This window comes from Sarcophilus harrisii, chromosome 6, assembly GCF_902635505.1.
Source record: "Sarcophilus harrisii chromosome 6, mSarHar1.11, whole genome shotgun sequence".
NCBI lineage: Eukaryota > Metazoa > Chordata > Mammalia > Dasyuromorphia > Dasyuridae > Sarcophilus > Sarcophilus harrisii.
Window position 1 is genome coordinate 152,826,079 of NC_045431.1, and position 135,839 is coordinate 152,961,917.

General features: G+C 34.7%; 1 protein-coding gene across 3 annotated transcripts; it reads left to right on the plus strand.

Moving 5' to 3' along the window:
- The first annotated feature begins 609 nt into the window (after positions 1-609).
- PRKG2 (protein kinase cGMP-dependent 2) lies at positions 610-113,296 on the plus strand. Of its 3 annotated transcripts, XM_003772969.3 has the most exons (19): positions 610-1,157; positions 18,520-18,984; positions 39,656-39,822; positions 42,846-42,959; positions 51,499-51,604; positions 59,262-59,325; positions 62,523-62,600; positions 68,784-68,878; positions 71,046-71,114; positions 72,135-72,233; positions 74,453-74,606; positions 80,484-80,620; positions 82,382-82,471; positions 88,328-88,469; positions 98,437-98,600; positions 107,384-107,506; positions 108,435-108,497; positions 109,627-109,693; positions 111,086-113,296. In XM_003772969.3, exons 2-19 carry the CDS (start codon positions 18,533-18,535, stop codon positions 111,179-111,181), a joined length of 2,280 nt encoding a protein of 759 aa, XP_003773017.1. In that variant the 5' UTR covers positions 610-1,157; positions 18,520-18,532; the 3' UTR covers positions 111,182-113,296. The 3 variants fall into 3 exon arrangements, with proteins under 3 accessions (XP_003773017.1, XP_031797488.1, XP_031797489.1); XM_031941628.1 differs by lacking the exons at positions 610-1,157; positions 18,520-18,984; positions 39,656-39,822; positions 42,846-42,959 and adding an exon at positions 49,564-50,162; XM_031941629.1 differs by lacking the exons at positions 610-1,157; positions 18,520-18,984; positions 39,656-39,822; positions 42,846-42,959 and adding an exon at positions 49,564-50,020.
- The last annotated feature ends 22,543 nt before the right edge of the window (positions 113,297-135,839 follow it).

Sequence of the window (135,839 nt, forward strand, 5' to 3'; positions counted from 1 at the left end):
AAAAAAACAACAAATAATCAAAAAGCAGAGGTTAAGACTTTACCTGCTTGCTAAATCACCCATGCTCAAGGCCAGGGAAGTTTATGAGGGGGGGATTAAACTCTCCCTTCCTTTCAAACTCACAAACTCTTGCTCCATATCATGTGCACGGATAAACTGGATATGAGTTATAGCTCCAGAGTCCAGGGTGGGGTCATTTTAAAACTGACATGGGGTCACATGTTTTGCAGAAGGGCATTTGTATGACATCCCAGGGAAATATATCAGCGATCTGACAAGAGAGAGGAAGGAGCTGGAGAGCATTTACTGAAAAAACAATCTTAGGACATTGGGGTGAAGAAAACGATGAACACTTCATTGAACTGCCTCCTCTTTTCCATCCCACGCACTTAAAATAACAAAAATAGTGATAATGATAATAACAATAATCTCCCCCAATTGCCTCTAATCACGTTGCTACTTCCCCACTCCTGGAGGTGCTCCTCTCCCCGGAGTAGGGGTGCAAAGTGCAGCCTTCAGCTGAGGTGTCTGCCGAGCCTGCAGCTCTTGCCCTCGGTGCGCGCACATCTATCTGCCGTGTTTGACCCCACCCTTCGGCAACCCAGAGCCCCACTTTTCCAGTCAGTAGTCTCTCTATGACCCCCGCCCTCGCCCTCCTCCTTTTTCCTCCTCCTCTTTCTCTTCCTCCTCCTCCTCTCTTCCCTCCTTCCTCCAGGCAGTCACAAGAAAAGCTTCAGCTCCAGCCGGTAGAGCGCGCAGCGTAGGGCGCACGGAGCTCGCTGTCAGCTACCCACGGCCAGACTTCCCAAGCCTCAGCAGCAGGGGAGCCTGGCAGCCCGAACTGGCACGGCAGTTACCATCTCACCAGCCCCAGCCGGGCCCGGGGCTAGAGCGCCCAGGGCCGGCGAGCAGCGGCTAACAGTGACTGCTCAGACTCTGCTCACGCTTAGTCTCAAGGCGCCCGCCCGCCTCTGTTTGGGTACAGCAGCCAGCCCTGAGGGAGGGCGTCTGAGAGTGAAAGGCGGTGAAGGAGAAGCCGGCAAGTGAGGTGACAAAGCTACTCAACTGGAAAGTTCCCCCGAGTCTGAGAAGGTTCCACTGTCGCCGGCTAACTGAAGAGGCTAGAGGAGTCAAGGAGCTAGGGGCCACTGAGTCGGGTGAGTGGGCAATGTACGCCTATAATGGTCACCAACTGAACGAGCCTTCTGCATATTCTGTGTGCGTGTGGGTGCTTCTGGTGTAGACATTGTGTGGGAGTATGTGGCGATGTCCAGTGTCTAAAGGAAAGGACTTCTTGTGCCCAAGAAGAATCAAAGCGGGGGTGGGAGGATGCAGTTGGGGGGCGGGGGGCGAGTGGGAGAAAAGCTTTCTTATACTCAGTTTCTCTAAAGCAGCTGTCCCAGGTTTTTGCTGTGAATAGGGAACACTGAGATCCCCTTCTGCCTTCCTGCCTGCCGGCTCAGGGACGCTTACCCCAGCTTCATGGCAGCACTGGGGAGGCGGGCGAAGAGAAGGAGTTGTACAACTAACTCCTTGTAACTTGTGCAGGTTGACTTTGAGTGGCTGGGGTCTGTGCATCTTTGGTCAACATTTCTTGTGGTAAGAGGGCCAGTCTAATCTTTGGATATCAATCATGTTGGATTAGGAGAAAAATCCAATGATTTGGGTGCCGGCACTAGATGGCAAGAAAAGTCGATACGGAAGAATGAGCAGTTTCTATATAGAGCTGTAGGGGCAAGAGCTGCAGATAGATTGAATAAAGTGTAGAAACTAATAAAAGCATCAGACCCCCTGTTTTCAGTCAGTTTTTGATAAAAAATGTTCCCCACGGTGTCTCTTAATAGTAGTAATGATTACAACTTTTACTTTAAAAGGTTTAGCTTACATGGATTTTTTATGTTAGCAAAGTAGTTTGCAGAGTTAACTAGCATTTATTAAGTGCTTACTATATACGAAGCACTGTGTTAAGTTTTGAGAATACAAATACAACAATGCTGTAAGATAGAAAAAAGATGTGTTGTTATTCTCACTTTTCAGAAGAAGACATCCTTTAAAGTTGATAAGAATTCAGGTGTGTTTGAAAGCTTTGACTTGAATTTTTGGCTCTAAATCTAATACTTTTCTCATTACTTTGGATTACTTTAAGGCACTTCTTTTCTTTCCCTTTTTGGTTTTGTCTAAGAATGTATTCAAAAGAAAATTCACTTGACCAAGGATAAAAATATAGATGCTTCTAAGACCCTTTTGAGTATAATACATTCGAGAGGGACCTTGGAAACCATCTAATCTCTTTCTGCCACTTTAAGGATGAGGAAACTGAGGCCCAGAGACAATGCTCAAAGTTACATAGCTACATTATTTGGCTCCAGGTTTCTTCCTCCAGAACCAAAGCTCGTTCTCCTGTAGCAGTAACTCAACCATTTAAGCTATTATTGGTTGCAATGTCACTCTTTAGATCACTAAAGTAATTTCCCTCCTTTGTGGCACTGCTTATATTAGCATAAAATCATTGGATGTTAGGAATATTGATGAAGATCCATGTTTAATATAGAAAATTATTTTTAAAAAATCTAACTTCCTAAAATTTCTATGGATAAAGCTGCAGAAGAGAGTAGAGGTTTGGCTATATAATAGCAAACAAATTTTATTTTCAAAATCTAGTATATCTAATCTAGTGTATCTTTTTTCTAAATCTAGTATATTTATTTTCAAAATCTAGTATATTTTTTAGCTTAGTAATTACTTTTTTCCATTAAGGGTTCTGCTGGTCACTAATGGTTATCCCTTTTTATATATTAGTTTAGTTTTCTCTAACAAAAAAGTATGTGGTAGAATGTATAATGTATTCCTTTCAGATCAAAACATAGCTAAGAAAAATACAAACCAGAAATTAAGGACTGAATAGAATTTCAAAAAAAGGTAGATATACATATCTAGTCTATCTGATACTACTGAATGGGACACTGAAAGGACTATATGTATTTCTCAGCTGTACATGGCAAATTTGCAAAAAACCGATCTTGCCCTAAGGCATAAAAACCTTGTAAACAAGTATAGTCAGCAGGAATATTAAAGACATTCTTTACTGATTATAATACTAAAATAATAATCAATAAATCAATTTTGGTGAAAGGATTAAAACTTAAATGAAAATAAACAACCATAAAGAATTGATGGATCAGATAAGATCACAGAAACAATAAATGTCATTAAAGAAAATGATAATGAGATGACATACTAAAACATTTGAGATGTAGCCAAAACAATCTTTATGGGAAAATTTATATCTCTAAATGCTTGCATCTATAAAAGGGAGAAAAATAGATCAGTGAAATAAATATGCTAATAGTAAAAAGACTAGAAAAACAATTAAAAAACACAATTAAGTATAAAAATAGATATTCTGGAATTCAAAAATGAGATAAGCAAGACTGAAAAGCAAAGCTCCATTGAATTAATAAAACAAGGAGATATTTTTTCCCCTCAGAGGGAAAAAACCCTAAACCTAAATAGGCAATTTGTTAACTAATTTAGGAAAAATCTCCAAAATTAAAAAAAAATGAAAGGAGAATTAACAGCAGAGGAAAAGACAATAAAGATGCCAGTTCTTTGATTTTAAATATGTTGATCATATTAAGGCAAGTTCCATTTGTTACTATGCGTTCTGATGATTAAAAAAAAACACCTCTAAATGCATGGTATGACAAAAAAATTTTAATTTAGCTATTGCTATAATTGTCATTTTGTCACTAATATGGCCTATTATAATTAAGGTTTTTCTTAATAGTAAAGAAACTATATATTTTTGGCAAAAGTCCAACCTGTTTATAGCATATACTTTTTTAATGTGTTGCTGTACCAATTCTATTAATATTAAAAAATAGTTTTTCATCTATTAGAAATATTAGTCTGTAGTTGTCTTTTTCTAGCTTAGTAGTTCTCACATTATAGTTAGTAACTCTGGGGTCCCTAAGACTTTGTTTTTTGTAACTTTTGTAATCATACTAAGAGATTAAAAATTTTAATAAGAATATATAAATATATATTATTACTATACTATAAATAATATTGTAATATATAGTATATATTATATACTACATAGTATATAAAATATACTAATATATAGTAATACTATTTATTATATATAAATATTATATGTAATATATTGTATAAATATTATATCTATAATATAAATATAATATAGTATATAATTACTATAAATAATAATATATTATTATATATAATATATATACTAATATATAGTAATACTATAAGTAATAGTATACTATACTATTACTAATACTATAAATAAAAATATAAATATAAAAACATAAAAATAATTTATAATTTATATAAGAATATTTTTGAAGGGGTTCTCAATAACTTTAAAATGTATTCAGGGGTCCTGAGACTAAAAAAATTTGAGAGCTGCTGCTCCAGCTAATCTTTCCATAGTTTCAATAATTTGACTGTATTTAATTTATACAAAGAGATTAGTAAAATCTCTTACTATTTTTACAAACAATTCAAAACTGTAGTCAATTATCCTTCAATGATTTGATGGAATTAGTTGTAAATCCCTCTTTCCTTAGAATCCTTCCTCTATTTATTAGCTTATAAAATTTTTGCTACATATTTTACTTATAAATTGAGACCATTTGTTAAGAACTCTCCCTCTCATATTTTCATATCACTTAGACATCTTTCCCAACTATTTCTCCTTCACCTTTGTCTTGTCTTTATCAAAACAGACTGCTGGACATTCATCCTTGATCTTGTCTCCTCTATTCTTCTCCAGAATACTGTTATGAACTCTACTCAATTTTTAATCTGCAGTATTTTTTTTCTGGCTCCTTATTTGTCACCTACAAACACATCCTTTAAAAAACTCTCAGTTGAACCAAATATCCCCATCAAATATCATTCCATATTTTGTCACCTTCTTGGCAGATAATCCCCTAGTATATATAGCCAGCATTAATCTCTGAACTCTATCACAATCAAACATTACATTTCAGACATCTTGAATTGGTTATCCTGGAAGGATCCTAAATTCAGGATGTCTAAAATGATTCATTATCTTAGCCTTCAAGCTCTTCTTTCATTCTAATCTTCTTATTGCTATAGAGAGAAATACCATCTTCATAGTCATCCAGGTTTACAACCTTCAAGTCATCCTTGATTTTTCTCTCATACTCATCTTACATAGCAAATTTATTGTCAAATCAAATTGTTTCTACTGTCAATATGTCTTTTATACATCCCTGTTTCTCAACCCATGTAGCCAATGCACTATCATAGGTTCTCATTGAGAACCCACAGGTTCTCATCCCACAGGTAATCTATCATAGAAGTCATAACATGACTTCTTGATAGATTACCTGTGGGATCTTGGACCATCTTCCAAGGGAGAGTTGAGGGCATTAGAAAAGAGTATTGGGGCCAAAAACTATTTTCTCAAGTTTCTGAAAAGAGTATCAGGTTAGAATTATATCTATTATCCCTGCTAAATATTGCTAGTCTACAGATAAGAAAACAAAAACTGGCCCCTGGTCCTAAGATGACCCTTACTAGTAAACCAAAAAATTTTTTGTCGTTCTTTAGTTGTTTCAGTCTCTTCATGACCCCATTGGAACATACTGTTCATAGGATTTTCTTGGTGAAGATACTGGAGTGGTTTGCTCTTTCCTTCTCCAATAGATTAAAGCAATCTTTAAATGATTTGCACAGGATCAGACAGCTACTAAGTATCTAAGGTCAGATTTAAACTCAGGTCTTCCTAACTTGATTCAGCACTCTATTCAGTAAGACATTTGCTGCCCCAGGAAACCAAATATGGTCACACAAAAATTGTTTCCTGATTGTCAATCCTAAGATTACACTGTCCAATAAACCAAATTCTAGTTAGGGAAAAACTACCAAAAATATTGAATATGACCAAATCCATTTATTTAAGTGAAACAATAAACAGAAATTGTAGTTTTATGATTATATTTATCATTATTTTATATCATTATTCATTATCATTATTATATCATTATTCATTATCATTATTATATCATTATACATTACAATGTATACATTACAATTATACATTATACATTATACATTAGAATGTACCAGAAAATACGCAAGTCAATGAACTCTTTAAATTGGAACAGGATATTTCAATTTAATCAAGAGGGAGAGCCTAATCTCATTTATGGGTACATTTCCAAAAGTTTTGGGGGAATGGGCATTCTGGAAATCAGGGATATTTTGAGGAGATGGCTTTTACTATTACAGCTTTCAAAGTCTTTCAGTATATCTAGAGATGGTCTCACAGAGAATCTTGCACCTGAAGAAGGCATGTTATTCTCCAAAGCTCTCAGGGAGTACACTTTTGGTAAATTTTTAACAATAGGGTCTTCAAAAATATGTATGCAAGATACATTTTAAAATTTAATCTGCCTTATTAACATTTTTCCTTTATTTTCTTATGCTTAATCAACCAAACAATAAATCAAGCCCTGATTTGTATCATTTATTCTTTTCTGACTGGTAAATTATCACAGAAGAAATTTAACAATCAGCTCTTGAGAGTTGATTTGAGCTGCTACACATATCCCTGATGTCTAGCCCACTCAGTTCCCTCTGTGTCAGATTGTACTTAGCATTCTCTTCATTAGTCTGGAGTCAGACATATGCAGCAGTCTGCTAAATAACCCAGGTTTGCCTGGAAACTTAGCCTATACTAACTTTCCATTACAATATATTCTCCACATGCAATTTGATCCATGAAAGAAAGCATCCCTGGAATGCTTTCCTTCCTCATTCTGATTTAACTTCTGTCTTCCTTCAAGATTGAGCTACATTTATCTTCTTCCGGAATCTTTTCCCTTTCCTCTCCTTTGCCTCTACTTAGTCCCTTCATTTGAGGTTACTTACCATTTATATTCTAATTTATCTCATATATGCATATTTGAACATTGTGTCTCCTCTTAGAATGTAACTAATAATAATTGTAGAGATTTTTTTTTTTTTTTTTTTTTTTTTTTTACTGAGGCAACTTGGGTTAAGTGACTTGCCCAGAGTCACACAGTGAAGAAATGGTAAGTGTCTGAGTCTAGATTTGAACTCGAGTCCTCCTGACTAAAGAGCTGGTGTTCTATCCACTGTGCCACTACCTGCCCCATAATAATAGTTGTAGTAATAATCTTTATAATAGTAGGGACTATTAGCTTTTTTCTTTTTGTTCCTAGAGTTTAGCACAGTGACTGGCACATAGGAAACAATAGATGCTTATTGATTTACTAAATGACTATCAATTTATTTATTGAACTGTTAAACTTCTTTTTCTGAGATTTAGTTATTTGAATTCCCTATTTCATGTTCTCTTATTCTGTTTATTTTACATTTTTGGAAATATGTAGTTCATTATATTATCAATATTGTCTTAATGATCAAAGTTATAAGACAATTTGTTATGTAGTTGTTTTTTCTTTTTTCCCTACAGAGGAGCGCAAAGCTTTTAAGAGATATTCTTTTGTTCTGCTTCACATCTTCATCCTGATAAAGGATGAGGGAAGGCTTATTTAAGTTTAATAAGTGGGAATACTGAGTCAGAGTAGCTAAATGATTTGTCCATGGTAATTCACCAAGTTGACAATAAAGTCCTGAATCACTTTTCTTCACAATCTGTTCTGTCTTTCATGTAAAATGACAATAAAATGACAATGCTGGAGGAATTCTGTTTTTTTTTTTTTTTTTTGTGAAAGGAACTAGAGGAGCTCAATTGTCCCACAAATATTATAGTAATGTTTTAAAATTCTACCAGAAGGAGCAGCAAAGAACACCCTAGAGAACCAGGACAGTATAAAAATGCTACTGGAAGCTTGCAAAGATTCTGAGTGGAGATAAAATAGGAAAGGTGGAAGGGTCAGCTACCTGGAAGCTCATTTCAGTGTCACAGCTGGAGAGAGGACTAGTGGAACTCTGCCTATATAGCCCTGATGGGGTTCTTTCTCTTTACATTATTGTAGGGTTATGGGAGACACAAGCAAGCATTTATTGAGCATCTGCTAAGTACTTTACAAATATTATCTTATTTGAGCTTCACAATGACTCTGGGAGAAAGGTGCTATTACTATCCCCATTTTATAGTTGAGGAAACTCATTTTAGAGTCTGAAGTCAGGAAGACCTGAGTTCAAATTTGGTCTCAGACACTTCCTATCTGTGTGATCCTGGGCAAGTCACTTAACCCCAATTGCCTAGCAAAAAAGAAAAAAAAAAGAATTATTGAACTTATTTACAGCTTCCTTGACACAGTGTTAGTATACCAGTTTCCTCAAGATCTCTGAAATATTGTCTAGCCCATCCTTTGTTATCTTTGCAAATTTGTTGGCAATTTTGATTTGTATTGCTTTTTTTTCTTTAGCAGTTTGGTGTAATCTCTTACTAGGGCGTTAGTAGTTTGCTTTTTTTTTTTTTTAAACTGCTTACCAATATTCTTTCATCACTTATCAATTGGGAAATTGCTCTTGGCCTCTTTTGCTATATGCCAATGTTAATATGCTTTTACCTTGACTATAATACCAATATTATGGATTATGGACCACAACATTGAGTGATGGAAGTGACCTCCATTGCTATCTAATCCATTTCATATTTGAAGGAATTTCTACCATAATATATCTGATGAGCAACCTTAGTATCTGGAACAAGGAGGGAGAATTCTTTATTGCTTGAGGTATCCAATCCATTTTGTCCGTATTTATTAGTTTTCCCCAATATCAAGTCTTAGTTGTACTCTTTGGAACTTTTACTCATTACTGGTTTTGTTCTCCAAAGTAAAACAGAACAAATCTAATCCTTTCACCAAATGAAAGCTCTGCAAATACTTGGAAGACAGTTGTCTTGTCCCTCTGGGTCTGCCTTTCTCCAGTCTAATATACCTAATTCTTTCATCTTACCCTCCTTGGACATAAACTTAAGACCTTTCACCATTTTGGTTTCCCTTTTCTGGCCACTCACCAACTTATTAATGTCCTATGAAACTTCCTAGAAATGAACATAATCCTCATGATAAGACCTGACTAGGATAGAGTATGGAGGGCTATCATTTCCTTTTTTCCTGGAAGTTATATCTCACTTTTAAAATCTCATTAACTTTTCTGGTTGTCAGATTACACTGCTGAATCATATTAAGTCCACAATCCATTAAAGCCCTGAAATCCTTTTCAAGCTCCTATTTAACTATATTGTCCTCATCCTGTTCTTGTGAAGTTGCTTTTATGAATCCAATTGTAAGACCTTACATTCATTTATATAAAATTTGCTTTTACTAGATTTAGCTCAATGTTTTAACCTGTCAAGATCTTTTTGTGACCTGGCTCTTTTATTCAATATGTTAATTAATCTCTGTCATCTGCAAATTTGATGAGCCTTATGCCTTCATCATCTATGCCTTTATTCAAGTCATGAATAAAAATGTTATACAAGGCCAAACTTTTTCCTGATTTCTGGGGTAGTCCTCTAGTGACTTCTTGCCAAAATGACATTGAAGCAAAGAATACATCAGTACTCTTTGAATACCAGTTCTGAAATCATCTAAATGCATTATTCTAGTCTACAAAATTCTATATTTCTCACAAAATGGTATGAGATAATATAGCAAATGCTTTGTTAAAATCTAAGTTAACTATATAGCATTTCTTTAAGTTACCAATTTAGTATCAGTCAAAAAAGAAATAAAGTTAGGATTTTTCTTTTCTAGATGTTCAGTTAGCATCTCTTTAAAAATTAATTTTCTAATTTATTCAGGAATTAAATAAAATTCCCTTGTCTGTGATTTTCAGACCTCCTTTAGTTTCCATAGTCTTTAGGAAATTATGGATATTTGATTCAATGATTTTCCCCCAATTCTCAGAGACCATTCCTTTCTTTCCTATCTATATTGATTTAGTTAATGCAAAACCTTTTTCAACTTCATTTAATAAAAAAGCTATTTCTTTGTTTTTTTTTTTAAAATCTTCTCTGATCCTAGTTATGATTTTGAAATACATCCTATTTTATTCTTTTCTGATTTTTGGTGGGACAGGGCATGACTTTTTGTGATTAGTTCATTTTGATCTTATTGTGCCATGTGGTGTCAAATGTTGATCTAAATTTTTCCCCCTGAATTGTTTTACAGTTTTCTCAGCAGATCTTGCCAAATGAGGGAGCTTTTTCTCAAGTAGTTTATGTTCTTAGAATAATCTAAAACAGGGCTATTATATTTTATTGTGTCTGATTCTTGCTGATTTAGTTTGTTCTGTCTACCAAATTGTTGTGATTATTGCTTTATAATATAATTTAAGGTCTAGAAGCGCTATTCCATATCCATTTTACCTTTATGAACTTAATGATAACTATGTCTTCTGAACTCAGGGAACTAGACTCATCCTCTTTCTCAGTATCCCTCTCAGGTTTCACTGACTGCATGTCAATTGGATTCAGTGCCTAAAAAAGAGTTAAGGTTGTTTTTCTCACAGTCTTTGGTTCTTTATACCCACACATCTCCATACCCCTGGAGCCCTGGGGAAAATTACTTAAAATTTAAGTTTGTATTGTGTCTAGGATGTCCCCAACATAGGGAATAAATACGTGTTTATCAAGGTAGATAACACATAAATATATTTCCTCCATATAAAAAGATGCTTAAAACATACATGATCCATAGACATTGGTAGAAAAAAGAGCAGTAGAAATAAGGTAACTTCCATTATGCTCTCTGGGGGAAGTGATACTTAAAATATCAAGATGTGATACAAATTGACTTTATGCTTTCTAAACCATTCTCACTGACTTTATATTATGGCTATCCAGATCAGGGCTTGGGTCCATTCTCTTATTTTTTTCATCCTTTATTCTTGAAAAAAATGAGATCACTGTTAGAGTCAAGTTAGTGAGTCTGACTGTGGCTAATCAGACTAATACAAGCTCAGAATGCTTTTCAGAGGTTGGATACAAATATGAACTTTGCATGTTTTTTTTGAGCTAATCAAATTCTGTTTTGCTCATACAGCACAGCACCATCTCTGATGAGAGCATGCCATGCTGAGGGGCCCTGTGCCATTGTCTCCAGGGTCATACAATCATTTCTAAAGTTCTTGACAGCGTCCTTATATTACTTTTTTTGGACCATCATTTACCTGAGTGTTTGTTCTATATAAGTTCTCCATAAAATAGTCTTTTTGGCAAGCATGCATTTGGTATTTGAACAATGTGGTCAGTCCAACAGTGTTACACTTTCTGTGGTAGAGTTTGAATGCTTTCAGTTTAGTTCAAAAAGGAATCTCATTGTCTGATATCTTACCCTGCCAGGTGATCTTCAGAATTTTTCTGAGACAATTAAATTATAAGCAATTCAGTTTTTTGACATGGTGCTGATATACTGTCTAGGCTTCACAGGCATACAACAATGAAGTCAGCACAATGGCTCTGCAGGCCTTCAGTTTCTTGGTCAATCTAATGTCTTTACTCTTCCACACTTTTCTTTTGAGCCTCCCAAACATCAAACTAGCTCTGGCATAGTCCATTAGCAATTCATTAGCAATATGGACATTCTCAGAAAGTATACTACCAAAATAAGTGAACTTATCCACAGTGTTCAAAACTTCTTCATTTGCTATAATCGATGATTCCACATATAGATGCTAAGTTGCTGGCTGATGCAGTACAAGTGTTTTCATGAGGTTAATTATTTAGCCAAAATTAGTACAAGCAGTAGAGAATCAATCCATACTTTATTGTATCTAGCTTTGGACGCTGCATTGAGTGCATAATCATCTGCAAATAAAAAATCATGTATCAATACTTTCTCCACTTCAGTTTTGGCTTGTAACCTTTTCAAGTTGAAGAATTTACCATTAGTATAGTACCTGACTTTGATACCATATTTGTCCTCATTGAAGATATGTAACAGCAAGGCTGAAAATATACTAAAAAGCAAGGGAGCAAGCACACAGCCTTGTTTCACTCTATTGGTGACTGAGAAAACTTAAGAGCATCTTTTCCAAGTAGTTGTAGGAGATATACATGTATTGAAGTTAGAAGTGACTAAGAAACTTTGATTTCTTGGAGTGAGGTAGATTATAAGCCTGCCATGTCTTTTTTTCAAAAGTTTTTATAATGTTTAAAGCCTTATTAGTTTATATATACATGGACTTTGAGAACACCATTTACAATGAAATTTCTTATTTACATTATGAGTTACCTTTCTTTCTTTTTAAAAAAATTCAGTAGTACTTTAATTTCCCAGTTACATGTAACAACTATCTTTACATCAACATTCATTTTTGTAAAATTTTGAGTTCCAGTTTTTTTCTCCCTCCCTCTCTTCTCTCTTACCCAAGTCAGCAAACAATCTCATATAGGTTACACATGTATAGTCATTTTAAACATATTTCTATATTGGTTATGTTGTGAAAGAAAAATCAGAACAAAAGGGGGAAAAAGGCGTGAGAAAAGAAAAAGTAAACAAAAAAGGGGGGAAATCGAATGCTTTGAGCAGCATTTAGACTCCATATTCTCTCTGAATGGGGATGGCATTTTTATCTATTGGAATTGTCTTGGATCAGTAATAGAAGAACTAAGTCTATCATATTATCATATAATCTTATTCTTACTGTATACTGTATAGGATTACTGTTGTGAACTTTCTCCTTTCATTGAAAAATGAGAAAAAAAAAAACCTCTTTGCAATAAATAAGCATTGTCAAGTAAAATGAATCTGCACCATGATCGTGACAAAAAATGTATGTCTCTGGACATCTTTTTCCCATTATCTCTCTATTAATAGAGTGTGTGGTCTCAAAGATTCTCTAACAACCAATTGGGCACCTTCCTTTTCTTAGAAATGCCAAAAAAATTTCTATACACCTACCAAAGTCATGACTAAGTAAAAAGTTCCTGCCACTAAAATTTATGAATTTCACTTCATTTTCTATGCTGGTCCCCATCTGAATCCTCCAACCCCATCAACCTGATTCATGTATAACTCCTTAAAACTCAATATAATATATTATCCAAACCAGACCAGTTGACTCCTGGAAAATTTATCCTGGTCCTCTAGAAAGTAGACACAACCGAAATGACTGAATAAAAATGTGTCCAATTAATAAATGCTCAAAGGATATGAACAGACAATTTTCAGATGATGACATTAAAGTCATAGTCATATGAAAAAATGCTCTAGATCATTATTGATTAGAGAAATGCAAATTAAAACAACTCTGAAGTACCACCTCACACTTTGCAAGCCGGCTAAGATGACAAGAAAAGATAATGATAAATGTTAAAAGGGATGTGGGAAAACTGGGACATTATACATTGCTGGTGAAATGATCCTACTATTCCGGAGAGCAATCTGAATCTATGCCCAAAGGGCTATTAAACTGTGCATATCCTTTGACTCAGCAGTGCCACTACTAGTTCTGTATCCCATGGAAGTCATAAAGGAAGGAAAGGATCCACACTTGCAAAAATGTTTGTAGCTCTTTTTGTGGTGGCAAAGAATTGCAAGATATGTAGGTGCCCATCAATTAGGGAATGGATCAATAAGTTGTAATGTATGAAGGTAATGGAACATAATTGTTCTATAAAAATAATGAACAAGATTTTTTTTTTAGAAAGGCTTGGAAATAGTTACATGAACTGATACTGAGCAAAACAAGCAGAACCAGGAATACATTGTACATAGTAACAGCAAAAATGTACGATGATCAACTATGAAAGACTTGGTTCTTTTCAGTGCTTCAGTGATCCAAAGCAATCCCCATAAACTTTGAACAGAAATGTCATCTGCATCCAGAAAAAGAACTATGGAGATTGAATGTAAATCAATACATGTCACGTTCACTAATTTTTTATGCTTTTTTCTCTTCAATGGTTTTTCCTTTTTGTTCTGATTTTTCTCTTCCAACATGATTCATAAAGAAATGTATATTAAAAATAAAATTAAAAATAATAATAAAGAGAGAGATATCAGTCAAGTATTTTGCAACTCATAAGGCACTATATAAATTGAAAGAATAATAATATTATATACCAAGAACTGTATTAAGAAGTAGGGATACAAAGAATAGCACCAATTAGAAGAACAACATAAAACAGTCCTTGCCCTCCAGGAGTTTATAATCTAGTTAGGAAAAACAACATGTTAACATCTATATACAAACAAACCACATACTGAATAAAGAAGAAATAATAAAAGGGAAAGCAATGAATTTACAGGGATTAGAAAAGGAATTATTGGTAGAAAATGGAATTTTAACTGGGACTTAAAGGAAGCCAGGGAGGCCAGGAGGCAAAGATGAGAGAGCATTCCAAGAATGGGAGACAGTCTAAAAATGGTTAGAGCTGAGAGATCTTAGAGCTGCAAAGAGGCTGCTGGATTATAATGTTTGTGGGGGAGTATAAAATGTAAGAAAACTGGAAAGTAGTCAGGGGATCTAGGTTATGAAAGGCTTTGAACACTGAGGTTTTGATGTTGGAAACAATATAATTATTGAGTTTATTGATTAGATTTATTAAATAATTGAAGTAATATTAAGTAATTGAGCTAATTGAAATTTATTGAATAAGGAGGTCATCCTTGTGCCTTGGGAAAATGATTTGGGATCTAAATGGAGGATGGACTGAAGTAGGAAGGATCTTGAAGCAAGTAGACCTACTAGCATTTTCTAGTGCAATAGTCTAATATGAGATGAAGACGGTGTGCACCAGGGTGGGGGCATATTAGGAGAAAGAAGGAGGCAAACTTAAGAGATATTGCAAAGGTAAAATCAATAGGCCTTGGAGTAATATTGCTAGGGAGGGTGAAAGATACTGAGGAATTGAGGCTGGCTCCTATGTTGTGAGCCTGGAGGATTGGGAGAATGGTGGGTTTTTTTTTTTTTGCCAGTAATAGGAAAATTTGGAAGTTGGGGAGAATTGTAGAGGAAAGATAATGAGTTCTATGTTGGGCATGTTGGATGTAAGATGTTTTTAGAGCATCCCATTTGAGATATCCAAAAAGCAGCTGGAGATGTGAGACTAAAGGTCAGTAGAGATGTTAGACCTAAATTAAGTAGATTTGAGAATTCTGAGCCTATTGCTCACCATATCTACTTAATATTTTGCTCATACTGCTCTTCTATCTTCCCAACTGAACTATAGTCAGTAAAAGAACTGTAATCATTTAAAAAAAAAAAGAGCTGTTCTAGTCTGATGTCTCCCTAGCACTAGAATAAGTCCTAGGTGAAAGAGTGGGAAGCATTCTTTACCATGGTCCTCTGGAGACATGACTCATTATTGTTCTTAGGTCTTTCAAAGTGTTTTTTCTTTACAATGTTACTGTTCTTGTGTAAATTGCTTTCTTGGTTCTGTTCATTTTACTCTGAATCAGTTCATATTACCCAGGGTTCTCTGGATACATTTATTCCATCATTTCTTGAGTCTGTTCCAACATTATATTTATATATTACAATTGATTTGGTTGTTTCCAAATTTCTTCAAGGGAATATATGGCACTTCCTTAAATTTGTTTTCTTTTCTTTTCAATCCTTTAGTTCTCTCTTCAGTATTATCCTTTTTCTTAACTCATTTCTCTTTCCTATCTTTGCATGTTTCTTTCTTGAATTTGATATGTTTCTATACCAGCCTCTATGTATGTATGTATGTATATACATATTCAACCACCTTTATTTAGTTCTGATAAGAATGATGTTAATTTAATATTTTCTATCCTACCCTTCCTTCATATTTGTATACTCTTCTCATGCAACCAATTGTGAGAAATAACAAGTTCTTACTTCCTCCTCTTTTATTTTTACACTATTGCATTTTTTTATCCACTTTTTTTTAACTGTCAGTTCAAAATCAATCCACTACTAAGGACCTGAGGTTTTTTTTTTTTAAATTTAACTCTCTCAATAGCCTATGAAGACATTGAAATTCTAAAGGTTCCTTTGTTTCTTCCCTGCTATTAGAATAGTAAATAACAGTGGATCATCATATAACTCTTTCCAGTTGTTTGAATGTATTTGAACATTTGGTTAAATGCATTTATTATTGTAGTGTTCTTTGTACCCTTTGTGTTGTAAAGTTTCTACTCAGCTCTGGTTTTTCATCAGAATGTCTTGAAAGTCCTCTGCTCCATTAAAGAACCATTTTCTCCCTTTTGGGATTACTCTTAACTCTTCCAGGTAAGTTATTCTTGGCTGTTAGCTTACCTCCTTTACCTTTTGGAATATTGTATTCCAACATCACCATTTATTTATGATAGAAGCTGTCATATCTTAGTGAGATCTGGTTATAGTACTTGGTACCTGCCTTTCTTCTTTCTAGATGCATGTAATAATTTTTCTTTTGATATAAAAGTACTGAATTTTGACTTTGACATTCTAGAGCTTTCTTTTGTGGATTTCTTTTAGGAGATGGTTGGTGGATTCTTTTTAATCTTCAGCTTCTCCTCTGATTCTGCTAGATTTGATCAATTTTTAATGTGTCATTTTTAAAAAAAATATCGCATATCAGACTTTTAAAAATAATATTTTTCAGGAATTTCAGTGAGTCTCAACTGATCTCTTCTTGTCCTCTTTTTTCAGATCAAATTTTTAAAAAATAGCTTTTTCTCCCCTTCTATCCCAATCTTTTGGTCCTGATTGGGCAGCCATCTCTCTGTATTGTCCATCCTAATATTGCTGTTTGGCCATTGATACTCAGGAAAAGATTATCCAATGTTGTCTGTGCCATCCCAAAAAGCATTAAAAAGAAGAAATGCTTCAGTACTGAGCCAGAAGAACTATTCCTTCCCATCTCCCTCTCACTCCCTGGTCTTTTTGGTTAACCAAGATGCATGCAGTATGTGATGGCCTGCTGTCTGTTCTCATGCGTGCTTCATGAAATTCAAACCCTGCTTTTGAATGTCCACTTTTTTTTTTACATTGAAGGGTCTGCCAATGAACAAAATCCATTGCTTGTAAGAGAGCCTGCCAACCCCCCATCAGCCTTGAACATCACACAGGGCATGGCTCAGGTAATCTGAGGGTAGCTTTGTAAGGGTGAACAAGGTGGCATTGGGAGGAAGGGGGTCCCACCCAAAGGAGAGGGTTCCCAGGAGTTCCCAGGAGAGGTGTGCTGGACCTTAGAGGGGAGGACCTTGAATATCCTTATTAGAAAAGGAATGGACACATATCTATAGGTAGCTTCCTGTAGAGAATCATGTATCTACTGTATGATTACATATGAAGTAGTAACTAGAAACAAGCACCAGAATGATAAAAGGGCCTGCAGTCTTTGTAATAAATGGAATCTCACACCACCCTGGCTCTCATCCCTCATTACTTACGGTCTCTGCCATTTCAGGTGGACAGGCAGTGCTGGTCACATAAGGCCTGTTCCACTCGGGAGTTAGAGCCGTGACCCTTAACAATTGCTTATGAAAAATATTGTTTCCCTCTATTGGATATTAAAAAATAAACACATTTGTCATATTAGCTAGCTGTCATCATTAGTTTATAAAAATCAATCTGGGGATTCTGATTGCTTCAGTGTTTCAGTTGTGGTGAGTTATTAGCCACAGTATGTTTTCTCTGAATATCTTTGACCTCTAATGCTTAATAACACTTTTCTGATTTTGTACAATGAGACATAGTCAAGAATTAAATAGCTTATATTCCAATCATGTCTAATGGATACCCGCTAGTCAGAAGTTTAAATATTTGCTCATAAGTTTGGATTTCATACCATGAATACCATTTAGGACAGAAGCATGGATTTAATCTGAGGAAATTATCATTTATAATCACTCAAAATACAAATTGGCATTTACTCACTTATTTGAAGTTAGATGCTCCCTGTGTTTTAGAAGAGGTTGAAAAAAAAGAGACAGGAGAAATTGCTCCACTATTTATTTACAATGCTAGCAATGCCTGTGACTTTTTATTTTAAACAGTGCTTATCGTGAGAAAATATTGAATCTGATAGGTGCATATGGTTTGAGAAAATTGCTAATAAAGAAATACCAAATCTGTCTTCACAGCCATCATGAATACTTTCTAAATTCGAAGTAGATTTCTTTCCTCTAACAGCAAAGAGAACTGTGAGAGATATGACACTCCCATGCCTTGGTTCTTTAGCTGCTAGTTTTTGTTTATTTCTCTGCCATGCTGACATCCAAATTTGGTTGTGTCTCTTTTTACAGAGGCTGTTAGAATACCCTGAGAGAACAGGGGATGCTTTATGTGAAAAGCAGAGCTGTGAATGGATGCCAGTGAAGTTAAAATGGATGAAAAGTTTAATAAATGCCAATTGCACTTCACAATATGCCTTAGAGCCAGAAACATGGAAATTGATTACTTATACTGATTACTTATCAAACAACTGATGATTTCTCTGTCTTTACTTTGGAGTTGGGGGTGGGGAGGTTGGGGGAGAGAATGTAGGACAGAGAAATGAGAAAGTTGCTGGAGGATGTAAGCTGGCTGAACAATACACACTTGTGTGCTCTTGTGCAGGTGACTGGGCAAAATGGGAAATGGCTCTGTGAAACCCAAACAGTCCAAGATTCCAGATGGCCATGCGGGGAAGTTTTCCGGCACAACTGATTCCCTTAGGAGCAAAGTGATAGAACTGGAAAGGGAACTAAAGAAGAAGGATGAAGAGCTGCAGCAGAAGGAATATCATCTGAGAGACCTGCAAGAAAAGCTCTCAAAGCAGACTATTGCTCTTGCTGAGATCACTGAAGAACTCCAAAACAAGTGCATCCAGCTGAATAAGCTACAAGATGTGGTTAACATTCAGGGAGGAAACTCACTTCTATTTTCTCCATGCAAAGTGTCTCTGCAGATTAACCGGAGGAGCTCTGGCTTGGTCTCTCTCCACAGCAGGAGAGGTGCCAAGGAAGGGGTATCTGCTGAACCAACCACCAAGACCTTTGCAGAATTTTCATTTGAGAAAGCAAGAGTCAGGAAGGACTCAAGGTAAGCATTTTGTGCTTCACAGTGGTATTTATCAAACCTCTTGATTCTCAAGACTGTATTTTGAAATATAGCATATAAAATTTTTAAAAATGTTTTTCAGCAATTTCAATGAATCTTAATTGATCTCTTCTTGTCCTCTTTTTCAGGTCAGATTAAAAAAAATAACTTTTTCTTTATTTGCCCCAATCTTTTGATTCTGGTTGGGCAGTCATATTTCTTGTCCGTCCTAATATTGCTGTTTGGGAACTGAATACTCAGGGACTCAGAAACATAAAATGTGAAAGGCATACCAAGAACCTAAGAAAATGTTCATCTCTCCAACCAAGCTTATCTTCTAACTGACATGTGAGAATAGTGATTATGTTGTCAAGTTGGATAAGGCCATCTCTACTCCAGGATTTATAGGAAATCCCAGGGTAATATGATGCTGAAGAAAGAGAGAGGAGAGTTGTAGGTACTACTTTTAAAATCCACTGAATACTTTACCTCCTGTTGGTTTAGTGGTTAATCCTTTTCGACACAGCTTCTCATTGCCTTTAGCCATCATGACCTAACCTTAATCTTAAATGTTTTATTCCAATCTAATCATTTCTTTCACAGAACTAATTCAGGAATTATCCATTTAATTGACCAGCATTTTATTAAATTATGTTTATGTGTTAGGCATTATGAGACATTGCAAGATACAAAGAAGAAAAAGAAAGACTCCCTGTCCTCAAGGAGCTTACATTCTATAGATAAAAGATTTCTGTAAATATTGAATTGTATTTTCCCAGTTTGCCATTAGGATTTTGTGCTCCTTTGTGTCATATAGCTGAGATGCAATATAGTTATTTCATTTATTGAAAATCACTTCTAATTCACTTATGAACATCTAAAGTTTAATGACTTTTCATGGGAAACCTAAATCATGGGGATGATATGCCCATCAGATTTTAGGAAGTGTAAGCTTCCTTTTTTTCTCTTTTTAAACTCTTTATATTTTGAGATCTCCCTCACCCCCACCAAATCACCAAGTGTATCTTGAATATATAACACAAACACATAATAAAATATCTTTTTGAAAAGTCTTGAAAACAGAAGAGAGGCAATAAAGTTTAGGATCATAGATTTAGAGTTTAAAAGAATCTTAAAAGTTATATAGATCAATCTCCTAAGTTACAGATGAGGAAACTGAGGCCCAGAGAGGTGTAGATACATTTCCAAGGTAACATAATTCAAGATAGAATTCAAGCTAAAGGCATTTTTTAATGAAGCAGAATTAATTAATTACTTAATTATTATTTTTTAGCACATATTGCTTTATGGGAGAGCAAAATTAGAGCAAAACTATGGGAGAGATAAAAAATAGAAAAAAGAAATGAACATAAAATATATTGATCTACATTCTGTCTCCTTAGTTATTTTTCTGGATGCAGATGGTATTTTCTGTCCAAAGCCTATTGGGATTGCTTTGGATCACTGAACTACTGAGAACCAAGCCTTTAATAGTTGATCATCACACATTCTTGCTCTTATTGTATACAATATATTCATTGTTCTGCTTGTTTCATTCAGCATCAGTACATGTAAATCTTTCCAGACCTTTCTTAAATCAAGCTGAGGACTTTATGACTGTAAAACCAGTATTCCTTCTACATCATGCTGCCTTGCAGTCACTTGCATTAAATATAAGTTAAAATCCACCCAAAGATAAATATTTTAATGAAAATACAGACATTGGCAGCATAAATTAAATACTTTCATGTATACATATCTTATGACCAACAGTCGTAAGAAAGACAAAGAAATTGAAGAAGAAAGAAAAACAACTAAAAAGTTATGATTCTACTTAAGCATTGGAACAGATTTCCAATTTGGTCATTGAAGTTAGATTTAGTCCAAGCTTTGATTCATAGGTGTTTGGAAGGGGGCTTTTGGGCATATAGTACCATAGATTGTCTTGTGTGTGCGGGAGAAGATTAAGTATTAGAAGTACAGGGAGTACTTTTAAAGAGTAATATTGTTGTCCAGTGAATGGGAAGTATTGAAAAGCTTTTGTGAATGTTTGACTTACCCTGTGAATATATAAGATCTGCACAGATCCAGCTGTCAGACCTGCCCTTTTCATAAACAATTAATTTTCTGTTTTATCTAAATGTTAATTAGCAGACTTTAGCCCTGGTAGAATGACATTATTAACCTCACACTTTTTTTTTAAGTGTCTGGCACATAGTAAGTGCTTAATAAATGCTTGTTGCCTATTGCCATGTTGTCTAATGGTATACAGACCTATTAATCAGAGACATCTGGTACAAAACTACTGGGGCTGCCTTTCAATAGGAAGCCTAAATTTGAAACCATTGTTTTGTATTTTTTTTTCATGAGAAGAAAAGACAAAACAAAAGACTTGCCTCTTAACTTCTTGTATCTACTCCTTTTTTTAGGAAGGACAATTATTTTCATTTATCACTCCCACCCCGGGGGAGCCGAATAGGTAAAAGTAGAAAATGCCAGTGAGTAATATGTTGAAATGAGATGGGAAAAGAGAGTAAAGAATCCTGTGTCTCTGATGCCAGAAGCAACAATGCTGCATTATTGAGTGATTTAGAAATGACACATAAAAATATAGACAAAATTTTTCCTTTGTGAACAGGAATATTTCTATGGAAGAAGAAAATTATAATAGCTTACATTTTTAAAGTGAGTTAAGGTTATTCATTGTCTTATTTGATATTTCTAATGACCCTGTGAGATAGATAGCACAGGCGTTCTTGTAACCACTTTGTAGATGATAAAAATATGTAAGAGAGGAGCAGTAGGAAGGGGACAAGGTGTAAAAAGTTTTGAATGTTTAAGTGTTCAAGATGATACAGAGAGTCTTTTTATTGAATAGGAAATATCTGAAGTGATTTTTAGCACTTCAAGTACCAGCTAGTCACAGCCTATTCTTGCCAGCGATGTAAATTGTAATTCCTCCACATTTTTGTAGAAACTTCGTATGTAACAACCATCTAGTGATGAGCCTTTCCAAACTTAGTTAATTAGGCTGATCCATAAATAGTAGACAAACAGAAGTTGCTGGGCCTGTGCTCAATGTTTCTAACTTGGTAAAGTTATCTTGTATTGACTTTCTTATGGATCTTGTATGTGTCTCTTTCTGTGTTGTCTCTCTCCCATTAAAATAGGATTAGTTGAAAGCAGGAACTGTTTTTGATTTTTCTTTATATCCTCACTGCTTAGTTAGCACAATGTCTAGCACACAGCAAGAACTTCATAAATGTGTATTGATTAGCTCTTTATGGGGGCAAAGAAAATCAGCTTAACTATGCAACAAAGATGAACATCACCATAGATAATCATGGACATCAGAGAATCATAAACATCATCATCAAAAATGAACACCATCCATATCCAGAATAGGAAACAATAAATATTTAAACAAGCTTTGCATTTGGCCTTCAGTGGTAATACACTTTGCTCAGACCAGCTCAAACTTTGTGAGAATTACAGAGTAGTATATATGATTAGGAGTATTCCTCCAATGATATATATCATCAGTGTATGGGATGACATGGGAAGGCTGACTTTTTGATGAAAGGGACTCATAGCAAACCATTTTCTCTTACTTGGCAAGATTTCAATACAAAACACATAGTTCTGGAATTCACAGCTTTGAAAGTGGTTGGGTAGTATTTAGATTAGCATGGGTAAAACAATACAATCTTCATATCAGTGTAATTTCATTGAGCAAGGACCCATTCAGATCTGCCATCCCAGAAGTAGTCTGTAGGAGTTCTAGCTAAAATGGATGGGGAACAAATACTTTTGGGTTTCTGGAACTTGTCATATCTGTTTTATATAAGGAGAGTGAATTAATTGTTATTCTGCCACAATAGAATTTCCCCATAGCCCTCTTTCCTGGGCTCAGAGCTGTAACTAGCAATTGTTGTACATGGGGAAAATGCCACAGATGTTCCTAGGGCAAAGACAGATTCAGTTATATAAAAGATGGGGAATGATGAAACCACAGAGAGAGGCTTTGGATCTCAAGACACAAGGTCTCATTGAAGAGAACCCCTTAGATAATACTCTGTGGTGAGGAAGATGCAGAGGATACCAAGAGATTGCTAGTAAGGAGACCACACAAGAGGGAGTGGTCGGGGCATAAGAGGTATCGCTTGTGTCTTGTATGACTGCAGGGGATGATTATTCTTTTGGTTAAATTTTCTTTTTTTTTTTTATTATTGTGAATTTAATCTCCAAAAAATACAAACACAAGAATAAGAGGCTTGCAGAAGAAATATAATTGTTTTAAAATTAGTATATGTAGATGTATATATGCAGTACATGTGTATGCATAATTTCATAATTTAGTAAAAAATTTCTCTGGGTTTACAGCTGCCCTTTTTATTTATGTGTATTTTTCTTAAAAAAGTATTTGATTGATGCTCTTTTATTTGCATTATCTATCACTACCCACTAATTTACCAGCCTCATTCTTCCATCTGCAGTAAAAAATATGTATAATTCAGCAAAACAAAACAACACATTTGCCATGTTTGAGAATATATAAGTATATCTCCTTCTGCATTCTCCAGTCCATTATCTTTCTGGCCAGAGGTGTGGGGAGGTAGATTTCATCATTAGCCTTTTTTTTTTTTTTTTTTTTTTTACTAAGGCAATTGGGATTAAGTGACTTGCTCAGGGTCACCCAGCTAGGAAGTGTTAAGGTCAGATTTGAATTTAGGTCCTTCTGATTTCAGGGGTGGTTCTCTATACACTGTGACACCTAGCTGCCCCATTAGTCTTTTAAGTAATTATTTTTCTTTACTTTGATTAGAGTTCTGAGATTTTTTGAAGTTATTTTTTCCCGATAATCCCAAAGTAATGTAATTATGCCACCAATATTACTCTTTTGGCATATATCCCCAAAATCAAAGATATAGGAAAAGATATTAAAAATATTTATAGTGGTACTTTTTCTAGTATCAAATAACTGGAAACAAAATAGATGCCTATCAGTAGGAGAAAGGTTAAACAAATTGTAGCATATGGATGTAATGGAACAATACAACCTGCCATGCCAAAAATGATAAATGTGATAGATTCAGAGAAAAACAGTAAGATTTATACATATTGATGCAGAGTGAAATGAACAGAATGAGAAAAACAATTTTAGTAAGGTTTCTTTTTTTTTTTTTATTTAATAGCCTTTTATTTACAGGTTATATGCATGGGTAACTTTACAGCATTAACAATTGCCAAACCTCTTGTTCCAATTTTTCACCTCTTACCCCCCACCCCCTTCCCTAGATGGCAGGATGACCAGTAGATGTTAAATACATTAAAATATAAATTAGATGCACAATAAGTATACATGACCAAACCGTTATTTTTTTAGTAAGGTTTCTTATAGTTGTCTAGTCGTTTCTGGTTTGTAATGATCATGTCAGTTTCATTTTCTCTATGTTATTACTACTCCTGTCTTTCTTTCTGAAGAAAGCTTTCATAATTTATAGGATTAGGTTTTTGAATGGTCTATATGCCTTTGATCTCCAATATTTCTTATTTTTGAGAGAATTTTCTTACATATTTTTCCCTTTCTTCCATAATGCCAGTCTTTGCACTGGAGTCACTGAGTCTTAAAGTATATGATAATTTAATTTAGATGATTTAGAGAATTTTTCTAGTTTCTCATGTAGAATTTGGAAGAATTTTCCAACCCTCTCCTTTTAGAGATGAGAAAACTAACCCAGAGATGTGAAGTAACTGACCCAGTGTCACACATTTAGTGACTCTGTCAATTTGTTAATAAACATTTTTAAGTACCTGCTGTGTCCAGACACAGTGTTAAGTAATATCATAAAAGGTAATTATTTTCATTGTGGTCTTCTTGCAAATGTTAATAACTGCAGTGTAAAATGCAGTTTTACATTTTACTGTAAATGTAAAATTTACATTTTTTTAAATGTAAAATAAAAGTGTCCCATGGAATGACGTTCCTTTCAGTCTTTGGAAGCAAAATTAAACTAACTTTACCAATTCCTTTATTTGCTTCTTGAGGAAGAATCTGAGAGTTTCCTTTTACTTTAGATGAAATTTGCTTTTGTGTTCTGGTGTCATTTCTGGTGAGAATGTCAAGAGGGATGTGACTGTAAGTTCCTCGAGGGCAGAGGCTTTGGCTTTTCTTTATATCCTCCAATGCTTAACATAGTGCTTGGCACATGATAAGTACATAATAAATATCTGTTGGTTGATTTGACTTCCTGTACAAGTCTGCTCTTTGGTTGACTGATGTACAAGCTTTTTCAAATCTGCCAATCATAATCTCAAACTGAAAAGGTTTAATTTTCATCTTTTATTGAATTGAATTGTATTTCAGTTTTAGAATTTATATTATAAACTATATATAGTCCCATAATCAAATGTTGCTCATTTTCCATATAAAAGGATTCAAAATGAACGAACTTTTTTCAGGTATCTAAACTTTTCTTCTATAGACAATTATAACAGATGTTTTCTGACTCAAGGATTAGAAAGGCCATGTTCTCTTTTCTCTAAATATTTGGTGTTCTGATATTACTTGTTGTAAATGATGCTCTAATTCCCTCTTTTTCTATTCTAGTGGGCACCTGGGGCAGGGTCTGATTAATGGAGATGTAATCACTGAGGAAGTGTTTCTGCCACCTCCTTTTCTTTCCTCAGTACAGCACAGCTGGCTTGCTCTACTTCCTTCCTCCTTACTGCCCTTGTTCATGGAATGGGTGCTGACTGGCCACATTCACACATTCCATCTGCTCAATCTGGCCATTGAGCCATGGCCATCATTAGCCTAATTATTCTTGTTAACTGGATTTTAAGTCGAATTGTTGCTGCAAAAGTAATCTGAGTTCTCTTATCACTTTAAATTTTAGTAGTATACAACAGCTTTATAGTTTATCCAGTTAGATCTTTATATCACCCTAGAGGAGGATTTATTTCCTAAGGGAGCAAGAGAAATAAAATCTGTGCATATATATGAAGAAACATATGATGAAAAGTCTTATCTGAACAGCTTGATTGTCAACAAGTCTATTTCTCTTCATTTTTCCTAAAATAGGAGAAACTACAGCCATATATTAATATAGAACTATTACCCTCTTCTTATTTTTCAAGATTATGAGGAAACTAGAAGAAGCCCGTTTTTATACTAGTATGGATTTACAAAGCTTACAGACAAATAAAAATTAAATGCAGGAACAAGTGGGAATTGACTTTTAATACTAAATATGATCACTGAGTATATCTGCAAAACTATTGCTCTGGAAATATTTCAGCATTTTGTAATGATGTTCTTATGACCTTTCTGGATTAATTAATTTAGTATTAAGCATGGCAAATAATTGGAGAAATGAACAATCATCCCCAGGCAATCTTCTTGTAGTTTATTTCAAGTCCAGATGGACAAATTATTCTAGAACATGTAGAACCTATAGAATATTAAGAATGCTTCCTGGAATCATGCCCTGGGACTGCTTCCTTGGAACTATGAATTTTTACTGGAAAGTTACTGAGATTATTTGTGATTGATGAATCTTCTGACATGACTTTAATAAAAGTGAGTTAGATTCCACTGACTACTGGAAGAGCTTATATATCCATCTAGGACTCCTCCATTTTTTGATGCTAACTGTACATTTTCCATAGAGATTCATTTAATTGATGGTGACCTATGAAGTACACTTTGTGAAAAGAGTTGGAAAGGAAGAGGAGGATGTAAATCTAGAAATTTTGTAACAATTCATTACCCATAAATAGAGAGTTGTTAGCCATCAAGATGATTCTAGATGCAGGGTGATCTTTTCATATGGAGGGGGCTTGATGTTCATTGATTGGCATAAGGTTCTCGGAATACAGAGACAAAAATAAAATAATCTCGAGCTCCATGGAATTTGCTGCAGCAGCAGGGGATTGGAGAATACATCATGCACACATGTAAATACAAAAATTTAAGTGTAAGGAAAACTTTATCCTGGACCTGCTCACTCATTTATGCTTCCAATATGGTTCAAGAATAAGTGTGCATTCACTCTCTAAGAAAAGGAAGGTAGATCTGCTGTCCTGGAGTGTATTTTATGAAGCAAGTTAGATTTATGAGACATTCTTAGACTTGTTTTTCATTCTATTTTTTCTAATATAATGTTCTTCTTGCCTTCTATTCCCTTCTTTTTTATTATAGCTTTTTATTTACAAGATATATGCATGAGTAATTTTTCAGCATTGACAACTGCAAAAACTTTTCCCCTACTTCCCCCACCCCCTTCCCCAGATAGCAGGTTGTCTAATACGTGTTAAATATGTTAAGGTATAAGTAAAATACAATATATGTATTCATGTCCAGTTATTTTGCTGTACAAAAAGAATCGGACTTTGAAATAGTGTACTATTAGCCCGTGAAGGAAATCAAAAATGCAGGCGGACAAAAATAAAGGGATTGGGAATTCTATGTAGTGGTTCATAGTCATCTCCCAGAGTTCTTTCGCTGGGTGTAGCTGATTCAATTCATTATTGCTCTATTGGAACTGATTTGGTTCATCTCATTGTTGAGAAGGGCCACGTCCATCAGAATTGATCATCATATATTATTGTTGTTGAAGTATATGATGATCTCCTGGTGCTGCTCATTTCAGTCAGCATCAATTTGTGTAAGTCTTTCCAGACCTTTCTGAAATCATCCTGCTGGTCATTTCTTACAGAACAATGATATTCCATAATATTCATATACCACAATTTATTCAGCTATTCTCTAATTGATGGACATTCATTCAGTTTCCAATTTCTGGCCACTACAAACAGGGCTGCCACAAACATTTTGGCACTTACAGGTCCCTTTCCCTTCTTTAGTATCTCTTTGGGATATGAGCCCAGTAGTAACACTGCTGGATCAAAGGGTATGTACAGTTTGATAACTTTTTGAGCATAGTTCTAAATTGCTCTCCAGAATGGTTGGATGTATTCACAATTCCACCAACAATGTATCAGTGTCCCAGTTTTCCCACATCCCCTCCAACATTCCGCATTATCTTTCTCTGTCATTCTAACCAATCTGACAGGTGTGTAGTGGTATCTCAGAGTTGTCTTAATTTACATTTCTCTGATTAATAATGACTTGGAGCATCTTTTCATATGGCTAGAAATCCACTCCCCTCTTTAAAAGAAAAAGAAAGCCCCTGGTCAACTAGAATTTTTAAGTACCTACTCTGTGCCAGGCACTTTGCTAAATGTTCTAGAAAAGCAAAACGAACCCCCCAAAACAAAATACAATCCCTGCCCTCGAGGAGCTCATGGTCTAATGGGGAGACAGTGTGAAAACAGCTATGTATGAATAAACTCTACAGAATAAATCCAGGATAGTTTCACAAAGCCTTGGGGACATTCATGGTTAAGTGGGAAGTGACATGGATGAAGATCCAGTAGATGGAAAAAGCTTGGTCAGACAAATGGGAGGACAACCAGGAGATAATGGTGTCCTGAAAACCTAGAGAGAAGAGATTATCAAGAGGATATTATGATCATCAGTGTCAAAAACTGAAGAGAAGTTAAGAAGGTTGAAGATGGAAAAAGCTATTTGATTTGTTAACTAAGAGATCATTAGTAACTTTGGAGAGAGTGTTTTTGGTTTAATGATGAGAGTGGAAGTTAGCCCACAAAGAGTTAAAAAGAATGAGAGGAAAGAAAATAGTCTCCTATTGTAGATGGCTTTCTCAAGGAGCTTATCCAATAAAAGGGAGGTACAGTATATCACTATAACTAGTAGGGATGGGCAGATAAAATGAGTGTTTTAAATATTAGAGAGTCATGGTTATGTTTTTAGGCAATAGGAAAATAGCCATAGACCAGGAGTGATTAAGTATTAGTGAGAAAATAGGGATATTAGAGTCTGCAGAGAAGACTTAATAGACTTTTGTATGTAGAGAGATTTGTCTTTGCAAGAATTTGACAATAAATGACATGTCCAAGATCATAAAGATGATACGTAGAAAAGCCACAATTTGAACCCAAGTCTTCTGATTTCAAATTTAGTGTATTTTGTTGCTTGTTTATCTTGTAAATCTTTTTATGGCTGTACAAAAGGTGAAATATGTAAGTTTTCTTTTATTTTTGAAAATGTGCAAAAATCTCCTTCACAGGAGATTTCAAATGTACATACTTGCTACGTTATGAGTATGATCCTTGCTGGAGTGTTTTTAACTTATATGCCTTATATGCCATCATATATCCCATAATTTATAAAATAGAGCAAGCATTTCCATAACATAGAAGAATTAAAAAAATATTGCACATGAAACTACAAATCTATTATGTACAACTTGCTATAATTTTTAAAATATATGTTATCATGTAAATTTTTTTCTCTTTTTTCTTTTCCTGCCTTAGCCAGTCCTAGAGATGGCTGCCATTAGACACAAAGTGTGTGTGTGTGTGTATAAAATGATTTTATACATACTCCTACTTATCAGTTCTTTTTCTGGACATCTTTTGTTTCTAAGCAAATATACTTTGGATCCCTCCATGGGAATTGTCCCTCAGGTTCCTGCATTCATTCACACATAGCTAATTCAAGTGGTCTAGCTCATCCTGCAACATTTAACTCAGCAAATCCATAAGTATCTTGATTTCTGAGAAAAGAAATGAGTAATTTTAGGTAATTAAAATAATTGATATATTTTATTATATCTCCTTAATTTCTAAATATATCTCTTCTTATTCTAATACTCAGATTTTCATTTCCTGTAATGAAGAATTAAAAAAAAAAAGAAAGTGTTTCAGCAAAATTGCCCAACATGTCAATCAAATCTGATAGTACATTCTAGGCAAAAGCCTTAATCAAGGAAACAGTTTGTGATGCCCTCCTACCTCCTTTAAAAAGATTTATTCATGAATCTTGCCTCTTCTTTAGGAACTCATTACATTCAGTACGGCTGCCAAAGTGATCTTCCTAGCCCAGTGTACATGTTTAATATACGTTTTTCCATTCATTCACTCATCCAGTTAGTCAGTCATTCATAAAGTACATGTCTAACCATATTTCTCCTCTTCTAGAATCAAATGCAAACTTTCCTGTATAGCATTTAAAGTTCTCCATGGTCTGGTTCTAACTTCTCTTCTTTATACACATTTATGATTAAGCGCAAATGGCCATTTTACTATTCTCATCTTCCATCTCTATTCCCATTGTTCCCAAACTTAGAATTCATTAATTTTTCCTTTCCTCTGCTTAGTACCTTTTATTTCCTTAACAACTCAGTTCAAATGTCTACATGAGAGGCATTTCCATATTTCTCTGACTTCTAGTATCCATTCCCTCTAAATACCTTCTATCTATATTTTATCTCCATAAAGGCATTCTGTAACTTCCTATCATAGAATATAAGCTTAAGGGTAAGGACTGTTTCATTTTTTATTTATATGTCCTCAGCACCTAGGGCAGTTCTTGGCCATTAACATATGCTTGTTAATAATTGATTAATTGTTGCCCTCCAAAGCTTTTCATTTAGGTATCCTACTCACAATTGCTTTTTCTCCCTTATCTTCCAGTCAAATTTAACTTAATCCTAGGTTTTAGGAAACAAATTAATTAAACTATAGGAAACCCTGAATTTCTGTTAATCTGATTCATTTATAAATACAGGAAGTACTTTTTCTTTTCCCAAGGACCATGATAATATTTTGCTGTGTCCCCTCCTGATGCATTTTATACCAAAAGCAAGTATTATATGTCATGATATTAAGCATATTTTTTACACTATACTAAAAATGTGAACAGTCCCTCTAATGTTATGTAGGTGATATGGTATTCACAGGCAATGCCAACTGAATGCAAACTCTGACAAGTGCAAGCAGTCTGGAAATGCTTGAGACAGACAATGTAAATATGTTATTCACCTGAGGATCAGTCTAGCTAAGGGGAGGAAATTAATCCCTTCTTCCCTTCCTCCCTTTTTCCCTTCCTCCCTTCCTCCCCTCTCCTTCATTCCTTCCTCCCTTTCTTCCTTCCTTTCTCCCTCCCTTCCTTCCTTCTTCCCTCCCTCCCTCTCTCCTCACCTCTTTCCTTTCCTTCCTTCCTTCCTTCCTTCCTTCCTTCCTTCCTTCCTTCCTTCCTTCCTTCCTTCCTTCCTTCCTTCCTTCCTTTCTTCCTTTCTTCCTTTCTTCCTTCCTTCCTTCCTTCCTTCCTTCTTTTTCCAAAATCTTTTTTCCTTTCCTTCTCACTTTCCCTCTCCTTTCAACTAAATTGAAAATGCTATAGATTTTTCTACCTTGTTACTCAGACATAGAATTACCCCCCCTTTTCTCCTTCCCCTTCTTATTCAGCTACCTACTCCTGTAGCTTCTGAGTGTTAAAAACAGTAACAACAAAATATGCCCTGCAGATGGGCTTTTCTCACTGCTTCCATCATCTTGGGGGACCATCATCTGTTACTTTTCTAATGAGTCTTAGAATTATTTTTTCTTTAGCAACAATTCTTTCATTTTTTTCTTTTAGTGAAAATTATTTTGCATAGTTATTGCTTAACCAGAAGCTTTTGTTTCCATTATGCCTTATCTGAAAGGACTTGTCCATGTTCTTTTCAGAAATCTTTATTGTTGTTGGTGTTCAGTTATTTCAGTCATGTCCAAATCTTGGCTATCATCCAATATGTGACCTAACCCTCCTAATTTTGTGTCACATAAAAATTTGAAAAGAATAATCACTCTTCCTTTATCAAAGTTATTGTTAAAAATGTTAAACATTATTTCTGTGTCTCATGACCATCAACTTCTCTAGTTCTTGTAAGAATAAAGGAATTAAGTACTAGATGAATAATTATCACAGATTACCCAGTAGAGAAGGTAAGAGAGAGAAGGTAAAATCTTTATGATTTAACCTTGTGGAACTCTGATTTTTAGATTTACCCCTTCCTAATCTGCTTCTGTGTTACATGGCAGAGGCAAAAACTGATTTTCAAGTTTATGGCATATGGTGAGAGACCCTCTGCACTTCAGATACACAAATGGCACACCTCATCACATGTCAAATGCAAAACTCAATGACTGATTAGTACAGAAGTTATGAATTTCTCTGTTTAGCTGTTCTTAGGAAGACTGAGGGCTGCCTTCTCTTGAGGGTTTACCATAGTGGTGATATAGCCCAAACACTCAATGGGCTTTGTCCTATTGTATATCCTGAACTCAAGGCCTTTCTCTTAGTCTTTCTCAGTAGTAGGTATTATAGACTTGTGCTACTACCCTGGAAACTTTTGCATTTTTTAATTAGTACTAAACAATTTTGCTTGTACTGCTTCAAGAATTATATATATATGCATACAATTATGTATATATGTATATTATATATATGTGTATATATATATATGGTAATAGTATGTCCTTTTCATTCCTATGGTTTTCATCATTTCCCTTAAGAATGACCTTTTCTTTTTCCAGATGAATTTAATTATTATTTTATTTAGTTATATGAAGTAACTTTTAAAAAATTTGATTGATGTGTCATAAAATTTGTAAATTAATTTAGGTATTGTCACCATTTTTATCATAATGGTGCAGCCCAACTGTGAATAAATTGGAGCTTTCCAATTACTTACTTTTTTTATTTCTTTAAAGAATATTTTCTGTATATAGTCATAGAAATCCTGAATGTATCTTGGTAGGATTAACACTCATGTATTTTATGATTTTGTAGTTTTTTGAATGGAATTTCCCTTCCCCTCTTCCCATTAGGCTTTGTTAGGAATATTCACAAAGAATAATGATATTTTGGGATTTATTGCATAATCTTCTATTTCACTGAAATGACTAATTATCGTCTTTTTTTTCCCCCATTGAATTCTAAATAAGTCATCATAGGGAGCATGATGTAATGGAAAGTATTCTGGGTTTGTAGATAGAGGGAGGAGTTCAAGTCTCAATTCTTTCATCACTACCTGTGTTATTCTAGACAAATTATTTTTATTTTACCTCTCTGTGATTCATTTTTCTCATCTGTATAATGAGGGGATTGAACTTTTGAGCTCTAAGTTATTATCTTTTAAAATTTATTTTTATTCCCTTAATTTCTTTTTCTCACTTAATGGCTAAAGTTAAGATTTCAGAATTATATATGATAATATTCATCCCTCTATCCTTGTTCATATTAGAAAAGCTTCCTGTTTTTCTTTCATATAAATAATGTTAGCTCTTGGTATATATATTTGTGTGTATGTATTTGTACATAGATAGATATAGATATAGATATAGATTGTTTACCAAATTATGGAAAGGTCTATTATTACTATACTTTTAAAGAGTTATTTTTTTTTTTAAAGAAAATGATTTTATATATTCAAAAGGCTATCTTTTTGGATTTGTATGGAATATAATTTTTGTAATAATTGTTATTACATATAATTTATTTTCTGAAAAAATTTTCTAAAGTTTTCTAATCATCAGATCAATTTGTTACTGTGAAAAATCTTTTAATTATGTTATTATAGCCTCTTTAGTAAGGGCACAGGCTGTGTTTTCTTTGCTATTGACCCTTGATGACAAGGAATGTAGAAGCCAAGAATTGATTTAGAAACTGAACAGCTGGCTAAGAAGGAGCTCTCTGAGCACCTGAGGGATTGTATGTCTAGAAATTAATGGGAGACAGATTCCTGGTCAGAGATAAAGTTTAATTAACAAAGACTGATAAGAATGTATTTACCAGTTGTCTTACAAATCTAATCCAAAAAGTTTTTAAATGAAAAAAAGAATTAGGGAGATAACTGTCTCTATGTTTAATTCTGTTTGGAAAGGTACATTTATGCCTATGCAAAGCACTAGAAGTTGGTAAATTAATCATTTTCATGGCTTCTTAAAAGGTTCCCTGTTGTGTCTTGAATACAGGTTCTTCCACTCTATTAATGGCTTTTTAAAATTTAAAATCTTATTTTTTTAATTAAGAGGAATTTATTTTCTCCTTTCTCAACTCCTCATTTTTAAAATGAAAAACAGAAAAAAGCTAAAGAAAAACCCTAGTAGCAAAAGCACATAGTTTTAAGGCAAAACAATCCCCCATATTGGACATGTTCAAAAGTTTGTATTTCATTGTGCATTTTGTGTCCATCATCTTTCTGCTTCAAAAAGTCATTAGCATGTCTAATCATTGATCTCCTAGACCAAGAATTGCATTGATTAGAATTCCAAAGTTTTTAAAAGTTGTTAGTGTTTCTGATGTTATTGGTGCATAATTTGTTATAATTCAGCTTACTTCAATCTGAATCAGTTTGTAAAAGCTTCCCAAGTTTTTTTTTGGAATCCTCCCTTCTATCACTTCATATGATACACTTGTGTTCGATTATAGTCATATACTATAATTTGCTCTGGGTAGGGCAGCTATATGGCTCCAGCATTTGATATGGAATCAGGAAGACCCGAGTTCAAATGTGACATCAGACACTTGCTATGTGACCCTAGTCAAGTTGCTTTACCTGTTTTGCCCTAATTCACTGGAGGAAGAAATAGCAAACTACTCAAGTATCTTTGCCAAGAAAACCCCATGGACACTATGGTCTATGGGATCACAAAGAGTTGGCTGTAACAGAGCAATAAATAATTTGCTCAGCCATTTCCAGATTAATGGTTTCACACCTGGTTTTCAGTTTATTGATACTACAAAAAGAACCATTATCAGCATTTTTGTGCATGTGGATCCTTTTTTATATCCTTGATTTAGAGACAATGGTAGTATAATTTTGTAATTTTCTATCTATCTATCTATCTATCTATCATGCACAGTTTAGTAACTTTTGGGTCATAGCTTCAAAGTGTTTTCCAGAATAGTTAGATCTATTCACAACTCCATCAAGAGTGTCCCTTAAAATAAAGTATCTCTTTCCCAACATCTCCCATTACATTTATCATTTTCCTTTTCTGTCAATTTGATCAGTCTGGTAGATTTGAACTAGAATCTCAAAGCAACTTTAATTTATATTCTCTTATTAGTGACTTGAAACATTTTAAAAAATCTGGCCATTGATATTTTGAAGTTTGAAGATTATTTTCTGAAAACTGCCTCTTTATAGCCTTTGATCATTTATCAATTGGGAAAAGACTCTTGTTTTTTAAATTTTGAATCAGTTCCTTATACATTTTAGAAATGTGACTTTTATCAGAGAAATTTTGCTCCAAAGATTTCCCCCCTCCCATTTCTCATTTTAAAGACATCTAAGTAGCTGGAATCCTCAATTTTTTAAACACCATGCAAATAGATTTGGTTTCTTTGTCTTTTCCCCTTTATTGAGATGGGCCTATTTAAATTCTCTATTTCTTATTCTATTAATTGGAGTATTTTATATTTTCTAAATATTCATTCCTTTCATTTAAGTTATTGTATTTATTGGTATATATTTTTTGTTACATTTTGGGTTCTGAGTTGTTTCCCTCCCTTTCTCCCAATCCTGTATTTGAAAAAAACTAATTTTTGAAATAGAATATGTGTGGAATCATACAATACATACTTCCATACATATGAGTTCTTTCTCTGGAGATGGATAGCATTTTCCTTCAAAAATCCTTTGTAATTGATTTGAATGTTCATGTTACTTAGCATAGCTTAGCTATTAAGTTATTCTTTTGTTGTTACTATATACAATGTTCTCTTTGTTCTACTCATTTTACTCTGTATTATTTCATGCAAATCTTTCCATGTTTTTCTAAAATCAACCTTATTGTTATTTCTTACAGTAATATTCCACCACAACGATATACCACAAATATTTAGTCATTCCCTACTTGTTGGACATTCCTTCAATTTACAATAAAAAAACATTATAGGTAATATGTTATGTCTAGGACATGTATTCATTTTGATTTTGTCTTGGTAAAAGGTCTAAGATATTGATCTATACCTAGTTTCTGCCAGCCTGCATTCCAGTTTTCCTAGCAATTTTAAAAACTAAACAGTGAATTCTTATCCCAAAACTTAGATCTTTACACTTGTCAATATGATGCTACTATAATTATTTATTACTATGTATTGTACTCCATTTAACTGATTCTTAGCTAGCATCCTTTGGTTTGGATAATTTCTGCCTTATAATACAGTTTAATATCTGGCACTGCTAGACCACCTTTCTTTACATTTTTAAATTAATTCATCTGATATTCTTGAACTTTTATTCTTCCAAATGAATTTTATTATTATTTATTAATTATTTTGGCTACAGATCTAGTTCTTTTGATTGTCTGTTGATATGATTCCAAGACCTATGGTCTTTTACTGTGGCTGCTGATAAGTCCTATACAATTCTAATTGTAGCTCCAGTGTATGTGAATTGTTTTTTTTCTTGTTTCTTGCAAAATTTTCTCTTTGATCTGGGGGCTTTAAAGTTTGGTAATAATATATGTATTTTCCACAAAGGATCTCTTTGAGGTGATGATTGGTGGATATTTTTCTATTCCTATTTTCCCCTAATACTTTATCACTCCAAGACAATTTTCTTGGATTATCTCTGACCCTGGGTATTTCATCAGATCTTTTCTGGTTGTACCTGGAAGAACCCTGTTCTTTCCCAAGTCTTCTTGATTTTTCATCAATCTATATTCATCCTAAGGTGTAAATTTGTTCTTTTTTGGGGGGAATCTGGAAAGCATGAAATTTATTAATCTGCTCTGCCATCTTCCCAGAATCTTCTCATCATATTTTTGAAAGGTTAAATAGCTATTGGTCAGGAATGTCATTCCTACCATTAGTTGAAAGTTACACATGATGTGATATATAGTCCTATGGTTCTATTAATTTTCTTTACACAATTTTTGACTTTTGGTGACCAAGGTTTTTTTATTCTCATTTGTTGCCCTCAGTAATAGGAGAGTTGAGCATAGACCATTGTGGTTTCAGTGTAACTAGAGTTAGATTTTTATTTTCTCTATAATGACTAGATCTGGATGAAATGAATTATTGTGTATCTATTGCTTAAACAGGGGCCATGGGATTTGAAATAGATATCTATGATACATAGCTAATCATTCTATTAATTTCTTCTTCTCTCCTGGATTTTTGCTCCAGCCATGTGAAATGCTTCTTAAGTAAATGACATGTCTCTCTGACATCATTACATTTTTTTGGCAGATTTTTTTTTAGGTGTAGTTGTATGAAGTCATTTAATCCATCTTTCTGCCCCCTCATCTCAGACCTTGTTACTAACCAAGGGTCAGTGGATCAGCCCCCTCAACTACATACTTCTGTCTTCACTCAGAATTGACTGAATTCAACATGTGGTAGAAGACACAAGGCTTTCAAATTGCTCTTTCTTTTTCCTTCTCTTTTTCATACTCAAGTCTGTTTTATTCCCACATTTATCTTATGCATCTTTCCCATGAAGAAATTCTCAATAATTATGTGAACAAAGGAATTTTAACCATTGAAAACTTGACTGAATGATCTTTCAGGATTGTCTCAACTTTTTTTCTTTGTTTAGTTTTGATTCAGTTAAAAAAATTTAAATTAAGTTTTTTTAGCTAATAAAAAAACTGCCTTCTCTCTCTTCCACACTTAAATTCTTTAGCCTCTTATTTAATTTATAAAAAAATCTCTTAAATTCTTTTACAGAACCTTTTTTCTCATGTGTTCAAAATGCTAGTAAAATGTGTGCCCAAGACATTGTTTTGTGGCTATTGTTGAGGATTTTAAAAATAGATGTTTTGGGGGGCATTCTCTTCTTAAGTTTGTGTCTTGAGCATTCTTGTCTCAGTGTACTTTAATAGTACTTTATTATGGGAGTCTTTTAAAAAATTCCTCCAGCGTATTCATTAATTTCAGAATTCATATTGAGTTGGTCTCTACACATTTCTGGAGGAATTGACTGGGGCTACTTTCTTAGAGAACTGATTGTTATCCTAGAACTGTATTATCCTAAGATCTCACAGGATCTCACAGAATCTCATAGATAATTGGGTTTGGGGACCTGCAAACTTTTCTTGCTTCTTAAGTGATCTTATTTCAGGCAAAGTCTGATCACTGCCCCTTTGCTCTTAGCTCTGCAAGTTCCTGACTTCAGTTTGATCAGAACACACTACTGAATTTGTCCCTGCTTGAAGTGCCAGGAGACTCTTACTGGACTTAGCCACTACTATATAACTGGTCTTTGGCTTTGCTGGTCTGGTATTCCTGCCCTAGTTAGTCCACTATAAGCTTTTGACTAGGTTTGGGGATGGAACTAAGACCCTAGTCTACTCCTAGAATAAGCCACTCAGCTCCTGCTTGCTTTTTGTAATTTTCTTTACTAAGTGCACAAACTAGGATGTGTATCCCCTCTTTGAATCTATACTGATCTTGGATTGAGTAATAAGCAGTAGAACTTGATAGTTGGCACATATTTTTGCAACTTTCATGAGTCCAGACTCTGAGAGTCTGGGACTTCTCATTGCTCTGGTTTACAGCATTGGTCATCTTTTATTCTCTGCCTTGGAATTCATTCTATCTAGACTTCATCACCAGGTTCTGTAAACCATTCTGTCTCCTTTTGCCAACGAGGGCTAGAAAAATAACTCAATGTGATCTTTTTTCTTTTATTTCTATTATTTTCCAGCAGGAAATTATATTATACCAAACAAGATATACTAGATCTTTGTTCAGGAATTAGGGGGAAGAGTTTGTCTATACATCCTTCTGTTGTTTTATCATCTTGGGTCTATTTCTCTCATTTCTTTTCTAATTCTTTTCTCATTTCATTATTTTATATCTTTAAAACAATTCCATTATTTCATTTCATCTAGCAATTCTAATTGACTTTATAGCAAAGTTGTGAGTCTGTCTTTCGAATTTTACTTGTAGATATTGCTGTCTTCTACTTTTATATCTCAGACGTTGCTGGCACCATAATTGCTTTGAATGATGAAAGTCTTTGTTGTTGTTTTATTTATTCATTCTTTCAGTCTTACTAACCTTTCTTTTTTCTTCTTTTCTTTTCCTACCATGTGTATTGGGAGAGGTAATTAGGGATATTTAAATTTTCAACTCTGAAGATCAAACCTTCATCTCTAGTGTTTAGAAGAACTTAGAAAGATGAAATCTCAGGAAAAGATCATTACAAGTGTCAAATAACAATATTTGCCTAAAAATAAAAATCATAAAAATGCATTCAAACTTTTTCAACAACCTTCCAAAAATTAAGTATACTATGTTGGATTACTTGCTGTCTGGGAGGAAGGAAATGAGGGAGAGGGAAAGAGAAAAATTTGGAACACAAGGTTTTGCAAGAGTGAATGTTGAAAACTATCTTTGCATGTGTATTGAAAATAAAAAGCTATTATCAAAATGAAATTAAGTATAGTAATTCCATGGAGGAAGTACTTTTGTGGATTTTTGAAAAACTTTGGTGACATTAAATATAACTTTTGTGAAATTCCTCATCAGCAAAGCAGAATGCTATAGTGGAAAAAATTGGGAGGCTTGGGTTCAAATCTTGGCTCAGTTATTCAGTACCTGTGACCTTGGGGAAGTCACTTAATCTGAACTTTCTGGCCCTTAATTTCCTTATCTTTAAAGTGAGGGTATTGGAATACATAGCCTCTGAAATCCCATAAGGTCTAATTCTACGTTCCTCTATGTTGGCAGCCAAACCAAAAAATTAAAATTAAAATGATATGAAAAATGACTTTATTCTTTATTTCCTGCTTTTTATAACACCAGTGACAAGAAGCTCATCACAGATGCCCTGAATAAAAATCAGTTTTTGAAGAGATTGGATCCTCAGCAGATCAAAGATATGGTGGAATGTATGTATGGAAGAAACTATCCACAAGGCAGTTATATTATTAAGCAAGGAGAACCTGGAAATCATATTTTTGTCTTGGCAGGTGAGTCTTTGACTAATACTGGTCTTGATTCTTATAAACAGCAATATGTTGTTGACAAATGCATTGTTGTATTTTAATATGTTCCAGAATTTTTTAATAAATTTCATTAATTTGACTGAGGTTAGCAATTTTTTGGGTGTTTAGTCCATTTCAGTTGTGTCTAATGTTTTGTGACCTCATTTGGAGATTTCACAGCAAAGAAACTGAAGTGATTTGCCATTTCCTTCTCCAGCTCATTTTACAAATAAGGAAACTGAGGCAATCAATGTTAAGTGCTTTATTTAGGATTACACAGCTAGTAAATGTTTGAGGCCAGATTTTAAATTCATAAAGATGAATCCTCTTGATTTCATGACCTGGCATTCTATTCACAGAGCTACCTAGCTGCCTGGAGGTTAGAAAATAATAATTATATATACATATATATATATATATATATATATATATATATATATATAACTTGCATCCCATCTTAGAAATATCAGCAATGCTTATTTTCTTCTTACTCAAAAAAAGGCAATTTGACTTGTAGTACTGCAGTTAATATTGAAATTCTTATGTTGACTTTCTTGGACTAAAATAAATCATTTTTAATATACTCCAAAGAAAATTATCAGTCTTTTGAATGAGAAGTTGAAACCAGTCCATACGTATGAAATGTGGCAGGATTGGAGCACTTCAATCCTTTTATAAACCACTAAAATATTTTCCTTCCTGTCCCATAGTCTTTTGTAGAAGATTAGGAAGACAGTTAATACCACTGGATTTGAAAATAGAAGCTAAAAAGGAAACAATTCCCTAATGAAGATGAATCATAAGTATTTATTCCTGCCAAAGCCTGAAACTAGCCCCAGTTTGGACATTTGAGTATAAGGTATCAAAGTAGGCTACAAAATTGGAGTGAGGAAAGAACTATTTTAGGTTGTTGACTTTTATTTATGCTGTTCTCTAATTTGAGTAGTCTAATAAATGATTTGACTGGGCTTGGTCCTTGAGACTATAAGTCAAGGGTACAAGTTTTAGATGTAAACATGTGATAAGCATGCACAATCTTTTATGCTATGTACATATATACACAAACATGTATATATGCAGACAATATAGATACATATATGCACACATGTTCCTATTTACATCTCATAGAAGACTGTAATTCAGTACTTTGATTATTTGAGCAGATAAGTTACTTAAGAATTGCTATAAAAACAATTCTTTTTGTTCATGAAAATCACTTTTCATATCTCTTCAGGATTCCTTTTGGCTATGAGATTACTTGGAGGTTATAGTGAAAAGAGCCTTAAATTGTGCTTCAATATATTGCCAATGTGACCCTGAGCATATCATTTGGCCCTTTCATAGAACAATTGAGGCATTAGACAAAATGATCTCTAAGTCCTTCCCAATGCGAAATTCTATAAAGCATTGGAGTGGTTATCAGTACATTAGCAGTTTCATTATGGCTCCATTCTCAGAGACTGGTCATCTCATTTTACTATTCTGTTCTGCAGGTCTCTTCCTCTCTAACACTTTGTAATTCACTCTGCTTTGAAGTGACAAGTTATAGTTTTTTTTTCCCCCAAAGCTGCTTAGTTATTAGAGTTATTCCAAAATAGAACAGTTTGAATTGAGAGATGATTAATTTTCATTGCTGGAGGTTTCTAAACAGAAACTATAGGTGATTACTTTTTGATCCTCATATGCCTAAATTCTAAAAAGAAGGTAATAATTTTTACTACCTTTCTGTAATGGTTATTATGAAGAAAGTGCTTTTAACAGTGTAAACAAAATAAAAAATATTGCTGTTTTGATAGAGGAGATCAGGTATGGGGAAAGATTTTAGAGTTACTAAAGGATTACTTAATTTTATCTCACAAGCCAAATGAAAATATGGTATGGTGCAAAGTGCATCAGATTTGTAGCTGGAGGACCAGGGGATTAATACTACTATGCTACCACCTGTATAACTTTTCCTATCGTTCTTGGTGCCCCAGTTTTCTTGGAGATTAAATGAGAGAGTTACAAGCCAAAGATACTAAAGTAGTACCTTCACTTTATATTTGGGATGGGGAATGAGGTATTTCACTGATTTGCCTTCAGTCATACAGCTAATTAGTGATAGGATTAAGGTTCATTTCCAGCTGACTTCCAATCAGAAACATATTCTGATTACTGTGATCCAAAATCTCCCATAGGATGAGAAAGATGAAATTCAAGCAAGATCCCATCCTTCAGAATGACCTGATAATTTTTGTTGTATAATGACTTTTAGATTAAATAAATACATTTTTGCTTAAAATACACAGTTCATGATGCAGAAATCACTCATTTATAATGAAGTAAGAAAAAATGAAATTAAATACTTTTTGAACCCAATAGGGGAAAGAGTGATATGTCATACATTACTTTTTCTTCACGAAATTTTTGGGGTTGCTTTGTTGTTGATGTTACTGTTTGTAGTGGTTTGTTTATTGTTTAGATCTTTTATACCCACTATCATGGTGGTGTACTGTGTGAGACGACAATAAGAGATAACATTTATTTAGTGATTTAAGGTTTATGAAATGCACTATAAATATTTCATTTTAGCTTTACAACTACTCCAGGAGACAGGTATTATTATTAATCCTTTTTTTTTTTTTGATGAAGAAACAGAGGCAGACAGGTTAAGTGATTTGCTCAAGGTTACACAGCTAGTTAATATCAGAAGTGGGATTTGAACTCAGGTCTTACTGATTCCAGGTTCAGTACTCTATCTGTAGCATTAAGAAAAGTCAAACAGTATGTTAATTGATATTTAGGCATTCACTCGATGATTTTAAATAGGAGATGATTTATTTATGCAGATTAGCAAAATCCTATTAATTTCTTTCATATGCTAGAACATAAAGGGAACTTTGCTATATAAAACTCTTATTGTTATTTATTTTTATCTGTGTATTTTTGATTCAGTTTCTCATTTAGTTTATGTAATTCAGCATGATTTTATTGTAATTATCTTCTAAAATTGTGCTTGACAATTTTAGAGGGAAGAGTAGAGGTATTCCAAGGGAACAAGCTTCTATCATCAATCCCTATGTGGACAACATTTGGCGAACTAGCCATTTTATACAACTGCACAAGGACTGCCTCAGTAAAAGGTACATTTTCCATAATATTGAACAAATAAAAATGTTAAGTATACTAAAGTCACTATTCTCATAAAATGTGAAATGTTTATATGGTCTTTTCTTATCTAATTGTACACTGACAGTACATTGTGTGAGCCAGCAGTGCAATGCACTTTGAGAAAGTGAAAGAGAGAAATTATTGAATTGTATAGGTGATTTAAATAAAATAGAATGTTTCTCTTGGCTATCTGTATATTTAACATGAAAATGACTTTTTATTGTATTATTCTAATATTGAAGTAGATCTGTGACCTTATTAAAGTAGGTATTATTTATAACAATGCAGATTGTAACCTATCTGAACTTGCCCATTTTGTGGGACTCATGTCAGTGTTTTTCCATAACTTCATCATGGAGGATTTGCCTCTTTGAATTTTTCTTGACATTACAAGAATACTAATGGAGCACTTAGCATACCCGTTGTTCCTCATTCTGACTATGTAATCAACCCTTCATTGATGAAACCTTTAGCCCATCAGCTAAAATTGGTCACCTCTGATCTCACATGACACTGTGATCACTCCAATGCACTGGTCATCCTATGACTCGTCTTATAATTTTTTGTCTGCATATATTATCCCTCAATAATCTACATGACCTAGAGCAAGTCATTTAAGGTCCGTTTTTAGGTAAGAGGCTTGAACAAGATGATCTTGATTTCTTTAAACTTTAAATCTATGGTTTTCTTTGATTTTCAAATACCTTGCACATAGTAGGCATCTAATTCATCTTTGTTGATAAAATATTCTGCTCTTAAAAAAACACACACACACAACAGAACAGATGTAGCATTTTTTGATTTTTTAAAAATCTTAATTGATTTTTTAAAAATCTTAATTGATTTTTATAGCCATGTTCCTTCAGTTTTCTTTTGAATTCATTGCTTTTTTTCCTCTCATTTCAGTATTGTAATTTCAGTTGGAAACAAACATTCACCTACTCCTTCTTCACTTTTTAAAATTTCCATCTTCATTTTTGCTCTACTCTTCTCTTTTCCATAAGGTTGGTTAGAATCCTTTCTTTCACAAAGAAAAACCTACGTATATTATCACAGGATGCCAATCCCCGGAATATCAGGTGAAGAAGTACCATGGAAAAGTACCACTAGAAGTACTATAAAAATACAAACTCAACTTTAAAGAATCTTCATCTGAATGATACACTTTGAAGACTACCCATAGGTAGTTTCCTTTTCTGGGGCAGCATCTATCTGAACTACTTCCCAATGACTTAGGGAATCCAATATGATCTTAGAGAGTATAAGTTGTTTTCACAGAGCCAATGCCAGAAATTCTGTGCTATAAGTGACCTCATAGGCTTAGTCTAATCTATATCTGAAGAAGAAATCTCACTACATTATCCAAAACATGGGATCATACATACTTAAAGACTTAAAGTGAGATGGACTTCAATACCTTCAAAGATATCCCATTCATTTTGTTGGAAAATTTTCTTTTTAAAAATTATTACTTTTTTTTCTTTTTAAACAGTATAGTTATATACCATTAACACTGCTCATAAAAATCTTTTGTTTAAAACCAAAGGAACATCACAGTAACCACATCTAATAATATGTTATATAACATTTTGCATCTGTATTGATTATCTCTTTCCCAAGAGGAAAAAAAAATATATATCATTGTTGGCCCTCTGGAGCCAGAATTGTCCTTTGCCTTTAATACAAATAAATATTCTCTGGTTTCTCTGCATATTGTTCTCTTGCCTGTGATTTCTTTATTCTATACCAGTTTATATGAATCTTCCCATATGTCCTCATATTTATCATTCTTTATTAATATTTTGTTTCATTAATAGTCCACAGTTTATTCAATAATTTCCCATTTGGTGAATGTCAACTTTATTTCCAGGTTTTTTTAAATTATAAAAAGGATTACAGTGAATATGTTTGTACATATCTTTATTGTCCTTTGATCACTTATTTACTATGAAATAGGGCATGATCTTGTATTGATTCCTTATTTTCTATAAAATCCCAGAATTTCACAATTACAAAAAAAGATCAGTAGCAATGTACTTGACCTCTTACCTGAACAAGAATTTCCTTTGAGAAAATGTCAATAATGTTGCCTCAGTTTATGCTGAGAGTACATTAAAACTCCCAGATCTATAAGACTATAGAGTTTTACTCCACTCTGGATTATTGAAGTTACCTAATCTATGAGATTTTACATTTTTCCAATTGATCATGTTATTGGAGTTATTTCAATGTTCTAGTAAATCAAGATATTTTAAAATCCTGGCAAATAATAATGATATTTAACTGGTTATTGTTTTTTACTGTCATTATTAACTAATATAGAAAGAGTTGAAATGATTTGTTCATGGTAACATATCTAATAAATATATGAGGAAGAATTTGAATTTGACTTTTCCTCATTACAGGTGCAGTCATTTTAGCGATCCCTCTGAGTTTTGGGTCATCTGCACTTTTGATAACTATGTTATCTATGCTTTTTTTCTTCAGAAATAACAGTCATTATTTTAAAATTTGCTGTTTGTTGTCATTCACTCATCTCAGTCATGTCTGACTTTTTCTTTGTAAAGATACTGGAGTAGTTTACCATTTCCATCTCTAGTTCATTTTACAAATATGGGAACCAAGGCAGACAGGATTAAGTGACTTGTCCAGAATCACACAGCTGAGGCTTTCAACTCATGAAGATGAATCTCTCTCCAAAAGTATTCTCCTCCTCCTCCTCCTCTTCCTTCTCCTTCTCCTCCTCCTCCTCTTCTTCCTTGTCCCTCTTGTCCTCCTTCTCCTCCTCCTCCTTCTCCTCCTCCTCTTCCTTCTCCTTCTCCTCCTCCTCCTCCTCCTTGTCCTCCTCATCCTCCTCCTCCTCTTCCTCCTCCTCCTCTTCCTCCTCCTCCTCCTCTTCCTCCTCCTTCTTCTTTTCTTCTTCTCCTCCTCCTTGTCCTCCTCTTTCTCCTCCTCCTCGGCCTCCTCATCCTCCTCTTCCTCTTTCTCCTCTTCCTCCTCCTCTTCCTTCTTCTTCTTCTTCTTCTTTCTTCTCCTTCTTCTAATTTATCCCCCCAAAAATTATTTTGTTTTTGCGCATAGATATTTTTAAGGTCTCAATTTTTACTGCAGGTTTCTTTCTTAAATTTTAGATCCCGTGAAGCTATGTGAGTGTTGTTCATCTAATGTTCACTATCTCTTCTTCCATGTTTGCATATGCTTCTTCTCATACATACCAATTATAATAATTTCCATCCCCTTCTTTCTCCTTTCTACACTGTATTCTTTTTCACTATCCCTATTTTTTAAAGCTTACAATTTATAGAACAGAACCAGTATATTTCCAGAAATCCAGTTTTTCTTAGTTAATTTTCTCAAGATCTTTTGAAAGTATTGAGATTCTGAAAGGACACTTGTTTTTCTTTTCTTATATTACAGGACTTTTTATTTTTTTGGGGGGCTATATTATTTTATCATTTTGGTAGTCTGATAAAGTCTCTTGTCCTCTTCTTACAATTTTTAAGTGCATAAAATAAAGCAACATAATTACAGAGGAAATAAATTACACTGAAATCAATTATAAAAATATTTTAAAAACACAATGTTGCTGTATTCCAGGTAGCAAACCCCTGCAATATGAAAGTTTTAGAACTGCATCATCATATAATCCTTTCCAGCTGTTCAAATAAATTCGCTTTTCTAGGTTTCTCTTGAAGTGTTGTGTTTGCATTTCAGAGTTCCTTCTCAGCTCTGGTATTTTCATCATAAATGTTTGAAAGTCTTCTATTCCATTAAAGATGAATTTCTACCCTTGGAGGATTATACTCAGCTTTTCAGGGTAAGTTCTTCTTGTTTGTAAGTCCATACCTTCTGCCTTTTGGAATCTTGTATTGAGACCTGCTCAAGATGACTGGTTGAGCAGGAAATAGACCACATACCTACTCCAACAAAACCCTGACGTTAGTACCACACCAACTAATGATCAAGAAATCCAGGGAGCACCTCCATTAAGTAATTTCTTTCACCCCAGTACCACACAAAAACCAGTCCACAGGCTATTGGAAGGAGTGTTTTTCCAGCAAAGTTAATGTCAAACAGCACAACCAGAGTTGGATATATATATCACCTCCAAGGCTCTAAGACCAGAGGCAGCAAGAACAAAGGATTTCTCCTGAGAAAATTCTGGGATAAACAGGAAATTCAGGATAGGAAACCTAGATGGTCCAGAGAGTAGCAGGAAGTGGGCAAAACTAGTGTAAATACACCAGCTGATATGTCCCTAATTCTCTGTTCAGAAAAACCAGAGAGCACCATTTATATCTAATTTTATGAAACTCCAAGGACTTAAAGTGGAAAGTGGAGTCAATGCAATGCTACAAGAGACTCAGCACGAGGTCAAACAGGACTATTCATTCTACTTAAAACTATAGCCAAAGCAGAGCCTGACACTGGAACCAAGCTCCAGTTCTGGAACTAAAGCTGAAAAAGATGAGCAAATTAAAGAAGAACACTAACCGGTATCAGACTGTATTGCAGATATGAAGATCTCCTAACAGGAGAGAATAACTCTGTAGCAACTGTAATTAAAGTCTCGAAAATGAACTCTCCACAAGGACTACATGAATACTTATAAAAAATGATGCAAAAACTGAAAAATTAAATTTTTTGGAAGAAAGAATTTGAAGGGAAATAAATAACTTGGAATAGAAAATTGCGAAACTTTCCCAATAATGGACTTCATAAAATACAGATCAGACTAAACAGAAATCAATGATTCCATGCAATCAAAAGGAATATTAGAACAAAATCAAAGGGTTAAAAAATAGGAGAAAATATAAGATACTTGAACTCAAAAAGACTGATTTGAAGAACAGGCCAACAAGAGGTAATTTAAGAATCATTGGATGATTTGAAAAGTAAAATCAGGCCTGCCTGTTTTATTTCAAGGAATTATATGAAATAAATCCCAGATCTATTAGAACTATAGGGGTAAATTATTAAAAAAATTCTACTAATCTCCTCCTGAAAGAAGTAACTCCCAGGATCTTAAAACCCAAATCCAGAGCCTGCATTGTAAAGAAAATATATTGCAAGCATCCAGAAAGAAACAGATCAATTATCAAGAAATCGGAGTCAGGATCACATAAGACTTGACAGCCACCACCATGAAAGAATGAAGAGTTTGAAATATGATATTTTCAAAGGCAAAAATATAGAATTACAATCAAAAATAACTTATTTGGCAAAGCTGAGTATAATCCTACAGGGGAAAATGGATTTTTAATGGAATAGAAGGCTTTCAAACATTCTGATGAAAAGACCAAAAATAAATGGGAACTTTGAAATGCAAATGTAGGAGTCCAGAGAAACCTATAAAAAAAGGGCATTTGAGTAATTGTGAAGGAGTTGGATTATGGAAGAAAATAGAAGAAATAAATATATTTTCCGAACCTTTTTTGGTTCTGATTTTGGGAAAATTAAATAAGAAAAATGGAGATCTCGGGGTAGACTGGGATGGGGTGGGCTAGGGTGGGTGTGAAAGTTTTGTCCTGAGAACTTACAGAAGAGTAAAGGAAGGAAGATACACACAATATATATAAGAAGGAAAAGGTGAGTGGAACTTGAGTTTACAAACATGGAAGAAGGGGTGGTTGCAGTGAGCATTAAATGAACTTCACTCATACTTAAACTAGACATAGAAGCATTAATCCCACAAACATACTCATACAGATTGTTGGATGCAGATAGACATCAACTAGACCAGCTCTATATAAATGCTTCCTCTAATGCTGAATAATTTATCTCCCCCAGAATTGTGAATTTCAGTAATGTCTGTGATTAGGAACTGACAGCCATCAAGTCAGTTAGCAAGTATTTAAGTACCAGTTACGTGCCAGGCACTCTGCTAACTTCTGGGGATACAAAGAGAGAACACAGTCTCTGCTCTGAAGGAGTTCACAGACAAATGGGGGAGACAACATACAAATAATTAAATGCAAATAAGATATAGACAGGGCAAACTGAGGAATGTTGGGGCGGCAGAGATAGTGAGGATCCTTGCTTCCGCCTGATGGAAAGAATTGGTTATAACTTGGTCAGATTTGGTTATAACCCTTATTTTACTATATAAGAGCAAAAGAATGGTTTTGTGCAAGGAAAGAGATTTATTTTAATTGTCAAAGGATGTAAGATATTACTACTGCTATGATTGATAATTAATACAAATAGAAAAAGAACTTTGTTTTAATATGCAGTGCTTGCTAATTTATGCATATATACATATATACAATGCTAATATGTATTTATAGGCATATATGTACATATTTGTATATATATGTATGTATATATGCAAATCACAATATATTAGCAATGTGTATATATGCATATTTATGCAAATACACATGTATGCATAAATACCTGTAAATTTTCAGATGGGATTTGGTCAGTTTTGGAGAGAAAATGATCTGTAATATAGAATTGAGAATTTAGATTTCTTTGCAACAAACTTACTTCTGTGGGAACATTTGAAAGTAATAAAGAGACAAAGATTTTTTTATGTATTAAAAATTAGATAAATTGGATTGCTAAGTTTCATTACCATGAATGTCAGTGAGCTCCACAAGCATTATGGGTACCTCAACTAATTAGCATATAGATATTTTATGAATAAAGAAGGCAAAAACAAGACAATGAGAAATTATATAAACATTTAGAGGCTGGGGGACAGTTTACACAAGGATTGTTGATTTCATAGGACAGGTTTGGGGAGCTGCGACTTTTTCAGTGAAAGGTGAGTCCCTGAGAGACAGTAGGTTCTCTCATTGCCTCAATGCCTCATAGCAGCCCCAGCAGGGGAGGAAGAAGAAGGAAGCTGCGAATAGGAGCTGGTGACACTGCAGGGGGCTGAGGAGCTGCCTTGTGGGAGCTGTGGCAGTTAAGCAGTCAGCTGAGATTGCTCTGGCTGTGATACTCCTGATTGGCTGCAGAGAAAGTTTACCTCATCCTCTGAGAGGGGTAGCTATTGCTCTTGGGCGCCACCTAGCGTTGGAGAAAGGTGCTTTTTTCATAAGTTTTTGTTTTCTTCTGCCATATCTGACCCCAGGGGTTGTTATTTGCTCTTTCTTCTCCAAGAGGACCATTACATCAGGGAGGTGATGTCATGACAAGGACAAAGCACCATGGATTTTGGTACCATGGTGAGTAAGAGCTGCCTCCTGATTGGACAGCATCCTAGAGATGCTGATCTGTATAGCCTGGAGGTGGCCAGTTTGATGAACTTTACATTTTGGCTTAAGAATTGTTCTTCTCCATTGGTACTAACGGTTTGTTTTGTTATTCAGTCATTTTCAGTTATGACTGACTCCTTCAAGACCATTTTGGGGTTTTCTTGGCAAAGATTCTGAGATGGTTTACCCTTTCCTTTTCCAGCTCATTTTACAGATGACGAAACTGGGGCTAACGAGCTTAAATGGCTTGTACACCTTTGGCTTACAGAGAACTTTTATTCTTACTAAAGAAGTTCTTAGTGGAGCTAACAGTTCCTAGTTGCTTTTTTTAAAGGGTGATAATTACTTTAAATATAAAGGCTATGTTTGAATAGAGAAATGAAGCTCAACAGTCAAGTAGGGAGCAGCTCTCTGTGGGATAGAAGATCCTGAAATGGACCAATAGCATTGAAGCCATTTAGAATTATGAGTTATCCTCAGACTGTGTTTTTCTTCCTCATGGGTTTCCTTGCCAGGTTCCTATAAATGTGTGTGCCCAATTTTCTTCATAAAAAGTGTGTGTTAGTAGAAGAGTGTGATCTGGGTTTATATGTCTATTATGATGTATTTTGTTTATATAATTTTTAAAACATTTTCTATTATTATTTCTTTTGTCTTTTAAGTAAAAGATTATGTTTAAGATTCATTATTTTGAGTGACTGGTTATGTAGATGGGAAACACATTGGATCAATATATGTCTTTTATGTCTGTGTTGAGTGTTTTACAAATATTATCTCATTTGATCCTTGCAATAATCCTGTGAGGTAGGTGCTATCATTATTATCTTTTTTTTGTGATGTAGAAAACTGAAGATGATAGGGTTAAGTGACTTGCTAAGATTCTCAATGTTAGTAAGTGCCTGAGGTCAGATTTCAACTCAAATCTTTCTGACTCCATGCTTTGCATTATATCCAGCTGCCCAACTTGTAGACTCAAGAATTAGTGGTATTATAGAGGTATTTATCTTTTAAAGGATTATTTTTAGTATCCTGAAAGAAGTTGAATGTGACTTTGTGGTGGTGATTTATCTCTGGGAACTTCATTTTGCTAATGGAAGAGCATCTTTGAATGAGTAAAATCAGCCCAGTAGAGATGTTAGATGCACCTGGGTCAGAGTAGCCCCCAAAACTGTGACGTTACGGGGATTAATACACATAGAAAACCTATTGGATGAGGACATCAATTGATTACATCAGCAATGTCTGTGATTTTCTTAAAAGTTTCGATAATTAAAGTGATCAATTTTTTTTTCTTTTTTTCCTGTAGCTGTCTCCAATGTGAAGACGTGGGCACTAGATAGAGAAGTATTCCAGAATATTATGAGAAGAACAGCCCAAGCTCGAGATGAACAGTATAGACAGTTCCTTAGGAGGTAAGAGTAATGTCCTGGGACTTTTAACAGAAGATCCTACTTCCTAAGAAGTACCTTGGAAAAAATTCATATGATAAGTGAAATTAAGAGCCTGCAAAAACTTGTGACTGACCCACAGCTTTTCACTGAGAGAAAAAATATTTTACTTTTCTGACAATACTTATTTCAAGTATTCTGATGTTGCTAGGTTAAAAGAAAAAAAAAAGAAATCATCAACTTGAGATAAAAACCACCAGACTTTCCCTTAAAATATAGTAACTTCTCCTGAGCCTAACTACAGAGAATCTTTTGAGCTCTAAAGATAGCATTCATTGCCTTTACTTGAGCCTTCTGGCTTGGAGCCCATAGCTCTGTCTGAATTCTTCATTTCTTTTGTTTTTTTCCCTCCTAATTTATCTATTTGCTTCTTTAGAGATTGACTAAAATTTTACAAAAATAGCTTTTTAAAAATTCCTATTATTTCGATTAAATTAGCTTGCCAAAAAAGTAACTGATGCTATAGTGATTACGTAGAGCTTAGGAAAAAATAAATGAAAAGAATCAGTTTATGAGAAATTGATCACATTTCTGATGATATCATAAACTGATTATCAGTTCCTTTTAAAAACGTAATTGGATGACATTTTTTGTGGGCTTTTTCAGTATGGATGTTGGGTTTATAGATTCATAAATTTAGAATTGAAAAGAAACTGAGAGGGCAATTTCTAGCTCACTCTTTTTTACAAATGAAGAAATTGAGGCCTCCAGAGGTTAAGTGACTTGATAGTGGTCACACAATAAATTATTAAACTGGGATTTAATCAAATCCAGGGCTTTTCCCTCATAACTTCATATTCTAAAGAAAGATTTTTCTATTAGAAGAGATCATCATCATGAAGTTTCATTTTTCAAAAATTTATCAATACTTACTACATATAAAGATTTCTGCTATTGCATAACAATCTTATATAATCATTTAATTTATATGTTAAAGGGATTTTAGTCACTTTTGTAATGGTATCATTTATAGTAAAGATAACCTTTTTTTAGTGTCATTGCTAATTTTGTGCCTCTAAATTTCTAAAGGGAATTACTAATTATCAGGGCATCATCAGTTATTACATTTTTAATACAAAAATTTCTTGATTGAACCCAATCAAACTGGACTGTGATAATAATGAACAAATCAGTCAATCGGTTACTAAACATTTATTAAATCAGGCATGGTACAAGATGCTACAGATACAAAATTAAACACCATGCAGTTGCTGCTCTCAAGGAGTTTAAGGGAAGATGGTCATGTTCAGAAGAACAAGTGGTAGAAATAATAAATATCCTACCATCATGGAACTATCAGAAAGTTAGAACTGGAAGGGACCTTAGAGGTCATCTATTCTAATCCTCTTATTTTACAGATGAGAAACTCAGGCTTAGAGAGCTGGTATCAGGGAACACATCTGAGCTAGAATTTGAACTCAGGTCCCACTGGACCCCATTCATGCTATATAAGTCAAAAGTATAAAAAGAACATTCACTCCCCTCCTCCCAAAAAGATTTTAATCTTTGGGATTCTTTAAGGCAGAGCGTCTAGGACTAAAGAGGTGAAAGTCCATTAATATTGGGCCCTGCTCAGACCACAATTGCAGCATTGCATTCAGGCTTGGGCACCACATTTTAAGCAGAACAGGAGAGCTTTCAGAGAAAGGAAAGCAGTCTGGTGAAGAGCCTGGCTTCTATGCTATGGAAGAAGTAGTTGAAAGAATTCAGGATGTTTGCCCTGGAGAAGAAAAAACTAAGATGCATTGAATAGAGCTAGACTTAGAGATTCCCAAGTTCTGTTCCTGCTTTGAATATTTACTGGCTGTGTATAACTGACCTACCTCTTAACCTCTTGAGCACTCAGTTTCCTCATTTGTAAAATGACAGGATTGGAAGCTGTGAATTCTAAGGTCCCATTTACCTCTAAATCTACCCCGTAGATTTTAAAGGATTTCTAAGTGCAAAAATTATAAAGCTTGTTCTTCTCTTTGTTCCAGAGCACAGGAATATAAACAGTGGATGCATAGACATTTCAGAGACACATTTAATCTGGATGTCAGAAAACAAAACAAAACAAAACAATAACAGTCCCCAAACCCACCAAAGAACTCCCTGATAATTACAGTTGTTAAAATGTGGAATGAGTTATCTCAGGAATGGGTCTCCCTAGTTCTTATCTTTTTAAGTGTAACTAAATTACTTAATTTTGGGGTAGTTAAATGGTGTTAAGTGACTTGCCCAGAGTCACACAGATAGTAAGAATCTGAGTTGGGATTTGTCCTCAGATCCTTCTGACTCCAAGGCAGTTGCTCTATCCACTGTGCCACTTAGATGCCTCTAACTTAATTTATCTAATGTAATAAATAACTCTTCCCCCTCCCTAATACATCCTTGCCCCTCACTCCCAAATTCCCCAGTAGGAAAAAATAATACAGATGTGAACAAATATGTAAAATCAAGCAAAGCAAATTTTCATATTCATCATTGAAAAAAATGTATGCCTTATACTTCATCTTGGGTCCAACAATTCTCTGTCAAGAGGTGAGTGACTTTCTCATCATTGGTCCTTTGGAGTAAATTTTTTGTCCCTGCACTAATCAGAGAATTCTTAAATCTTTTAAAAATATCCGTAAAAACAATGTTTTTATAGCATAAATTGCTCACCTCATTCTGCTGACTTTACTTTGTATAAGTCTGTATAACTTTTTCCTAGTTTCTCTTAAAAGATCTTTTTTTTCCATTAAAAAAAAAATGACACGATAGTATTTCATTACATGCAGATAAGTAATTGTTGAGTCATTCTGCAATTAGTGAGTATCTCCTTAATATCTAGTTCAGTGTTATTACCAAAGGAACTGTTACAAATTTTTTTTTAACGCATGGATCTTTTTCCTCTTTCTTTGGTTTCTTTGGGATATGGATCTAGTGATGATATATATCTTTAAGGGGCATATTATATATACAATTTAGTAATTTGGGGGGGATAGTTCCAATTGCTTCCTAGAATGCTTAAACCAAACCACAACTCTGTCAACATTACATTAATGTGTCTCTTTTCCTGTAGCCCCTACAGATTTGTTATTTTCCTTTTAAAGTCAAATCAATAGGTATGACGTGGAACTTCAGGGTTGTTTTAATTTGAATTTCTCTGATTCATTAGTGATTTAGAACATTTTAAAAAAGAATAGCTTTTTATTTTCAAAATATATGCTAAGATAGTTTTCAACATTCACCCTTGCAAAACTTTGGGTTCCAAATTGTTCTTTCCTCTCCAACATTTATCATTGTCTTTTCCTGTCATTTTAGCCAATCTTAGAGGTGTGTGAGAGTACCTCAGGGTTGTCTTAATTTGCATTTATGTGATCGATAATGATTTAGAGCATTTTTCTCCTATCACTAGGAATGGTTTTAATTTCTTTTTCTGAAAATTATCTGTTCATATCCTTTGACCATTTGTCAACTGGAGAATGGGTTGTATTGTTCTTATAAATGTAGGCAATTCTTTATATATTTTAGAAATGAGGCCTTTATCAGACCCTTGAATGTAAAGATTTTTTCTCAGTTTTCTGCTTCCCTTGTAATCTTGTATACATTGATTTTGTTTGTACAAAATATTTTTAATTTAATATAATCAAAATTATTTGCACTTCACAATGTATTATAGTTCTTTGGACATAAATTCCTTCCTTCTCCATAGATCTTTCACTTGTTTAAATCTGACTTTATTTGTGTGGAAAATGTTTTGTAATTGTGTTTATATAATTTCTGACATTGTCTTGGTAGGTAGACTCCCAAATATTTTATGTTATCTATAGTCATATTAAATGTAATTTTTCTTTGTATCTCTTGCTGCTGGACTTTATTGTTAGCATATAAAAATACTGACAATTTATATGGATTTATTGTGCATCCTGCAAAGAACTCCCCCCCTCCACCCAGGCAATTGAGGTTAAGTGACTTGCCCAGGGTCACACAGCCTGAAAGTGTTAAGTGTCTGAGGCCAGATTTGAACTCAGGTTCTCTTGACTTCAGGGCTGTGTTCTAATCACTACATCAACTACCTGCCCCTAGAACATTTTTTTAAAATACAGTTTTGGATAGTTTGGATTTCTGATGTTAAAAACTACCTCTTCATAATTTTTTGACCATTTATCAGTTGGGGAAAGATTCATATTTTAGAAATCAGAAATTTACACCAAATACAAATACTCTATATACCTTCTTGTTTTCTAAATTTAGCTGCATTGGTTTTAAATGGAATTTTACATTCTTTCTCTTCCTGCTAGATTTAGTTGGTTGTAAACAAAAATGATGATTCATGTAGGCTTATTTTATACCATGTAACTTTTCATAAATTATTGTTTCAGTTAATGTTTAGTTAGTTCTCTGGGCTCCTTTAAGGAAACCATCATATCTTGAAAATGCAATGATTTTGTTTTCTCTTTGTGCTGATTCTCTCTATTTTTTTTTCCTGTTTTATTGCTAAATCGAGCATTTCTAGCTCTTTGTCATACAATAATGATGATAATGGACATTGCTGCTTATTTAAATAACCAGCATTTAAAAATTTTATTTTAAATTATCTCTTCATTTGATATATTTCTCACCCTTGGTTTTAGATATATTTATTAGAGATTTTCAAGCAGTGGTTATAAGATAAAATATGGTGGGTATTTCTTTTCTGATATGAGTTGGATTGGTTGTAACTTGAATTCCTTCCCCATTCTAAAATTCTGGGATTCTGTATTCCCACCATAGCTAACCCTGGGGTGACTAATTCAGATAGAAAGCATTACTTAAACTTAGGTACCCTAAAGATTTGAAGACTTCTACCAGATCAAAAACTATTATAAAGCAATAGTCATCAAAACCATTTGGTACTAGTTAAGAAATAGCTGATCAGTGGAACAGGTTAGAAAGACATGCTACAATAATCAATGACTATAGTAATTTAGTATTTGATAAACCCCCAAATTCCTTTTTCTGAGATAAGTACTCACTATTTCACAAAAATTGCTGAGAAAACTAAGAAATAATATGTCAGAAACTTGGTATAGACCTACATCTCACACCCCATACAAAAATAAGGTCAAAATGGATACATGATTTGGATGTAAAGAGTGATATCATAGACAAATTAGGAGAGGAAAGAATACTTTACCCATCAGATCTTTGGAGAAGGGAAGAATTTATGACCGAAGAAGAACTAGAGAACACTATGAAATGCAAAATAGGCAACTTTGATTACATTAAATTAAAATGGTTTTACAGAAATAAAACCAATACAAACAAGACTGAAAGTGATGTACAAAGCTGCAAAAAATTTTTCACAGTCAGCATTTCTGATAAAGGGCTCATTTCTAAAATATATAAAGAACTATTCAACTGATAAATAGTTAAAGGATATAAACAGATAATTTTCAGATGATGAAATTAAAGCCATCTATAGTCATATGAAAAAATGCTCTAAATCATTATTGATTAGAGAAATGCAAATTAAAACAACTTTCAGGTACTATCTTATACCTCTCAGAGTGGTAAAGATGACAAGAAAAAATAATGATAAATGTTGGAAGAAATGTGGGAAAACTGGGACACTAATTCATTGTTGATGGAGTTGTGAAATAATCCAATCATTCTGGAGAGCAGTGCCACTACTGGGTCTGTATCCCAAGAAAATCACAAAGGAGGTAAAAGGACCCATATGTGTAAAAATGTTTGTAGCAGCTCTTTGTGTGGTAGCAAAGAATTGGAAAATGAGTAGATGCCCATCACTTGGGGAATGGCTGAACAAGTTGTGGCACATGATGGTAATGGAATATTATTGTTCTATAAACAATGTTGGAACAAGCTGATTTTAAAAAGCCCTGATGCTGAGCAAAACAAGCAGAATCAGGAATACAATTTGCACAGTAACAGCGAAAATGTGTGATGATCAACTATGGAAAACTTGGTTCTCAGTGGTTCAGTGATTCAAAACAATCCCAATAGACTTTGAACAGAAAAAACAGAAAAAAAGAAGTAAACATAGCTTGTGTTGGATTTACTACATTCAATCTCCATAGTCTCTTTCTGAATGCACTTCTTTTTTTTTTTTCTGTTTTTTTCTTTCATAGTTTTCCCTTTTGTTCTGATTTTTCTCTTCCAACATGATTCATAAAGAAATGTCTTTCAAAAAAGTTCATGTATATATATATATATATATATATATGACCAGAAAAAAATTAATAAAGAATTAAAATATATATATTTGAAGACTTCATATTGTAAAACATTCTGGAGTTAATTTGATACTCTCCCTCCTGAACTCCTCCCTCCCCCAAGAAGTTTAGCATATATGGTCATGTTTGGTAATGTCTTAGGGAGTGTTTTACTGGGGGACCCTCCCCTGCAAATAAACAACAAAATTTATCTAAGACTTTGTTTAGAAACCTATGCTATGAGAAAAAGAAGCCCAAGGATTAACATAAATAATTAGTTAAAGATAGTCTTATCTAGGCACTATTTGAAAAACTCTTTCCTTAAAATATTTGTCTCCTATATTTCCCAGGAAAGACTATTTTCCATGGAAGATCATTTACAGACTCACTGTATGCTAAATCAGGATTTGGGACAGGCCTTAGTAATCATAGGTCATTGATTTTTGGAGGACTATATGACAAGATCCCACATGAAAACTATTTTCTTTTATTACATTTCATTAAAAATGTTTCATTTAAATATATTTTGGTTTTGTTCACATTAAGCAATTAGCTCTTTGTATTTTTCAAAAAACGTGTTTTGAGGAATTTTTTTTTTTGTGCAAAGTCTGTTTGCATTGTTTTTATTTTTGATGTAGCATTTTTCTCCCCATGGGGTCAATTAAAAAATATCATTGGTGCTATTTAAGTTGTTATACACTCTCAAAAGTCTAACCAATTTCCCTTACCTAAATTATGTATTGTGGAACTTATTGAAAGAGAGGATGTGAAAGTTTGATTTATAAAACATTGGTCAAAATGTGGTTGTTTGCTAGAACATTATGTTTTGGTATTCATTACCATGATAATAAAAAGGACAGGGATTTGTTAAAGGCCCACTATGTGCTAGACAGTGTGCTAAGTGCTTTACAAACATTATCTAATTTGATCCTCATAACATTTCTGGAAGGTAGGTGCTATTATTATACCCCCATTTTACGGATGTTTACTAAATTCCTATATTATTCAGGGCCTTGCTGTGAGGATTCAAAGACTAAGAAAACATGGACCCTTTCCTCATAGAGTTGATTGTAGAGCAAGGAGATAATATATATATATATATATATATATATATATATATAATATATATGAACAATGATGGAAAGGTATTTGAAGCTATTATTAGAGAGTTTCAAATTTTTTGATCATTTTATTTCCTTGGGAGAGAGAGTTTCTCACTGCCTCCTACCTCCTATCTTCCCATCCCCTCAATTATTTACATCATTCAGTTACTTGAACATCAACCCTTATAACTCCTAGTTTATATACTTTACAACTCAAAGTTTTGTTTTTGTAAAGTTGTGTATATATGTAAATTATCTCAAAATATAAATGTAAAAATGCATGAATTATTAGTGGAAAAAGGGAAATTAAATGAAAGTTTCTTTTTCTTTTGGCAGTGTGTGTTTGTTGAAGAATTTACCTGAAGATAAACTAACCAAGATCATTGACTGCTTAGAAGTGGTAAGAGTGGTTAGAATTAAACATAAAACTTCATTTAAGAATTTGGACATTATGTTAGATCAAATTCAATTGAGATAGTCATTCTTTGATCATTTAAAAAATTTTGTTTATTGGATAAATTCCATTTAAATAATCTTCAATGCAATTTCTAGATTCTATCATCATACTGAAATTTTGTTGGTATTAAATATTATTTAAAATAAGTAGATTACTAACAGAAATAACTTTTGCAAAGTCAAAATATTTATATCAATTTAGGGATTAGAAAAGGTTTAGTTGATTAGATTTTAAATATTAAAAAATTTTAAATCATTGTTTTAGTTTTTCATTCATTAAAATATTAACATTAAAAAAAGGCTTTTTCTTTTTGAGATTACAAGTTCTTCCAGTATCCTACTGTGATGACCCATTATGCATATAACTTGTAATTTCAAAGATTATGAGGATTAATTTTAAATTCTGTGCATTAGGCCCTATCAAACTGGGAAGTCTATGAGAATGGTCTTTGCAAACTACTCTGTGTTTGTTATCAAAAGACTAGCCTGGCTAACTGGGGAGACTGGGGAGTCTCATCTCCAGTCGTTTTTGCTTAAGAGATGGATCTTGTTATTCATAGAACTCCTAAAACTTTTCTAAGGCATAGAAGTGTTTCAATCCCCCTCAGAAGATGGGATACTCACAACAATGAAATCTACAAAAACAAGAATTTTGAATTTGAAAAGTTTCTTAATTTCTTATATAGTTCCCATAGTGGATCACTATGAGTGAATTGGAGCTGAGATAACATTAGGATGGAGAAAAGTACATGATGATTATGTTCTGAAATAGTGAGGAAAAATCAGTATATTTAAATGCATTTTAATATAATGTCATTTTTATTTCTAGTCTTTGAAAATGGATTTTTTAAAAAGATACCCACAGATGTTACACTTTTAATTTTAACACCTTAGAAAAGGACCTTATAAGAATATGTTCAGAAAAGCTCATATGGTTGGTTTTATTCCAAAAACTTGTTAATTTTTCTGAAAATAATACACTTTGTGGCATGTACCTTAATTTATATCTTTTCTTTATCTCAAAATCAGAAAGTTAGATACTTTAGCTTTCCTCTCCTTTTTTCCCCTCATAATGAAAACTGAAACCCTTACTGAATTCTTTGGAGATGGATTTGAGTAACAAGTGAAGTCACATCTAACCTTTAAACTTTTTAGAAGACTATTCTTAGTGGAGAAAAATCCCTGCAACATTGATTGTTGATAGGTTTATGACTCTTTCAATCCCAAATGATTATGCAGAGTAGTATCTCTTTAGCCATGAATGGAGACTACTTTATCCTTAAGTGCCTGGTGACACCATTAATGTTTTTATTCACAATTCATGAAAACCATCTAGCAGTTTATCAAGGATGTGCCATGATACAGTTCCTGACCTCCAATCCTCCAGGGGTTTCTGTTCTGAAAGTCATTTTAGAAAGGGTTATTTGCCCCTTGTCTCTAGAGATTTTTCACAGATGTTACGAATTAATAATTCATCCTAATTTTAGTGTGTTTTCCCCCTAAAACAAAAGGGTTTATATTTTCCTTTAGAGAAGGAAATTTTTTTTATATGGTATTTCTAAAGGAGATTCACCAGAGAATTACATGTTGACAGCAAATACTGAATTTTTGTATCATTAAAATTAAATGGTTATATAAGCATATTTATATGAATTACAGGAAGAAAAAATATATATGTTGGAACTCAAATCCAGGAATAATTTACAAATTTTACAAATTTATAAGTCTCATCTTGTACTTTATATTAAACTATTGTAAAATCTCTTTTTGTATGTTCTTAGATACCAAAATAATTCAGAAAAAGGCTTTATGTTTATATCTGATATCCAAAATGAAATGTTATAGAATGGAAAACTCTCAAGGGCAAAAATAATTAACAATGAACTTATGGAGTCCACTGAGGTCTGAAAGTTATATGGTATTTTACTAGTTGCAGTTCAGTTGTCTAATCCTATCAAGAAGCAATCACTTAGCTATTTTAGAATAGTATGGCTGGCTGTCTTACAGAGTTCCAGGGCCAGCTGCATCTGCGTCTGACTGTGCAGTCTTGAGCAAGACATTTTTGTTACATCTATGACATTATGTTATGGGCATGAGTGTCAGAGTGTTGTTCTTCAATTGTTTTGGTCATGTCCAACTCTTCATAACCCCTTTTGGGATTTTTTTGGGCAAAGATTCTGGAATAGTTTACCATTTTCTTCTTCAGCTTATTTTATAGATGAGGAAACAGACACATAGAGTGACTTGCCCAGGAACACACACGGCTAATGTTTCAGGCCATATTTGAACTCACAAAGATGAGTCTTCCTGCTTCCAAGCCTGACATTCCATTCACTGCACCACCTAGCTGCTCCTGATGGATCAGAATATCCTATCACTAAGTCTTTGATATAAACTTAACTCTTTAAGACACCCAAAATGGTGGTATGAATAGAATTTTAACTATGGGTTGAGTTTTTGGGGCTATTCTTGAAGCTTCTCTGTTTTTAGATGGAAAGTGAAGTTAGGAATAATATTAATGTATGTCATTGGTTAATTGTGAAAATTTACTAATGAAAATAATAAAGCACTTTACAATTCAGAATGAAATTAAAAAATCTTTCAGTGATAATGATTATTATATATCAACAACACACTTGGCTAATTGGGCCAGAGAAAGAGAGGAATGGAAGCAATTCAGACCTATTCTTGAAATCCTCTCCCAAGTAAGCATGTGATTTGATTGTTCGTTTTTGAGCTGCAAACACTGATTGTCAGGGGAATTGTCTCCTTTTCTTTTGTTGCTTTTCAGGTATTTTTACTTCCTTTTCTGACTTTAGGGGAAAAATAGCTGTGATTTAAAAATCTGAAGTGACCTGGAATGACTAGAACTAGATTCTTGTTTCTTTCTAATCCTGGATCTGTCTTTTCATCAAAGTCCCAGAGATGTTCTCTATGAGGAAGGCAATAAAATAGGGCCAGAACTGGCTATGACTACTTTTCCAAGGCCTATGATTGTGATGGATAAAAGGCTTGAAACCCACAATGAACAGACAGTGATGCCTTATGTAGCCAGTATTTCAAAAAATATTAGAAATCTTATTTCAGCTCTTCCCTTAAATACTCATCTCTACTAATATTTTTTTTCTCTCATCCCAACAGGAATATTATGACAAAGGAGATTACATCATCAGAGAGGGGGAGGAAGGAAGCACCTTTTTCATTTTAGCCAAAGGAATGGTAAATATGATGGTCATCAAAATAAAACCAGCAAATAACTGCAGTATCCTTCTTTAGCACATATTAGATAGCTTCTGAAAGATAAAATAAAATGGCATTGACATATGCTATGTGTATCAGAATCTGAGCCCTTCATTCTACAAGTCTGCTCTCAACAGTTTTATCCATGTGGCAGAAGTGACAGGAGACACTGTAGCAATTAGCCATGCCCTCTGGAGGCTTTAAATGGTTAATCTCCAGGGAGTTCAAGGGAGAAGACCCCAGAAAATGAGAAGGGGCTGGGAGGGAAGAGATATTATTATCTTAACTGAACTGGTGGGAAATAAACTACTCCCTTTTACACAGATGTGGAAACTGAGACCCAGCGAATTTTAAGTGGGTTATCCAGATTCTGCCATTGCACAATTGAGATATAAACTGAGATTTTCCAGCTCCAAATTTATTATACAACCCTGCCTAAAATTGAAGCACACAGAATCATTTCCCTATTGAGGTCAGGCAGATTGTTGGTCTCACCACTCTACTCTTGAAATTCTAAGGTATAAAGGGCTGAAACTCTTGAGTTCATGCACTGAGGTTCGGACCAGCAAGCACTCAAGGCTAATTACCAATTGGACAATACTCTCTTAGAATTTGCTTGGAAAATGGCCCACCCCACCATTCTGTGCTGGCTCGATTGGTTGGTGTATAGGGAGATTGGAAGGAGGGATAAAAGGTTCCAACAAGACAAGCTAGAATGACTCCTGGCCAGATTCGTTGGCCATTCCTCTCACATCCACAAAGAATAAAGATCAAGGATTTTTGCTGATCCTGACTTCAGCTGATTCTAAAGTATCCAGGGTGCTAATGTGGTCATTACACTAAGGCTGCTTGAGCATCTAAGGGAAGAAGCTCCATTTTCTATTCATGTACTATATATGAGAAGAACATGCATGCTAGATAGAAAAATTAGTAGCTGATCTCTCCTCACTCCAGCCCATTGGTCATTGTACCTAACAGAAAAGGGAGAAACATTCCATCCAGCCATCCAAGAGTTTGTTATTTTGATTTCCTGACAAGATGGTATCTGAACAGGAGGCAGGCCTTCCATGTCCCACATACATATTCTAGCAAACCCCTACTTTCTCTTGAGATGAAATGAGAAACTATACACAATGACTTCTTTCACTCCAGAACTGCATAAAAAGTTAGCTAGCAGAAAAGAGGGCCCTCTATTAAAGCAACTAGGATGTTCAGAGTTGAGTAGTTTACAAGTCTCTGTATGCAGAAGTTCTCCTGTGAAAGCTTCAGGGTTGTTTGAAAGTTCCAGGTAGGGACCTCAGAAGCACTGGAGAATGACAGCAACTGAAATTACCTAGTATTAGGGATCCTCAGCACTCAGGATCCCTAGACACAGGAGAGGGCTTTGAAGATCCAGCACTATAAATCTCAGATCAGAGGGGATCTAGCCCAGAAGGCCAACACAAGAACTAGGAGGATCCATCCTAAGATCATGCCAGACTAACTGCCCCACCTGAAATTTTGCATTGCAAGGAACAAAGCCTTTTCCTGGGATAGAGGCCCAAATTATGGTCTAAAGTTGGAAAGATGAGTAAATTGAAGAAAAACACTGACCATATAAAGAAATGTTGCAAACCTAATTCAGTTAAAAATTACAAATTCTCAAAGGGAAAAACCAGGTTTTCCACAAGACTACATGAATGCTTAGAAGAAGAAATTAAGTAAGAGATTAAAAAAAAATAAAAGTTTTGGAGGAAAGAATTGGAAGAAGAATAAATAGATTAGAAGAGAAAGTAAAACTTTATCCAAGAAAAAGAATCCCAGAAAACCAGAACAGATCAAGCAAAAATCAGTGATTTCATGAAACAGCAAAAAATTACAGAACCAAATTTAAAGATATCTCCCAAAATACAAAAAATTTAAGATATAAATGTGAGATATAAAAAATAACTTACATGGGAAATGAGTCAAGGAAAGAATTTGACAATCACTAAATTCTCTGAAAACCATGATTAAAATAAAGCTTGGATATTCTATTTTAAGAAATTATAAATGAACGTTTCCCAGATCTACCAGAACCAGAAAGCAAAGACAGAAAAAATTAACAAATCATCTAAGATAGAAGAAATTAACTAATCATTTCCTGAAAGAAATTTCAAAAGGAAAAGTTCCAAAAATATCAAAATAAAAATTCAGAATTCCCATATCAAAGGAAAAGAGTACTGCCATTATCCAGAAAGAAGCAGTCAAGTTCAGTCAGGATTAGGATCATCAAGACCTGACAACTTTTATTAAAAATCCAGAGAAAATCTTGGAATGCAGTATTCCAGAGGGAAAAAATAACCGATAATAACTTATTCTACAAAACTGAGTAAAATCGAACAGAAAGAAAAAAATGGAACTTTAATGGAATAGATAATTCCAGAGCATTTCTGATGAAAAGACCATTTCTGAGTAGAGACTTTAACATGAAAATACAAGAGTCCAAGAATGCTTAAAAAATTAAATTTATTTGAGCAATTGGAAGGAACTGCATAATTTTCCCACAATGTATACACTGATATTATAATATGATAATCCCTCTAACTGTATTATAATCTTTCCCCCCAATGAGGATCTTAATGTCTTCAAAAGATATTGAATGAATTAAAAAAAAGTATTGTGGAATTGGTTCAGATGTGAGTGTTTTAAAAAGAGAAAGAATAGGGAAGAAGGGCAAAAGGAGGAATACACCAGTGCAAAAAGAGGGTGAAACTGGTTAGTTCTCATAATTGGGATATATATGAGAAGAAACATAGAGAAAGAGGTAGACATCAGATAAATCTCATTCTTATTTGAAGTGAACAAAAGAGGGTTGAATTATATGGAATTTGATGTGAAGTTTATTAAATTCAATAGGAAGAAGCCTCTTAAATTGTTGGTGAATAGCTAAACAAATAATGATACAATGATGTAATGGAATATTGTGCTGTAAGAAATGATGAAAACATCATTTCAAAGGATCCTTAATCTTGTGTGTGACTTGTGTGTGACTTAATAAATCTGATCAGAGCAGTATACAGCTCTGACTCCAGAGGAGTCATGGTACCTACCCCCTAATAGGGATGGATACACAAGGTTCAGGAGCACCTTTTTGTGGACAAGGCCATTGTATGTATTTGTTTAATATATATATATATATATATATATATATATATATATATATGTGTGTGTGTGTATATATATATATATATATTCATAGACATATATGTACAAATATATATAATTATATGTACAGATATAACTATAAATATATATTATTATACTTGAGATCTACGTAGAACTGTGATCCTGAAGGTCATGAATGTGTTTAGTCTTCCTCCAAAAAATAAACTTTGTTAAACATCAGAAACTTCATACAGGACAAAACTTAATGTAGTGAACGTGGGAAGGCCTTCCTTTGAAAGAGAAATTTTATCCAACATTGGAGTATTCATATTGGAGAAGAATCCCTTTGAATGTAAATGTGGGAAGACTTTTTGTCAGAAAACAGCTTGTTGAACATTAGAGAATTCATACTGCAGAGAAATCTTATGAATGTAATAAATATAGGAAAAACTGTCAGAAGACAGGATTTAATCAGCACCAGAGAGTACTGGAATGAAACCATGTGAATGTAATGAATGTGAGAAGACATAGTTAGAAGATAGGACTTATTCAGCATGAAAGAACTCTTATTGTAAAGTAACCATATGAATGCCATGAAGATGGGAAGACCTTCAGGGGAAATTCACATTGGAGAAAAATCATATAGATATTATGAATGTGGAAAGACTTTCCAACAAAGAACATACCTTATTGAACATCAGAGAGTTCATACCGCAAAGAAACATTTTGTATATAATGAATGTAAGATCTTTCTCTGAAAAATAAAGTTTAATCAACATCAGAAAGTTGACTTAGAAAAGAAATCTTACAAGTGTATTGAATATGAAAAGGCTGTCAAGTATAGCTCAAATTTTGTTCAACATCAAAAATTTATATTGGAGAGAAATTTATATATGTAATGACCATGAGAAAGCCTGCTGATGGAGCACAGAACTTAGGGAACAACAGATAATTTATAGCAGAACGAAATCATATGGATGAAATAAATGTCATGCCTTTCCTGGAAAAAGAAGAATAGTCTATAAAGTATCAGATAAATCATACTGGACAGAAAACTGATGATTTCTCTAAACAATATGTTACTTAATCATTTGCAGTATATTCATACAAAAATAACTATGAATTAAGTGAAATTGTGAAGTTGAATTAATTTTGCCTCGAGATGTATAGATCTGGAAAATAGTGATGGACCTTCTGGGCAAGGAAGATTTTTACAACTTTGGTTAAGGTGCTCCTGACGTGACTTTCTTATTAACTGCTTTTAATTTCCTTGCTGTTAATTTTTACCCGCTTTCATCTTCTGGATTGCTTTTTGTTACTTTGCATATTACTTTTGGCAGAGGATTGTTATTTTTTATTAAAGGAAAGTTCATCTGAATTCTCAGGCTCTAATTCATTATACCAGCTATGGAACTTTGACTAGAACAAGGTCCAATAACTTGTGGGCGACATTAAATCAGGAAATTTAGAATTGCAAGAAACCTCAGTTATTTCATCCTATCCATATCAGAAAAAAGAATCCTTATTACAACATACTAGCTAAGTGATAATCCATTTTCTGCTTGAAGGTCTCCAATGAGGAGTAATGTACCAACTTCTAATGGCATCTCCTTTAACTTCTAGACAGTTTTGTTTCATAATTTTTCCTGACATTAATCCTATATTGACCCTTTGTGATATTTATTTGTTGTTCCTGATTATGCCCTCTGGGGTCAAACAGAACAAATTTAATCTATCTTCTACATTACAGCCCTGTAGATTGTTGAAAAAGGTGATCTTATCTTGTCCCTCTATCCCTACCTCCTCTTTTCATCTCCTCAGTAAACATCCCCCATTTCTTCAACCATGCCACATGGATTTTTATTATCATTATTGCCTTTATCAATGTCCAGATTACCTCTTAATGGCCTCAATTTGGTGCCTTTGGAAGGTTATATTATAACATGTGTCTCATCTCCCCCCAATTAACCCAGAGAATTTTAGGGGAGTACAAAACAAACAAAAAACCTAGGACCTGTACTGTAGAACTCCAGAAAGCTTGATATTTCATTAACTTGGTTGTCTGGGATATTCTGGATTGATCCTGATCTATCCTAGAGTTTAATTGAATTTACAGGTAACCCCAGAATGAAAGCTGAGTAAATCAGGGTGATCATTCTTATTTAATTATCTGGAAGGAGTGAAAAGAGATGTGTGCCATTTTCAAAGCATTTTAAAAAAAATTCTTGAGCTAATTGACATGATTTCAGTATACATTGTCAGAATGCTGACATTAGTATTGAGAATCATTTATCAGCCAAAATATAGTCAAAATTCTATAGATTTAGTTAGAAATAAGATCAAATAGTGTGATTTTTGTTACTGAACATTAATGAACATTTGGAGCTAATTCTAGTCCCACAATCGTGGATATAACACAAGAGACAAGTTTATTAAGAAACCTCCCTCCCTTATCTGGCCCATTATTGGGAAACCTTTCTAGTCAATAACACGAGAGGATTTTCCTTAAGTTACTGAATAGATTTATAATTTATATTTCTGATCTTGACCTTACATTTCATGGATAATATAATTATAATTAACAAACAACCTTTTTAATGTTTGTAGTTATTATGTGTATACCTACACTTAAGATTTAGACTCAAAAATTTCTAACCAAAACAGCATCTTATATTTGTGATTTTTGTCACTTTTCATTGTTAGAAGATAAGCACCTATATTGTTATTGTGTATATTTACTAGCACCTGGTAAGATACTGGAGGAAAAATATTCATTTTCATATGCATTTCTGAGTCTGTTTGTCCTAGAATTCTCTTTTTTCTGCTTCCTATCATTATGCTTAATAAATACTTGTTGACTTGATTCTTGTGCCATACCTAGAGCTATAATCAGAATTTGTAAATGATTTCAAAGAACGTTTATTGAATGTCTACTATGTATTCATGCTTACAATATGTTCAGCATGCCTAGTTCTTCTGTGGATAGAATAATGAAAACATGAGTTTGTTGAATTTCTTTGTTTTATTGTTACCTAGGTGAAAGTCACTCAGAGTACTGAAGGCAATGATAAACCTCAAGTTATTAAAACACTACAAAAAGGTGATTATTTTGGAGAAAAGGCTCTCATCAGGTTAGTGTACTGTTTGGGAATAATATATCTACACATTTCTTTTTTAAACTGTTATTTTTTTTTTAATTAACAGAAATTTATACTTCCCCCTTGAGTTCTTCTTTGAGGTCAAGCTCATTCATTATGTTTACACAGCATTCAGATTTTATTGTTGTTTTTTGCATTTATGTTGTAGTCAGGTGTATATGGATTTCCCAGTTGTGTTTACTTAACTTTACATCAATTCATATAAGTTTTTGCATGATTCTTTTTAGCTGTAATATTTATTTTTCCTTCTAGTATTCCATTACATTCATATACCATAACTTATTTAATCATTTTTCAACATATATCTCCTTTTTTCAAATATTTTGGTATAAATGGACCTTTTCCTTTTATTATTAACCTCATTGGGTTATATGTCAGGTAGTGATAGTTTTATGTCAAGGGTATGGACTTTAAAAAAATCATATTGATTAATTAATTAAATCCAAATTACATTACAGTATGATTAAACTACCAATTCATAGTTCCAACCATGCTTAAAATTCCCACAGAGAAGTTTGGAGGAGGAAAGTGAGGAAAGGTCTCATATAGGAAATGGTGCTTGAGTTAAGTTTTTAAGGAACATAGGGATTCCAGGTAGCAAAGATAAGAGAAGAGTACATTTCAGGCATGGCAGACAACTATAAAGGTATAGAAATGTTTGTGGGAAACAGGAAAAAGCAGTTTGGTTGTACTGAACATATGCAATTGCTTAATGAATTGGCCTGAAGTTAAACAGATTTAATTTCAATTGTGGTTGACATGTTTTTCCTATTAAGCCTGTCAATAAAGTTACCAAGGTTTGAATTTGCTTTTTTGTTCTATATTACTTAGAGGCACTCTTGTTCAACATGTCAGAATGGCTTTCTTTGTATTTCCAAGATTGGACACAAACAAATCCCAGGGGTGCTTTTGAAATCTGTTAAAAATAAATCCTTAGAGTTCACATAATGATTTCAAAAATAAATTTTATAAGCTCTCAAGATTTAAGTCAAAGTACTGTTTTCTTATCAGAACTAGGTGGACTGCCTCTGTTTTGTAACCTGAATTTACATGTCAGACACATGACCCACAATCTAAGTGTGAAATCCGTATCCCTGAAAATTACTATATATCGATTATGGATGAGCTACCCTTCTTATTGCCAAGGAAGGCTTTGAAGTTTCTTTCTATTTTATTATAACAGGCTTTTAATGAGTATAAAAGAATAAGAAGTGGTGTCACTTGGATACAGAGGTTCCTGGTGATGACAGGGCAAAGTGCTCAAGGAATACACACTGCATTGCTTTGAGAAGTGTGAAAGAAATCTGCTTTTCCAGACTTCATGGAATTATCAGTCCTCCTCCCCCCATCCCTATGTGCATTTCTGGGGATCACTTGGGGTGAATCTCAGACTGGCAAACACTAATGTATTTGTATTTACATTGTGGTGGGAATATCTTTATTATTTGGGTATCTTTATTGGAAACAGTGTGGCATAATCAAGAGAGAAGTAAGCTCCTGAGTCAGAAAGAACTGATTTTATTTACTTTTTCTGATACTTACTAATTTTGGGACCATGAGTCACTTAGACTCTCAGTGTCAAAGGCAACTTTCTCAGACTATCAATTACAGATTAATTGTTTATCTGCAATGTTAAGGAGTTTCCACACCGAGAGTTCCTTGTATCAATAAAATTACAAAACTGGACCAAATATAGATAGAATGGATAGGAAGCTAGGTAGGTAGATAGATAATGGATGTATATATGGATAGATAGATAAATATATAGATAAGAATAAGACACACACATATATATATATATTATATATATCGCAATTATCATGTTGTTATTGAAACCTCATAGTGGAGGGAATGAATAAAGATCACAGCAGATAGAAATAAAGACTCAATGAAATTATTTTACCTGATATTTGCAGGAGCAAGTAATCACTCAGTATTCCTTTCTATTGGAAGTGATATAATAGGGATGTTATCACTTAGGGGATACTGATTGGTACATTTATTATATATTAATATATATTTATTATATATTATATATAAGTACCTTTATTATATATAAATATATATTCAATATATATTTAATATTATGTATTATATATATATTTCTTGACAGAAGTGAAATTTTTTTTTCCCTCAACAGTGATGACGTTAGATCGGCTAACATCATCGCAGAAGAAAATGATGTGGCATGCTTGGTTATTGATCGAGAGTGAGTACCTTCCTGTTGTTAGAGCAAGCCTGGTCCAAGACTCCTTAGTTTTATCTTTTTCCATGAGGAAATTCTTCCCCTGTGTCACTACTTAAAAATACAGATCCATAGCCTCATCTACAAGTCAGTTCTCCAGTTCAGAATATCTAACTCACAATTATTGTTGTAGGACTCAGGGGAGAGAGTGGGCCGGGATAAAAAGATGTGTGAGTCACTTGCATAGAGATCATAATTAAAGCCAGGCTCGTGAAATTATTAAGAGAAAAGGTGCAGAAGAAGAAGAGAGTGTAGGAAAGAAGCTCAAGGTACACTCACAGTTAGCGTGTAACAGATATGATACGGATGGTAAGTCAGCAAGGAGATGGAGAAGGAAAGAGAACCATCTTGAAGAACCAGAACAGAGAGAGTGTGCAGGAGGAGAGGGGTGGTCAAGAATGCCAGACACAGTAGATATGTAGAAGAAGATGAGAAGTGAAAGAATGCCATCAGACTGAGCTTAAAATATCATTGGTAACTTGAGCAATTTCTGTTGAATGATAGGGTCAGGAGTCAGACTGCAAAGGTTTGAGGAGGGAGAGTGGGAGAATTGGAATTGGAAACATCAAGTATAGATAGTTTTTTCAGAGTTGGAGTGAGAAAGGGAGGAGTAATATAAGATAACAGCTTGAGGGTCTAGTGAAAGGTGTTTTTTTTTTGTTGTTAGGATAGGGAAGATCTGAGTATGTTTGTTGGTAGTAGATAGGGAGAATGTGAAGATTTGAGAGTATAAATTTAATATGAGATAGAAGGTCATGGATGTCATTTGAGAAGTAGAAGTGTCATGTGGGGAAAATTTCAGAGAATAACCTAATGGAGAAGTTTTGAAGATGAGAATGTCCTATACCAATGAAACAAAAGGCCCAGAGCCCCTGCAAAAGAAAAAAACAAAATTAAGTTCTGTAATTTAAATAAACTTTAAAAAATCTCTGTAACTTAATTTGGTATAGGGAGAAGGATGATTATGAACATTTTCCTTTTTAGAACATTCAGTCAAACAGTTGGGACCTTTGAAGAACTCCAAAAGTACCTTGAGGGATATGTGGCAAATCTGAATCGTGATGATGAAAAAAGACATGCCAAGTAAGTGGGGACATTTTACCCAAGAGGATAGTATTGACTTTTGGCAGCCCCCATCAAGCTGAGCAGGGTTGTAACAGGGTTAAGAAGAGGCCTCTAGTTTCTAGTACCCTGGATGTTTGGCCAGGAAATAACAGGTGAGAAATGGGAAAGTCCAATATATTTGGACTCCAAATAGATTCAGAAGATTATTGCCAGCTTCACAATGTGATGGATACCACACTTGCCCTTTCTATTGATGGTGTTGGAAACTTGGAGATGTTTGTAGTAGGAAAGTCCCTAAGAATAAATTGTCTCCTTAGACTGCCATCTTGTCTCTTCTACTAGCGTGAAATCTAAAACTGAGAGTATCTATGAATCAATCAACAGACATTTATTCATTAATTAATTCCCTATGAGCCCTGAGGCATTGTGGTAGATGGTAGTGAGACAAAAGAATGAAGCACTATATTGGCTCTTAAGAAGTTTACATTCTACTAGGGGAGAATGGAGATTTTTTTTTTTTCATGCTTGTGTCATCTCTGACACAAAAAAGTATTATTCATCTCAGGAGAGCATTAGTTGTAGAGGGCTAAATTTTCAAATATAAAAGTATCAGGTTGAGTGCCTCTTAGTAAAGATGCACAAAGTAACCCTATTTTCGGAAATGGCGATCTGCATTGGCCAAAGTTGAATGGATAAAATTCTTACTTACCTTTGGACTTATTTGTTCTGTCCTTATAAGGGATGAGATATCCTATTTTTGGCTTTTTATGATATGCCTAAAAATACTACTATGTCTCCAACATTTCTCACATATGTCTCATTCTCTTCACTCACACAACTCCTACCTGGTTCAAATCTTATTATCTCTCACTGAACTACTGGAGTAGTTTTCTATTTAGATTCCCTACTTGGAGTTTCTCCATGCTCTGAACACAATTGCCAAGAGAAAGCACAGATCTAAATGCTTCACTCATCTACTCCTACCAGAAGATACTTGTGGTCCTTGAGTACTCCTGGATTGAAACATTAAACTCCTCTGTTTGGGACTTAAGTCTCTTTACCACCTGGTTCCTTTCTACCTTTCCAGGATTCTTACACATTTCTCCCTTTAATACTGTCTGCAATCCTGCTATCTTGTTCTACCTATTGCTTTGTACCCTTGACATTTCTCACATCTATGTTATCTCCCTCACCTTAAAAGTCCTTGGATTCCCTCAAAACTAAGTTCAAGATACTTTATCCTCCCAAATACCAATACCCTTTCACCCCAAGCCTACATTGTACATGCTACAAATATGTTTTTTCTGCTTTTGGACTCCAAGGTATTTGATCTTAGAGATGATTAACCTTTATACCCTCAGTGCCTAGCAAAACATCACATAATAGGCATTTTCATAAATGATTGTTTATTGATTGATTTCTGTAGCACATTGTTTGATTAAGGACATTTCCTCCCCTTCTTTATTGCCTTTTTTTGGACTCAAATCTTTAAATTATGATAGAATGGGAAACATATCATAAAGCACCTTTGATGGGCAATCAGAAAACTTTTCTTTTTAATGGAAAATTCTTTTGAGCTTACCTGAGAATGTTTTGAAATAAATGTTTTTCTCAAATGTTTTGCAGAAGCAGACAGAACCTATTAATGTTAATAAATGCTTGGGCCTACATGCACCAATATCTTCCAAATCACACAGTCACAACTAACTGAAAATTGAAGGCCTGAATTAGAATGAGAACATTCAGTCAATTTCCCACACATTTTTGTAAGAAAGATAATAGCAATTTGCATCCTGTTGTACAGTGCTAGTACTGACAGCTCATTGGCATCCAACCCACAACAATAAACCCTAATCGAAAAAGATGAATAACTATTTTAGAACAGCAATATTTGGAAACAAATTGAACATTTGATTTTTAATGGTTCATATAGTAAAGATTATAATTATCCATGGGAAGTCTTAAGATTTTATGAAAATCTTGGAAGTTGAATTGTGACATTCTAATGAAATCTGTTTCTGATTACACTTTTAAAATCACTGGCTCTTAAAGGCAAACCTGGCTGCTTCTTGGTGTTTTTAGAAATTTTTCCCCTACTTGATCTAGTGTCAAAAATGAGATTGTCTTTGCAGAAGCTCTAGGCAGTAAACCCGTAAGTGAAGGTAAGATGGCTCTTCATGTATAGTTATCCTTAGCTAGTCAGGAAAAATAATCATAATTTTACCTTTTCCCCATAGGAGATCCATGTCTGGCTGGAGGCAGACCAAACCTCTGTCTCTAGAGATGATTCAGCTAAAGGAGAAGGTGGCCAAATTTTCTTCCTCGTCCCCATTCCAGAACCTTGAAATTGTCACCACACTGGGCGTTGGTGGGTTCGGAAGAGTTGAACTTGTAAGGGGTTTACGTTTCAAACATCCAAGAGAAAATGTTGATTTTAATATTTAATGTGCCTGAGTCCCTGCAATGAATTTTCCTTCTACCTCCTAGTACTTTACAGTACCTCAACCATCAAATATCACATTTCCCTCACTGAAAGGGAACAACAGAGTTTAGATTAACATTGCACACTTGCAAATCTACACTATAAGGTAAATGTTGTTAGTCCAGTTGTTACTGAAAGCTTCCCATAACAGCACCTCTTTTTGTAATATTTAATGTGAATTACTGGAACACCCAAAAAGGAATATAAGATTTCAATATAGATAACAGTATTTCAACTTAAAGACACATTTCAGTAAGGAAAAAATGCTACTCTATAGAGGGCCTAAGAGGGCTCGCCTTGGAACTCAAGGATTTCACTTATATCTCATTCCATAATCTCTCATATTCCCATATTATACTCCCATAATGTCACATTTTTATGAATGTACAAATAAGTTTATATACATATAAATATATGTTCTATCTATCTATCTATCTATCTACCTCTTTGTCAGAACTATAGTTCTTCTTCTTAGACCATAGACAGGCTGGCTAGCATTACTATTGGTTCTTGAGATATAGCATGCAAAATCTTTACTTAAAATGTCTGTTTCTGAGCTATTGTCTGGGTCAGGCTGACTGTATAACTGAAAGGTAGTCCCTTGGGCTTAGAATCCTTTGAGATGAGTGTTTGTTAGTCTCAGTTTGCTCACCAAAGATTCTAATTCATCTGTTGGTAATAAGTGATTAGAGTGGATTCTGGGATGGTGAAAACAAGCAAGTAATTCGGTCTCTTGACTACTACCTACAGGGTACTTTCCATGGATTTACTAACTTATGTGTTCTCAGCTGAGTGTTGTTCCCTCACGGAGGGTATTGATATTGAACTCAAGCATTGTTTCTTTCTTTTAGCATGCTTCCAAGCCGAAGGTATAGTATGCTGAGCTGCCTTCAGTTTTTAATCTCATTTGAGAGATGTAGATCCCTGCATTCTCTCTATCTTCAGAGACTCCAAAACATAAACCAATAAGTAGGCATGCCCCGTGCTTCAACACCAATGTATAGAGAGTAAAGGAGCGGTTTCATTTCTGAAGTTGTGTGCCTGTGCTAGGGAAGTCATATATTGGCTTCACTGAGACTTGGGCACTAGTTTCTGTGTATCCAACATGTTCATCCCTCTATGGTTAAAAAGTTCAGGTTACGGGTCCCCTGAAGACGGTAAGACATAGTTATGGACTTTCTAATGCCAGTCAGTACTAGAATGTCTTTGAGCAGATTACTTTCAGAAGCCCATATACTGAAAAATACTTATTGCACAACATTTTAACCACTGTGGTACCTTTCTGTTATGCTTGTGCACACGTGTAACGTGGTCAGTTAGTTACTATCAGTGTGTGACTTGTGTTCTTGCTGTCAGTATGATAGTAACAGACACAGATACAAGTTGTAAAGGTTTCCTGGTGCTGATCTTAAACACACAGAACTGTTTAGAGATACTTTTCTTTATACGTCCTAGACACAAGCCTCTCGGTGCTGTATGTGGTTGTTTTGGCCTGGAAATATTTATTTCATACTAGCTTTAGTGCCTTCTCTGGGCCCATATGTCCCAAGCCATTGCAGAAAGCATTCATGACCTTAGAGCACTGTGCCCTGGGCAGTGCTACCACTTCTTGCTACCAATTGTGGAATCAGTGTTAGTTTTGCCCCAAAACAACTTCTACCATTGTTTCAACCATAAAATACCTTCAAGAGATTGGCACTTAAGCTCTCTGAAATTTAGCACCTTACTTCTAGACTTATGCTAATTTGCACAGTCCTTTGTAGGCCTTCTGATCTCCGTCAGGCATCCGTGGATAGGTGAAGAAAAGAGAATTGGCTCAGTGAGGAAAGTTCCCATCTGCTTTTGGCATTCTGATTGGGAGGCATTCCAGCGGTATCGCTCTCTGTTTGTATTCTGGCTTCTAGGGTATTATTTTTCAGGTATGACCCCACTTTTGGTGCCATGTAGCCTTCCAGGGAGCCATCCATATCTACATTAGTCTTTCCTGGCTATTGAAATATGCTGAACTCAGAGCTGGCTAATGCTGCCTTCTTTCTCTGGCAAACAGCATCTGACTTGGCATTCCTCAGAATATGTCAGTTGTCAGCCCAAACTTATAACTTCACTCCATATACTTAGTCTTTAAACTTCTCAGTGATTGCCTATTTCAGTGTGAGGAACTCCAACTTGTGAATGGGGTAATAGGCTTCTGATGACATATGTAACTGTTCATATAACCATCTTTCACTTACTGTAAAGTTTTAAGTTGTTTTTTTTCTCAAGCCAATCCAACACTTCCATATTTCTTTGTGTTTGTTCTTCTAAAGTCTTCCATAAGAGAATGAGGTCATGAAGGAATACCAATCCTTACAATTTGCTCATGACTCTAACCTATTTTTTCTGTCAGTCTTTGGAAAGTAGCTTGAGTGATGCTCAAACTAGTAAAATGGGCAGATGAAGGCAGTCTTCTGCTTGTCTTTCTCTGTCATTGGGATCTGACAATAGAGCCACTGAGCAGGTCCAGTCCAAAAACTAGTGATTTCCTCACAGTCTATGACATCTTGAATTTTGGGTTTGTGGTACAATGGACCACTTTGGTTCTTTCATTCAAAATATCATAGTCAATACACAAATGTATTTTTCCATTCTTCTTTAGTATCATGACTATGGGAAATATATATATATATATATATATATATATGATATTGGATTCTCTGATGATGATGCCATTCACCAACAGGTTTTTGAGATGTTTTCTGAGATTATTAGTCACAGAAAATGGAATCTTCTAGCTCTTTCCCAGAATGATTGAATATTGGTGAATTAGATTTATGAGTCATCCCTTTGGACATATCGCACTCACACACTGAGAGAATGGTTGTTCTCTTTCTCAGTTTCTGTCTCAATTACTTCTTCCACTCCTCTGATACAGGAAATCTTCAAAATCAAATTTCCCTGGGTCTATTTCAAAGGCTAAAAGGCCAGATTTCTTGTGTTGTCCACTGTGACAGTCAAGACAGCCACATACAGTACTGAGAAGGATCAGGCTTGTGTCTAGTGTGTATAAAGAAAAGTATCTTTGAGTGGTTTTATGTATTTAAGGTTAGCACCAGTAAACATTTACAACTTGCATCTTTATCTGTTGCTGTCATACTGATAGCAAGTGTGCATCCACTCGACTCTAACTTGGATGTTTCTGTACAATTTGTATGAGTGGCCAATGTGAATATAGGTATTGAATCCCAGGCTGTTGTTTGTAGTTTTCTGCTAGTAGATTAAATAAATTGCAATTTGTTAAAATCAAAGTTGACAACCCATTTATGCTGGTAGGACTGGGAATACCAGGGCCAAAAGTATGGTTGTTCTTTTGACTTCTGCAACAATATCTTTAGGCAGTTGTTGCAGTGGATCGATCACAGGTGTGAGTACTTTTTGTCATAGTCCTCCAAAGCTAAGGCTGTTGCACGAGAGGTTTGACCATGTCCCAATCAATTTGTGTAAATGGAAGGAGTTATTTCAGAAATAAATCGAAGTTCTGAAGGCTGGAAGTAGAGAGCAAGGAATGGAGTTGCAGAGCAATGCCAAGAACCAGAAGTTCCAGGGCAAGCAGCCAAATGGGAAAAGAGAAGGTAGGACTGAGCTGTGGCAAAGAAAGGAGCAATCAAGGAGGGCCATCAGCTCCACAGGCATCTCAGAGCAGAAGATTGTGGCTGATGCCGCCAAGGTACCAACCTATTCAGGGATTGAGGGCAGGCTCAAGAAAAAGCCTGCTCTTTCCCCAGTTTTCCTTCCCAATGGCTGTTTATCCAGACACTATAATATAATCTACTGTTTTATTACCCAAACATTTCCAGTAACCTGAATTTTGCTTCAACCACAGAAAGGCTAGGGGTTAACTAGAAATATAAATGTAAACTTAGTCTCAAAGTCTAGCCTTTTCCCTAACTGTTAGGAATTTTCCTAACTGTGGACTGGGACTGATTGAGATTGAATTCATAAATTTTCATTTAAAATAAATTTCCTAAAGTCACAAAGGAGGGGAACACATGGGATTTAGGGAATATTTCATTAGCCCTAGGCTTAAAAAGCTTATTTTGTAGTGAAGTGACATACATACATACATATCCATTACATATATTATTATACATAATATTATACATATATATTCCTTTCTTCCTCCCTCCCTCTCTCCCTTCCTTCCTTCCTTCTTTCCTTTCCTCCCTCCCTCCTTCCCTACCTTCCTTCCTTCCTTCTTCCCTTCCTCCCTCCCTCCCTTCCCTCCTTCCTTGCCTCCTTCCTTTCCTCCTTTCTTCCTTCCCAGTTTATGGAGTATCTAAAATCTTATAGTATTAATGGGAACTCTAACTATGAAGACAGCTTGAGGAGCATTCATATTGTTTTCCATCCTAAAATGGAAAACAGGGATCTTAGGGTCTAATTTCAGTTGACTTCAATTACATCACTTCTTGGCTTTTTATAACAGTTGTGCAAAAAGTCAGCAGTGATGTGACCAGGTTAAGTTTTCTAAGAATATACTAGAATGTGGAACTGTGACCCTACTGAGGTCAGATGGCTTTAGAATGACAGAACCCTTAGTGGTTTTGCCAGTAAACCATTTTCTAAACAATAGTGTCCAGAGGGAACTAAGCTGACAATTGCCATCTGTTACAACCCTTGATTCTAACAATTATGGAAGAATACTAGTAAAATCCCTTGCTAGTAGCTCCCACACTATTCAGAACTCTTCAGCTCTGTTCAGCTGGCAAACGTTCTGTTTCTTATTTCAAAGAATTATTTTTAGAATGTTGCCTTATATCAGGTTTTAGAGTGATTTATCACGATTACAGTGTTATTCTATCTAAGCTGTAAAAAGAACAGATTTGGCCACCGGAAAGTGATCTCCCCCTCCTCTCCCCCCCACCCTGTTAGTGATTCAGCATCAATTGTGCTGGGTGGTAACATTCAACACTTCTGCAGTTCTATTTGTCCATCACATATCGCCTAAGTGTGAGTTTCTCAGCCTGTCACAGACATGTGCTTTCAGTCATGTACATGCAACCATTTAAATTTTTGCTTTAAAAGGAAATTCTGAAAATAACCATCTAGATTGAGTTAGTATTTTAATTTGAAGCTGTAAGCTTATGCAATTGAAACAATTCTTTTGATTTTTGGTTCAGAGATCTCACATCACACAAACAGGTCAAGATGAGGTTTTAAAAAATCATGGAATCTCGGAGTTAGAAAAGACTGTATGGACATTATAGTCCAGTACCTTCCTTAAGAAGAAACCATTTTACAAATGGTTTAGTCTTGCTGGAAGATCTCAAGTGAGTGAAAATTCACTGCTTCTTGAAACAGATCATTCCACTTTGGACATATTTAATGTGAAGTTTTCCCTCACATTGAACCTAAATATACATTTTTTCACATGACAATCTTTCAGCTACTAGAAAATGGCTCTCATGCCCTGCTTCCTCCAACTCTCTTCTTCTAGTTCCCTAGGTAACATTCCAAGTTCCTACACATCTTTGTAGCCCTCCTGTAGGCTAAGCATTAAGCCAGAATTATTTTTTACTTTTATATAGAAATTTCAGAGTCAAAGATCAGTACATACCTAATTTTGCAGACAATGAAAAGAAATCTATATACTAAATTCTTAGTGAGCTAAGAATTTCAAAATTTCATATGCAGTTTAACTTTAATGAATAAATAAATCTCAAAAAGATTAGAATTTCCCTTGGTGTATATTACCAACCTTTCCCATTTCTTATATCATTGAAGGATTTAGCATTTTTTTTCTTTCCTAGGTTAAAGTGAAAAATGAAAATGTGGCATTTGCTATGAAGTGTATAAGGAAGAAACATATTGTTGATACTAAGCAACAGGAGCATATTTATTCAGAAAAGAAAATCCTGGAAGAGATGTGTTCTCCATTTATTGTAAAGTAAGTTAACATTAAGAATTTCAAACTTTTTCTTTAGACTTTTATTTTCAATGGCTAAAGCATAACAGTAATTAGTCACTAAAGATTTTGTGGATCGACTGAAAGGAGAATGATAAAATCAAATGTTTTAGGAATATCAATTTGTTGTCTATATGGAATCTGGATTGAGGAAGTGAGGGAGCAGAGGCAAGGATATCAGTTAGACAACTATAACAGTAACCTAGGTGACAGTTGGGAGCCTGAACAAAGCAAATTGCAGAGTAACCAGGGAGAAGAGGAAGCTAAGAGAAAGCTAAAATGTAGACTCACCAACCAACAAGATATTGGGGAAAATAAAAAGAAAGAGTAAAGGATGACTCAAAGTGTGATATTCTGTAGGCTACAGGAAGAATGGTGGTGCCCTCAGGAGAACTGGGGAAATTTGGAGGAAGGATGGCTTTGGGGGAATTCTAATGAGATCCACTTTTATGTTTAGTTGGATATTTTTACAGGATGTTCAGGTGAAAATGCCCAAACATTTGGAAATATATAACTAAAATTTGAGACCAACAAATCCTAGATTTATAGATTTGAGAATCAAGTATAGGTATCCTACTTAGGACTATATCAGGAAAACTACACTTGTTTTGGACTCTTTTCTTTCTACCTATTCTCATAGGGTGGAGGTGGGCTCCCTTTACCTCAAATTTAGGAATTAAATTATCTCACATATTGTATTCACTCAGGACCACAGTATTCATTCTTATGTGATTCCATAAGTGAAGTGAGTGATCTAAGCCTACTTATCCTACAATACATCTGTACCCCTTCCCATAGTTCACATATTTTCTGAATAACAAATAAATTTTAGAATATAGTGCTTTTATATCTATATTTCAGAGTACAGAATATGTAGCATTTTCATTGTGAGGACATTTGAGTTTTCCTAGGAATCAACTATATGCATTCTGTTTAGGGATATTTGGGATCCTTCCTGCCCAATTCAATTTTATAACTGTTTACTAAGTACCTCCTGCTTTATGTAAGTCATCATGTTTAACATAAATAGTATAATAGCTCCTATCCTTGGGGAAACTTGAAGTTTTATAATAAAATAGCTAGCATTATGTTGCGCTTTAAAGTTTGTAAAGCAATTTTATCCATTTTATCCATACAATAACCTTGTTTGATATATCTGTGACATCTAGCTAAAAAGAAAGAGGGAGACCAGTTGGGAGATGATGACAGAAATTAAGCTGAGAGAAGATAAGGGTTTAAATTAGTGTGTAAGTGAAGAGGAGGGGACTGATAAAAGAGATATTGTGGATATAGGATCAATACAACTCAACTTCTTAAATATGGGGAGTAAGAAGAGGACAAGAGTCAGAAATTAACCCGAGATTTCAATTTTGGGTGATATAGAATTGGAAAGTATTAAGTTTAAGGAGGAAGATGACAAATTAATCTTTGGAATTTTTGAATTTGAGATATCTCTGGGACATATGGATAAGAATATGCAGCAGACAAGTACAGAAAGAGAACTGAACTCTGGGAAGTAGATGGAGGGTCTAGAGGTCTCATTGTCATCTGAAGAAGATGATATTGATATATATACTGTGAATACTCTCTCTCTCTCTCTCTCTCTCTCTCTCTCTCTCTCTCTATATATATATATATATAAAGCACTTTCAATGATAATACCTAGATATGTAATTGATGGTATGATTAGTCAGTTTTAAGATTAGAAATTTATGTTTATGATTATATTGTCTGTCTTCACAGATTTTATCGTACTTTCAAGGACAGAAAGTATGTCTATATGCTTTTGGAGGCCTGTTTAGGTGGGGAACTGTGGAGTATTCTAAGAGACAGGTAAGTATAAAATTTCAATTATTTAAATTTATACCTGTTTACACATATGTACATATAAATAGAGATCTGTTCTCCAGATAAATACATATTATGCACAATAAAAATGGGAGGAGGTCCTATGTGAGAAAAAAAGAATATGTGTAAAAAGGGGCTAGGAAAAGCTGGTAGCAGTCAAAGCAAAATAAAAAGATGCCTCAGCTTGAGTTGTCTGGTGGTATATGTAAAATCAATCAATCAATTTTTATTAAACATTTGTTATGTATTGGGCACTGTGCTAAGCATTAGAGATATTAAAAGAGGCAAAGAATAATCCCCACCCTTAAGAAGCTTACAATCTCATAGAAGAAGACAGCCACCAAATAAATGAGTACAACCAACCTTTATACAATATAGATAGAAAAGAACTAACAGAAGGAAGGCATTGGAATTAAGAGACTTCCCATAAAAGACAGGGTTTTAATTGGAACTTAGGGAAGCCAAAGAGATCAGTAATTGGAGTTAAAGACTCCAATAATAAGGGACAACCAGAGAAAATTCCTGGAGCCAAGAGATGGAATGTCCTGTTTGTGGAACAGTCAGGAGGCTAGTGTCTCCGAATGAAGGAGGGTTTGGTGGGGAGGAAGGGGTAAGGCTGAAAAAGTAGGCAAGGCTGGTTTGTGAAAGACTTGACATGCCAACAGGGCAGTTTGTATTTGATCCTGGAGGCGATCCGAAGCCACTGAGGAGAGGTGGCGGGGTGATGTAGCTAGACCTGCAATGAGAAAAAATCATCTTCCTGCCTGAATGGAGAAAGAATTGGAGAGGGAAGAGATTTGAGACAGGCAGATTCACGAGCAGCTAATTGCAGTAATCAAGGAGTGAAGTGAGGAGGATCTGTACTAGTGATGGCAGTGCCATTGCAAAGGTGAAATGGCCAGACGTTAGCAACATATTGGACCAGGGTGGTAAGGGAGGTGAGAGAAACTGAAGAGTTTAGGATGATTCCTAGGTTGAGAGTCTGAAGAACTGGAAGGATGGTGAGGGCTTCTCCAGTAAGAGGGAAGATAAAGATAAGGGAGAAAGATAATGTTTTGGATGTGGTGATTTAAGATGTCTACTGGATATCCAGTTTGAGATATCTAAAAGGCAATTGCCTTTTAGCAAGAATGAAAATCAGCTGATAGATTAAAGCAGGATAGATTTAGAATTAGCACAGAGATGGTAATTAAATCCATGGAGACTGATGGAATTAGCAAGGGATGTAGTAATAGTGGGAAAAGCAAATTTTAAAACTAGGTGTAAAACTGCATTATAGAACCATTGGAATAGAACTGACAAGGATTTTGGAGACCACAGAGTGCACCCCCTTTTGGGGGTAACAAAGTTTCCAACTTGAGGTATTTAGCTTGCCACTCAGTCAGGAAGTTGCCATTTGATCACCTGTTATGTACCAGGCATTGTGCTAAATGTTGGGAATACAAAGAAAAACAAAAACTAGCCCTTACTAGCAAGGTGTTTGCAATCTAATGGGGGAGATACTATATGTGTAGAAAGGTGAAAAACTTACGGATTAAGCACATATTGATCAGAGATTGTTAGCTAAAGTAGATCAAGCCTATAGGCCTCAGTTTTGGCTTCTCCAGAGTCAGATGATTTTAGATAAGGCCTGGACTACATTCCATTGTCCAAAGAAGGGATTATGTGGCTGAAGAAGCTGTACATCACCTTATCTACTGCATTCCACTGACCAACTAGGGGAATAAAGGTTGATGTAACCAATCACAACATATAGAGGGTGGGATTTTGGGGGTTCTTTATCTGAAATGTATAAAAGTTGTAACCATCTTCAAAGGAATGACTCTCCTTCTATGGGAATCTTTACTGTCCTTTCGGGCCCACAGGCCAGGATGGTCCGCTTCTCAAGATTCTAATAAATTCTTTCTGTATATCATTTGCATCGACTCCTGAGAAGTCAATTTGGGTAGGTGTATTTGCCCCGAACATGTATAAACAAATAATTGGTAGCAGGAAGACATGAATACTAAGGGGGATTGGGAAAGATTTCTTGTAGTAAGTGGAATTTGGGTTGAGACTTAAAGGAAGCTAGCTTCTTTTAAAGAGAGCAAGAGAGAGAAGAATTCCACATATGGGAGACAATCAGTAAAAATTTCTGAAGTTGAGAGATGAAGTGCTGTGTGAAAAATAGCAAACTTGGGGTGACTGAATCTCAGAGTACATGGAGTGAGCAGAGTAAGGTGCAAGAAGATTGGAAATAGAGAGGTAAGAGCAGGTTATGAAGGTTTTTTAAATTCCAAATACAGCATTTTATATTTGATCTTGGAGATGATGAATTCTGTTTTGGATGTGGTGAGTTAAGATGTTATTAAATAGGGAAGTAATATGGTCAGACCAGAGCTTTTGGAAAATAATTTTGGTAACTCAATGGAGAAAGGAAGAAGTGGAGAGAGACTGGAAGCAGGCACACCTACCAGCAGCTATTGCCATTGTTGATGTATGAAGGGATGAGGGCCTGGGTGAAGGAGGAGAGAAGGATGACATTTACCAGAAGTATAGCTACTTACTCTTGAGTGGACTCACTGGGCAAGACCCTGACGAGAAATATTGAAAACAAAAGGAAAAGGGGATAGCAGAGGATGAGATGGATAGATAATGCTATGGAAAAGATGAACATGAATTTGGATAGACATGAAGAGATAATGAAGCAATAAAGAACCTGGTTCAGGAGGTCAGTAAAAGTCAGATAGGACTGAATGATTGAACAAGCTCCCCAGACTGAGAATAATGTCATTTCTTTGTAATGGGTTTGTCACTTTTCCTGCCTCAGGGTACCCCCTGTAGCACTATTCAAGAATCAGACATAGAACAACAGTGGGGTGATTTGCTTAAAAAATCCCCCTGCTTACCAACTTTTGTGCTACTTTTGATAAAACTTAAAAAAAAGAAAACTCTCAATACTCAGGGGGGAATCATAAGGTTCAGATTCATATCATATGGGAAGTTTGCGAAATTGAAAAAAATCTAAGTGTTTTACCTTAGATGAACCTTCCCACCCCTCTTCAGAATGCAGGTATAGCCAGCTATTCCAACTCTAGTTTAACTTGTTTGTGAGTAAGGGGAGTCATTAAGGAGATTCTCATGGTTTATTACTTTGCTTGAGTTTATAAATATTAAGGCTGGGAAGATGTTGGTGTGTGAGGACTTAGAGGAACTCAATTCTTTTGCAAACACTTCTAGGAAGTTCTAAAAATGCACTAGAAAGAATCCTTTGAAATGTAAATGCAAAAGACAAAAGAAACACAGAAAAATACACAAATTTTATCAATTGGATCATCCTCACATTGTTAAGATATGGGAATAAGGGGGAGAGAGCCCCTCTGCTCAGAGAAACACAGATCTAACCTGAAAAAAATTCATCAACCTGAAATTGCCAACCTGTGGCAAAAAAGAAAGTTTTATGTTTCACTAAGAAAGAATTCTCTTAGTGGACAAGCCCCTAATGAGGAGATTTGTAAGGAGTGTATTACCAGGCCTCTGTTTTATAGCCATATCCTAGCCTGGGGGCTGGGGACAGTTTGAGCTGATTATCAGACCAAGATCTCCAATTGAATAAGCTATTAGTTCAAATGGTCTTGAACTAATTTTCAGCTCAATAGAGGATACACCTACTCAATAGAGGGTGTAGCTAGTCCCGCCAAAATAATAGAATGAAACCACTTATCTTGATTCCCTGGGGTGGGTCTCTCCCAGAGGAGAACTCCTCAGAGTTTCCCTCCTGTTGCCCCAAAAGTTCAAGGGGAACACAGTTTGCATCATTTCCCCCTCAGTCACCCCCAAATTCATTTGGGGTAAAGGGGCAAAGGTCTCTTCTGTAATTGCTTCAAACTGGCTAGGGGCATAGAGCTGTTCTTGAGTTCACTGGGGGTTCATGCCAGGGGGAAATATGAGGTCTAAAGATAGCAGCAGTGACATCCAAGGGTTGTTGTGTATCCCCATCAACATGAGGATGAATTGTTTACATGAAGAATGAGACCTCTGATAGCACTAATTTCTCCCAGGGTAATAGAGAAAGTTTAGGCTGACAAAATGTGGATGTGATTTTATTCTGTTTTTGATGATCTTTGGAGAAGGAAAGAGAAAGGGAATGAGACTGCTGGGACGGGGTACATGAAATGAGCACAAATGTGGAAGAATTGAGTATTAGGAGGAAAAACATATCCCATAAACCTCATTTTCATTTGAACTGGACAAAGAAAGGTAGAACACATACATACAGAGTGGTTGAGAAATACATTAAACTTTGGCTAGGAAATAGGCAGGGTCATGGAGAAGGAAACTTACTCAAGAGAGCAGTATAAGTGAGGGAATTATAAATGAATCCCAGTGTTGAGGACATTGTGAAGGGAAAGACTATAATTGGGAATGAGGCAAGCCTAGAGACTTCTCATCATTTATAGTTAGTTTAATAAACATTTACCATGTGCTTATGTTCCAGGCATTGTGCTAAGTGCTAAGGGTTCAAAAAAGGGCAAAAGACAGTCCCTGCCCTCACAAGGCTCACAGTCTAAGGGTAGAGACAACAAGCAAACAAATATGTATCGATCAGCTACAATACAATATAGATAGGAAACAATAAATAGAGGGCTGACCCTAAATGAAGAGGGTTGGGAAAAACTTTAAAAAATAAGGCATTTTATTTGGGATTTAAAGGAAGTCAGGGAAAATAATAGGCAGAGATGAGGAGGGTGAGCATTCCAGGCATGAGGAATACCCAAGAAAAAGTCTGGAGCAGAGGGATGGACTATTATTGCTGGTGGGAGCAGTCAGGAAGCCTGTGCCACTGGGTTGAAGGCAGTGTCCCTATCTTCTGTCCTTTATATATGGCAGGGAAAAAGACTGGAAAGGTAAGAATCTATGAAGGATTGTCAGTGTCAAATAAAGAGGAGTCAATAGGGATTTATTACAGTTTTTTGTAGAGGAAAGCAACATGATCAGACCTGAACTTTGGTGGCTAGAGGGTGAATTGGAATGGGGAAGAGACTTGAGGTGATGAGGGCCTGCACTAGAGTGGAAGTGTCAGAGGAGAGAGAGATTGAGAAATGTTGCAAAGGAGAAGTCAACAGGTTTGGAGGTTATATTGATGAAGAATAGGGTTTGGATTTGGGATTAAAAGAAAGTGGGAAAGATAGAAAGCTTTTCTCCTTATGTAAGATAAATACATAACATTGTGAACTAAACTAAAATTAGCCCCAAACTGAGTGCAGATTTCTTTGCCTTTCTCATAAAAAAAATAATGGTTAGATAAAAGAATTTTGGAGTTCATGAACATGGAAGTAGTCCATTTTGGATGATGGAAAGATCAAAGGTATGAACATCTTTGTGTATGACTGAGATGGGTTAGAGGAATAGGTTTCTAGTTCTTTGCTACCATAAGCAGTGCTGCTATCAGTATTCTGGTGTATTTGGAACCACTCTTTCTGCTTTAAGCTTCTTGTAGTATATACCTAGTAATGGATATTTAGGTCATGGACATAGGTGCTAACATAATCCCAAATTATTTTCCAGAATGATTAGGCTAATTCATAGTTCTACCAGCAGTGTATTTGCTGTATTTCCACAAACCTTCTAACACTTAAAGATGGTAATAATCTGTTTGTCATTTTTATCAATTAGCTGGTAGTAAAGTAAGAAACGTTACTGCAAGCTCTTAACAATTGTATGAAAAAATGATACAAATCACTAATGCATGAGAAAAATGTAATTAAAATAGCTTTGAGATTTTACTTTACTACTTTGCTTATCTCTTGTATGGCTCTTGTAGACCAGAAAGTATCAACTGTAAAAATGATTTGATTGCAGGGGCAGCTTTGATGAACCCACTTCTAAGTTCTGTGTTGCCTGTGTGACAGAAGCATTTGATTATTTGCATCGCCTGGGTATTATCTACAGGGATTTAAAGCCAGAGAATTTAATTCTAGATGCTGAGGGATACCTTAAACTGGTAAGATTGTTACTGTAACAAGTGAATTATTACAGAATTTTCTCAATGCAAAGTTGTTTTGTGGTCATTATTGTCTCATTCATTTTGGTGTGGTTGTCATATTTATAATGCACTTTTGATACTCTTCCCCACCCTCCCACCAGTACCCTCCAAACTATTAAATTAACTACCTAAACCTGGAAATTTTATATTTAAATTGTGGTTATAAAGGATAGATTTAGAAAAAAATTTATAAAAAAAGGTTTACATAGTGTTATCTATTCATTAAAATTGAATTTATGAGTTATTTTATAAGAGTTACATGAACATCACTGAAATTGGTACAATTGATGCCAGAAGAAAATGATGAGGGAAGCAGTGTGGAGGAGCTCTGGGAAATCTGCTTTTAAGTCTGGGCTAGCTTATTAATTAGCTTAGCATCTCTTTACTTTCCACCTCTGACATTCTATGATTTTATCTTTGTTTTTGTGAAGTCCACAGTCTAACTGAGGAGACAAAGAAACATATAACAAGAAACATTTTTAAAAGTACATGAAGATTAAAGAAGAAAGGCAGTGCTTTATTTGGTTTGTTGAGCATGCTACATCGTCCTGCTGCCAAAGGAATGTAGAAGAAGGGAACAATAAATACAGGATACGAAAAACTAGGAAAATCTTTTTAGAAATAGCTTTAAGCCATATATTCAAGGGGAGAGACGTAGCTCATTGGAGATGAAACCGACCAGGGCAACTTCAAGGAGCAGGAGTGTTTTGAATAAATATATGGAGAATTCTTAATTATTTGACATGTTCTGTTTAAAAAGGATTGAGTAGCTGGCATTGGAGCACATAGATTCATATTTACTATATGATAACAATAGTTAGCCCTTTTTATAGTGCTTTCAGTTTTGCTTTTTATTTGTTTTTTTATTGTTCAATTTTTCAGTCATGTCAAAGAGTTTATGACCTGATTTGGGGTTTTCTTGGCAAAAACACTGAAGAGGTTTGTCAATTCCTTCTCTAGCTCATTTTACAGATGAAGAAACTGAGGCAATTAGGATTAAGAGACATGGCCAAGATCATACAGCTAGTAAATATTTGAGGTTGGATCTGAACTCAAGAAGATGAATCTTCTTGACTCTAGACCAGGCACTCTATCTATTGTGCCACTTAGCTGCCATAAATTTTTGCAAAGTATTTCACAAATAAATTTTCCTTTTATCTTTCTAAGATTCAAGACAGGTGTGTGTGTGTGTGGGAGTGCTAGATGCAATTATTGTCTTCATTTTACTGAAAAATGAGGCTAAAAGATGTAAACCGAATTGCCCAGGATTATCCAGCTAATATTTGTCTGAGGTAGGATTTGAGCTCTGCTCTTCCTGGCTCTAGGTCCAGTGTTCTATCCATGGTGCTACTTCCTACTGATCTGAAAGCATTAACTTCTATCCCAAATAACGTCAAGCCTAAAGAACTCGAGAATAAAAATTCAAAAGTAAGCTTTTCCAAATTACAAAGAACAAGCATGACCTCCATCAAGAGCCATCCCAAGACAACTGTACTCCCCTCCTTTGAAGAGGAGGGAGGCCCTTGGGTGTAGTGAATGTCACTGATGAAGATGGGAAGGACCCAAAAGATAAAATCTACTTCTTTGTGTTATGTATATGATCCCCATTTACTGAATTTAGAATTTCTTATCAGTTTTGACTATTAGCATGATAACTAGAGGAAGTGAGCTCAGTTTGGGGCAGGAAGAGGGGAAGTGTATTTTAGTTCATAGTTTTATGTATTTATCTTACCTAAGGAGAGTGTGTATAGTGTCATACACAAAAAGTTGGATCCCAGGAAGATCTGGATTCAGGTCCTGTCTCTGAATATCTTAGCCATGTGACCCTGAGACCCTGAGAAATCTGACTTTTCAGTTTCCAGGCCACTCTCTAAGACTTTAAGTTGTGGAGAAGCTGCCAGCCATCACTAAGAGAGGGCCCTTCCTTACCAAGAACTCCTCACTCCTCACACAAGACATCTATGACAAGAAAGTCACAAATCTAGATCTCCATATATATATATATATATTACCTAAGGCAAGAGATTTTCTGGATTATCTCAGAGAACTTTGTATACTGAAAACAGAAAATGTGATTCTCAGTGTAGTAAAACTGTGCTTGTGAATAACTCATGCATCTTTTTATTACTATGTTAAAGGAAGCATTTATCTCTATGTCACTGATTCAGATATCAGCCAGTTATTATACACTACCATAATATGCATTCCACATGCATTACTTAATTTTATCTTTACCACAAACTTGTGAGACAGATGGTGCAAATAGAATTATCTACATTTTACAGATTAATTTTAGTGATTTACTCGAGGTCACACAAGTGATAATGGCAGAGCTGGAATATGAAGTTGCCATTGCCTTCTTCTTCTTTTTTTTGAAATGGTGCATCTTTCTTTTACTCCTCAGTTCTTGAAATTCTTCCTATTCCTATTCACTCAATTATTTCTTTTATTTCTTGTTTTCTTTTGGAGGCCTTCTCATGATAGGTTCCCTGTTCTTTCCTCTGTCTCATCAAGTTATACTACTAGATTTTTGGAGAATAAATTCTTCTAAATCAAAGACCTCATATCTAAGGTTTCCAGTTTTCTGTTTCTTGAGGCTTCTAAATCCAACTCCTAATTATAGATCTTTTATTTACTTTGAATACATTCTATATAGACTTACATGAATACCAGTTGTTTCCTCCAATAGAACACAAGTCCTTTAGGGCAGAAACCACCTAGGGTAGAACCTGGCAAACTAATAAATGGACATTGACAGAGAAATAGAAACCAATAAATTTTACTTTATTTTCTCAATAGTGTTTTATTTTTCCAATTACATGTAATTGTAATGTAATGTAATGTAGTTTTCACCATTCATTTTTGTAAAATTTTGAATTTTAATTTTTTTCTCTCTCCCTCCCTGACTTCTCCCCTCCCCAAGATATAAGCAATGATATAGATTATATCTGTGCAGTCATTTTAAACATATTTCCATATTTGTCATATTGTGCAAGAAAGATCAGAGCAACAGAACAATGAGAAAGAAAAAGCAAGCAAACAAAAAAAATGAAAATAATATGCTTCAATTCACATTTAGTCTCCATAGTTCTCCCTCTGGAAGCTAATGGCATTTTCCATTTCAAGTCCTCTGAAATTGTCCTGGATCACTGGATTGCAAAGAAGAGCTGTGGGCATCCCAGTTGTGGAAATGAGTTTTAATCATAATAGTTGGCATAGAGTTCTTAAAGTTTGCAAAGCACTTTACATACATTATTTCATTTGGCCTTTATAATAATTCCAGAAGGTGGATCATTGTTATTATCCCCATTTTACAGATGAGGAACCCGAATCAAACAAAGATTAAATGACTACTTGAGGCAAGTTTTGAATCCAGTCCTTCCTAACTCCAAGTTCAGTACTCTGTCCACTCTACCACATCATATCTCACGTCTCCCTGAAACAACAGCATTTTACTAGAGAAGCTGTCTAGCTGTGAGTCAAGTCACATCAAAGTCCATGAAAAAATTTAATATTGTGGGTCACTCAGAGGGCAAAGGGAAAGGGTGAGGTTGGTATGATTAGATTGTAACTTATTATCAACAGAATTGTTCAGGAACAAAGGTCGGAAATGGAATGTCATATACAAGGAAGACACCTTCTTGTTTGACTGATTTGAGATATTTGAAGGGGAATGATATGTAACCAGCCTGAAAAGACAGCCTGGAACCAGAGTTTGAAGGCCTTAATGCTAATATTGTATTTTAGAGACAATAGGGAGCCTCTGAAACTTCTTGAGAAGAGGAGTGACATGGTCAAGCCTATAGTTTAGCAATTTCAAATTGGCAACTGAGTAGAAAAGAGAGTGGAAAAGGAAGAGATTAGAGGTAAGGCAACAAAATTAGAGAATATTATTCAGTAAGTAGCTGAAGAGGATCTGAGGATCTGAGCTACAGTAAGTGCATGGAGAAAGGGAAAGGATGTGAAAGATGATGAAAAGAAAGAAATAGGCAAGACTTGGCAACTGACTGAATATGAGGGGATGAGAGTGAAGAGTTGAGGATGAGCCCTAGATTATAATACTGGGATACTGTTTAAATGATGGTCCCTCAAGAAGAACAAGAAAATTAGGAAGAATAGAGTGTTTGTCTGGCTTATATGACAAAAAAAAGAAAATGTTAGCTGTGGGAAGGGATGTGGGAAAACTGGGATGCTAATGCATTATTGACGGAGTCGATTCGTTCTGGAGAGAAAATTGGAACTATGCCCTTTGGGGCATAGAAACTGTTCATACTATATGATCTAGCAAGATCTCTAGATCTATATCCCAAAGACATCCAAAAAGGGGAAAAGAATCTATTTGTATAAAGGCATATATATATATATATATATATATATATATATATTTGGATGGCTAAGAATTGGAAATCAAAAGGATGTCATTAATTGAGGAATGGCTAACCAAACTCTGGAGTATGATTATATTAGAACATTAGTGTGCTATAAAAATGACAAGCAGGATGATTTCAGAAAAACCTGGAAAGACTTCCATATTTCAGGGATATTTGATGTGATAAAAGTGAACACAACTAGGAGAATGCTGGACACAGTAACAGCAATATTGCTCAATGAAGAATTGTGAATGACTTAGCTATTCTCAGCAATATGGTGATCTATAACAATCCCAAAGGACTAATGATGAAGCATATTACCTGGTATTGATTGAATATAGACTGAAGCATACTGTTTTTCATTCCCCCCCCCCCCATTATGTCTTTTACAAAATGACTAATGTGGAAATGTTTTGCATAATTGCATATGTGTAACCAAATCTGGTTGTGTATCATCCCAGGGGAGTGGGAGGGAGGAATAGAATTTGGAACTCAAAACCTTAAATTAAAATGTTTTTTAAAAAGCCTCAACAAATGACATTTTCTATGTTAAAAGAATAGAGTATTTGAAGGAAGGTAATGAGTTCTGTTTTGGACATAGTGAACCTGAGATGCCATCAAGATGGAGATTTCACTAGACATGTGGGACTGGAAATAGGAGAGAAATGAGGACACATCATAGCTTAATCCCCAGTATACCCCTACCTACGCATGGGGGTGATGACCCTGAAAACAATTTTGAGGTTGGCCGTTCCTTCTAGTAGAAAGAGCTAAATAAGTTATTTCATTTCTTATTAGACATTGCAGCCAAAGAAGAATATGAGAAACTAAAGAGAAAATTGAACAGCTATACCATTGCTCTTTAAAATCATTCAGACTTTTGAAGGATCTTACAAAAATAATTTAATTCAAGGCTAGCTGTGTTTCATGTTCATTTTCCAGTCTTATTTTCTAGGACCACAGATGATTGTAGAAGATGGGCTGATAAGCCAAAATGGCAAAAGATCATTCTTTCTCTTTACCTTTTACCAATGTTTCTTTAACTTCTTTGAAGATGTTTGAAGTTTATCCATTAGAAGAAAATAAACAGTACTATAAGCTTATTTTCCATAGACATTGGATAGAAATGCACTTCTCTTATTTAGAAGCTTCTTCCAGAAGCTACAATCTACTGGTTAAAAGAATATTAATACAGCTTTCAATTATTAAAAAGAAACTTTATAAAGGGAAAGGAATAAATATTTATATATACCTATCATATAGCAAGTACTGTGCTACATGCTTTTAATTATTATCTTTTTTGATCCTTATAACAATCTCGGGAAGCAGATGCTACTATAATCCTTATTTAATATTAAAGGAATCTGAACCAAACAGGTAAAGGGACTTGACCAGGATTACACAGCTAGTAAGTGCCCGAGTTTGGATTTGGATTCAGGTCTTGCTGATCCCAGCTCCATACTACTAGCTGCTTCTGAAACCAACTACACTTGTACTAATATATGTCAAATAACTAATAACAATATTAAGTTATGCATTTTCCTCTTTGAAATGTTTTCCCATGTTCTTTCTTAAGACTCATCACAAAATTGAACTAAAAGATTTTTATCTTATTGTAATGAGTTTCACTTTCACATTTCCTATCTTTAGGATGTGAGTCACCATTAACCTACAGAAAAGCTTTTTCTACTATGAAACATTTCTTCTTATATGGATTTTCCATTTTTATCATAACCACATTTTTGTCATTTCTATCATTTACACTACATTCTTTTACCTGGGAACTTTTAGATAGAAGAATTGAGAGGATGGAAGAAATGACCATGTCTAGATACAATTAAAATAAATTGTGTTAAAAAAATGCCACAAATATTTTTTAGAAATTTTTGCCTTTCATTTTGCATTGAACTGGCTATTTTTTCTCTTTTATGATATCTAGACTATTTGATATGACACAGGACATTTTATTTGTGCCCTAGTACAAGAAAATTTAAGGAACTGCTAATATTGCGTAGATACTTTAGTACAAGATAGCTACAATGGATAAATTTTTACTCTTTCTAAATGTTGAAACTTTCACTGTTGCTTTACAAAGATATTTAAAATCTGAGTGTTTTATTTTTAATTATTTTTATTCAGTGTGTTACACTGACAGAGATAAATATCAATAACCAATTGATAGTCCCTAATTAGAATAAGCCCATCTCTCATTATAATATTCATTCTGATATATTGATGGCCAATCAGAGTTGATTTCCATCTGTCAGGGATAGCTCCTTCTCCAAGGATATCAGGGGCCTACTAGAGTCCTCTTTGGCTTCTGAGACAGCCATTGATCTCATTTTATTGGTTATTTGCTGCCATAATTAATAAATTAATTATTAGGTTATTAGCCAAGTTAATAAATTGGCTTTTCATGTCTCTCAGACTTTTCATTAGTTACATTAATTTTGTTAAATTTTAACCATCTTATTATTGAATATGCCCATTTTAGTATAAATTAAGTGTAGTGATCAATACATGCAAAGCCAACTTCTCTAGAAAGTTATTGCAAGTACAAAATTTTGCTTAGTGGATGAAAGTTGGAACAAAAGGCAATAAACTAAATGCTGCCGAATGAACTTTGGAGGTTTCCTAATAATAAATATCTATGTTAATGATCACTAGATTCTATCACCCCATGTCCTCCAAAACAAACTACCTGGAACAGTGGCTCCAACTAAAATGCTTCCCTAGCAACTTTTGTAAATACATTAATGGCCTTCCTCTCTTCTATAAATGGAGAAAATTTAAATGCAATGAGCAAATGAATAAAAAAGCAATTTCAAACATAAGAATACTTTTTCATTTATCTAGACATAAAAATAAAATTAAACATTGCTTCCTTGTCCATTAAACTCCAGGCTTACAAAGTTAGATAGGCAGCCCCACACCAGTTCTCTTGCTCTGTATAGAGAGCTCATCTCATTTCTAAATTACTTCTTAATATCCTTGATAATCTCATAAATGTACAATAGTTTTATTGGCAATCCCATGTGGGTGAAAGAATCCCACTTCAAATTATGCTGGTTTAGTTTTCCCTAGATGACGAGATCTTCTCTGACTTGTGTGCAACTCTTGTAGCAGAGGCACATATAATATGATGAGCTTCTTTCTGGGGATTTATCCAAGTTCTTTGGTTTAAGCTGACACCCTAAAACTTGGGAGATACATTTTCTTGGACAACCTGACCCTATGCATTTTAAAGTACTTATGTGAAACAAAAACAAGTCTACATGTAGAAAAGATTGATAAGTATAGATTAGAGGGTTATATGATTAGGTGAGTTCAGAATTGATTGTTATCACCAAATCCAGAAGGAGTTATTAATGATTTGATATCATTTTGGAAGGAGGTCTCTAGAGGAATTCCCCAGGGATCCGTGCTTAGTTCTGTGCTAATACCTTTGTCAGTGATTTAAATAAATGCACTCATGATTATTAAGTCTGCAGATGACACAAAACTGGGAGAACTAATATATTAGATGATAGCATAGTGATCTGAATATCAAGAAGTTGAGATTTAATAGGGAAAATGTAAAAACTCTCACTTCAGTTAAAAAAAAATCAGTTTCAGTACAAGATGGATGATCCAATTGTTCTTTTGAAAAAAGATTTTTGAATTGGAATGAATTGGAAAACTCATGCTGAGTCAACAGCATGATATGGGAACCAAGAGAACTAATGCTACCTTAAGCTTAGAGTACAAGTATGTGGTGCAATGGATAGATCACAGGGTCTGAAATCAGACCTGAGTTTAAACTTGATCTCAGACATTTCTTAGTTTTGTGGCAATGGGCAAGTGAGTTTACTTCTGTTTGCCTCAGTTTCCTCATGTGCAAAATAAAGATAATAATAGCACTTACTTACTTCCCAGAATTGTGGTGAAGATAAAATGAGATCCAGCATCTGGCACATGGTAAGTGCTATATAAATGTCCTTATTTTTCTTATTATTGCCATTAGACTAAATTTTTAAAAAGGCATAGTATCAAGGAAGAAGCAGGTGAAGGTCTTGCTATCGTTTTGACTTTATCAGGTTATATCTATTGCATGGTTTTCAATAATGGATACTAAGTTTTTGGCGGTACATTGACAAAGTAGGAAAGTGTCCATTCGAGGGCAATACGGATGATAAAGAGCCCTGAGTTTTTGACATCTGAGAATCAGATAAAAAGAATTGAGAATGTTCCAACCTGAGGAACTGCTAAAACTTACGTGCTAGGCACTGTGCTACATACTACAAATTTTATATCATTTAATCCTTACAACTCTAGAGTTTGGTGCTATTGTCTCCATTTTACAGATGAGGAAACTGAGTCAGGCAGTGTCTAAGTGACTTGCTTAAGGTTATATAGCTGTTAAGAATCTGAGACTGGGTTTGAACTCAGGTCTTCCTGCCTTCAGCTAGTGTTCTAGCCATCTTACCACCTAATTGCTTATTTCTGTAGTAATATGATATCTTCCTTTCCACTTTCATTCCCTCTTTTTTTCTTTCCTTTCCCTTTTATTCCCTTTCTTTCCTTCTCAAAAAAAGTTTGGTTCCTAATTTGGAGGCTAGCTGCTAAATACAAAACCTGGCATTATTTTCTTTATTTTTGGTTCAGACCATTGCAATATTATCAAGAAATCAAATGCCTTTCTCTTTGGAAGCCCACATATGTCTGGTGGTGAGGGTGAGAAGGGAAGGGGCTTTTTAATTCATCCAATCTTTGTGCAGTATAGAAAGTATCATCAAATTCAAATAGAACTGAAGGATCTCTTCAGTCCACAGTCTAACTTAGACTTAGAAAATCACATATTAACATCATCTATGCTCTATTGCACTGCCATTTATTTTGCCAAATTACATTTTATTTTGTTTGGGATCGCATTGGGAGCATTGTGGGCTATGTTTGACACTTCTGTATGAGAGGTTAGAGGGAGAGTTAATCTCAAGTCCTGTTTAGGAACCATATTGTCTGTGTGACTAGAACTCTCAGTACCTCCAGGTAACCCCAAGAAGATTCTCCTCTGCAAAATGAATGACTATCTTGGTAAATGGGGTTTCCTCACTGGAAGCCTTCCATTCCAAGGACATTAGTCATCAAAACATTCTGATGATAAAGCACAGTATTTCAGATCGAGGTTCTTTGCCTGATTTAGTGAACGTCCTCCTTAAAGCCTCCTCAAGACCAGGAGGCCTACTCTGGAGCCATGGTAGAAATCCTTGCCTAGGCCCTGGCAAGACTCAGCTCCTCCACGGATAGACAGAAGGCAGATCGATGGCTTTAGGGGGCCCCGGGGTTACTTCCTGAGAAGGCCAGACTTGAGGTCTAGGAGGTAAGTGTGGGCTACCAAGGCCCACAAGCTGGCAGTGTCAAGTGTGGGAAACCTGAAGCAAGAGAAAAAGAAAGTTCCATTAAAAGGAAGGGACAGACATAGACTATTGACTCTTCAGGTCCCTGGAAGATCGCTAGCTCCAGCTTGTCAGGCCCATTCTATAGAGATGTTGACAAATCCCTACATTCTTTGCCAGGTGGATTTTGGATTTGCAAAGAAGATTGGATCTGGACAGAAAACGTGGACCTTCTGCGGGACCCCGGAATATGTGGCTCCCGAAGTCATTCTCAACAAAGGGCACGACTTCAGTGTGGATTTTTGGTCTTTAGGAATCCTAGTCTATGAACTGCTGACCGGCAAGTAAGTGCCTTTGTATTCAGCCCATTTAAAAGTGACCCTATTAATTGTGCTCTTCTGAATGAATGAAGAGGGACGGGCATTCCATGTATCGGCCACCAGGTGGTGCTGCAGCCAAGGCACACTAGTCTGTGTGTGGGGCTGGGGCAGGGCTTCCCCCTCTGCAGGCCGGGGTGGGCTCCCAGCAGTCACTCCTGTCAGGGGCTTCGGGTCAGGGAATTTCCCTTTCCAAACAACTCTCCTCCTTCTTGTACGGTGTGTGCCTCTCTTTTCAAGCTCTGCAGAGCAAGCAAGTGCCTCTGGGAAAAGGGAGATGAAAGGGCTTTGCTCTTGAGCTTTGGGAGCTTTAAAAAATGGCCTTTTAAAAACCAGGATTGTTCTGGTCTTAAGTTATTTGCCAGGAGTACAGTGTGTGACACCAGCCCCCTCCCCCTTCGGCTCTCTAGCTCCACACCCCAGTTAGGCAAAAATGTCTCGTCTCTAAACAAGGAATCCCACTTTCACACACACACACACACACACACACACACACACTCACTCATCTGTCTGCATATATTTAAATAGATATCAATGTTGATATCAATATTGATTAATATTTTACAGAAATATTGATGTGCATAGAAATAGTTCTCTATCTCTATATCTATGCATATCTATATATCTGTAAAATAGCTAACAGTCAGATAGACAGACCTTAGGTAGAATACTGCTTGGGTTTATGTTTCATGACATTTACTGGTCTAATAAAGAAATAATGAATAAACATTTAGAACGAAGATCAGCACTTCCCAATATAAGAGGGAAAGGGGAACTTAAAGTGTACATATTATCTACAATATATTCATCTTTTCCTCTGGAAAAAGAGACAAAGGATAGGGGAAAGAATATTCCTACCCCTTGGCATCCATTTTGATCCTATCATCAGTGTAGTGGTGCCAGGACACACTCTGTGCTTTGACCCTAGGTCTAGGCTCATCATTTTTACTATTAGCAGTAAAATTGTAACTATCTTCTTTCTTGCTTGTGATCATCTCTCTTTCCTCACCCCTCTTTAACACTAGCTTATTTTACTCAATCAAACTGTTTTTTTGTATGTGAAAATTAACTAATTTTCCAAAACAAAAAACATGAGGAATGACATTGCATTTTTACAAACTTCTTTAATCTCCGAATAGAAGGTATCTGTAGTCTCCATTTTACTTCTATCTTCAATCTTGACTAATATGTCATTTTAGTTGAAATGTTTGCAGAAAATCTGGCTTCATACAGATACATAGCTGGAAAAGGAGAAACATTTTAATAGGAAAATAATGTCTTAGTATTATTATGAAAATTATTTTAACTTCATACAAAGGGCTTCAGGGGAACTTCACGGGTCCACAACCCATACTTGGAGAATCACTGCTCCTATATACTCTTGGATACTGAGGGAAAGTCATTCCAGTAGCTTTAACAAGCTTGATTGACCTTGAACAGCAGAAAAGAGAACCAGTTATGTATGGTCTGAAAAGAAAGCTAGCCCATGAAATTAAGTATCAAGATATGGGAAAATGCTTTGACCAAGGAGGGAGACTCTTGCAGATTGACTTTATGAGGAGAAAGAGGAATTTAAGGCACAACAAACCCAGAGAAGTGAACAGCTTTTGCCAAATGAGTTCCCTTATAAATGTGTTATGTGAGCTAACACGTAATATCCTTCAGAATTTCCCTTTTCTCAAGGATATTGTGAATATCTGTGGAAGATTGTCCTTCAAGGACAGGGCCCAGATAGAAAAAGGAATAGGTTTTTGTGGGATAGAGACAACTGGAAAAATACCAGAAGGTTATCCAGTAAATAGAAGGATAAAATAAGGATGCCCACTTATCCCAGTAGTATTTGACATCTTTTTAGAAGGGTTGAAAAAGCATCAAGGTAGACAGAAAGTACATATATCTTCCCATTTTTCTGATAATATTATGGTTTACTTAAAGAATTCCAGGAGACCAGTAGCTAGTGGGGATAATTAACAATGTTAGTACAGAATTGGGATATAAAGATATTCCCAGAAAAAAAGGGCATTTCTATGTAAGAAAAGAATGAATTCAGTTAGACTTTAGTAATGTTAAAGGCTCTGAGAGAAAAAGATAGAGAATGATATTTAAGTGTGAGCCCCTTTCAGGTATAAACAAAAGATTCTAGCAGTGGAAGGGAGTCTGAGGCTCTGAGCACTTTTTTGTACATTAAAAAGGCAATGAACTTATCTCTGGCCACAAATTATGTCAATTCTTTTATTTCTGCTTATGCCTTTCACTTAAAACCAAGCAGAAATCTGGGACATGTCATTATAAATCTGGCTGCACTGGGGTGACCAACTGAACTATTAAGAATTGTCAAATAGGACAGGACATATCTCTCTCACCCCATTCTTGAAAGAACCTTGAGCTGAATTGGAGGAGTGTCTTCCAATACTGGTGCAAAGATCTTTATACTTCTGAACGATCATAGTAGTGCTTGAGCTGAAAAGACAGATTTTAACCCTCTTCCAAGATTGAAGCTGGAGGGGCTAGCTGCTGTAGGCCCTTTGAAGAGCAAGCCCAGAGAGTCCAGCAGATCCACTTGTGCATCCTGACACCTGTGAAGATCCCATGCAGAAGCTTCTCTCCCAGAAGCACCAAGCCCTGTGATGCCAGGAGTCCAGCTGAGCCACCATTGCTGAGAATCCATGTTTTCTGTAGAGCTATATAAAATAAGACAAGCAGTTGAGGTCACATTCATCACAAACATCAGTGCCTCACTTTAAAGGGAACTTAATGAAGACTCTCCAGACACCTCCAGACTACTTGGGCCCTGAAGAAACACAGTTTGAGTTGCTTTGGTTATTTGTGCCACAATAGGCTTCATTATTATGGTATTTTCAGCTTGGACCCACTCTTCCTTCCTCCTCTTCTTTCATGCTGTATCTTTGTGGGACAGAGAACTCCAGATTTTAGCAAAGATAGCCTGTAACTTGTTTTTGTTTTGCTATTTGAGCAAATGAGTTTAAAAAAAAAAAGAATAATTGTGTCTACTGGATGATGGTTAATGGCAAATATGATAGTTTGGAATCAGGAACTATGGTAGTAGGAATGATCACCCATGTTACTAGATGGACTAGTCATCCATCTGGGAACTTAATCTGTGCAAAATGAGTGATCTCAAAGATAGTATGGATATTTTGTGGGACATTTTTGGATGTTTTCATTTACTAAAGCTTCTCCATGGACTCTGTATTTATACAGAAATACCCTAGAGAAAAATGAGCATTTTTCTTTTGGCTCTTTTCTGATGTGTTCCCTTTACAAGTTCGACAAGTTCTTACAAGATGACTTGCTTGTTTGAATGTTAAAGTACCAATATCTGTTGCATTATTACATCTATTACAAATATAAAGGCATCTGATAAGAACAATATGAATACTGCATTCTTTGAGCTCTGATCTTGAAAGATTGAACTTGAGCGATCTAGAGGACTCCTGGATAGAAGAATACTATGGAACTTGAGAGGATATTGAGAGCATTTTATAAGATAAAATTGAAACTTTGGAGAGAAGTACAGTACCTGCTAAGCAATAGGAGAATTACATAATGCATTTTTTTCCTGTGAACTACCTAAGAATGTGAACCCTCTAAAATTCCTGGCAGTAATGGAGTTTCAGAAGGTACATGGCAAGTGATGATCAAGACTCTCACAGAGCATAGTGATGCTAAGAATATGACCACAGAGTCTTAGTTCTCCATATTTTATGGCAAATTGTGTTTCACTCTGGTGGTGCAACAAGAAAATGTAAAAACTTTTCTTAGGAAAGCTCCAGCTATATTCCCTCAGAGAAGAAACATGGGACATCTGGTTCAGAAATGTGACCAAAGCACCAGAGCATTGGCAAGAATCAGAAATGGGAGAAAGGTAGACTTCTTGTTGTTTATCCTTTGTTCTTGAGGAGGACCAATGACATCAGGAGGATGTTGCCAACAAGTGAGTTGGATTTAAATGAGACAGAGCTGTTCAAAATCATCAGTTTCCCTCTTTCTTTCAAAATCATTTGGCGTACAAGTGGCAAGACGTAAGTCAGGACAACTGCCAATGGCCCAGGTTCCAATGGCAAACCTTGGCCTCTTAGAGCTAAGCTCATTCTCAGGTATTAGTTTATCTGAAACAATGCCCATTGAGTAGTTAAAGATTAGGTAAAAATAAGATAAAAGATGATTTACTTTGCTTTCACAAAGAGTCAGAGAGGAAGAGACCCTCAGAGTTTCTGGCCAGATCAGAAACCAGGTTGACTCATAGCAAGTCTTAAAGGCACAGCTTTGCATAGTTTAGAGATTTCAGACTCTAAAGCAAGCAAGGTTGTTTCAGACTAGAAAAGTAATTTGGCAAGTAGTAGGAAAGCATGGCTCATGCATGCCAGTGCCATTCAGTGTCACTAAGCAAAAAAAAAAAAGGATCTTGTAACTTGGATGAGCAATCCAAGAATGATGGAGAAAAGATTAATAAAACTATAAGAAATAGATGTGTTAGACTGAATTGTGTGGAAGGGCATGATATATCCCTGAGAATTGAAAAAAATACCTAATTAGTCTTGAATACAAATGAAAGCTGCCCAATTTTGTTCAGCTTTTGGACAGAGTAAAGTTGTTTATGTATGATTTCCAAACCAGCACAGCAGCTGAGGAACTGGTCCATTCCAATATATCCAATAAACACCATGTCCTTTAAGGAGCAAGCCCAGCTGATTCACTCATTCATCTGTTCTGTGTGATTGTCAGCCCAGCCTAACAGCAGTGTGACTGCTCCATCGCTGATATGAACACTCCATTCAGCAGGAACTTTTAGGACTCTTAGACAAAGAAAAGACATTCAAAGTCCTGCAATTCTGCAATTCTTAATGATTTGTGTTCCCATATACATTGCCATAACAGCGTTGTATTTTGAGACTTTAAACTTATGCCTACTTTCTACCCTCTGTAGAGGTAGATTTTGTGTGTTGAGTAGATTTTTTTAGGGAGTAGGGTTCAATATGTTCTTGCCATGCCTCTTGAGTATATGTCTTTTCTAGGAGATAATTGAATGTTATTATGAATTATACTGGTTTGGGTTCCAGGACTACAGTCTTAGAAATGGTCACTCATAGGGTTACCCCTGGAATGTATGGTAGCAGTCATTCCTCTGGGAACCTAATTTGGTTTGAATGTGTTTTGGGAACCTGAGGCCAGAGTGGGGTGCTACACTGTAGTAAGAAAAAAACTGAAGGGATTAACATAACTAGAAAATGAACAAAATATCTAGCAAGCAATCTAATGAAGAACACTCACTACTTGTATAACTAAAAAATGTTCCTTAAGAACAACTAAACAACTTAACTAAATCTAGAAATATTCAGTGCTCATGGTTATACTGCTATTACCAAAATTAATTTATCAGTATAGTGTTACACCAACACAATTAACAAAGCACTATTTTACAGTTGTGGTATTAAACTCAAATAGAAACAAGGGCCACAAAGCTATATATACACACACAAACTTTGCAATTTTCATATTGGCTTAGAAAACCACATAGCATTATGTACGTTTTATTTTTATTTTGTTAAATATTTCCCAATTATATTTTAATCTGGTTTGGGCTGCACTAAGTAGTGTTGTGGACTGCATTGAGCCATATGTTTAATGATTGTTTTACAACAGTAAACAAACTAATAATTAAAACTAATTGGAGGAATAAAGGAAATAATGAAAATGATAGGAAGAAATAAGCTTTTTCAGATCATAGATTACAAAGCTCTATGTATAAGGAGTAGACAGTGATAATTAGGGCTAAAGAGACCCGAGTTCAATTCCTATTAGTATTACAGATAGCTAGATGAGTAACTTCCCTCTACCAATGCAAGTCAACATTCTTTGCAAATTACAGTCTTAGTGAGCTACCTAGAACACTGACATTAAGTGACTTTCTCATCATCTGCCTATTTCTAATATCAATAAAATCACATGTTCAGTCACAATCCCTTTATCTTATCATCAAAACTATTTGGCATTTGTTAAAAAATACAAAAATTGGTCAGTGGAACAGACTTTACAAGGAAGAATAAAAAATAAATCAACTCAATCATGAGTCCTAGGTGTGAAATAACCAAGAGATAAGTTCACGAGCAAACACTAGCCTCAAGCCAAAACTGAAATGAAATAATCATGAAAAGAATATCAAACTAAAGAGGATTCTCTAGTTCATTCCTTCTCAACCAGCCAAACCCTCAAGATGCTGAATCTAATATACTCTACTGAAACTTCCAATCAGAGACAAAACTAGTTCAGAAACTTGCAGGCTCATGCCAAGAGGACAGTGAAAAGACTACTCCAGATAACATCCATTTGGGAAACTGAAAGTTTTACATATGTGAAAACTTGAAATGTGAAAGCAGCAGAAGGATGCAAGAGAACAGAAGCTCAGCCCAGGCATTCCCGTTAGAAGTGTACAAAGTGTTGCTCCAATATGTAGTCCAGAGTCAAGAAGACTGAAAGGATGAATAAACAAAAAGAATTTCACTATAGAGTGCTAATGTAATAATGGTGAAAGTCAAGATAAAAACCCAAGAGAAGATAATGACTTAAAAATGCCCACAAGCAAAGCCTCAAAGTATACAAAGCAAATCCAAACAGAATTTCTGGAAAAGATAAAGTAAGAGTTTAGAAAAAGTAGAGCTAAAAATGATTTAGAAAATCAAATGAGAGTAGTAAGAGAAAAGAATGAGACCTATGGAAGAAAGATATGAAAAAAAAATTAATAATGTGGAACAAGAGAGATAAACCTTACTCAAGAAAGAATTCACCAAATAGACGCTAATGGCTACATGAAACATTAAGACATAGTTTTTTTTAATCGAAAAAATTGAAAAAATATCCCATAGCTTTTAAAAAGCAACTGACCTAGAAAACAGACTGAGAAGAGATAATTTAAGAATCATCTTTTAAGAACTCTTTAAAGATTTAAATTTAAACTTAAATTTAAAAATCTACTATGATAATTAGAGGACAAAATATATTAAAATGAAATGAAATTTAAATAAAAAATATAGAAGACAAAGTAGAAATTTAAAGAATCACCTCCTGAAAGAAACCCCAAACTCCCAGGAATGTTGTAATCAAAGCTAAGTGCTCAGGTCAAGGAAAACTACTGCAAATAGCCATTTTTTTAAAAAAGAATTAACGTATTGAGATAACATATTTAAGATTGCATAAGTCTTGAAAGTTTTAGTAACATTGTGTTGATCACAGGATCAGCATAGTGGCCAACCTCAATTCCAGAAGATCTGTGATGAAACATGCTACTCATCTCCAGAGAGGTGTGATAGACTGAGAGTGCCAGTTTAGGCATTTCTATGTGTCTCTTTCTATACACACACACACACATACACACACACACACACACAAATATGCATATATATTGTGTAATATATTTTATACATACACTTTCATGTTTGGACATGGTTAATCTAGGAATTTGTTTTACTTGACTATACATGGTTGTAATGAGTTTTGTTTTCCTTGCTTGTTTAGTTGGGAAGAAAGATTGGAAAGAGAACTTGGAGTTGAAAATAAAATGAATTTTTAAAAGGAAAAAAAGTGCTTAGTGTGAATTAGTGTGAAAGTAAAATAATTAGAAATTATAATAACCAAGCTTGGTCTCAAAAACATTCTGTATAGTTTCAAAGTTTATAATATATTAACTTAGTTTGTTGAACCAATTCTATAGGAGATAGTCCTCTGGGAAGGATAATGCATTAGGAAATGTCATTATCTTTGATTAAAAGTAAATTTATTTGAAAAGCAAAGGCTTTTTTAGAAGAGCAACTTGATTTGTGTTAAAGATTTTTAAAAGTCTAATTTCATTCATTGGCTGTGGATAAAATAAATAACATATCATGTTTTACTTTCCACCGATGCAAGTAATATTTTCTAATAAGTGCAGCTCTTTCTGGTTTAGAAGGAAAAAAGTATCAATTCAGAAAGCATTTGCAAAAACTAATTTCTGAGCTGAAGGCAGAGACAATAAGAAATAGCATCATACCTACGCTTGATTGTAAAAGATTCTACATCCTAATGCAAAGGTGTCAAACTCTCGGTTAGGACAACACTCCCAAATGCAATGTATTCCAGATTAATATGTAATTTAAGAGGCAGGTAGGAGGTGAAGTGGATAGAGTACCAGCCATAGAATGAGGAAGACTGACATTCAAATTCAGCCTCAGACACTTCACAATAGCTGTGGGACCTGGGTAACGTAGCTAGTCCCTTAAACCCTGAATACCTCATCAAAACCCCCCAAAGAACAAACAACCTCCTCCCAACAAAAATGATGTAATTTAGAAATATTTTACAAAAATATCTAAAAATATAATAAAACATTGATAACATTGAATTTAAAACTGGAAGGGCCTGCAGGGATCTTTTTGGATGGATTAGTGGCTCCCTTTCAATTTCATTTTGACACCATTTGGCCAAACTATGCTCTCATTTCAGTCAACAGGGATCACAAGTAAAAGGTTTAAAGCATCTTCATTAGACAAAATATCCAAAGACTTAATCAGGAACTATATAAAACTAAACAATAACCAAAATATTTAGTTGCCTAACAAAGGTACAAACCTAAAAACAATTTCTATAATTAAAGTTTAGGACTTTTTTTTTTCTGTATCATTTTTCATAGAGTAGTCCTTGGAATTTTTTTTTAATTGGGAATGTTAAAATTGTGTTCTATTCTTACATTTCTCTAGCCCTCCATTTTCTGGCATGGACCAAATGATGACTTATAATTTGATTCTCAAGGGAATTGAGAAAATAGATTTTCCCAAGAAGGTGACACGACGCCCTGAAGATTTGATTCGCCGACTTTGCAGGTAGCATAACTGAAGACAGCAGCATATAACTAAAATGACCCCTTGTTCATGAGAAGCCAGGTCTCCACATTCTTTTCTCTATAATATAAAACATTTGGTGAATTTTACATGTCTTTCTGATTCCCGGAGAGGCAGCATATTCCAATGGGGAAACTAGCAGCAACCTTGGAGTCATATATACCTAGGCTAAAGATTCCCTCCAATGCATGCTTCATATGTGACCATGGGGAGGTTATGAAAGCTCTCAGTCCCACAGTGACTCTAACATTGTAAATAATTCCCCACATAGATAAAATTATGTCTGGAGCAAAACCCAATTTTTTTCAGTCAATATCTAAACTATGTAATTACAGAAAAAGGTGACACATTTTACTTTACCAGTTATATAGGTCTAGGATTGTGAGATGTCCTCATACTGCATGTAAAGTTATAGTTCTCAAAAGTTTCTTTATCAGTCAGGGTTAATTTTCAGAAATATCTTTTTTGCTCCAGAGCAAGAGAGAATTCTGAACTCTAGGTTAATAAGGCAGTAAGTGATTTATATCCATGTTATTTTAAACATGAAGCAATGTTTTAAAAGCCTTATGGGACTACATGCACTTAATCTACTATTGCACTTAATCAGCCAAACTTTTTGCTTTATTTTTATATCCCATTGCATTTTTACATTTTACAGACTCTTTCCCCCAGAAAACCCTTCCCTTAACTCTTAAGATGGAAAATTTCTAGAATTCTTTTTTATTTTTCAGTAGATCTTGATAACTAAAAGAAGTCATATAAGAAAAATTATTTAATATATCTTATTTTGGCATACTCAAAATGTTTCTGGTATAAAGACTCATAAATATATGAGTAAAAGGAGGAAAGTTGGCATTATTTATTTACTGAATGAAATTGTTATAAACTTTTACAAACTCTTTTTTTAAAGGCAAAATCCTACCGAAAGACTGGGAAACCTGAAGAATGGAATCAATGATATCAAGAGGCACAGGTACCATAATATTCCTTTTTGCCGAGAAAAACAACTGAATGGTAACATTTGTTGGTTTTTTAAATGACCTTCCAATTGAGTCAAAAGCCCTTAAATAATTAATTTTTCAGTTCTAGGAAGGGGTTGATATCTAATGGGAAAGTTAATTTGTTTCTGTTTTTTGGAAGTTCTGATTTTTCAAATGTCAGTAAACAAGGAGTTTAGCTAAATCAATTGCTAAAATGTATTTTTAATTGTTTTAAAATTTTGTTTTGTTTTGGCTATTATAGTTTATATACTTTAAGATTTTCTTTGAAGGACCTTAGCACATAAAGCTTTAAATTGTTATCTATATGGTACATTATATTATTCAATGAAAGAGGTATCATAAAGGAAAAGTCTTACAACTATAGAACCTCAAAATATTGATTCTTTCCTTAAGCAATAATCTACCATAATTGGATAAGTGATGAATTTAGTCAAATGATATAATACTCAAATTGGTCTCCTAAACCTTTAATACATACTCTAAATTAGATTGTAATTCTGTTGTGGTGGTTTCATTTTGCTTAACAGAATTCTGACTTTCAAATTTTCTTTTTGCCTCCATCACTTATGGGTATTTGAATAGAATTGTAACATGTAAAATACACTTTTCTTTTTTACTATTAAATGAGTAGTAGACATTAGGAAAAGGAGTTAGACCTTCTGATTTAACAAAATTTATCTCCCTAATTACCACCTCCTCTTCCTCCTTTTTTCCTTCTTCTGGAACTCATTTGTAAAGAAGTTACATTAAGAAATAGAATTAAAAATGAATGTCAAAGGGCAGAACGAGTTCAAATGGGAATCAGTTCTGTAGGACTGTGTGTAAGAACTTGGTCTGCTATTGGAAAACTGTCCTATTGGTGCCAGTGGATTTACTGAAGGATTCTACTAAGGACAAGCCAAGACCCTAGCATACAGGGGGCATTTCAGTTCTATATCATCTGTTCATGTCACCCTGTGATCATCTACTTACAGAGTACCTTGAAATAGAATCAGTCATGTTTAAAACAGGGCAAAGATCACTTGAGTTGAAGAAACAATTTTATACTCTAATGATGAATTTATCATAATAGTAAACTTTTTTTCTCCTATTTCTTTTGAGGTGGCTGAATGGTTTTAACTGGGAGGGACTGAAGGCAAGAAGCTTGCCATCACCTTTAAAAAGAGAGGTACTGAATCTATTCTCTTGTTTCCATAGGAACTGTTTTCATAGATTGTCATATTAAAAGAAAACAAATGAAAATAGTGGCGTGTGAGATGGTCTTCCTGCTTTAAGGGATCATAAAAGTGCTCTTTTATTCTGAAATACTAAGATGGAGATTCTGTTTTGCTTAGAAGGATACAGAGAAGGGGAAGGCTGATGTTACAGTAGCATTTTTCAAACTGATTTGGGCATAGAACATTTTTTGTATAGATATAACCCATAGAGAAAGGTTGATACACAGCCTGAGGATATGAAAAAAGAGGGTAACTACAGATCTAGGATAAATTGGATATTAGACAACTATAAGAATATAGCAGAAAATGAATATAAATTTTATTTTCACAACAAAATGTTATAAATAACATTTTTTACAGAATTTCATACTTAGTATTTTAGAGGAAAAAACTAGCATTCAGACTTTCTCACAGAAATCCTCCTCATATCTCATGGATTTGAAAAATATTGTTCCAAAAATAGGATTTTTCATCTTTTTTGTGTTGTGGCCCCAGGTAATTTGGTGGCCTGGGGAATCCTAGAGAACTCTATTCAGAATAACATTTTTAAATGCACCCAATAAAAGTTCAAAGGATCACAAAGGAAACAAATTATTTTAAAATATAGTTATTAAAAATATATATATTTTTAAAATTTATGGATCTAAGTTAAGAATCTATGGAAAGCTTTGTGAGATAGAGAAGGATCTCAGGCAGTTAACTTTGCCTAGCAGTTCTAATCTGTGCTCTAGAAATAGGTTCAGAACCTGTAATTTTAAATTTCTATTCAAGAGTGCAAAAAGAAATTCTTTGGGCACTTAGTTTGTTGAATACTCTTTGAGTGTCTTTTGGTCATTGTGGAGTGAGGGATATAGGGGTATAGAAAGGATGGGTTTGAATAGGTTTTTTAAAAAACATTCCATCTTTTCCCATCATAACAAAAGATCCTTTGGAATTACAGAATATGAAACAATTTGTGGTATTAATTAAAAAAAAAGAGGAAAGAAGGCAGCCTCAGAGTCAATAAGAACTGAGATTAATTCTTGTTTCTGGGCCTCCTCCTTGTGTCTAGGCAGCCTTCTGATTTTAAGGATCAGTTTGTTCTGGTGGAAGTTTTGCCATCTTAGTCTCTCTACCCTAGTGAAATCATTAGCCAGTGAAATTTGACCAGAAAAATTATTTTATAAGTTTTGTGTTATGTAAATTTGAATTAATGATTCAAACATTTGTTGGAAGTAATCTCTTTTTTTGGTTAGAAAAAAGGGAAGTTATCTTAGCATAAAAATCATTTTTTCAACTGTTCAAGAACCACATATTTGGGACACTGAAATTGTTTACATTTGCTTTTGTTGTTTTCCTGTTAGCTCAATGGACCCATAGATCACAGCTACTTTGACAACTATCCCCCTGAGAAGGGTATACCCCCAGACGAAATGTCAGGTTGGGATAAGGACTTCTGAAGGAAGTAAAAGAGTTTTCTGCTTCCCACACAACACAGAAGAGGCACAAAAGGAACAGTCATTCACCCTGATGCCCTCCAGAAGTATGAAGCCATTTCATGTGAATATGTTTTGTAAAGCCTGGCAGGGGAAGAGGACCCCTCTCCCGTGGATTCAGGGTTCTTTGGGAGCGTGTTTGAATTCCAATATCTAAATGACAAGCCGCTAGCTACCCATGGTACCTATCAACAATATCCTTCACTTTTCTTAAATGTTGAAGGTTACCCCAAACAACTTTTGGGGAAGAAGCACAGTTTCTTTTGCCTTCTACTTGCCTTCCCATATTCCTTTTCTAAGATTCCTTCAAAAGTAAAACATATTTGAGAGCCAGCTGAGACATCTTGTTATAGGAGGAAACAAGGAAAAGGAAGAAATAACTCTGTCATCTCAAGTCATCCTGCAGCCATCCTTGCACCTCCTTAGAAATGACTATCATAGAGCTCTTTGGAACTGTTGTTTGGTTATGAGCAAATAAAAGAGGCTGGCAGTATAAAAATTCTGCTTGTAGTCTTCAGTCTCTAATGTCTGACGTGACAATTCAAACTAATTCCATATGTCAAACACAGATGCTGGGAAATGTGAAGATTTGAAGATTTTGGACTTTTTCTACTTTTGGTGAAATACCACTCGTGCCAGCTTCAGCATAATGTAGTTATCAAAGTGAGACAGTGGAAAAAGTGACTAGTTTTGAATATGAGGACCTGGGTTCAAATCTTCTATTTTCTACTTACTACCCATGACAAGCCATCTATTTTTTCTTACCCTCACTTTTTTCATCCATAAAATGAGGGAAATGGATTAGATGGTCATTGAAGTTACAGATCCTGTAAAGTGAACCCCTAAAGAAGATACTTCTATTCTTCTGGGATTAGCCTTGATACCTTCAAGAAAACCGTCTTTATGGGAAACAAAATAACTGCTTAAATGCAGTTACAATGTGCAGGGAAGCAACATCTTCCCTTGGACAATGGGAAAATACTGCATCTTATTATTATTATTCCCTTTGCTTCCTGTCCTCTGATCTATTTCTTCTTGTTCTCAAAGTAAAAAGCACATGGAAACATGGCATTTATTCATCATTTAAAAATAAATTTCATTAGCTCAAGAAACTGATTCTAGAGCTTTGAAATATTTAGCCATGTCTATGAATGTCCTCATTAGAAAATCAAAGGAAAAGACTATAGCAAATTTAAAAGGAAGCTCAATTATGCAAATGTTGATTATTATGATCAGCAATGAGTCAATAATTCTTTACTAAGACATTTGAGGGATGAATGTATTTTTTCTGGTTTCAAAATTTGAAAGTAAAACAGGAGCTTAGTAAAATAAGAGAATTTTAAGTAAATGCGTCCACAAGGATTCCATTCACTTTCCCCTACCACTGCCCCTATCAAATGAAAGATCAGCAGGATCACAGATATTATTGAAGACAACATTAGAACTACATAAATACATGTATTTCCCACCAATGGGGAAAATCGTAAGTGAGAATGGAGATTTACCTCTCTCACTTGGCAGGACTACGTAGTTTTACTTTGCACTCACTCCTCCAGTGATCCTACATGTTCACAGAGCTGTTTCAAGTGCCAATTCAAGAGTAAAGAAAATCAGCTATGTATTTCTCTCCCTTCCCCTGCAATAATCAGCTGACACAAGAAAGTCCCAGTTTAGGAATGCTTAACTATAGTACTAACAAGATGAGTTTTCCCTTTTGGGATCATTTTGCTAAACCAAAGAAAACATTTTGCTTATGGAGTTCATTTTTTAAACTTGTATACTGTATATAGTAGTACCATTTTTAATAGGATGGAGATATTGAAGAACACCTAAGGTCTTTTAAAATGCCTTTCTTTTCCCATTTGGTTTGTATATATTGTAATTTTCTAGTGTGTAAATATATATGTATGAATACATATATTTAAATTACATATTTAAATTGAGAAGCTACAAATATAATAAGTGGATATTATTAAGTATATCTGTACAGTTCTAATAGCTATATTTTCCTCATAGAATTTTCACAGCTGTAATTCTTGGAAAACATGAATAATCCTAAATTAAAAAAAAAAGAAACAACAAATTTGCCATGCCTGTGATTATGCACCATTACCTAAGTAATTTTTTATGGATATTATTGTATTACAGCAGATGAAGCTGGTGATATAGTGGATAGAATGGTGAGGATGGATTCAGGAAGGCCTGAATTCAAATCCAAGCTCATATACTTACTAGTTGTGTGGTTGTGGACAAGTCACTCAACCTCTAATCATCTCAGTTTCCTTAACTGTAAAATGAGAATAATAGTAGCACCTACCTTCCAGTGTCCTTGTGAGGATCAAATGAGATATTTGTTAAAAATTGCTTAGCACAGTACCTGACACATCAGAGACATTCTATAGATGTTTGTTTATTCTTTTCCTTTATACTTGGTTTTTCTTGTTGCTTTTCAAAACCAAACTTATTTTCTAGAAACTGTACACTCATTATTTCTTCCCACAGTATAGTTCATGATATGAAAAGAGACTTTAAGGGATTATAAAATCCAGAGTGCCTCCTGGCAAAATTGGCACAGATTCAACCCTATACCTAACCTTGACCCACATCTAGAAAAAAAAAGTCTTATCTATTTTTTAAAGGTAACTTTAGTTAACTGAGCTTGTCTAGCTAACAACACTCACTGAAATAAAGTGCTTCCTTCTATTAAAGCTTAACATCTTTGAATTTCTGGGACATTTGTACTATTCTATTTTCAACAAGACTAAAACTAAGTCATCCCTTTTTACACAGTCTAAAATCTTTAAACTCTCCTGACTTCATTTTGTAGTTTAATCTTGCATACTTTATGCCTTCTGAAGTTTTTCTCCAAGAGAGGTAATGTGGGATAATGAAAATAGCACCACGTCTGGGCCAGAGAACCTAGTTCCAAATCCTGTTTTTGTACATAAACATCTGTGTATCTCTAGGAGAATTCATTTCCTTGTTGAGGCTCACTTATTATCTCACTTGTAAAAGTAAGTTGGACTCCATCATTAAGGTTTCTTCCAGATTTAAATCCTGTCATTCTTCTAGAGAGGCCAAGTGACGCCACTTGACTTTTGGTTATATATCAATGAAATGGAGTCCAAAACTATTGGAGAAATTTTTGATGTGTAGTGCACACAATGTGTAAAATATTCTTATCACTTATATCTTAGACCTCTCTTTCTAAGGACTCTGGGAACATCTAGCCCTAAATCAGATCCTGTGCAGTTAACCCCATGGATCAGTTTCTCTCTTGGGAATAGTATACCTTAACCTCTATTTCTCCATGAAAATTTAAGTATGAGTGATTTCTAGGCCTTCCAAAAGTATATAGTTGGGTTTTCTCCTGCAAAATGTATAGTATGTGGATCAGATATGGTAACAACTTTTATTTAACAGCCATGGAAAATATATAAGAACAAAAGGACATATGTACCCATGAATAAATACAGAAAATAGAACACTAAAACAGTCTATTAGGTTTGCCTCACAGTTAAAAACCTTTGAGGAATTGCTAAATAAACACTCTCCATTTATCCTGGGGGAAATAACTCCTTATTAACCCAGAAATATCATGTAGGGGTGGCAAAGTCCAGAGCTCCTGGCTCCTCATGGCATCACTTTAATGCTCCTAGCTGCATTGCTAGCAGGTTTACTATATAGAGAGAAATATTATATAGGGAAATATGCTATTAAGGAAATCTCACTCTGGGAGGCTGATCCTTGAACTCAAGATCATATAAGAGGCAACAACTCCAACAATGGAAACTGTCATTTTCAGGATAGTTCATCTCTAACCTTTGCTCAGGAAAAAAAAGATGAAATATAGCCAGGAATTAGATTCAGGTCTAGAGACTACCTTTCCTGCTCTCTGTGCCCCCCCCCCCCCGCACCCCCAGCAGTTCAACCTCAGCTATTGGCAAAGTTGTCATTTTCTGCTCCTATTTAAGGTGAGAGAAGAAATTCCAAATTCCTTCCCCTTTTCTTTGACTTCTTTTCACTCCAGTTTACAGGGAGAAGTTCAAAGGAAGGAAAAATGAGGAGAAAAATATAAGTGGTTTGATACAACTCATTCTTACAGATCCCTGGCCACCAGCTCCTCTGCCCATTCTCCTCTCTGTGAATGACCAGTCAGTATGGATGTAGCCTCAGTCCTTGGGGCTCACATCTGTGGTAAGGTTTATTTTCCACAAAGGCTTACCTGGTCCTAATCATCACCATTACATTCTCTTAACACTTTTACAATTAAAATGCAAGTTCCTGATTAATGATGAAATGATCATAAAATATTTGATTTTGTAAGCTTTTGCAGAAAGTCTCATCATATAACCACTGACTTTTGGCTGTCTTATAAGACTATCATAATAGATCTTTGAAGATATTTCTATTTTTTTTATTAATTGGCTTTTCATAGAATTTGAAATATTAAAATATGACTCGAATTTGCTGATACAAATTTATTTTGAATTTAAACGTAGTAGGTATACTGGCTTGTCATTAATTTTTTTTCTGGCTAAGGAAGCTCTAAGGAGGAGGAAGAAATGATTTGGAATCTTAGTTCTCTGAATAATTGAAGTCACTTGTAGTTTTCCTTTGGTGTTGGCAACATGCTTCCATCAAGATTAACTAAACAGTTCATGACATTTGAATATCTGCAAATACTTAGCTCAAAACTGACCAGAATGTTTTGTGTTTTTGATGCCATGAGGAACAACATAGTTTTGTTTACTTAAATATTCTTTGTTAAATTGAAAAATACTTCAGTTAAAAATAAATAACACTGGAATTTGTTTGGGTAACAACCTACTGAAGATATAAACTTGAGGAGGAACAAAAGAGCTGCATGTAAGTCAACAATGGAAAAATACACATAAGAAGCTGCATATGTAAGAGTTAACAGTAAATCTCTATTTTGGAAATAAAGTGGGACAAATGAGAATCACTCAAGAGAAACGTATGTATCTTAAATGTGAATATGAATCAACAGTGTTATATTACTATTTTAAATAACAGATAAGTGCTCAGATATGCTAGTGGTAATGTATAAGAAAGATATGGAATGGAACCTTCTCACCTTAATGAAATCCTTGTGAGTATTCTGTGTTTTATTTGGGGTCTATTTGTTTTTGAGAGGTTATGAAGTAATTGTTAAATTGCTCAAAGAAGATTTCAAAACTCTTACTGGTCCAAAGTGTCTCATGAAAGTTAAGACCCATTTTTTTTTAATGCTATCAATTTACTCATAATTACTAGCATTACTAGATAATGCTATCATTTACTAGTACATGATTACTAGTATCATTTTATTAGTATTTACTACATATTTACTAGTACAAATATGAAATGCTATCATATTTACTAGTATCTAGAACAAATATACTAGAAAGTAGTATATACTGCTTTCTAGCAGTGAGGGATGGAAGACCACTGCCTCCAAAGCATTAAGGATTATATTCACATATAGGACAATGAAAAGCATATTATGAGTGTATGAGTAAGTTGCAGCATATAACCAACTCTGGAACAGGAACTCTGAAGAAAAGAAGTCAAAAATATACTAAAGGATAGCAGGTGGACAACCATAGTGCTTCATTATTATCTAAACTATTGGGAGGCATGGATGGGTTGCAAACTGCTTCACTGTAGGGAAATTCCAAATTGATGGAATTTTACACATTTGACTAAAAGGGGTTTGTATAAATATAAGTGTGAAGATCAAGGCTAATGGGATTAAGAGTTTAAAAAATCTAAAGATGAGAAAACCAGTCAAGTATCTGACAGTTTATTATAAAGGTTAACGTTGGATAAGGTTTTGTCTAATTCCAATGAACATTGAATGAGTAGAAATAGGCTCACACATTTCTTCCTAAAGTTCAACTCTGATGATTTTATTATTCTTTTCAAAAATCTTCAAGGATTTTCTATTGCCTACCAGATAGAACATTCTTTAGCCTAGTATTCAGTGCTTCTGGTTTCAATCAACTCCCCTTCATCTCATCCTCCTTCCCTCTAGTACACTGCATTCAAGAAAAACTGAACTAGTAAAATATTCCTGCCCTCCCGAGGGGTATATAAATGGGTGCATTTCCAATCTACTTCAAATGCAGCTGTCATGGAAACTATAGAAGGTCGTCTCATTAAGGGAAAAGCTACAGAAAGATTATTGGAACAGCAACAGTTACATTGGTCATTGGAAGTGACAGTTGAGAACTCACTTGATGTGAAACAATCCTATGAAATCATGTTTATCTGTGAGCAATCTGCGAAGAAGGAAGGAGGAGATGAGGATAAAATTCCAAGTTAGGTCTAGTTTAACTGCACCCCCTGCTTATTCCTAGAATTGTCTCATAGATTCAGCAGATGCCTCCTGGAAGGACAAGCATCCTGCTTTTGGGCAGTGAAGGCATGGATGTGGCGTAATATTTACCACTAGCCTGAATTAATTTTCCTTCCAAACTCACAATTCTGGGCACCCTTTTTATTCCAATCATCCACAAACACTGTCTTTCATTTTAGATCTCATTCTCCCTCACCCCACATATCAATTGTGCTAAAACTTTTTCATTTATATTTCCACAGCATTTCTTGCATTTATTCCCTTGAGTCGTCACCATAGTTTAGCCTCATCCCCTTTCTTGTCTTGAGTCCATCCTACTACAATTTATCCTTTACTCAGCTGCCAAAATGATTTTCTTTAGTGCAGATATGACCATGTCACCCCCCTTCAATTAATAAACTTCAGCAATTCAAATATTTCATTTTTTTCTCATCCTTAAAAAATGTCTTTTTTATGCAAGTTTTTTTAATGTTCATAATTAGTAGTACAATAGCATAGCTATATAAATGATAAATAAGTAGACCTACATACATTATTTTCCAAAATGTTTTATTGATAGCTATTATAAAATTGGACATTGGAGACATCTGCTCTAGGTTAAAAGAAAACTAAACTGTCATTCCCTCAGTTTTTTTGACCAATCCCCAATGTTCCATTCTATTCATTTCCTCTGGGCCACGTTCCCAGCTTTGCTTCTGTTTCAGAGTAAGAGGGTTTGGAAGGTTGGGTCAAGGCAGGGCAGAGAAAATATTAGAAATTAACCCAATCAAATTATCCGTAACTAAGAACAGGATTTTTGTTATTGTTTAGTCCTGTCGTATTCTTCATGACCCCATGAACTCCAGGCCATTTTATCCTTCATTATCTCTCAAAGTTTGCCCAAGTTCATGTTTTTTATTTCCATGACACTATCAATTGTGCTGATTTGTCTATGAGGGTTGGTGCAACAAATAATTGGCTAATTGGTAAAAGATCATAAACAAATCCTGCTGTTAACTAATACTTGACTAAATATAAGGTCAAAGCAGAATTTAGTCTCTTGTGTCTTTAACAAAGAAAAACAGCTAAACAGAAATGCACAATCCAGTGACTGTTGCTGACAAAATATATAATATTCTGATGTGAAGAAAAAATCCCATATCTCTATATTTTTTATTATTCAGGATCATCATTGGTTTTCACTTTACATTACTGTCGGTTCACAAAGTCTGAGCACTTTAACATTAATCCATAAGCCGATTTATGGCTTACATGTCTATTAAGTGCTATAGCCAGGTATAAAAAGGTAATATATTACACAGTCTCTGCCCTCAAGGAGTGTACCTTCCATCAAAAGACAACCTAAAATAGCTACTTGATGTATGTAGTGCATGGTTTTAAACTTTTAGTCAGGAAGATATGAGTTCACAAGCAAAGTGAAATGTACTGTGTACAAAGTAATAGCAATGTCATGGGATGATGAGTTGTGAATGACAACTATTCTCACCAATAAAATGATCCACAATCACCCTGAAGGACTTATGATGAAAAATCCTATTCATACCCAGAGAAAATGTTGTGTCTGAGTACAAATTGAAGCACACATTCTCTCTCTCTTTTTTCTACTTTAAGTTTTATTTTATTTTATTTTATTTTTTGAGGGAAATCTATGTTTTCTTTCACAACATGGCTTTTATAGAAATGTTTTGCATAACTTCACAGGTTAATGGGAGTTGGGAGAGGGGATAAGAGAAAATCTGGAACTCAAAGTTTTAAAAATGAATGTAGAAATTGTTTCAGATGAAAGTGGAGGAAAATAAAAATATTTAAAAATCAGTAAAGCCTCCCAAAACAAAAAAGGAAATCGTTCAGATTCTGCCATGGATACTACCTGCCTCAGTTTCCTCCTCTAAACAATGGAACAATAGCACCAAGCTTACTGGGTTGTGATGTCATATGAGATAATACATGTAAAGTACTTTGCAAACTTTAAAGAATTATATAAATGCTATTATCCACATAAATATACATATACACAATCAGTACAAGATAATTCTTGAATAGGGGAGAAGATTGGGAAAGGTCTCTTGAACAATGTAATTAGTGGCCTGAAGGACCTTAGAGAGATTCTATCAGCAGAGAAGAAAAATGGAAGGAAAAGGATGTCAGAATATTTCATGAATTTCCCCAAGTCCCAGTGAGGTTGAATATTAATGAATGATGAGGTTTTTCAAAACGTCTTTTATGCCATTTCTTTTTATACTAAGCTAACTTTTCAAAACACACTGCCCCACACATTACCCAAGAATTCAAACTTTAACAAAGAAAAACAACTAAGCAGAAAAGCATAGATACGGTGACTGTGTCTGACAAAATATATAATATTCTGACATGGTCTTCCACATCTCTGCTAAGAAACAGGATATATTTTTCATTATTCCCGACTATTACCCGACTATTTTCACTTGTTCCTTTACATTACTGCAATTATTGTATATAATGTTCTGCTTTTGATATATCAATTTATATGAAATTTCCTGTGTTTCTCTGAATTCTTCATATTTGCCATTACATTTAGCTGTTGTGGTTTGTGGGGATGTTGTTGCCCAATAATGAGTTCTTGTCAAAATAAACACCATCCTCCCTGATGTTCTACAGTCCTTTGTATTGCTGTGTTTATCAGCAATCTTGCAACCCTCCTACCTGGTTTCCTTGCTATGAATAGAAGTTGTATGTACATTCACTGGCCGACTGGACTCCTTAGGGCTGATATCTGGACTCCATCTAGTGGTGATAATGACTAAATCAGAAAACTATAGAAACTGAAGCATGTGGAAATACTATATAGATGGTTGTCCTTGAGGCAAAGTATTTATCTGATGGCTCCTGCTGCCAATATTTACAGAGTCCCATGTGTATGGGATAAACTGAGTGAAGACCTTTCATGGGCATATGGCCTTAAATTATGTCCTAATTATTATTTGAAACTTTGCAATAATAAGTTGAGTTATAGCTAAAAAGCTGCAGGTGTTCCATTGACTTGAATGAACTTTTTCCTCCTGTTTCCCACCACCACTCAATTAGCATGTAAGTACTTCTTTTAAAGGCAATTTATTCTTTTATTTCTGGGATAGATTTCCATATTTAGAGTATGAACCTTGATTCCTCCAGACAATGGGAGAAAATGTCAGGGGGGGATGAAGAGGGGCTTTGGTTATATTTAATCTTGTGTTTTGCAGTTTGTTCTTTGTACTTCTTTAACTGACATGCTATTGGTTAGGAGATGTCCTTTCTTGGAAGATCATAATAAATCCCTTTTTGCTTTTTCTTACTCTTAGAGTCTTACTTACTTAGAGTACTCTTAGAGATTTTAATTTGGGTTTGCTGTCTAAATTTGAGGGCTTGATCTGGGATATTTCCTGTTCTTGAGGGGTCTCTTCCATACTGAATCCTTAGGCACCCAGTGGAGAATTCTTTGTAGGTATTTGGACTAGATTCAGGAACTTCTGCTTTGATTGGATAAACTATCAAAGAGAGACACTTGGAGAAAGCAAAAATGGAATTGAGCTACCAAAGGCAGAGGATTAATTCGGCTCAGGAGATAAGCCAGCTGAGAAAAGTTTGAAATCAGTCAGGTAAGTAGTGTAGCACAGCCCAGATGAGCAAGAACTTGTAAGGGGGAGGGAGGGAGACTCTAAGTAGTTAAATCCATAAAAGGATTTTCCTTTATCAATAACCGGTGAGCTGCCTAGGTGATTGGGATTGGGAGAATTTAGACCGTCAAAGTCCATAAAAGGGTCCTATTTCCCTTTGATATTGGGAAATCCTAAGTGGTTTGAGTCCGTAAGGATTCTAAATTCCTAAATTGTACAATGGAAAATTTGTAAAAAGTGTATGAGCTGTGTTTTAACATTTTGTCAGCCCAGCTGGATATGTGGTATAAATTTTGTGAAATTTGGTTCAAAGTTATTTAGATATTACCTATATTCTGAATCTTAAGGTTTGTCTTGCTTTCTCCCTTTAACAAAGAAGTAAAAACAAGAAAATTTGGTGTATTGTGATATATGTAATTGCAGAACAAATTGTATCTGAAAGGTGTGTAATATGTCTAGAAATAAATGAGAAGGTGTTGAGAAGGTGTCCCTCTAAATGGAGGGATGCTGGCTCCAAAATATTCAGGTTAGGTTTTAATGAAATAACACCAGTGGGGATGGGTGGAAGCTTTCTCTTGGATTCTGCTGCTTTAAGAAGGGTTAGTGGAATAACACTGGAACAAATTGTACCTAAGTTTGAATTGGTAAAGATTATTGATTCTGATAAAGGAACATATTTTACTTCTAAGGTTTTATAAGAAATAATGGACAGGGATTGTGAATTGAGTGGCAATTCCATACATCTGGGCATCTGTCTTATAGGAGAAAATGGAAAGAATAAATCAAATTTTTAAGAAATCAATCACTAAATTGATGTTGGAGACTAAATTGCCTTGGACTAAATGTTTGCCTATTGCTTTGTTAAAGAATTAGAACTGTTCCCAGAATTGACTTGGGACTTTTCCCATATGAGATGCTGTTTGGTTTACTTTTATTTGGGAGGAAAAAAGGGAAATACCCTCTTTTGAAAAAAAATAAGTTTTTTGTTTAGTTTTGTTTGGTTCTATAATTTTTTTTAATTAAAGCTTTTTATTTTCAAAATATACGCATGCATAATTTTTCAACATTAACTCTTGCAAAACCTTGTGCTCCAATTTTCCCTCCCTTCCCCTGCTCCTTCCTCTGGATGGCAAGTAATCCAATATATGTTACACATGGTAGAAATATATGCTAAATCCAAAATATGCATACATATTTATATATTTATCTTGCTGCACAAGAAAAATCAAATCAAACATGAAAAAATGAGAAAGAAAATAAAATGCAAGCAAACAACAACAAAAAGAGTGATCCACACTCAGTTCCCACAGTCCTCTTTCTGGGTGTAGATGGCTCTCTTCATCACAAGTCCTTTGGAATTAGTCTGAATCACTTCATTGTTGAAAAGAGCCACGTCTATCAGAATTGATCATCCTATACTTTTGCTATTGCTGTGTACAATGATCTTTTGGTTCTATATTCCCTTTAGCATCAGTTCATGTAACTCTCTCCAGGCCTCTCTAGAATCATCCTGCTGATTGTTTTTTTTACAGAACAATAATATTCCATAACATTCACCCACCATAACTTATTTAGACTTGTCCAGGGTCACACAGCTAGGAAGAGTTAAGTGTCTGAGGCTAGATTTGAACTCAGGTCCTCCTGATTTTTTCTTGTTTTTGTTTTTGCTTTTTTTTGTTATTGAAATCTTAAAGTAAAATGATTTGTGTAAAGTTGAATTTACTTAGATATGAAGATAAGCTATGAACTTTCTAAGATGAATCTCTTACTATTATCAATATAAGTAGGTATAGTCAAAACTTATTTAGGATATGTGATCCTTGAGAGTTAAATTCATCTGAAGTTTTGATTAATGAGACAACTTGCTATCTGAGCTAAAATCTCTTGAGATTGTAGCTGATCTTATTTGGAGTTTTGTATGATGGGTCATCAAGCCACTAGTTCACCATCTGAAAGGAATATGCCACAAGCTATTTAGAGAAATGTGATCTGAATCATTACAAGTAGAGGTTAGTATCAGGGCAAGAGTTGGGGGGACAACCTTAGTCTTCTTAAGGTGGGATCTTCTGATTCAGTTTCCCAGTGGTATTAACCCACCTGATTATTTCTGAGTCTGGCTATAAGATGAAATTGTTAAACTAAGCTAAGAACCAGTTTTTGATGATAATCATGTCCCTGCTTTTTCCTCTTATAACAAATTTCTATAATCAGGGCAAGTGTTCAGTTGATATAAGATCTTGCAGTTTCCTATCTGAAAATATGTGGTCACTATAGCCTAAATAATAATAAGTAAATGAGTATTTAGCCTAGTCATCTATCTGTTGTTAGATGCATATATTTGTTTTTGTTTGTTTTAGTATTTTTGTTGCTGACTGTTGTGATAGGCATTTTTATTTGTGTAAGTTTACCTACTCTAATTACTGGGGACACAAATGGTTGAGGTGACATATAGCCCCCAGATTGGAGTTGGGGATACAGAACCCCATTTTTTTCTGAATAAGTTCACTAGACTACAGACCATGGTTGATTAGACCACCAAAGCACTGGATTTGTTAACAGATCAACCTTCTCAGACTAGAAAAGCTGTACTTCAGTATATTGGTATTAGACTTTATTGGCTTAAAATAATGTGCAAGTACTGAAGAAAGACATCAGAAAACTGGTCCATGTCCCATTCCAGACCTGATCCGCATCATTTACTTGTTGGTGGTTTTGGTCTGGAAGCAACTGGTAGAAACAAGTTTTTTGGTTCCAATGAACTACTTGTCATAATACCTCCTGTCTGCCTCCCCTTTGTGATACAGCTTATCACAAAGGTGGTACAGACATCAATGGTCAGGATGATAAAGACTGAACAATCTGGAGAGGAAAGTCTAATTAAATAACAATGAACTCCAGTAGAGAAAAAGGACAAGCCAGATCCAGAGGGATTGGAGACTGAGAACAAGATGGCTGAGGACATGTATCAAGAAAAGCGTGAGAAGTCTTCACAGGATAATAAAGAAAGAGGAGGGATTGTATGGAATATTTAATTCCATTAATTCACTCATTTAGAGTGAAGATCTTCTCCTGGGCATATGGTCTTAAACTGTCCTAATTATGATTTGAAACTTTGCAATAACAAGTTGAGTTATAGCTAAAAAGCTGCAGGTGTTCAATTGTCTTGAATGATCATCCCCCTCCTGTTTTCCATCACCTCTTAATTAGTATTTAAGTACTTCTTTTAAAGGCAATTTATACTGTTGTTTCTGGGATAGATTTCTGTGCTTAGAGTATAAGCCTGGATTCCCCCAGGCAATGAGAAAAAAGGTCAAAGGGGGGCGGAGAGGCTTTTGTTCTATTTAATTTTGTGTTTTGCAGTTTGTTCTTTGCACTCCTTTAACTGACACCCTGTTGGTTAGGAGATCAAAATAAATCCCTTTTTGCTTTTTCTTATGGAGTCTCTGATTTTAATTTGAGTCCCACTGTCCCCCTGATGAAAATAAAGTGTGGCCTCTCTCACCCACCACATGTAATCTGCCTCCATCCCACCTTTTGGTCAGTTGCTTTCAGAGCATTTCCCTGGAATGTCTTTGTGACTCAGTCCTTAAATGGGTGTTCTATTTTCATCCAAAATAATTCACCATATCTGACATGAATGCAAATGAATTCCAATTTTTACTTGAAATAGAATGGATTGTAAGATCATAGATTTAGATCTGGAAAGGATCTTAGAGGCTATCTGGTCCAACTTTTTCATTTAGCAGATGAGGAACTAAAATCCAAAAAAATTGTGCTTAAGACTACATAAACAGTGAGTAGGAGAACTAGGATTTAAACCTATTTGCTCTAATTCCAATGGTTTTAGCAGTCAGAAGTACAGAGTTCTGCTAACACCTAGCTGTGTGACTTTGGACAGGGCATTTCTCCTTCTAGGCTTCACTTTACTTCTCTTGTCCCATTAGTTGACCTTTTTGCATTATGAGTCTTGAACTGAGAGAAGCTTATTTGCTGTGGTTGCCTAATAAAGATTCATGACTTTGCAGCCGATGATGTGAAAAGTCCCAAGTATGGCTTGCTAGGTGGGATATCATGCGAAATTATATCAAAAAATATTGTTTTGACAGTGTGTGTGTCTTACAATTCTATGCAAATCTGGCCGTTTCTTTCATTTCATCAAATCTTGTTGACACACTCCCCAAACTTTTTTTTGGTGCTTTTCAGTGATTCATTTGACTAGACATTAAATGGACACATTTACGTAAAGATGTATTTGTTGCCCCCACTCTCATCCCTCTACTCTGAATCATCACTTTATTGTTGTGGAAGGACAAAGAGTTTTGACAGAAAGTGACCCACTGGAGAAGGAAATGGCAAACTACTCTAGTATCTTTGCCAAGAAAATCCCATGTGCAGCATTAAGGTGATAAAAAAGATCACATCGAAAGATGAGATCATCAGGTCTTAAGGTGTCCTATAACACTACTGGGGAAAAGTGGAGGACAGCTATAAGTAATTATAATATTAATGAAATGGCAGGGTCAAATCTGAAAGGAAGTTCAATGGCAGGTGCATCTGGTGACAAAAGGAAGGTCCAATATATAAAGATCAATGTTGCATAGGAACCTGGAATGTAAGATTTATAAACAAGATAAGCTGAATGTGGTGAACCAGGAGATGGAAAGATTAAACAGTGACATTTTAGTGCAAGTGAATTTAAATGGATAGAAATAGATAGGTGGATTTAATTCAGATAATCATAACATATACAACTATAGATGAGAATCTCTTAGAAGAAATGGAGTGTCTCAATGGTCAATAAAAGGGTGAAAAAAGCAGTACTGAGGTATAATCTCAAAAAGAGTAAATGATATCTGTTGTAATCCAAGTGACAGAATACCTATGCAGAAGCTTTTGAGTTTGATGTAATCAGTTATTTCTTTTGTATTTTACATTTGCCTCTTTATCTGGTTTGGTAAAAAAGCATATTTCATACATTAGCTGTGAGAGATCATTATATGATCTGTTCCTGACATTTGTATAGTATGATCTTTAGCCTTAGGATCATATATTCATTGAGAATGCATTGTGGAGAATCCATTGTGTAAGAGAATCTTATCACACTAAGGCTAATTTCAACCAAACTATTTTCCACTTTTCCCAAATAATGATCTTTTTCTTAGGTAAATTATGCTTTTCACTTTATCAAACACTGGATTATTGAGTTCCATTGTTTCTGATTTTCCCTTTTCTGATCTGTTCCATTAATCTATCTTTTTGGTTTTTAACTAATACCAAATAAGTCTGATGACTTTAACTTTATAATATAGTTTGATATCTAAAAGAGCTATATTTTTCATCTCTATTTCTTTTCATAATTCCCCTTCATATTCTTAATATTAATATAAATTTTTTTCTAAATAAAATTTATTATTTTATAAAGTTCTATTAAAATATTCCCTAGATAATTTGATTGATATAACATTAAAATTTTAAATTCACTGTGGGAGTATGGGACTTTTATGTTAACATGGTCTAGCCAAGAACATTGAGTATTCTTCTAGCTATTTAAAGTTTTTCTTTATTTCTTTCAGGAGCATTTTAAAATTCAATCTATACAAGTGGTTTTTTGTGTGTGTTTTGTAGGTTAATCCCCAAATATTTAATTCATTTTGTAGTTATTTGTAGTGAGACTTTCCTTTGTATTTTTGCTTCTTGGTTTTGTTATTATTATGTAGAAATGCTATTTATTTTTGAGGGTTTATTGTACAGCCTTTGCTGAAACTATTAATAGTCTCAATTAACATCTTTGGTGATTCGATAAAGATTCTCTAAATAGATAGATCACCATGTTAGCAGCAAATAAGGATAGTTTTATTCCTCCCCCGGACTAATTTTCTGGAGGATCTCTGGATGAGCCTTGATCTTAGATGGAAGAGTGATGAAGGCAGGAGAGCCACCACAAGAATGGTCAAAGATGGAGTCTGGTGTCTGGAGTCTGAGATGAAGCTTCAGCACACACACATTCCCCTCTCCAGTCCTCTCAGCCCTTAAATGCCTTAGTACCATTACATCACTACAGCACACTGAGCATGTGCCAACTGTAGAACCATTGCAACACCATATCACACTAAGTATATGCAAACTAAAGTGATTACATCATTATATCACACTAAGTATTTGCAAACTAGAGAACCATTATCTCATCAATCACACTGAGTAAACACCCTGCTGTAAGTATCCTTGCTTCAAGTAGAACATGGTCATGCCCTCCTTGACTTCTCAGGAAAAGGTGTGAACACCAAGGGAAATGGGGAGACAAACCAGATATTGTCAGTGGGGTTCCTTGAGGGCTAAAGGGTCTTATACCTTACCCAAAGTTCCCCCACTATCTGCGGCCCTCTATACGTCACCTTTTTAAAATTTAAGTCATTTTTTTTCTCTTGCCTTATTGTTGTTGCTATTATTTCTAAAATCACTTCAAATAAAGTGGGGAGAGTAGATCCTTCTTTTATTCTCATATTTATTAAAAAGAGATCAAGTGCATTGCCATTGTATTTGATGCTTGTTTTTGGTTTTACATATATTTTTCTTATTATTTCTTGCAGGAGTTAGGGGCATAGCACTCCCACAATCTGGAGAATCCACATAAATTTTTTTGGCCTTCCTTTCATATCACAGAAAAATTCTAAATTATTATGGTATTAAAGATAAAATATGCTGATATTATACAATACTATATATATGTTTTATGCATTTTTGAATTTCTATACTTTTTCTGTATAGTTAGCCTTATCTGCCACTTCCACAAAACTCCCCACAAATTCCCATTTAATTTCTTATGACAACTAATGATATATTGAAACCATCTTGGTGATATGCAAGAGATAACTGTACTTTTTAAGATTTTTAACATAAAATAGTACTGTACTTTGTCAAATACTCTGGTGAACTGATCATGTGGTTTTGAATGCTTTGTTTTTTAATATCATTGCATCCCTGGTATAAATTCCATTTGAGTAATAAATGATGTCTTTGATAAATTGCTATATTCTACTTAACAGAATTTTATTACAAATTCTTGAGTTAATATTAATAATACTGGCTTATAGGTTTCATTCTGTATTTCATCATTACTTAAATCATAAAAAGATTCTTTCTCAATCTTTGAGAATAATTTTTAAAGAATGGGCACTAATCTTTCTTTAATTTTGATTAATAATCCTTTGAACCCAATCAGAACTGAGAGTTTTTATTTTGGTAGTTCCTTCACAGGGAGATCTATTTTTGTTTCTGAGATTGGGTTATTTAAAAATCTCTATTTGATATTCTGATAGTTTGTGTATTTTGTATTTTTACATTTTCTCTATTTCTTTTGTTCTCAGTTTTCTTGGTATATGACTTCATAATATATTCTGATTATTCTTTTTATTTCTTCCCGTTTTTTGTGGTTTTCCCTTATTTATTTGCTATTTCATTGATTTGATTTTCTGTCCTTTCTTTTTAATTAGATTAAATAAAGTCTTATGTTTTTATTATTTATCATTTCCATGCGTTTTTGTTTCCTACTGATCTATTTCTCTTCTAATTTTAGTATCTTTCTTTATGTTTATTTTAAATTTATCTATTTTTAATTTTCAAATGCATATTGTTTATTAATGCGCTATTTTTCTATTTTCATATATGTGTATATATATATATATATATGTATATTTGTAGAGATGATTTTCCCCTCTAAGGACTGTTTTACTTGTGTCCTTAAAATTTCAGTATGTTGTTTCATCATTGTTTTTTTCTTTCATGTAATTATTAATTATTTCTACAATTTGTTCTTTGACTTAATCTTTTTTTTAGAATTTCATTTTTGCTCCCACTTGAACCCACTTGAGTTTTTTCTTTATTTCTTTCTTATTCCTGAACTAGCGATGTATTAACTATTTCTGGGTGTTTTTTTACATTTTTTTGCATTGTCTCTGAGTTTTAATGCATGATCAAGTTTTGTGAAACTTTCACATGGTACTGAGAAATTACACACACACACACACACACACACACATTCTTTTGCTTCTATTTAGAAGCTGCCACAAGTATTTTAACTTTAGTTTCTTCAGCAGTTTTTTTTTCAATTTTATACTTTCTCTTCTGCTTATCTTTCTGTTATGGTTATTAAAAACTAATATTGAAGTCTTTGCCTCAGGTGATTTTTGGTGGTACAGAACTAATCCCAGGCTTAGTAGAGTTCTACAAGTTTCCCCCTTCCCACCATTCCCTGTCTTGGTATTCTGTCCCATTCCTTCTGTTCCTCATTTATATGATCATGTAGTTCATGAGTTTCCACTAGTTCAAAGAGTTTCCACTGATGCTTTGGGGTTGATTCCTATAGTTTGGGTTTCCAAGGATCTGTCAGGAGAAGTGGGGTGGGGAATGGGGTTGAGCTATTAAGTCTAGAAATTTGTCTTTCTCCCTTTCCTCTTTTTCCTCCTTTTGCTGCAGAAATCCCAGCCCAGTATGGGCTACACTACAATATACCACTATTGTCTGTGACAGTCTAAGCAAAATTAAAAGGAAGTATATGAGGATGCATTGTTTACGTAATAATGATGGCGGGGAGAAACAAATGTGTTCTCAGGACCCTAGTGTTTCAAGTTCTATAGAAAAAGTTAAACAAAATAGTCAAAGGGTCTGGGGATAGTTTGCATCTATTTTAGTAGTTTGGGGAACACCAGAAAATGGGAGGTGCAGGGAGCTATACTGGGGAAAAGGAGGAGGAAAAGGAGAGAACTCATTAGCTTCATAATTCATTATCTTTGTTTTACACAAAAATATAAAAATATGAAGGGAAGGATGAAGAAACAGGTATCCCTCATTTTCATCTTAGAGAAAAGATCATTAAACACATTAATTTTTTTTGACTCAAAGCTGTATTTTTTCTATGACCTGGAAACTCTGGATGTTGGTAATAACATTTTTGGGAATGTAATTTGGGGTCTTCTTTGAGGAAGTGAATGTTACATTTTATTTTCTTTGCATGCTGGTTCCAAGAAATATGGGCTACTTTCATTTGTGATTTTTAAAAAATATGTAATTCCCGAACTTATTTATTGGGCATTATTTTCAGGTAGTTCAATAATTCTTTGATTCTTTCTCCTTAACCTGTTTTTCAGTTCCATTTTTTGATATTATATTTGTTATATTTTCTTCTGTTTGTCCCCCTAAACTTTGATTTGAATATTTCTTATCTCATGGAATTGCTATTGTTTTTTGGTCCATTCTAATTTTTAGGGAATTGAATTCCTTAAGTGAGATTTGTCAGTATCTATTCTAAGTGATTAATTCTCTTCCCTAGGAATTCCATTTTTTAATTCTTGTTTAATTTCTTCCAGATGTTCAAATAGTTCTTGTGACTAAGCATCCTTTTCTCTGAGGCTCAACTTTGGTTTATTGTAGATTTACCCTGTTCTGGTCTTGCCTCTTAGCCATCTTGAATAATTGTAACCCATACTGAAAACTATAAATCTCAGTTCAATTTCCAAAATTCTTGATCTTGTGACATCTGCATTACTGATATGGGTTTTAGCAAAGCAGGTTCTAAGGGTGATAATGATGTAGGTAGCCATTCTGCTCAACAAAATTAGATTAAAATTTAAGATGGCATTTAAGTGCAATGCAGTTATTTATGTTTTACATTTTCTTTTGTTTTCTCTATTATCAAGGTATTCTTGATCTTGAATTCAGGGGCTGAATAGATCCTATTCTGCAGAAATTTTCTGTTTTTGTTTCATTCTGTGATTTGGGCCAAAGCTGCCTAAGTTGTGAGTTATATAAGTACTGTTTGAGTATGGATAGGTCTGAGCTGCTCACAGGTTCCTCTTGTCCTATCTTTGGTCTTAGATGGGATCCCTGTGCTTAATCTGGGTAATGGTCTGTCTATCTTTCCTTCTAAGAATGGGGCTTTTGTGTTGTCTATACTGAATGCTATCCCAGCCCCATCTTCTGCTGTGGGATAAGGTTGTTTCATATTTAGTCATCCACCTTCCACATCTTATCTCCCTTATATACTTCCATAGGATTCTGACAATATTTTTTCCATCAGTCCTGGACTGATGGAGGAGTTTGTAAATGATTTTTCTTGCTTTTGTATATTCTTCTTTCTGGTTCATTTTAAAAACATCACTGGGGTGTTCATGGAGATCTGGGCTAATCTGGGTTACCCTCTTTACACAATTCCCAAGCTATATTATTTTAATAGTAGTTTGAAAGCTTGAAATTTTTAGATTTCATCTGAAAGAAATTACTAACCTGTCTGAATTGCCAAGCTGCAATAATATATATATATAATATATATATAATTCTTCATATAATCTATATATTAAAAACCAGAAGTCATTTGTAAATTCAATGTTCCCCAAGTATAAAAAGAATGGAGGAAAAAAGTTGCAGCTAAGCAATTTATTATTTTCATAATTTGTAGTGAAAAGTTCTCCAACATCAGAGGAAATGATGCAAATAATGCAAAGCTGATAATGCAAACACCCAATGTTCTTCCCATTTTCACTACACTATGTATATCTATTAGGTGGGCTTAACTAAAGATGTGAATCTTCTTATTTTATTGATAATTGCAGTGAAAAACAATCTATTTTAATATCTAAAAGTGTAAGTTATTACCAGTACAGGAAGGCAATAGACATAAAATAAATTAAAAGCATCTTTAAAGTTTCTTTCCATTTACAAATATATATATAGAATTGCAGCAAACTGTACAAGCACAAAATTCTCAATTAAAACATTTACAAGAACTTGTGTGTTTTTGTTGTTATTGTTTTGGTTTACAGGAGATAATGTAGTTTAATTTTCCATCAAGTACATTAAAATAAAATACCCAGGAAAAAATACATAGACATCTGCTTATTCCAGGTGTTCTTACTGGTCAATAGTAGATGCAATTCAAGACATTTTCTTAGTTCAGACATTGTTCTTAATTCTTTAAATCAAGTCTTGGCTCAGGAAGAAACTAATGTACAAGCATTAGTTATTCTTTGTAAGAGAGGAGACTAAGTCATTCATTGACAAATCACTAGAATATGGAAAAATGAAAGCACATAGACTACATAAATGAATAATATGGCTATTCACAACATGTTATATTGATACATAGGTCTTCTATATGACAATTGCCCATGAAATTAATAGATGACACCTTTATTTAGAAATAGTATAAAGGAAAAAGAAAACTTAAGGATAAATGTCTGTCATTTATATCTAGTTAACTAGAAATAAATTTCTTGCGTTATCATAATCCATATTGCAATCTAAAATCTCAGTTCAATTTCCAAAATGCTGAATCCTGTGATATCTATACTTCTAACATAAGTGTCAGCAAAGCAGATTCTGGGTATTATAGTGACTTAGCCGTTTTTACTCAACAAAATTAGATCCAGATTTAAGATGGTAGCAAAAGAAGTCCCTAAAGTAGGTAATGCTCTGATTCTTTGGCAATAATCTCTGGGAGGCAGCACTGGAAAGTGTACATTGGAAAGGGTGCTGCATTCTGTGTCAGTCACAGGACTTGAGTTCAAATCTTAGGTCTTTCACAAATCACCTGAATTATCTTGGGCATGCATGTTAGCATCCCTGGTACTTATTCCTTGTCTGTAAAATGAAGGGAGTGGATTAGTTTATCTCTGAAGTCCTATTGAACTTTACATTCCTGTGAGATGGACAGAAGTCTTTGGGAAGGTACATAAGAGATATGGTTGATATGGAGGTAATTTCAGTAATAATCACAACTTCTCCCCTAATGTTCACATTTGAAGGTTTTTGGAGAATTTTCCTCACACTAATTCTACAAGGCAGAGAATATCCCAAAGACATTTGGGATCCTATTCATCAGCTGGTGCCTTGTTGTGTATGTGATGAGACTCTCTTGTGATGCTTCCAAGTTTGGCCCTTTCAATAAACAGACTCTTGACTAAAGGTCTTCTGTCAATTCCTCACCATTCCAAAGGAAAGACCTGTGATTTCAGCAGTGTAGGTTGCCTAAGAAGACGAATCACAATTGTCCTTGGGTGATTTAAATAGCTGACCTACTTTAAAATGAATATTGGCTGGATTGGGGGATGAAGATGGAGAAATATTCTTAAGAACACATTTCTTTCATTGTACCTCCTGCTCAACTCTGTGAATTACAGGGTTCCCAAAAAGCCCTGTCATAGCTGTCATATATCTTTCATCTTGTAGAGATAAAAATGATGGAGACATTTATAAACTACCATTGGTCAAATCCTATTACATTGAATTCCAAAAGACTGTCAAAATTCCTTTAGCTCTGTGGGAAACTAGTCATATTAAATGCTGATTAAAATAAATGCTGTATCATCTGGGACAGATAGTTTTACACAGTTAGGGATTTATTTGGATTTTGGGGCCTTTTGGTAACTGGCTTTGACTTGTTATAAGAGGAGACCGTGAAAGTCATTTATTCTAGCCATAAAACAATTCCTTAAAGATAATGAAATTCCCAAACAAGACTTCAGACCCGAAAAGATTCCCATATTTTCCCTGCATTTACTACCTCAAAGCTCAAAAACTGGGGACTCACACTGACCCAGTTCTATAGCAACTGAACCTCAAATACTTTGTTCAAACCTACTTAATGTCAGTTGTCTTTACTATTGCTTTCTAGGATTTAATTTGATAGAGTAGACACAAATACATTTCCTACACTGTCACTTTTACCTTGAAATTTGTAATAATGTTTCTTTAAAATTGGCTCTTATTCTCTTCATTTCTGGAAACATTAAATGGATGTTGTTGGAGAAAATGAACTATATTTTCTCACAAATAAATAGGTCCCATGTACTTCATTACCTAAAACTGTCTTTAAACTTTTCTGACATTTATATAGAGAGAGCACATAAGCATATCCGCCTCTATATACTCCAAGTAACTACTTTATAGCAGCCTTCAGTGAGGATTTTCTAGTTATTTTGCAGTGCTATTTGATCCAGGGCAACACAATATACTCTTACTAAATTCCAAAGCACAGGAGAGATCAGCATATGTTTTACAAATACTAGTATTTGGAACTAAACCAACTTCTGTAATACATATGAAATGACCAGAATCATAGACTGTAAGACTTAAGAAAAGCTTTCAATATTATTTGGCTTATCCCATCCCCTGTCATTTTGGAAAGGAGCAGAGAGGTAAAATGATCTGCCAATGTTAAATAGGTATGTTAGTGCATAGAACATAGCAGATGTTCATTTAATTTACTGAATGGATGAGTTAATGGAAAAACTTGGAACATTGAAGGTTGAAATGGTGCTAGACCACAAGTTCTTTTAATCCAGAGCTTTTCTCACTATATCTTGTTGTTTCTTGTATGTATACTTTTCTCTAATTGGTTAACATAACTGAATGAAAAACATTTATCAACTGGAACTACACAGTCAAAAATGAGACAGTTTAGGGTCTTAAATTCTATTAGAGGGAAACAAGTGAAAGAATGGTGGTCACTGAAGGGAGCATTCACAGGAATGGTGAAGAGAGTGGTCGGGCAGTTCATTGACTTGCCCTTAAAAGTATCTGGGGCTAGACATGCAGTGTGGTAGAAATGGCAAGATGGGTCAAGATATGTGGGGTGGATGAATGTGAGGTCTGGGATCCTTTGGAAGGACTACATAATGGAGTCATGCAGTCCTTTGGTAGATTTTTGTAACTATACATTCACTGGACAATCAGTAAATCCAAGTGTCAATCACATAGTAGTCAATTAATAAATCCCTGTTCCTTTCTTCCAATTGAGCTCATCCTCAGGGGAGAGGTCCAGAATGAATCATTTACAAATACTAAAGCTTATGCCCTCTATGCTGAGTGATTTTTAAAAACCAATTAAATAAATATTTAACTGATGAAAATAGTATTCTTAATCAACAGACAAATCTAGAATGGCACTGAATGCCAGGGATACAAATTTAACATTCTCTGCCTTGAGCAAAGTTGGTCATTATTTAAAGGTCATCCCCTGTATGATAGGTGGCTCCTGATTATTTGGGAGATCCTACCAGTAATTTATGAGGGAACTAGACTGAGGTAAGAAATAAGGCAGGCATTTTTGAATGGCTCAAAGAGAGTCCCCTGAGCCACAGGTATGTGGAGAAAACTACCTCTCCTATATGTCCCTTGATTTCTCCCCACCTCTTTCCATATCCCTAAAGATTATTTTATAGATAGCTCTCCAGTGAGACAATTCTTTCCTTGGTTGATTTGAGATTTTTATCTTGCTTCAGAGTTGAAAAGCTCATTTATTCCTATGTATTCCACCCTAACCTGTGTCATTTTTCTGATTTCTGTTTTATGGCCTACTTGGATAAATATGTTTGCTCAATATATTTGATTGTGTACTTTTGTGTACTAAGTATTTGGTGAGAGGAATATAAACCGTTCCAGAGTAGCCTGTTACTCTCCCCTTTGGGGTAACCAGGGAAAGTTGCTAGTATCCTGAAACCCTAAAAAAAAAAGTTATTTTTTTAACTGAAAATATCAAATGGTGGACATAATTCTAGCCCAATATATCACTTTCAGCTAAGATAAGGAGAATGGAGAGATGAGTCCTCAGACACAGCCTGTCTCTTTGTTCTGCCCA

Coding starts and splice junctions, on each gene's coding strand:
- PRKG2 (XM_003772969.3), top strand. CDS start 18,533: ATGGGAAATGGCTCTGTGAAACCCAAACAGTCCAAGATTCCAGATGGC. Junction 42,960..51,498: donor AAGGACTGCCTCAGTAAAAG/GTACATTTTCCA, acceptor TTTTTCCTGTAG/CTGTCTCCAATGTGAAGACG. Junction 62,601..68,783: donor TCATTTTAGCCAAAGGAATG/GTAAATATGATG, acceptor ATTGTTACCTAG/GTGAAAGTCACTCAGAGTAC.